The 124,878-nt window shown below is 39.5% G+C and overlaps 3 protein-coding genes and 1 pseudogene across 8 annotated transcripts; 1 reads left to right on the top strand and 3 right to left on the bottom strand.

Moving 5' to 3' along the window:
* Positions 1-27,408: 27,408 nt before the first annotated feature.
* Glyatl3 (glycine-N-acyltransferase like 3) lies at positions 27,409-35,921 on the bottom strand. The gene is made up of 5 exons (XM_038341148.1): positions 35,844-35,921; positions 34,960-35,067; positions 33,968-34,094; positions 31,882-32,014; positions 27,409-27,835 (listed from the first exon to the last, which is right to left on the bottom strand). Exons 1-5 carry the CDS (start codon positions 35,919-35,921, stop codon positions 27,409-27,411), a joined length of 873 nt encoding a protein of 290 aa, XP_038197076.1.
* Positions 35,922-38,789: 2,868 nt separating this feature from the next.
* LOC119824141 lies at positions 38,790-38,962 on the bottom strand (annotated as a pseudogene).
* Positions 38,963-45,579: 6,617 nt separating this feature from the next.
* On the bottom strand, positions 45,580-58,068 carry Cenpq (centromere protein Q). 4 transcript variants are annotated; one of them, XM_038341189.2, is made up of 9 exons: positions 57,880-58,068; positions 53,398-53,532; positions 53,106-53,160; positions 52,002-52,128; positions 50,890-50,958; positions 49,630-49,759; positions 47,014-47,133; positions 46,797-46,874; positions 45,580-46,159 (listed from the first exon to the last, which is right to left on the bottom strand). In XM_038341189.2, the coding sequence occupies exons 2-9, from the start codon at positions 53,494-53,496 to the stop codon at positions 46,028-46,030; spliced, it is 810 nt and encodes a 269-aa protein (XP_038197117.1). In that variant the 5' UTR covers positions 53,497-53,532; positions 57,880-58,068; the 3' UTR covers positions 45,580-46,027. The 4 variants fall into 4 exon arrangements, with proteins under 4 accessions (XP_038197117.1, XP_038197120.1, XP_038197121.1 ...); XM_038341192.1 differs by lacking the exon at positions 57,880-58,068 and adding an exon at positions 57,631-57,750; XM_038341193.1 differs by lacking the exon at positions 57,880-58,068 and adding an exon at positions 57,391-57,572.
* A 53-nt stretch (positions 58,069-58,121) lies between these two features.
* Mmut (methylmalonyl-CoA mutase) lies at positions 58,122-89,055 on the top strand. 3 transcript variants are annotated; one of them, XM_038341186.2, is made up of 13 exons: positions 58,122-58,274; positions 62,220-62,637; positions 63,878-64,245; positions 67,355-67,512; positions 69,562-69,733; positions 72,207-72,455; positions 75,091-75,202; positions 76,483-76,598; positions 79,691-79,806; positions 80,784-80,915; positions 83,363-83,510; positions 83,965-84,132; positions 87,660-89,055. In XM_038341186.2, exons 2-13 carry the CDS (start codon positions 62,259-62,261, stop codon positions 87,786-87,788), a joined length of 2,247 nt encoding a protein of 748 aa, XP_038197114.1. In that variant the 5' UTR covers positions 58,122-58,274; positions 62,220-62,258; the 3' UTR covers positions 87,789-89,055. The 3 variants fall into 3 exon arrangements, with proteins under 3 accessions (XP_038197114.1, XP_038197116.1, XP_038197115.1); XM_038341188.2 differs by lacking the exon at positions 58,122-58,274 and adding an exon at positions 58,299-58,481; XM_038341187.2 differs by lacking the exon at positions 58,122-58,274 and adding an exon at positions 58,299-58,566.
* Positions 89,056-124,878: the final 35,823 nt, after the last annotated feature.

Here is a 124,878-nt window from a genome sequence, read left to right as displayed (position 1 = left end):
GAGGCACTTGGGGCACCTTCTCAAATTCTCAAACCATTATTCCTTATTCCTTTCCATGATGTACAGCATCATGAAGGAACAAGTACGTTTGATTTTTAATCGTGTGGTTTAATCAAATTCTGAAAGGATTTGTGTCCACTTTCAATCCTCCCCTAGGCTAGTGTACCTCCAAGTCTGTGGACCCCAGGTCATGGGGTGATGTTGAAGCAGCTGAAGTCTTAGAGAACAGCGCTGTTAGTTTGTACATTTCCTTTGGAATGCCAGGATCTGTGGGGGCAGTGGTCAACTCCGTCTGTGTTTTGGTTGTTACTGTCACTTACCTCAGAGAGGCCTAATGCCTTTGACTTCAAACACTTCTAGAAGAGAAACAGAACAAATAAGAACAGATCACTTAAACGAGTTTCTGAATTTATGTTCTTGTACCTTTATAGACCTCCTCCCATTCACCTATCCTCTCCTTTTTTAACCCCACCCCCAGATAATACATACATGCATCTGTTCCCACGTCTACATATATGGGTGATCTTGTGGATACTCAGAGTAATGTATGCCACATTAGTCTATGCTGAGTTCATGGAGAACTCTAGCCAACAGGAGAAAAATCTCCTATGTGAAAGTTCTAGTCCATCGCTGGTAACAGGGGTTTGTTTGACTCGTTAACACTGTTTCCCTGTCTGGTTCATCAAAATGACCACAATTGTGGGAATTTCTGCTCTCACGAGAAAGGCTGAACAACGTGGTGAAACAGACGTCTTAGTATCAGGGTGGAGTCTGGCTGATTAGAACTTGTTGCGGTCTGGCTGGCCACTGCTTCTCCACATTTATCATTCTTGAGTGCTTCAGATGAAAATAGCTTGAAGCACTTTAAAGTCAGTTATCTTTTTTACAATGAAATAAGGAACTAATATTTCTTTGGTTTCTTTGGGGATTTTGAAACTTTCTGACCCTGATCAAACACTGATACAATGCAGCCTGGCTTCTATTATGTTTATATGGTTGTTCCTGACTGGTCTCTGAAGTATCTCCTTATAAGATTATAAGGCTCTGTCCAGTTCATAAACTTAACCAGGAAGTATCTAGTATTGCTGAATGCCAGGAGCAGGGTGATGGGACATTTAGAGGAAGAAGCCAAACTGCTTATCTCTAGAGGGTGCTTCCCTGGAGGGAGAGTGACGTAATCACCCAGGAGTCAGAGATGTGAACTCAGCTGTGTAGATGAGGACCATCTGCAGATCAACTCTCTGACCTACACTCACAGATTTACTTTCCATGGGTTTGATGTCAGGATTTGAACACTGACTGTTAGCAAGGCCCTCAGTAATTCTGATGCGGGTGGGTAGTCCATGGGCATAATGGGAAACATACCACAAATGCACAGCAGCTGCAGATGCTTACACCACCTCAGTGCAAGAATGGGCCCTTTAACAGTTAGGCATGGGTAGAGGAGGGGCTCTTGGGGCCCTAATCCTAACTGCTAAACCATTTGCTACTGAGCAATTCACAGAGGAAGAAAATCATTGTCTTCATTTGTACACATGCTGGTGACTCTGTAGGGCTCCAGTGAATAATCCCATCTAATGGTCACACAGATGGCCCTGATTGAACTAAATGGATCAAAAACTGTCAGATCTGAGAACATACACACAGTAACATTATACAGACAGAGCACAGGTTATATTTAGGAATATACATTTACATACATATATGCATGCAGCAATAGTAAATGGGGAAAGAGGCCTTAAATTGGAAAGTAAGCATGGAAGTGTATGGGGGGTGAGGGGAGGAGAGGAAAAAGAGAAAGGATGTGTTTATATTATCATTTCAAAAAGAAAATTTTTAAAAGAAAGTAATAAGCCATGAACCTGAAAAAGGTTGGTATGGACAGGAAAGAGATAAGAATGGGAGGGATTTCAGAGAGGGTATGGATAATAGAGTAATGAGAATACATTATACGCTCTTATGAAATTGTTAAAATCCTAGGCTTCTTTTGTTCTTTGAAGCAGCAAGGAGAATACTTTTTTCCTGTTCCTTCTTTCAGGAAAATTGGGGAGAAACCTAGTGTGATGCCCAGTCCGTGGGGACCCCAAAAGATCACCAGGGAGACAGACTCACTGAAATGCAAAAGCAAGGTTGATTGTGTGCACAATACAAGCTGGCAGGGACCTCGTCACAGCAACTGGTGCAGCAGCAGCAAGAGGAGGTTGCCCCGCCCTTCTAGAGGGCAATTATTTAGAGGCAAAAAAATCAGAAAAGTTACATTAGCAGAGTGGTGGGGTGATCGGTTCAGTTCTGATTGGCTTGTGTCTAGGGACCTCTCAGAAATTTTATTTTTGAACCTTGCCTGTTGCTTGTCAAGTTTTCTTATTGGCTGACCTTCGGATGGGGACATTCTGCAGTTCTCTGTACTTTCCAGAAGGCTACCCTGTTACTTTTGCCTCTAGTCATTTCTGAGGACTGGAATTATTTATGAGAAATAGCTTACACTAGACACATGATAGAGGTGGAGGACAAAATGGAGGAACTTTGGTTCTCCATTCCTCTCTGTTCTAGTAATTATAGTGAACCCCAATCATGGGTTCCTGACTTAACTTCTAAGTATCTTTGACCTGAAGAGAAACACTTTTAAGTTATATTTAGATGGCAGCCAGAATAATCTAAAGTCTTGGAACTTGTGACCAAACAGTAAGTAGTCATTGCTCTATCAGCTTATCAGAACTATACCTTAGAAGAGGAAAGAAATCAGAAATATTTTCCATATCTTAACCTGTGTGTTTACATATTAAATTAAATTTTAGAGCCTCAAAGCTTTTGAGCTTTTATATCCTCAGACCTTCATATATCTTAAAACATTTTTTTTAAATTAAGAGACCTAGTAGCTTTAGAAAAAGCAAGGTTTGATTCTTGTATCTATAAAATGAGCTAACAAGCTGGCTATACCTCTGTGGAAGGATCTGGATGCCTGCTGTTGCTAACTGACAACATTATAGCTGGCCTAGCCATCAATGCTATCAGAGATCCCAGAAGGATAAATAAATTATACCTGAGTACAGATCAAGCAGCTTCCAAATCTATTAAAAATGACAGGGACCAAAGTCCATATACAGTTAGCCATACCCAGGTCTCCATAGCATTGGAGGCAGAAATATCCAGAACAGCAGTCTTACAGTCTTAGCCATGACCATAAGGTGATTTTATTCCCCCGTGGAAGAGAGACATGGAAAAGACTGATCTTATTTTCTAGGCAAAAGTGGTGCAATCAATTCTCCAGTGTCCTACTGTTTGTCCACAGTCTGGACCAAGTCCTGGCAGCAGGTATTGCACTGGGGGCACCTCGCCCAGTGGTCAGCATCGTCATAAACCATGGTGGAGGCATCATGGTGCCCCATAATCTTCTTTGGAGACCTTGGGTTACTGCTAGATCTCCAAGTCTCTGTCTAATATAAGCTTTTTAATCGTTATTTTAAATGCCGTGATTTTGCAGATCTCTGAAGTATGAGGACTGCCTGGGTATATTTGATTGGGACAAACTTTGTTTCTAGTACTTGTTTTAAGTTTGATTTTGAAAACATATACAGGGAACTAAATAAGGCTTATCCCTGGAACTAATTATATCAGTTCTTTAAGGATGACTAAACTTCATTTTCCTAATGGTCTATAATAAGTTAGCAGCTTTTATAAGACTAAGACTTTACATTCTGTCAGGTTTAGCCTTAAAAAAAATAATGATTTTGAATTGAAGCTAATAAAGAGTCATTCTGAGGGTAAAAACAGAACAAGTTTATATCCCTTTGTTAATGCTGTCTCCTGCAAAGGCAAAGGAAAAGGTCCCAGGGCAAAATGGGAACAGGATGTGGAGTCTAGGGACTAGCATTGCCCTGGACAAGTTCTAATAATCTTGTACCAGCATAAAACATCTGAGACTAAAAGTAGTTTTTCCCATACCCTAACCAATAGTAATTGTAATCAGCCCCTCTAAATAATGACAAATAATTATAACCTATTGGATCTGAATGACCAAGGCAGCTATGGTGAAGAGAAGTCTGGTTACAGTGTTTACAACACAGCCACTGCAGCTTAACACCTATAGCTAGTGACTTCCCGTCATTGCCCTTGGCCCGCAGAGCCAAACCTTGGCTGTGTTTGGCCAGAAAATCGAGGCCCACAGTCCCCAGAGCAGGCCGAGGGAACCCATCTACCAGCATGGGAAGTGGGCAGGGGTGGCATACAGCATGGGAGTTTTTAAAGGGGGAAACCTGCAAAGGCGAAGGATTGCAGTCAGATTAGGTAGAAGGAAAAGCCTGTTCCAGTCAAGTCAGTTGTCAAGAGAGACACAAAGACAGAACACACAAGACCAACAAACACAGTAGTTAGACAAAGAACCCAAAACAGACACTGATGGGTACCAGATGGGTCTGATTTATTTGGGAGACTGAAGAACTCGGCCTCGACAAGATCAAAAACATACAGGAAGGGATGGGAGGCATTCAGTAAGCCTACCTGATCCCAGAGAGTTCAGATTCAGAGGTACAGATAGGGCCTGAGTGGGTCCCTGACGGGATGGTCTCAGATGAGAGACCCGGTTCAGACAAGGAAAGGGGACGCCTCCTGATTCTCCAGGTCAGCCGTCTAGTTGCCTGCCAGGACAAATTGACCTGTTCAGATTTAGATTCAGATTTGCAAGATGACGCTGAGCATGAGAAAAAAACGGAAGACAGACCAAGACTTTCAAAAACCACAGATTTACTGCGGTAGATCAGAATAACCTTCGGGATCAGGGGTCCTGATGGGGGGTCTCTGGGGATCCCAGACAAGCCCCCAAATGTTATGCCTAGTCATTGGGAACCCCAAAAGATCATCAGGGAGACAGACTCACTGAAATGCAAAAGTAAGGTTGATTGTGTGCACAATAACAGCTGGCAGGGACCCTCGTCACAGCAACTGGTGCAGCAGCAGCAGAGGAAGTGCCCCGCCCTCTAGAGGGCATTATTTAAAAACCAGAGAGTTACATTAGCAGAGTGCGGTGGTGATGGGTTTAATCCTGATTGGCTCGCTTATCTAGGGACTTCCTCAGGAATTTTATTTTGGAACCTTGCCTGTTGCTTGTCAAGTTTTCTTATTGGCTGACCTTGGATAAGTGTATTCCCAGAAAGGCTACCCTGTCACTTTGTTTCCTAGCCATTTCTGGAAGACAGGAATGTTTTATGGGAAATATCTTACATAAGACACAAGATGGAGGTAGAGGAGACAAAATGAAGGGAATTTGTTCTTCACTAGGAGGGGGGTGGTGTCACTTCCAGTACTTTTCTTGCCTTGGGATGAGATGAAGAATTAAAACAGGGAATGGAAAAAAGGAGAAAAATATTTGCTAAGAAATGAGGCAGAGACACCCCTTATACAGCACCTGCAATTTTTAAATGAAAGAAGATGTTATGTGTTTCTGCACATAAGACCATGAATGAAAAATGTGGAGGAAATACACTCGCAGGCGCGAAAAAACAAAAGTAGAGAGTTTCCCCCTAGGGTTGGCGTTTTTTGTGTGTTGTGTAGCAAGTATGGCCTCCCAGTGAAACTATTTTCTCACAGGGGGTAGGGTCCATGATATTCAGGAAGTAACAAAACTTATGAGGTTTCAGGAAGCGACTGAAAAGCCTGCAATTCTCAAGCCCCCTAAAGGAATAGTAGACAGTGTAATGTTTCTGTACAGACAGAGTTACTGTGGGATGAACTAGCTGTCTGGTCTGTTGTCCAATTTAGTGAGTCATCACTCTTGCCTGGGGGGGCTTTCCCCTGTGAAGCAGCTGCCTTTGAGTCATCCATGCTCCTGTAATTAACCCCAATAAACTCACAGGTTCACCAAGCTAGACTTAAGTGACAATCATGTCTTTGGCTTGTCGTCCGATGCCCTGGGCTGAGTGTACAATTCTTCAGAGTCCCTTCCATATGTCACACAACACTGTGTCTTACTATATCAGTGATTTTAAATCATGTATAGAGAGTACAGGAGATGAAACCCTCGAGCTGACTCTCTAAGTTACTTATGAGAGCTGCACGAATGCTGGCCAGGTGAGTGCGGGTAATGTCAGTCTGTGCGTGTGCTCTACTGAGCTGCAATGGTGAACTCCAGCTTGCACGAGATTCTCAAAAGTCAGAAGAAGATTTCATTAATTCACTGAGGAGGACTATGTGCCTCTTAATAGTGTCAGAAGCTCCACCCAAAAAGTCTCACTAGCATGACTGTCCAATAGTAAAGCTGAACAAAGAGGACACCGACGGACATGCCAAAGCGAATGAGGGAAAAAGCCCATGAGGTCTCAACCCTTCACAAGAACTACAGGCAACTGAGGAATTCTGGGAGTGGGGAAGTAGTCTTCCTCGGGATGAGCACAGCAGTTGCTTATCCAAACCAAATGGTCCGATCCTAAACATTCTACAAATGAAACATTATACTGACTGAGCAGGTTATATTTAGGAATGTGTATGTGTGTGCATGTACACACACACACACACAAAATAACAATGAATGAAGAAGAGACCATGAATTTGAAAGATAACGGAAAAGGATATATAGAAGGATTTGGTGGGATGGCAAGAAATGGGGGAAAATGTTGTAATTATGCTATAATCTCAAAAATTAAAAAAGTAAAAATTAATATAAGTGTATACTTTTGGTGGTGTTCTTATTTTTATGGATTAGACTCAGAAGGATGGTTATCTCTCTCCTGCCCTCTGTCTCTCTCATCATATGTGTGGTGGTGCTTATGTGGGTGACAGGGGACACCCCAAGCCTTGAACATTCTAATAAGCACTCTGCCACTCAGCTACCTCTCTGGCTTCAGGAGTTATTTCCCACACTTATAAATACAGTGTTCTTGTCAGTTATTCTAATTCTGCTTCCTCTATATATGCCGTCTGCTGCTGACAGCATCCTGGTCTTAACCTTACACCCACATAGTACTCAACAGCTTTCTTTTCTTATCTGCTCTAACATCCAAGAGTTGAAAAACTGGTCCAGCAACCAGTTCTCAGCTCCTGGGAAAGTGACTGCAGCCCTTCCAGCAGCCCAAGGGATGAGCCTAATGGAATGTAGTGAGTCAAGCATTAACCCCGCAAAAGCATTGCCCATCTCCAGCTGCCCTGGAACCAAACTGTTACACATTGAAATACTTCATGGCTTCTCAAACTTGACGCGGACACTGGGAAAATCTGGGAAAGTCTTTTAAGATGTTTTTCTGCTCAACTTTGAAACATTTTTTACCATACTGGTGCTGGAATGTGGCTGGGGCCCATGTTTAAGCTTTCTAGATGTCCCTAACAAGCTACTATATTTCAAACCCATTAAGTCAGATCATCTTTAAGGCACACCAAATAAATAAAAAGTAATAAAAACACATTGAAATGTTTACACTGAACCCTAAAAATACACACAACTACTGTGTGTCCAGTTAATATATAATATTTAAATTGTATTGGTCATTAGAAAATTTTACATTAGGCACTCCAAGTCCACTCAGTGTCTGAGGCCTTCCATGTCTACCCTCTACCCTTGTATCCGCCAAGAAAGAAAAAATCTCTTCACTACCCTTCATCTTTCCCTCCTCTCCATCATTTACCTGTTTTGCCCAATCCTGGTCATTAGAAACTGCGGTGTGTCACATAGTACATGTCCTTCCACCCAACAGCATGACTTGTAATGTTCATAGTAATGAACTATTGGTCTGGTACAAGGCCCTCTGGCTTCCTGCTATATCATCAATACCGGACCCTCACCGAGACTCCTTGTCGGAATCTTGTTGTTGCCCCAGTCATGGAGCTCCTTTGGCATGGTTCAGCAGGACACATATGGTCCCTCCAGCAGGGGTGATGGGGTAGATGTTGGGGGTCATAAATGGAGTAGATGTTGGGATCATAGAAGGAGTAAGTTGTTGAGGTGGGCCAACTCAAAACCCTGGATATGAACTTGGGTGATAATTGGCTTGGTAAACCAAGGCCTCCACCAAGACAACCCCTGGCCATGGGCAGGGCTAGCTCTCACTGTGGCTGAATGAGGGGCAAGGCCAGTTTCTCCCAGGACAAGTGAGAGACAGGACCAGCTTAGTAACTGGCCCTTGCACATCAACATGGCCCTCAGATGGCAGTCCCAGACCACAGGTATCTGCATGGTGCTGGGTGGGCAACAAGAGCCAAGGACTTTAACATAGGTCCTGGCTTCAGTAGGACCATGAATAGGCATGGACCCCTCGGTTGCAGCAGACTAGGATGTCACCATGTCCTCAGATAGCAGCACAGGCCATTCAAATCAATATGGCCCTGGTGGCAGCACAGCCCTTAGACATCAACATGGCCGCAGTGGCAACCCAGACCATAAATAAATTTTTAAGCAGAAACAGCACCTGAGGAAGCTTTAAGATTGTCTTCAAGGCCTCCATATGCATAAGAATGTACACACACACAGACACACGCATATACATGAAGGAATGAATGAATGAATGATGAATGCAGAGAGCAACAAATACTGATTAACCCACACAGTGAACTACTGCCCTGCCATCCTAACAAGAAATGAATTTGTGGTTCATGATGTAGTAGTCTGAAGTGTAGTTTTCTCTTATGTGAGATATTGGAAAGTAACTAAGTGATCTGAGGTGACAAGATGATCTGCTGCCTCCCCAGAGGTCCAGTGGAGCAGGGGAGGACAGAAAGTTCAACACGACTTTTCTTACATAAGCATAATCTTACCAAATTGTGCATATTAAGGGTACACATTAGCAAAGGTGGGGGCAGTTTGAATATAATAGTCCCCCTAAAACTCATAGGTGGTGACACTATTAGGAGGTGTGGCTTTGTTGGAGTAGGTTTGGCCTTGTTGGAGGAAGTGTGTCACTGAGGGGGTGGGCCTTGAGGTTTCCTATGTTCAGGATATTGCCCAGTGTCTCAGTCAACTTCCTGTTGCAAGATAGAGCGCTCTCAGCTCCAGGACCAACGTCTGCCTGCACACTTGCCATGCTCCTGATAATAATGGACTGAACCTCAGAAACTGTAAACGAGCCACCTCAATTAATGTTTTATTTTATAAGAGTTGGCATGGTCATGATGTCTCTTCATAGTAATAAAACCCGAACTAAGACAATAGGTGACTGTATCTTATTAGGATTATTCATAGTTTGACATTATCTTGATGGCTGTCATTGTTTGCATAAGTAATAAAAAGGCATATATCTTTATTTTAAATGCATAAAATATACATTAAGAACTGTAGTTTAGTAACAAAACATCTAAATAAATGTCATCAAGGGAAGAAATGAAAGCTAGAGTAGTTGAAAAGACTTTTGGACTAAGTGGACTTCCACCTGTTTTGGCTTGGATACATTGGTTAAAAGTTGTAGAAACTAACAGCTGTGGACTGAGTTTATACCTCCTAAACACAAGGATTGGAAATGGAATTACAAATGTTACTGAATCCGATCTTTAGTAGGTAATAAAGGCAGCACGAAGCCATAAGGGTCATGCCCTTAATCTGCTGGTACTCTGTCTGACAGAAAGAGGAGCATTGATTTAGTCCTTTGCCACTGGGGGACATTGCAAGGAGAGAGCTTTCTTAAGCCAAAAAGAAAGACTTCATCCAGCCCCAACTTCAACAGTGTTAGCACCCAGACCTCAGAGCCCCTAGCTCCCAAACTGAGAGAACACCATATTTTGTTTATTTAGCCCACTGGTACTTTGTGTTGTGACAGCCTGACCAACCCAAACCTGCTTATGGAAAACAGGCTTCAATGTAAGGTTGTTAAGACCAGCAGACTTCAAAATAGGTAGAAGGAAAATGTGTTACAGAAGGAATGGCAAGTTGGTTCTCAGATAGTCTAGCAGGCTCCACCTCTTAGTTGAATGAAGAGCTCTACCACCCATTCCTGAGGCATTTGCTAGGAAATTAGACCCCCCCCCCAACACACACACCCACTTGGAACCAAACTGGACCAGCGTACACAAAACTTATTCTTATTTATATTCTTTTATTCATCTTATTATTAGCTATAAACAAAAGATACATTTGAAGAATCATCTGGGGATCACTGTTGGCTCTTACAATATTTTAAATTTATTTTTTAGAATTAAGTGTATGTACATGTCTATGTGTGGATATTTCCCCATAATTGAAAATGTCTGCAGAAGCCAGAATAGGTCATCAGATGCCCTGTGACTAGAGTTATTGGGTGTTTGTGAACTGCACTCTCCCATGTGAGAAGCTGTGAATTAATTAAACTGTTTCCCTGCTAGGATGGCAAAATGCTCTGAATCGCTGAGCCTTTTCTCCAGTTGGCTGACTTTTAAAACAGAAAAACACTCAACTGAGTAATCTCAATTATAAAATATGTATTAATATGAATGTGTCCTGCACCTTCAAAGGCTTGGTCACCAGCTGTGTACGTCTATCTGGGAAGACCCGGGGAAACTTTTGGAGGCGGGGTCTAACTGGAAAAATATGTCACTCACGTCATATCATTGTGGTTTACACAGTGGTCCAGCTCTGAGTTGTCTCCCTCTGCTTGCTGACTGCTAGCGAGTAGGGAGTAAGGGTTCTCATTTCTCCACAGCATTCTGTCATGGCGCTATGGCCTCAACTACAGCCCACAATCATGGAGCCACACACCCTCATCTCTAACCTTAGAATGTGTTGACTGAAATATAAATTTCCTGCTTTAATTTCCATCGTGTTCTGTCCATGATGAAAACTTGTACCAGTACACAACATAGATATGCACATGACTGAGTTTTCTACAAAAAAAAAACCACGACATTATAAGCCACAATAAAATGGTAAGCAGACACACTTGAAGGGGTCAACGTTTTTGGTTTTTCCTGTTTGTCTCGACAGAATCGTACTACATACTCCTTGCTGACTGGGAACTCACCATGGAGATCAGGGCATTGAATTCACAGAGATCTAACTGTCTCTGCCTCCAGAGTGCTGAGATTAAAATCATGAACTACCACATCCACCTTGTTATTTTTACATTTCTCACAAGTTAAAAATAATGTCTACAATATTGTCCATATTACGGCTTCACCATATTCTGCATTCTGATAATTCTTGCTTATATTTATTCTTGCTGCTGCTGCTCATTTCTATTCTTACAGCAGACAGCAATGCCATTCAATCATTCCCTTTCCAATCTAAAATGGGATCAAACCTCTTGCTTGCAGTTTTGGGACTGTGTGGCGGCAAGGCTTCACGTATGAGAATTACTTACTTACTCCACTGATAGGGTTTTGTCACATGCCTTCTGGAGTTCTGACACCCAAAGAGGCATGACAGCTGACACTGGACGCCTGGAAGCAGGAGCATGAAGTCATTGCAAACTGGCCCTGAACTTGGCCTGGATAAAGATTCTTACCTTGGTCATGATCCCAGAATGAAGACAACACACTGTATATGACCAAAGCAGAGAATGCAGCAGAGCTGGGGGCAGTTGTGATACAATGCAAAGAAAGAAATCACTATTGTTATTATAACCCAGTGAAAAGTCCTGACTTACTTCTTATGGACAATCAAAACCTAATAAAAAAATATCTTTGGTCAATTTTCTACTGGATAGCTCTTCAGAATAGTTCCCTGTTCACATCAAAAAACCAAACATCCCACATCCCAGATTACCATCATTTCTCTCTTGTCTCTCCCCCCTTACCATGTTTACACAGGTGTCTTTCTCTCTATGTAGTACTGACTGTCCCAGAACTGGTTATGTATCAGCCTGGCTCCAAATCAAGAGAGCCTTTATGCCAGGGTATAAAGGCGTGTGCCACCACACCCAGCTCCTCTCTTCTCTTAACTCTATTTTCTCATTCCTGTGCTGCTTCTAATCATTGGTCAACAGGACTGCCAGTTTTATTGCCTTCCTCTCCTTCAATGGCTTCCCCCTCCCCCACATACTGTGTACTTCAATGAAATTATGGAAATCTTACTTCCTTATTGTTTTCTTTTCTCTTCCTTTTCTGTTCCCTTCCTTTTTACTCCATACAGGTGCAGACTCTGAGGTCAGACATATGAAAATCTTTCTAACCTTATCCAACCTAATTACTACATATTGGTGAACTGAATCCCCCAAGCAGAAAACTAATGAATAATATCTATGAGCACAAATGTAGGTTTTAGAAAATGTGAGGTGAGTCAATATAAGTAAAAGCTAATTCTCATTATGAATAATATTGAAGATTACAAGCATCTTAAGGAGAACTTAATCACACTTCCCGTTTATAGCTGACATTCTGTGACTAATCCATCTCGACTGTGAAAAGAAATATAACCTTTCTTCAAGTGTGTTCTTGCTATTGTGTATAAGTGTGTGTGTGGGGGGGGGGGGGGGGTTCCCTGACTTCTGTTATGGTAAAAATAAAATGCTGCAGGCCCCGAGTGGCGGCAGTGGGCAGTGGGTACAAGACCATGGCTAGACATGAAGGCAGCCAGGTCCTAGGCAGGGAGATGCAGTGTGGCAGGTGAGAGACCCAGATGGACAGGCATGCCATGTGGAGTGGAGTTGGATATTTATTTAGTGGGTTATGGAGGGGAAAGGGAAAAAGGGGGGAAGGGGGAGAATGGAGAGAAAGCAGAGAAAGAGAGGGGGCAGGAGGAAGGATGGGGGGAAGAAGGGAGGAAGGGGTAAGGCGAGAAGTGAGGAAAGGGAGAGAGGCAGAAAGGGAGAAGGCTCAGTCAGGCTGAAGCAAAGAAAGATCTGCCGGTCCTCAGTTGGTGGATGGGGCAGGGCTTGTCTCTCTCTCTCTCTCTCTCTCTCTCTCTCTCTCTCTCTCTCTCTCTCTTAAATTGATATTTATTGAGCTCTACATTTTTCTCTATTCCCCTCCCTGCCTCTCCCCTCCACTTCAACCCTCTCCCAAGTTCCCCATGCTCCCAATTTACTCAGGAGATTTTGTCTTCTTCTACTTTCCATGTAGATTAGACCATATCCATATATGTCTCTCTTAAGGTCCTCATTGTTGTCTAAGCTTGTCTCTTAAAGGGGCAGGACAGACCATTACAACTTCGACCTGTAAAAGGCATAAACAGCACTTTCTCCAAATGTTTCTTGAGATGTTACAAAATTAAATGAAATACTCCCCTAAGCTTTCATAAATCATCAAATATATAAAAATATAAAACACACTTTAATTTTTAAGGTTTCAGTTTTCTTTTAAACTGAGAAGTGATTACATGTTTTTTTTATAAGTTTCCTAAATCCAGAAAAATGGAAAGTCAAAGGTTTTATACGTGCCTGTATATGTGTGTGCATATGTTGTGTGTGTGTGTGTGCTTGCATGTACTTTCTACAGTACAAGAGGCAGAGACAACTTGTGGAGTCAGTTATTTCCTCTCCCATCACGTGTGTCTCAGAGACAGAACACTGGTTGTTCGTCTTGGTGGCAGGTACATTTACCAGCTGAGTCACCTGGGAGACCGCCCCTGAGATAATATTTACAACATGAAACCTTGTTTAACACATTGAACTCAAAGCATTCATGTTTTGTTCTATGTGTTTTCCTAGGAAACTTAGCTTTACCTTGCATGTGTTCTGTGTCCCTGCAACTTTGATTACAGAATATTTTATGAACCATTTAAAAACTTATACATCATAGAAGAGGTGGCAATTTCTGTGTATAATGGTGTTGCTAAGATACTTTGAAATTCTTAGTTAAAAAACTAATAAAACATTTATCCACAAGGAATAATATATATGTATATATAAATGTATCTCAGTAATATATTTATGTATGACATTCTCATTAATAAGCAGCTGCTTACATGAACATTTTAAACTATGATTCATTATTGGCTGTTTGCATTATTTTAGGTTTTAGAGTAAATTTATCATGGTTCTCTTCTGTCAGAGATCAATTTATGGCTCAGCTCTTTGATGATAAACAAGCATTTTACAGAACAGGAAACCATGCCACCAGAAATAAACAGTGTCAACACTCAAGGACGTTAATGAATACCCAGTAGTCTCCAGACTGTTTCCTATTTCAACACAAACAAATACACCTCTTCAACAGAAGCATGTAGTGTTGCCAGAGAAAGAATTTAACCTTCGACCCAACATATTAACACTAATTACATATTCCAAATGAAACTCACCAAGATTAGTGAGTATCTTACTGTCTGTTGTGGTCTGAATACGGAGTGTCTCCTGCAGGCGTATGTGTGTGAAAGTTCTGCCTCCAGAGGAGGATCCATGTTAGGAGTAGGTGAGGCACTGCTGGAGGGGGTGAATCACTGGGGATGTGTCTGCCAAGTGTGCACCTGGGGTACTGGTTCTCCCTTCCTGTTTACAGGAAGTGGAGAACAACCTCTGCCACACATTGGTCTCTCTGATGTTTTGTTGAAGCACATGAGACTGAGGAGTTCTGAAGAGAAATAAATCACTGGAACTTTAACCCACATTTAATTCTTCTTCTCTAAAATGTGTATATAGATATTTTGTTCACAATGATCAAGAGCAATTAACAGCAAGAGCTGGTCTTGATTAGGGTGCGAGACCATTTTTCTTCAGGTGACATCATTGTATAAATTCTACTTCCCTCTGTCTCTGTCTGCCCCTCCCTGTTTTCTTTTCCTCTTTTCTATTCTTTTCTTCTTTCTTTCTTTCTTTCTTTCTTTCTTTCTTTCTTTCTTTCTTTCTTTCTTTCTTTCTTTTTTTAAATCTGGCTTTGACAACCATAAGAATAATGTTATAGCCACAGAGATTTTGCTCTCTAAATATTTAGCTCTGTATGAAGATTCATGGATGTGTTATTCTCAGCAAGAGACAAACCAAAAAAAAAAAAAAAAAAAAAAAAAAAAAAAAAAAAAAAAAAAAAAAAAAAACCACTACCTTTCACCAAGTTCACAAACAAGTTGTTCTGGAATGTCTATCAGCTCAAAGAAAGGATTAGTAATAACCGCTTTTCCCTCTCCATTTGTACATATTGCATAATCCACTCTTCAGGGCAAGCTTGAGCAAAATACACAGTGAGTTGAGCTGGTCTGGACTTTCTTTTGCTGTTTCTCAACCCTTCAACATCAACTCACCGTTCTGTTTATTTCTTTCTCATCTTTTTCCCTTCCCTTGCCCTTTACCTCTTGCTTCCTACCTCCTCCTACCTAATTATTCTCTTCTCTCATCTTCCTTTCTCTTTTTCTTTCTTTCTCTTTCCTTTGTTTCTTTTCTTTTTTTAAGAGAGAGGATCTCGCTAGGTAGCTCAGACTAGTCTAGAGCTCACACTGTGTAGACCAGGTTAGCTTTGAAGTCACCATTCCAATGTCTCCACGTCTTCTAAAGGCATACCCAACAAAGGCTGGCTCTATGTATTTATTTTCAACACTATAACTACATTAAGAAGCAAATAGAGTTTTCTCTTTTATGCAACCCTTTCTTTGATTCTTAGATTAATTCAGTACCAAAATTTAGGAGTGCAGATGGCAGAGGCAATCTTTGTAAGTTTAGCTCCAAAGGCTAGCTGTAAGACTTCAGGCGGGACATTAATTTTCATCTAGCCTTAGTTTAAGGAAGGGAAAAGTTGGAGTGAGAAGACTACTGGTTGATACGGGAGATTACTATGTACAGAGCCCTTAGAATAATGCCTGTCATTAGATGTCATGGGGCGAAGGCAACAGGTTTTGTTTCTTTTACTTGCTTCAGTACAACCATACCTACCCTGTTCTAACAACCTTCTAATAACTTTCTGGCGCAGTTGTTAGCTAATTCATTTATCCCCTCTGGATTTCTATCACCCACAGTACTGTTTCCCCTGTGAATCTGGCCTCCTCTCTCGTCCCTCTCTGAGATGCTTCCCCTCCCCCTTCCATTTTCTTTCACATCAGAATTCTTCCTCTCTGTTTTCCACCATCTATGGCTGGTGCTCTTGTTTAAGTTTGGGTTTAAGGTTTTAAAGCAAACTAAGACATTTCAAATTCAATACATATTGGTAATTTTTAGTTGTGGGCTTCCTTAACCAGAGTGAAAATAAAATAACATTTTGATATAACATTGCATAGAGTTTGTGGTAGTTTCTCTTTTGGTCCCTTGTATAGCTTGAGGTATCTCTTAAAATCTTTACTTAAGTAATAAGTTTTATTTAGATTCAAAATAAAATATTAAAATGATGGTATAATAAACTGATATGTGCCTTTTATGTGCATCTATTAATATTTTATCACATGGATTAACTTATTATCTTATCTTTATTTTTTCCATGCCCAAAATACTTAAATAAATTATGTAATTACTTGACCCCTGTATCATCTAAGAAAATTAACTTTAATTCACAAGTACAACACTTAATATATAATTCCAGTTTAGTTGTCCTGAGACCTCAAACTATTTATACCTTATTCCCTGAAGCTCTGTCATTACAATTCATTAAGACTTTTAGCTGTCCTATAAAACAGAATGAAGTGGTCAAGTTTTTCCAGTGATACTAACTTTTTTTTTGGTTTATTTTTTTTTATATTTAAAAAATTTCTGTCTCCTCCCCTCTTCCTCCCCCCTCCCTCCCCTCCCCACCACCCATACCCTCCCTCCCTCCCTCTCCAGGCCTAGTAGCCATCAGGGTTCCCTACTCTATGTTAAGACCAAGGTCCTCCCAACTCCCCCCAGGACCAGGAAGGTGATCAACCAAGCTGAGAAGGCTCCCACAGAGCCTGTCCATGCAGAAGAGTCAAAGATCAGCGCCTTTGTCCTTGGCTTCTCCGTCAGCCTCCACCGTCGGCCACATTCAGAGAGTCCGGTTTGGTCTCATGTTTCATCAGTCCCTATCCAACTGGAGTTGGTGATCTCCCGTTAGTTCTGTCCCACCGTCTCCATGGGTGAACGCACCCCTCACTGTCCTGACTTTCTTTATCATGTTCTCTCTCCTTCTGCTCCTCATCAGGACCTTGGGAGCTCAGTCCGGTGCTCCAATGTGGGGCTCAGTCATTTTCTTCATCTATCGCCAGGTGGAGGTTCTATGGTGATATGCAAGAAATTCATCAGTATGGCTATAGGAAACTGGCCTTTTCAGGCTCCCTCTCCTTCAGGCTGCCCTAGGAAACTAACTGGGGGCATCTCCCTGGAAACTTGGGAACCCCTCTAGGGTCAAGTCTCTTGACAACCCTCAGATGGCTCCCTAAATTAAGATATCCCAAGCATCCCATTCCTCCGAGCTTCCCCCATTCTCCCCTTCACGCTTTTCTCTCCCCATCTTCCCTTGGCCGCGTCTCGCCCCACCCTCAAGTTCCCAATTTTGCCTGGCATCGTGTCTACTTCCAATATTCAGGAGGATTACTATAGTCTTTTTTGGGGGGTTCACCTTCTTATTATCTTCTCAAGGATCCCAAATTATAGGCTCGATGTCCTTTAATTACGGCTAGAAAACCGATTATGAGTGAGTACAGTCCCATGTTCATCTTTTGGGGTCTGGGTTACCTCACTCAGAATAGTGTTTTCTATTTTTCTATTTTTCCATCCATTTGCATGCAAAAATTTCAAGATGTCATTGTTTTTACCCGCTGAGTAGTATTCTAGCATGTATATATTCCACATTTCTTTTCTTCATCCATTCTTCCACTGAAAGGCATCTATGATGTTTCCAGGATCTGGCTATTGACAAAAATGCTGCTATGAACATAGTTGAGCAAATGCTTTGTTGTATGATTGGGCATCTCTTGGGTAATTCCCAATAGTGGGAATTTGCTAGGGGTCCTGGGGTAGGTTGATCCCGAATTCCTGAGAACCACCACACTGCTTTCCAAAAGTGGTTTGCACAAGTGTGCCTTCCCACCAGCAATGGATGAGTGTACCCCTTACCCCACAACCTCTACCAGCAAAGGTTATTATTGGTGTTTTGGATTTTAGCCAATCTGACAGGTGTAAGATGATATCTCAAAGTTGTTTGATTTGCATTTCCCTGATAGCTAAGGAGGTTGAGCATGACCTTTAAGTGTCTTTTGGCCATTTGAACTTCTTCTGTTGAGAATTCTCTGTTCAGGTTCAGCGCCCCACTTTTTAATTGGGTTAATTAGCATTTTAAAGTCTAGTCTCTTGAGTTCCTTATATATTTTAGAGATCAGACCTTTGTCAGTTGCAGGGTTGGTGAAGATCTTTCCCAGTCAGTAGGCTGCCTTTGTGTCTTAGTGACAATGTCCTTTGCTTTACAGAAGCTGCTCAGCTTCAGGAGGTCCCATTTTATTTAATGTTGCCCTTAATGTCTGTGCAGCTGGGGTTATGCGTAGGAAAATGGTCTCCTGTGCCATTTGTTGTAGGAGTACTTCCCACTTTCTCCTCTATCAAGCTCAGTGTGTTCAGATTAATATTGAGGTCTTTAATTCCATTGGACTTGAGTTTTTTGCATGGTGATAGATATGGATCTACTTTCATTCTTCTACAGGGTTGACATCCAGTTATGCCAGCACCATTTGTTGAAGATGCCCCTCTTTCTTCCATTGTGTACTTTTAGCTCCTTTATCAAAAATCATGTGTTCGTAGGTTTGTGGTTAAGATCCGGGTCTTCTATACGATTCCATTAGTCAATTCTCTGTTTTATGCCAATACCAAGCTGTTTTCAAACACTGTAGCTCGGTAATAGAGTTTGAAGTCAGGGATGTAATGCCTCCAGAAGTACCTTTATTGTATAAGATTGCTTTGGCTATCTGGGTTTCTTGTTTTCATAAAAAGTTGATTATTGTCCTCTGCAGATCTTGAGGAATTTTGATGGACCTTGATGGGGATTGGCATTGAATCTATAGATTGCTTTTGGTAGAATTGCCAGTTTTACTATGTTGATCCTCCCAGTCCACGAGCAGGGGAGATCCTTCCATTTCTTGGTATCCTCTTCAATTTCTTTCTTCAAAGACTTAAAGTTCTTGTCAAATAAATCCTATCACTTCCTTGGTTAGAGTTACTCCCAGATATCTCTTATGCTATTTGTGGCTATCGTGAAGGTGATACTTCTCGATTTCCCTCTCCGCGTCCTTATCCTTGTGTATAGAGGGCGACTGATTTTTGGGAGTTGAATCTTGTAGCCGCCACAGTACTGAAGGAGTTGAAGCCGTCAGGCAAATTGTCTGCTAAAACTTCCTATTATAGGTTTTAAATTGTTTTATTATAATGAGATTCCTATTCTAAAGTAAATCTGCAGATCTGACCTGTCACTTGGGTACCCTTTCCCTTTAAGAGTCCATTGCTTCCCTTCCCACCAAGGCAAGAGAATCTACCACCTCCTCTCTGCACTCTGTCCACTCTTCTTTTAGAGAGGCAACTTCTGTCTCTCTCCATTCTCCACCTTCTCTCTCTCTCTCCTCTCTCTCCTCCACCCCTAAATAAACTCTGTGCCCAAGCTCTCTCCACAAGGCCATAGGTTTTGATTTTGTGCTTTGTTTTGTGACAGAATCTCACTCAAGCCTAAGCTGGCTTTGAACGTGAGGACTGAAATTGACGTCATGAGGCTCCACATTGGCTATCCATGGTGAAACTTTGTTTGTATTCTAACAAATGAAGTTGCCTGAAGATCAGAGGGGTAGAGCTACACCACTAAGTAACTGTAGAGGCCAGGCAGTGGTGGCACACACCTTTAATCTTAGCACTTAGGAAAAGGAAGCAGGAAGATCAGGAGTTCAAGGCCACTCTGGGCAACAGGAAACCGAACCTACCTAAAAGAGAAAGAGAGCCACAAGATGGTGGTTCAAACCTTTTAATACCAGCACCTGCGATCTCATGTCTTGGATTCTAGTACATGGGAGGCACATACCTTTGATCCCAGAACTAGGGAGGTAGCGACAGGATTTGAACTCGTTCAGTCTGAGGATTTGTAGAGAGAGGATCTTGTCCCTTCAGTTTGAGAATTTGGTAGATAGGTAAGATAGTCTCTCTAGTAGCTGGCTCCTTTACTTCTCTGATCTTTCACCATTTACCTGGATATCTGACCCCTGGTTTTTATTATTAAGACCAATTAGAATTCACACTACAGATGTCTAAACACTTTTGGTAAGAATTTTACTTGGGAATGGGTGAAGCACAGCTCTCAGCATTGCTGGTGTTGCACATTGCACCCTTCAGAACTTCCTAGCAGGAGGCTGTTCCACTCACTGGAGCTGACAGTCCTGTCTGAACCAGTCCCCAGTGGACAGCTGCATTACAAAGGTGCTTTTCCCCCTTTACAGTTAGCAACTAGCCTGCAGCATAAGACCTGTATACTACATTGTTACTGTTTCCCATCATCTCTTTCATGATGGCAGTGGATCCTCCTTTCTTGCATCAGTTTTTAAAGTGAGTAGTACAGAATGACAGCTTTGTCATCATCATTTCTAGTTTTTATAAGTAAACATACTTCTGCAAACCATAGCCTTTGCTTGCAACCCCTCCTCTTTTTTTCATATCATTTTGAACTCAAGGATTTACTAAAAAAAATATGTTTGCCATATCTGTTAGTAATATAGTTCTTTGTGATGTTTGTTACACCAACTCAGATAGGGAAATTTTTTAGGTGGATACATATTTTTTCTTTATGTTTTTTGATACAGTGCTTGTCTATGTACCCCCTGATTGAGTCTGGAACTCCACCTGCTGCCGTTCAGGCTGGCCTCAGACTTAGAGATCTATCTGACTGCCTCTGCCTCTGCCTCCGAGGGTTGGTATTAAAGGTGTGCACCACCATCACCTGGCAGCTCATACGTTTTTTAATAGTTGTTACTATTAGCATCAAGCCTGTGAGATGAGCATTGTGCCTGTGTTGGATGTACACTGTTTGCACTGGGGTGTGTAATGTCTATTGCTATAAGAAAACATTTTGTACTTAAAGTAATTTTTAAAGGGTAATATGTAAAAGCAATATAAAAACAAATCAAAGGCTGGCAGGGCAGAAGTTTTAAAAAGAACTAAGATATTTCAATGTTTAAAGAGCCCTTCATTTGCCATATGGTAGAATGGGCAAGTGAAAGAGGACCTCCCTCCTTCCCTTCCCCTCACTGCCTGCGGCAGCTGGGAAAGCTGGCCCTGGGGGTCACGAGACTGAGACAATTGGCCACTGGCACCTCACCCAGGTGAGTACCTGCACAGTAGAGATGACCCTCGTGGTGGGGAGGTGGGGCACAGATGGGGCACAGGCTGGAGGGTGTGAAAGCAGGAGAACTGAGCCCACAGCCATGTGGTGGCAAGGGTGAGGAAAGATGCCCTTCCTCCTTTGTCCCTTGCCGTCTGCAGTGAGCTGGCATTGCCTCTCACCAGCTGTGGCATGCCGGAGATAGGCCTGGCACCTCGCATGAGCAGCACACTAGAGCTGAACCTGGCGGGACAGGGGACGGCGGGGCAGGTGAGCCAGTCCTTGTGGACGAGAGCAGCAGAGCAGAACCTGCCCCCTCCCTGTATGCCCACCATGGCTCTTTCCCCCCACTCTTGCCAACTGTGGCAGGCAGGAGAGCCAGTTGCCAGAGACGTAAGAATAGACAAGCTGGCCCTGTCCCCCACCAACTGCAGCAATTGGAAGAGTGTGCTGTACACCTTTCCTGGGCCGCGGTGGTATGAGTGGGGAAGAGCCTGACCCAAGATGGTACTGAGGAGCAGGAGAATTGGTCTCTGCTTCTTGCTGCCTGCTGTGTCTGGGTGAGTTAGCTGGGAAGTGCTGTGGAGAGAGCTACCCTGTTGGTGACTAAGAGGGAAAGCTTGGTGGGCTGACCCAACGCAACTACTGCCCAGGCTCAGAACAGGCCTATGAGTTGGCCTATCTTAACATCCACCTCATCTATGAATGGCTGGAGTATGTGAAGGGGCCAGTCCCCAGTCCTGCAGATCCAAAGCTGCAGGATATCCATGACACAGGACAACAGAATATCGGGAGGAGTCCCAGTGAGGGCCTAGTATGGAAAGGGTGGCAGAAACCAGAGGCCTCAAACCAGAACAAAACATTCCCATGGTAAAAAACAGAAGTAAAGATGTATGGACTATGGGGTGTACTGTGTGACTCACTGGGCCATACTAGCTTCCATTTGGAGATTTTGTTGTTATTTTGTTTATTCTTTTGGCTATACTTTTAAATTTTATTTTATTTTTTTTTTATGAGGGCACAGGTGAGGGGATGGGGAGATGAGTGGGATCAGGATGCATGGTGTGAAATCTACGAAGAATCAGAAAAAGTTTAAAAAAAAAAAAAGAAAAGAACCTAGAACTAAACTCTGACATCTAGTGTTCACTACAGAAACTGCATGGTCTTGGATCACCACCTGCCTGTCCTATAATAGGCTCTGTATTCATTCAAACAGTCTTTAATATTCTCATGTCCGTTTTGCTTTGGAAACACAGGTCTGTTGAGTGAAGAGAAAGCTGAGGAGGAAGACCTACCTACATGCTGCATTCCTTTCATTTATTTTAAAGCAGAGGATAGGAGATGTGAACAGAAGTTTCCCAAGGAAAAGAAGAAAATCACCCAGAGTGAGCGAGGTTGGAGCAGTGGTGGAGACATGTGACAATCCACCCGGCCGAGCTTTATGTGGGATCTGGAAAGGAGGAGCCACATGCAGTCAACATTTTCAGCTTTATTCCAGTCTTCAGGCACAGTACAAGGCCGATGCTAGGAAGAACAGGGAGATTCACACATTGAATTTCATGGTTGGGACTTACGTAAAAAAAAAAAAAAAAAAAAAAATCTTGGGCTTGGAGAAACTGTTGAAAAGTGAAATAGTTTGTTAAGTCTGCCTCCTCGAAAGTAGAAACATATGCCAATATGGTGTTATACCTCTGCTACTTTAGTATACCCCCACTCAAAATCTTTAAGCAACCATCACAAGCAAGAAGGAAGATACTGTTGCAATCTGGGCCATGTGATTCCGCTTGCTTTTACTTTTGTTCTGTGTTCTAAAGTTAACGAAGATTAGAAAAAAATGAAATAAACTTTAGATCTAAAATGGGCAACTTAAGGGAATTTAATGTATAGTTACCTTGTTTGCATCCTCAGAAGTCAAATCACCATGTAAAAACATAGAACGAGAAAGTCCCAGCTTGTGTTCCCACTGAGGTTCTTCCCCAGGGTGTGTGCTAATCTCTGCATGTCTGCCTTAGCTACAGAAGTTTGAGAATATTCCATAATATGTTCTTAGTTGTTTTTGTCACTTTTCCCTGGTGAATCTCAGAAGAGTCAGTTCATTTATGAGGAAATATTTAGATGCTTACAAGACCCAAGGAAGTGCACATCTTGGAGTCACGGGGCTGGTTACCTCTACTGACTCTTTATATCACCCTGCCCAGCATGGCTGCGCCATACAGGGCTTGTTACTACTTACCAAGGGCTCTTCTCTCTCAGTGCACATCATAAAGCTGCTTTCAGATCTATTTCCATCCTCTGCGTGTCTTCAGTTAAAGTGTAACTAGGTTATATATGCTTCTGTAACTGTTTTACATTTACACATTATGTACTTTCCCTCATTAGCACAATATTCTGATATACCGTATTAGTTCACCTGGCGGTTGCATTATATTTAATCACTGTGCTACTTTAAAAAGTACTTTTCCTTATAAGCAGTGCTTTTACATCTTTGCAATTTGTTTTATAATACATTTTATGGGTAGAGAGTTAGGTCAAAGGGCCGTTGTGTTGTTAGATTCCAGCTCATTTGCTTTTAATGATTTTTTATTGCAAAATAAAACAGATACACAGACGTATTTGGGCTGTTGTAACTTGATGACTTTTCACAAAGTGAAACCTATCCAGGAAGTGCCCTAACACTGAAAGAAACCCAGCCTTTCTGAACTACAGCCCAATTCTGATTTCAGACGCTGGAGCCTGTTTTTTTTTTTTTTTTTTTTTTTTTTTTTTTCCAGACTGTGTGTAAACAGAATCATCCATCTGGGATATTGTCCCTCCTTCATTTTCAACACGTGCATTTTCAAAGTTCACCGTGGTGCAACAGAGACTTCTTTCATATTCTCTTCCAGTTTCACTTCATTTGAGACAATCTCATGTCATTTGGACTGACCTCAAACTCATTGTGTAGCTAATGATGGACTTGAATCCAGCCTCCACCTCCCGCCAAGTAGGATTACAGGACTGCCCCCACAACTCCAGGCTCACGGTTTGTGTTCTTGAGCCTCACCAAAACTTCATGGCTTGATCATTTCTCACCTAGGAAATTTTCTCTGTGATGGCCATCTGATGGTGTTTCTCTGTCTTGCCTTTTCCATTCTAGAGCTTTCCTCCACTTACCTAAAGTGATTTATTCAAGGTCTAGTTCTAAGACAGTCTCAGTAAAACTCCTGTTTCTGTCTGCATCTTGATGATTCCTGACTATATATTTATGTCTTAGATGTCTCTGTGCTTAATTAAAACTTGGCATTCAATTTGACCCCACCGCTTCCTATTCCACAACTCTAGAGTTCAACAGTCTAAGACTGAACAAGCGTTTTCCCTCCTTCCAACCATCCCTGACCCAGACATTGTTTCTGGTCTCTGAAACATCCCAGCAGCTAGTTCTCACAGTGCTGAGAATTCAGTCAGAACTGGCAATCATTGCTCACTATACCCGATAGTTATTGAGCTTAGTCCTGACTTTTCCTCCCTAGTGGCTCAGGGAACTCTCCACTTTTCATGTTCAGCTTTGCCAGCACCCAAATCCAAATCATTATTGTCTCTTGCTTACTTCGTAGCCTTTCTAGTAATAACTAAAGAGACTGCTTAATTAGTTTAATCAAGATTAAGCTCTACTTTAAAAGTCTGCATTGGTTTGTAGTGCACAGAAGAAATTTTTTAAGCAAGTAAATAAAGGTCTATAATCTGCTACTCCTCTCTCACCCCATCCTTCCCCTAGGCATTCTGGATACATCCATACATTCCTTAAATATGACTCAAACAGAGTGGAAAGTTGAACAATTATTTCCGTCATGGCTCCATGTAAGATACAATGGTTAGTGCAATTGCAAATTAGAAGGGAAAAAAATAAACTATTGGGCTCAATATTTCTGACAAAATTACATATTTAATGAATGACATCATACTAAAATATGATCCAATTTAACACATAAATATATAGGATCATGATTTTTTTATACTTGTATGAGTTTTAATTAAATTATACAAAATTATTTCCTATATAAACAGACAATGAAACTGAAAAATGACCAAAAATGGTGTCAATTGTTAGAGGTAAACACTGTTGAAAATGAGGAGATAATGGAATCATTTCTAGAAGGTTCCAAATGACATGAAGCTAATTAAAACAACTAGAAGAAGAAGCTTTGTTCCTGAAGGAACTGTGAGGGATCATTTCAGTTTGTGTTCACAGCAAAGGCGAGAACCATCACTTGCTGAAGCTAGTTTTCCAAGATCTGAGGAAAAAGCAGGGTGCATGTAAATAGAGTCCAAACCTCAGAAGACAGCAACAGAAAGATGTTAATATCCTTTCTTCTACAACCTCACCATTCACATTGGCCTATGGTCGTCTTCATTTTGCAAACACTTGTGTTCTCATCCTTCTAAAACTGTAACAACTATAACACAACTCCTGCACTTAAAGCTCAGAGGAGGAGCCACCACAGCAGCCCAGAGTGCAGAAGTGGGCTTTTTGAGTCGTTTCTTTGTTGGAGATTCTCTGAGAATGTGAGATTTGGGAGGTGGGGGGGGGGGGTGTTTTCTCAGACCATGCAGGATGGAGTTGAAAGTTCCTACTGAGCAATAGCAATAACATGGTGTTAAGTGTACCAATTGTACAATTATGGATGCGACAGATTCAGATTATGGTCATGATTTTACCACTTACACACTGAATAATTTTGATGAGTCATTACATCACTAACGCAAGTAAGAGAACAGTTCATCTATCTGAGATTACATTATGAACACACAGTGTTGGTTGTACTTATCAATAAGTGGTAGATAAATTATCACTAGGAAGAAACAAGCAATAATGATAACACCAAGACTGAGGCAGGTGCTACTCATGTTGAGTCAGGGCTAAAGATAATGAGCATCCCAAGGGCAGAAATAAGCCCATATTTTCCCAAGGGTTTTATGGACTCCTTTTATTTCTCTCTGGTACCAAGGATGAGTTTCTAGGTAACCATTGGCAAGGATCGCCTAAGAATAAATCCACCCTCAAGAAGTCTTATTAAAATGGTGTGCACACCAACCATTTTGTCTCCTCACAGAATAAACAGCAAAACATTGGATTTTGCCTTATTTTTGTAATTAAGATTTTGTAAGTTCCAGGGGAGAGGAAGCAATGATTTCTGTATGGTGAAGTCAACCTTACAGAGGCTACATAAATTCAACCATTGCGTTGATGTCTGCTCTTATCTTGTTGTTTATTAGATTATTACATTAGTGAAAATTATATATGACTAGACCAGTGGAAATTAAATTTAAAATAATGATAACAGGGATGCTGAGATGAGTTATCAGACAAAGGTGCTGGCCCGAGTCTGATGGCCCGAGTTTGAGCTCTGAGACCCACGAAATGGGAATGAAAAATTAACCCTTATCCATTGTCCTTTGATTTACACACAGAGACCAAATAACACAAAAATGAATCACAACAGTAAAATAATAAGTTAGTTTAACTATTTGAAAACTAAAATAAAAATTACAGACTTCTGGCTTTCCAGTATTGATCATGTAATTTTGAAGGATTTATTGCCTCTAGATTTCAAATTTATTCAATGTAATAAGAAAAAATTATAAATATATGCCTATAGAAAATATGCATGTAATACATCTTATCTGCCATTTTTATAATCTCATACACACCTATATGTGAATTTCAGATTTTCGTAAAAAAGCAGATTATCATTCAGGAGTCTGGAAGAGGTCATGGGTAAGGTCTTGGCTTACGATGACAGTTGGTCATCCAAGGCAAATGAGAAGGAAAACGGGAAAACGCAAATTCTCAGGTTCCGCCAGGTGCTCAGCGCATCAGGAGCCATGGGGACAGGTGCTGCAGTCTCTCAGCCTGGAGGTTCTGATAAACCACTCCCAAGAAAGAGCTAGAGCTTAACGTCAGCACCAGCAGTCAGTCACTGAAGGGGGATACAAGACAGGTTGGGAGCATGAAGATTTTACAGAAGGAGGAAGTGGCATGGCTGGAAACTATGAAGCAGAGGGCCAATGGCCTTACATTAAATCATGCTTTCTCATGCAGCCGTTTCTAACACGAGGCCAGGAACGGCTGCATTTAAAGATATCGTCCCTGCAGTGGGTCCTCACGGAGGACACACACCCTCTCTTCTGAGACATAGTTACTGGGACCCTAGCCCTCAGAGTTCTTGATGGTGGAAATCTAAGACAGAAAGGGTTTCTCAGGGTGATCTTGCATGCATTTTTCAGACCCTTTTCAATAATGTGCTATTTTTGGTTTAATTCACATTTCACGGGTAGCTAAAACGGGGTGGATATTCAGAGAAAGTAGAACATTCTTGGAGTTCCTTTGAGCTAATGGTGAGTTTGTCTAGAGAAAGCCGCAGGGGTGAGAATAAGCCTATGGAAACGACAAGGCAAGAACTCAGCATGGACACTCTTCAGGAGGTTTATAGAAGCCACGTTGTCATCCAGGACATTTCCCTGGGAGGGGAATCCGCGGCTTTGCAACTTCCTGGCCAGTGTGAGGGCCACCAGTCGGCTGTAACCTTTCCTGCGATGGTCAGGTAGGGTGTAGCCATGACACATGGTAGCAAACTGGTCGGTGATACCCCAGGACACAGGATTTCCCTGCTCGTCGCGCACACACACGCTGGGAAAGCACTCGATGAGTTTGGCTATGTACCGCAGACACTGCTGGTTGCCGCCACGTGACCAAGTCCGGTTGAGGAGATCAGCATCGGAGACGCTCAGGTAGGTCAGTCTCGGGGTAGGCCCAGTTCTGGAAGAAAATCAATAAAGCAATAAATTGGTAGGCACATGACTACTGATACCTACACTTTTCCTACCGATTTGAAACGGAAATCATCTCCAAGACTATGTTTGGCTTTTTCAAGAATTGAGAACCTAAACCCTTCCCACTTGAAAGACGTTCAAGTTTGCTTCATCCCCACTTTTTTTTGTCAGCTCTGCAGACTGCGGTGTGGCCGAGGCTGCTTCTGCATCTTCACTCTCTGGGGAAAAAAAAGTATAACTTAATTTATATTTGGATTGCTTTTGTATTGATGCAGAAGGATAACAGACTCTCAGGGTTTCAGCCGGTCACAAGCAGACAGTTGACTGGGATCACTCCCAAAGGAGGCAGACACCCTCGCTGATTCCAATCAACGTGATTCCCTATTTTGTTCCCAAGTATCCGACTTGCTATTATCTCGAGGGGTAGAGTGTTTGAACCTCTTTTGACGTTAAGCGTTGCTAGATTCTTGAATCATAAAACAGGCCACAGCACACACATACATATTATTATTATTATTATTATTATTACTACTACTACTACTACTACTACTACTACTTACTATCATTTTCTCCCAGAGTTGCCCTTAAAAGACTTGTGAAGCCTTAGGCAATCCAGATTTTTTTGAGTACTAATATTTTGAACTTAATGGTATTTTAGCATTCAGTATCCTTCTGCCTTTGCATAGTCATGGCTATACAAGTCACTATGAATATGTACATTCTCTGCAAGAGTTAGGTTTGCCAGACTTTCCCTTCTGCTGCTCCTCTCTAGATTGAATGTTCTCATTTGTTTTCACTGGCCAAGGCCAAGTTTTACAGGTCACTAGCTTTTATTTATTTTATTTTATTAATAGAAGTGTCTAGTAATTTTATATGTAAAAGCCCTGGTGTCAAGATTAAGTTCCTGGTTCATTTTAAGAACTGAAACAAGGGTCTGGGCTGGAGAGATGGCCCAGTGGTTAAGAGCAGTGGCTGCTCTTCCATAGGTCCTGAGTTCAATTCCCAGCACCCACATGGTGGCTCACAAACATCATTAATGGGTTCTGCTACCCTCTTTTGGTGTGCTGGTACACACAGAATTCATACACATAAATGACTGAAATTATAAGAGCTGAAGCAAATTATTGCCTCTAAGGCTGAGTGTGCCTTGGAATTTGCTATCACTGTGAATTTGTCAATACTACTTAATCCATTGACTAGTAAAGACATATTGTAGCCCTGCAGTGGTTTTATAAACATATCTAATTATGCCTTTTACTTTTCTTAGTGGTTGCCAGCTGCAGCATTACACAATCTTCTATTGAGGAAAAAAGGAGGGAAACTGGCTTATGATTATTTAGTTCAACTTTGAAAGTGTACTTTAAGAAAGGGCAGAGACCCTCAATCACAAATATTAGTATAAGCAGAAACATTGCCAAGGCAAGCACCTCAGGCACAGCGTGTTACACATTTGTACATGAAGGACCGAGTATGTGGAGTACAGTCCACAGTTTGAGTATGGCTTTGGGGTTAAAGACAAAATGTCACTGCTAGGAAAGATCACCAGAATAAGCCCCACGACATTGGGATGGACAAGGATATTTTGAATAAGATACAGAAGAACAGGGGAAATTGCAAAAAATAGGACTACTTCAGCTAAGAGCTTCCAGAAGGCAGCTATATTCACTACAGCACACTATGGTGAAAGGCTGTGTACAATTAAAGAAACAAAAAACAAATGAGGAAAAACCCTGAAGAACGGGTAAAGCTCTTGCAAATTATACTTGGGGTAGGCATCTAATATTCAGAACACAAGGAATGAAGTAATCCTAATGGGGATAAAAACAAATAAGACAATTTAGAAATTTAGACCTACAGGGAAAGTTTTAAAAATATGATATGCGAATGGCCAAAAGGTACATGAAAAAAAAAAACTACAAATCAAACCCACAAAGAAATATCACCTCACTGAAGTTAGAAAGGTTCTTGTCCAAAAGTCAAGGACAACAAAAAGTAGTGGAGATTGGAACAGGAAACTTTATACACTAGGAGGAAGGTAAATTAGCATAGCTACTAAGGAACAGCGTGGTGATGCCTCCAAAAATTAAAATTAGACCTGTAATATGATCAAGAAATTCTAGTCTGGGGTATATAGCCCAAAGTAGTAAACTCTGTCCCTATTGACCACAGCATGCTTCTCAATATGCAAGACATGGACTCATGTTAGGCATTTACAAATAATGTGACATATATACAAGGAAATCGTATTCATCCTTAAAAAGAAGATTCAGTCTGTAAAAACATGGATGGGACTGTTGTTATATTAATCAAAATAAGCCAAGTGCAGAAAGTCAGAGAGCACACAATCTCCCTCACATGAAGAGTCTAAAATCTTAATCTCTATAAAGCAGAGAATGAAACAGAGGCTAGCCAAGGCTGGAGAAAACAAACGGGGTTTTAGTTTTTCTTTTTAAAAAATCTTCGTTTTACCCAGGAGTGGGGGCGGCACACACCTTTAATCACAGTACTTGGGAAGCAGAGGCAGGTAGATCTCTAAATTTGAGGGCAGCTTGGTCTCCAATGAGTTCCAGGACAGTCAGGATGTCACAGAGAAACGCTGTATCGAAAACCGTCCTCACCACACACACACAAATATTCCTTGCCTTTTACATCTTAAAGTAGCTAGGATTAAGGATAAAGTGTACCACATTCTGTTTTAATTAATTGAATAGGTGTGCAGCATTCATAGGGTATAGTTCTCAGGATAGATATATGGAAGATTGTCCCTGTGCTGGGGTAGGTACCAATGTACTGTGGGAGGGTTTTCTTCTTTCAAAGTTCATGTGTGCTCCAAGTTTCCATATAAAACATAAAAGAAAGCCCTGGTGATTTCTTTTGATTTTCTGCAATGTTAGAGTTAGTCTGTGCTTACCAGGTCCTCCAGCACCTACCACCGGAGCAGAGAACTAACATGCATGGAGGTGGACACTTTTTAATCAACCTTGCTTCATTCTTTTAAAAAAAATCACTTAAAAAAGATACTACACCCTAATTCTTTTAATTTAACTTAAAAAGTGTGTGTGTGTGGTGTGTGTGTGTGTGTGTGTGTGTGTGTGTACATGTCAACATGAGGTGTCTTCTTCAATTGTTCTCCACTCTGTTTTTGAGACAGGGTCTCTCACTAAGTCCCAGCTGGACTGGATGGCCAGCAAGTGCCAGAGAGACTCTTATTTGCCTCAGAGCAACATGTTTTTGCTGCCGCAACCAACTTTTAAATGTGTGCTTGTGTCAAAGACACTTTACCAGAGTGAGCTATCACTCTCTCCAGCTCCTAGGCCCCAGTTCTTAAGAAGGGATTGAGGTCCAGGAAGGATAAGAAGAAGGGAAGAGGCTAATGGCAAGAGAGAAGAGGCAATGTAGACACACACAGACACGTGTTTGCAAGGGACTGCCTTCTCATGCTGGAGCTGTGATCAGTTCCTGGCCTCAGGACTCACTTGTGTGTTTTATTTCAACTCTGTAAAAAATAGAGTCATGATAGTTCACTTTAGAAGGCAGACGAAAAAGGAAGATAGAAAAGGAGAGGGGTATATTTAAATCATTTAGTCCCTTGTCATTAAAAGCCCAACATAAACCAGTAATACACCTCTAGCTTTAAACAACAGAAACCTCAACAACTTTGGATTCAGACCACAGGGATTACTTAGGATTATATCATGAAGGGGGGAACCAAGAGATGAATTTTCTATGTATACTTCATATACCAGGACAATGCAGGTTTCATGAGCTCAATGGCTATTGACAAAGACACTGATTTAATTTTCAGAAAAATAATAAGTAGAGAAACACAGGAAAATAAAAAGTGTACATAAACACACACGCACATGCACGCGCGCACACACACACACACACACACACACACACACACACCCTTTAAGAATGGCCCAATTCTTAAAGCTAACTATTCTTTCACAATAATAAATATTCCAGCATTGTTATTAGGACTTGCATAACAGTAAATCCAGCTCCAAATGTAGAACCTGTTTTACATACAGGAAACTGTGGTCTGGCACAGATGAAACAGGAGAAAAATGGACAGCCTTGAAGGAAGACAGCTTTATATCCAAATCCAACAGCTTTGCATTGGCAACGGCTTTGGAAACAGCATATAATTCACCTTGCAGCCCTGGATGATGACAGACACAGAACCACAGTCATTTATTTTAGCAGTTTTATGCCAACTGTCATCAATACCACTGTCTGATGGCCTGTCATGTTTTAACCACGATATAATTAGTTATATATGTATTACTACAAACATTCTCTCCTTGACCTACAAATCAAATTATGTTGTCTTCACCAGTCATGTGCTTCCGCTACTGCTGGAAATATCTCAAGGGAATTTGGAATTTCTTACTGGAAGTTTTATTTGTTAATTTACTTAATACCTCAAATTAATTTTATTGAAGAGACTTGTCCTTTTTTATTTATAGCTTTAAAAGTTAAAGGTGGCTGTTTATAAGAGTTTAGATTTATTTAGTATGGTAAGGTGTGATGGTTACCTTCAACTTGACAACCTAGAATCACATGGGAAAGAAGTCTCACTAAGGATTGACTACCTTGGGGTTAGCCCGTGGGCAGGTCTGTGCAGTATTGTCTTAATCAGTTAACTGATCTGGAGAGAACCAGCCCTCTGTGGGTGGCAGCTTTGGCAGAAATCAGGCCTGAACTTGTTAAGAGTAGAGAAATAAAACTGAGTGCAAGCAAGCAGCTAAGTGAGTGAGCGTGTATGGGCACATCCTTATTTCTCTGCTTGTGACTTCTCCGTTCTTGGATGCAGTGTTGGAAGTTAGTAACTTGACTGACCCCCAGGGATTGATGATGAAATTATTTCAGCTGTAAACTAAAATAAACTCCTTTTGCTCCTAAGCTATTTTTGGTCACGGTATTTTATCATCCACAGGAATGAGACTAGAACACAAGGCAACTTTAAAGCTTCTTGTCTGTTTCCACAACGTCCCTTATGGTATTCAAGGTGCAGCCTGGGGTTGGAAAATTGAGCTCAGTTGATTCATCCAGATCCCCCTCATTTCTCCCAGAATGTTATATTATTTACACCCCTTTGTTTGATCTTTATTAGGTAGTGTTCTGGGAACTGTCCCCCCACCCCCAGCATACATAAATAGGCTTTGGTCTCTGTTCTTAAGAGCTACAGCATTGCACTCTCTCCAAGTGCCCTGTTTTCTAGCCTTTGCAGTCTGACTATGGGTGGATAGAATCCTCTGTATCATGGCTTTCTCTCTTCTAGGCTCATTACTGAAGCATGTTATATGGCTCTGTTTTCCTCCTCATTTGTGAGTCACTTCTCAGTATAGCCTCAAGACTACAACTGGGTGAGAAGGCATATCGAATGCAGTGTGATGGCTGATACTTGACACCTCCTTCTCTGAGCTGAGCTTCAGGTTAATTCTACTAAAATTACAGCTGCAATAACTAGTGTCCCTTATTACAAAACTGAGCTATAGCTAAGTAATCAAAAGGTTTGTATTTTTTTAAACCATGAGCTATATATATATAGTCTATGTGGCTTAGGCAGGCCTTAAATTGGGATCCTTCTGCCTCTCCCTCACAAACACTGGGATTACAAGTGGGTTCCCTCATACCCAACACTCCAAATATTTCCTACAAGAGAAAAATAAGTGATCCAAGCCAAAAGTAACATACATACTCTAGTATAGGAATAGTAACTGTATAAAACTCAAGTATATATGTTAAGTATTTATGGACTTATCTCTAAGTGTCTATCTCTAAATATTGCACAAGTATGTAATATCTTTTAAGAGATCTATAAAAAGTGTGTGTGTGTGTGTGTGTGTGTGTGTGTACGCACACATGGGCACACTGACTGCAAAGGCCAGAAGATGGTTTCAAATCTCTTGGAGCTGAAGTCACAGGTGGTTTGAGCTTCCTAACACTAACACGGTGCTGGAAACTGAGCTCTGGTCCTCCGGAAGAACAGCAAGTCCTCTTAACCACTGAGCTATCTCCCTAGTCTCCATGGTATCTTTTCATACCTCTGGTGTACATGATAAGAAAGGAAAATGCGAGCATATAATGTATGCATTGAACTTGACCTTACCTTGTATTTGAAAAACTTGGTCCCAGTTGATAACGTCACGATCTTCCAATAGCTGTTGGTAAGCGCTGACATCTTTGTAGAACACAGCATATGCATTAGTGTAATGGTCAAGGTTATCTGTCTCAGCCTTGGGCAGAAGACATAATTATGAATGCAATACCCACACGTATCTTCTGGGTAATCCATGCCCTGGAATGACTAGCTATTATTACCATCTAGCTAAGTTTCCATTGTTCAAATCAGTTACGCGGAAACAGAGAAACAAGAATGAGGCTAATATACTATAGTAAGAAAATTAGAAATTTTGTGACTTTTCCCCCTTGATTCTTTCTTCCAGAACTAAGAAAGTTTTAAGGACTTTCCAACTTTCTAGGATTTAATTTATAAAAATTAAAACTGTAGTAGCCTGAGCAGTGCCTCTGTTGAGTTGCCTCAGATGACTCTAGAACTCAACACATTAACAGCTGAAGCTAATCAGGATACCTGGCTTTAATCACCAGACACACACACACACACACACACACACACACACACACACACACACACGAAAGGTAAAAGTCAGTGAGCACCATGTAAGAACCACCTCTGATCACTTGAGGTTCTCTTTAGCCTCAGAGGGAGAATGAGAACATTGATCTCATTGTGCTGACTTCCTTAAGTTTTCTCAATGTTTTTTCATATTCCCAAATTCATCAGTCATAAGAAATCTTCATCAGTCATAAGAAATCCCCTACTAGTGAAGGAGCTAGTTTGTACATAGCATCGGGTGCTTCATCTTCTAGAGACTGTGAGACGCTAAGGGAACACTTCCCGGCTAGCAGTCTTCCATCTGAGACTCCAAAGTAGCCACCTACAAACGGCTGATGACATGCATCGCATGTTAAGATAGCGTGTGCTATTGTAATGGTCATACCATTCCCTTTATCTAACCCTCTTTCCAGTTGAGCCAATTTTTACTTTTAATGTGTCTTGGTTGCTTTTCAGCACTGTACCTCTCTCTGTCGCCGGGTGATGACAGCTTTGAAGTCGGGCCATGAGTCCAGTACTACTTCCTTTTGAAAGGGATTACCACGATTTATGTTCATCACTGCTCCATAAACCTGAGCCAGAGAACCAGAGACCATTAGCTATTCCAGTTGAGAGAGGAATTAGAGATATATTCACACACATATACACAATGTGGAGTTACCATTTCAAATATGGGCATGAAAACTAGTAAAAAGTCTGTTAAATCCTGGTATCCTATAATTCTGAGAGAGAATGCTTGGTGACTAAGCGCCAATTAATATGAAGGTAATAAAAGAGGCTGTTCTGAAGAAGATGTCTTTCTCATCTTTTTCCTTCATTAAGAAAAATGTTCATCCTAAAAGCATCATGCACACACAGAATTAGTGAAAGTTACAGCATAGCAAGGATTGCTGAGCTAATATCACAGTATTTTCTTCATCATCATCATCATCATCATCATCAAACAGGAAACAACCTAGCTCCACGTCAACTTTATTGCTCACAGCAGCCTCATTTTTACATTTACTATAATATTGATTTAGGATATCTTCAACACTGTCACAGAGTGATCAGCAGGCCCTCTGGTACTTTAGATTGGAGGCTTGAGTGAGTCAGAGGTAACAAACCTCTAACTAAACTTCAGTCCTCAAGCCTAGTCTTACCTTCAGCACCACCAAATTCTATCATTTAACCCATGTTCAGAAATAACACAGTCTACCATTGTCCAAATTTCCCTACGGAGTTCTCTGGAATGACAGAACAGTGACAGGAGCAGCCTGGGAAAGTAACGTGTTCATCAGAGATGCATCTGACATTACCTCCTAGATTAACACAATAAAGAAACGCAGTACGACTAGGCTCACAATACCTTGAGTGATGCAGGAAAGTGACTCTTCAGCATTTTCTCCAGTGTCAGTAATTTGGTGGAGCAGTTTAGCACCAACATGGTCTCCAAAGGGTCGCGCTTCCGCACCTAACTAGAAACTTGAAGATAGACATTAATTTCTGCTTATTAACACTCGATCTTACTGGGAATATGCCAGTGATCCTGATTTCTTCTAGAGTAATGCCGATGTTGCCTTTGAAGAGGATGGAAATGGAAAGAGGGTGGAGGGGGGCGCTGCAGGGTAGGTACACCAGTGAATATGTGCAAATGGTGATCACTAGACCTAATCATTTACAGAGGGGACTACACATCCACTATATTCTGATTGCCCCCAGCAGGGAACTAAAGTGAGAGCTGGACTTCTATATTCAAGTGTGTTTTGTTTTTGTTAATCTCAAATAGCTTGTTGGCAGCAAGAAGGGAGGGCATTCCTGGCTTGTCAGTTTCTTTACCATCACCCACCATATAAGTTCCATGTTCTAGAAGAGAAATATAGATACTTATGGGCCAATGATAACAGGGAGGGAAGAGAAATAACTGGATTTGACACAGTAAAACCAAATAAAAATCCCTACTCCTTTAGAGACAATGGTCTCCTTAGCTTGGAGGCCCCTCTTCTTCTAGAGAAATTGTAATGCTTGTCAGCAAATATTACTTTTGGTTTGTCCTGAACTCTTTCTTGTCTCTTAATTGGAAGATAAAATGATACCACCTGCTAGCTCTATCATTCCCTAAACGCTGTGAAACAATTTTTTGAACACAAATATGTGTGTATGTATATACATGTACATACATATAAAAGAATTAAGTTGAAATTCAGTGAAATGGAAAATAAGACACAAAAGGAATAGAGCCTAGAGAATGTCTGGTCTATAGACTATGGTCCTACACATAGAATCTTATTCCTGGATTCCATATACGATGTCCAACTGCCTTTTAATTCAGATTCATTTATAACTGCCAAATCAATCCTGGCAATGCTGTGGCAGTTATCTATAAATGTGTAAAGAACAATAAAGAACTGTCTCCTGACACACATTCCAAGTTAATTTCCACAGAGAACTTTATTGTCCTATTTCAGGTCTGATGATGGAAACAAGAGTCACTATTTAGTGTTACTTTTATTTACCTAATTAAAACATACCTTTTGTTAGCAATTTTCTGTTTAAAATGCGAGGATAAGCAATGGTACAGTGCTTGGCTCTAAAAGGGGCAGCTGTATCACTCTCTCTAAGGTTCAGGGAGTACAGGAGTGGGGTAGGAAAAAGACAGAGAGAGAGATGTACAACAAAAGATGTTCCCTTGACATGACAGGGCTGTTGCCCTCACGGAATCATTGTGATTGTGGTTATCTGTATAAGAGTAGACCTGCCAACATTTCATCATGGATGGGTCATGAGAGGTTCCACATCTCTGTGATTAATAATTGACAATAGGTGTTAAGGGAGATGTGTGTCATTTTCTTCACAGGTGTTGCCATTGATGAGTGGCCCTTGCTCCAATGAGAAACCTTCCACTGGTGGTCAAGGGAAAGGAACTCTAATTAAATATGTGGCCTTACACAAAAGGAATGGATGATGGGGTGGGTGACTCGTGAAGAAGGAAGGGTTCCAGTGGGAGAGAAAGGGGGGGAGGAGAGAGAGAGAGAGAGAGAGAGAGAGAGAGAGAGAGAGAGAGAGAGGAGAGAGAGAGAGAGAGAGAGAGAATGGCAGGCAGCAGCAGTGAAAGGAAATCAAGTTCACGCTGTAAATATACGAAACTGTCAAACAATTAAAAAATTCTGAAACAGCTTCTAGGCATAGTGCATAAAGGCTGCCTAGATATTTCTAAGTGCAAGGAGACTGTGGTATCTCACAGGAAAAGCACGTTAAGCATTGTTCAAGCATGAGTTTTAGTGTTACTAACCACTTTGATGAGAGCCAATCAACAATACATATTGACTATACACCATGTATAACAAAAAGAACATATAAAGTGAGGTTATACATAACTCGTGATTGAAAGCAGTCTTGTCGAACCTAACTCCATTCCCCTAGGAGCAACGCTTCAGTATCAACTACATTAAAGTTTCACACGACAGTGCAGACTGAACTACCCGCAATGAGAAATGCCCTGCTGGGAGCTCACATTTGCCACTAGACTTTCCAGTAGTTAACACGGAGAGAAATAAATAGGATTAGGCACTGCTTCAGCAGTCCATAAGATTCCTCCGCGTTCTTCTCCTGTCGGTTGCTTGCTTTTGCCTGTCGGCCATCTCTACACCGCAGTCCGGTTTCCTATATTCAAAGCCTCCCTGGATCAGACTCCTTTTGAGGCTTAGCTCTTGCAACCAACAGATTACTCAGGTGAAAATTAAAATCAGATATTCCCCTGGACCTTCCACACATGATACTACTTTTAACACACAGATGGGAAAACGCCTGTTCAATAAAGAGTGATGAATTTCATGAGTGATCTTCATCAAATGTGAAGATCTGGTTAGTGCCACAGAACAGAGTATAGAAATTCCCATAGATAAAGAAAACATGTTTTTTACACATAAAAAATATATGTATATATTTGTATATATACAAAGTGTTAAAGTTTGCAGAATGCCATGTCTTTCCCACTCTACTACAGGTCCCTAATGTCTTCTAGAATTGGAAAGTAAAGGTGTATAACCTATTTAAGTAAATTTCTGCCAATAGGCACACATGAAAAGTCTTGTCAAGAAAAATAAGTTTTTCAAGGTTTAAGAACTTGCGTTTCTTTAGGAACATTGTTTATAAACACAGAGATAGTACTTGGAAAATTTTATTGATTAATCATACAATGGAAGAATAACTGTCTTGGAAAATCATGTTTAGGAACAAGAAAAACATAATTTGTTTTCATGATAGTACATCATTTACAACACAATGCCCAGTATCTTTTTTTTTTATTTTTAGGGGAGCACTCATATGAACATAAACTCCTACTATCACAAGTTATACAATCCACTTCCCCAAATTGGCAGAAATTGTAGGGGTCAGTACGTGCCTCGGGTGATGAATGAGTCCTGGAGCCTTACCCTGGGAAAACTACCTTCTTTATTATGGTATATCTCTGCTGCCAGTGGGCTTTTAAATTTTATTTAAATTACAATTAATAATTTCAAAATGTTTTTAATTTTCAAGGGCTACTCTAATAAACTCCTACAACCTGGGTCTTTGAGACGTTTACTCTCCTACAGCCCTGGAGCCTAGACAGTAAGGAAAGGGATTTGGTAGGCAAAAGTCCTTTGTGTTTCCAGCTCCTGGAAGTTGCTGAAAGCGACCCCAGGTCACAGAAGTGGATCCAGGGGAGCTCGCTGCAGAAGAGAGCAGCAATGAATACATGGCCTCCAGCGAAACGCTAATTTTAAGGCTACTACTTTAGGAACTTCTAGAGTTGTTTACTGAGGCAACGGATTTGCATGTTCTAAAATCATTGTCCTTCAGCTGTGAATATTTGGAATCCGCTTGATTTCTGATTCTAACATAAATACTGTGTAACAGGAAAAAACCAAAACCAAAAACATAACAAAAAAACCCTTTCATCAGTTAGGTTCACAATTCCTGTGTTTTCTCTCTGTATGTGGCACTTTAGACTTTGGGGGAAATGAATCAAAATTAGGGTGAAATATAGGACCTTTTTCATTCCTCTTTAAACAATAAAAGTTTCTTTCAAGGACCTGTCATCCATTGCTCGTAATTACCGCTCACAGCTACTACATATAAAGGACTTTTGGTTCAGACGATAGACATATCTTCTGTTACTAAGTTAAAATCACAGCACAGTGCAGCTTGAAACTATGTAATGCTCATTTTCCCATGGAAAATTTGAAATGAAAAATGAAACCACACAAAAGCGGTCTTTCCTCTAAACACAAGAATTTATCCTATCTATAGAAGGGGAATATTTATGTTTACCGTGTCTCTCCTTCCTTCCCAATGGTAGACTAATGACTTGGAGGGGGTTATTTACAAAACATACCTTGCTGTTGAGAGAGTTCTGTTGGAAACAGGTATTTTAGCTGTGTCTCTGCAGAGCGCGTTCTGTGTAAATGGTAAACTTATACGCCTGGGCTACTTTTCTAATTAAGCCTTAGTGGAAAGAGGAGGGAGAGTGGCCACACCTAGAGAAGGGGTGGGATTTCTGCAGGCCTGATAATAATCCTCTCAAATACAGCACAGGTATTTTCAATCCGTTTTTCTTTTCAACGCCATCTAGTCTTGTAGTGCAAAACCCAACAAATATGAACCTTGAATAGATGGCTAGTTAGATCTGTTTTAGACATGAGGCCTACCTATTTATCAGAATTCTATTGTGGGGCAGGAGTAGGAAATAAGAACAGAAGCTAGGCAAAGGAGGTACAATAGGAAAATGATATCTGTGCGGACATCTTGGATGATTTTAAATGTTTTTCAAGAAAACGATTTTGTTGCCCTAAACTTCCAAGGTTAAAGCATTCAGAAAAGGGTATTTCTGTAACTGAGAGTCGTTTTGGGAATTAAAATTCCTGCACCATATTGTTTTAAATGAAAAGTCAGCAAGAAATTCATCAGTATGGCTATAGGAACTGGCCTTTTCAGGCTCCCTCTCCTCAGCTGCCCAAGGAACTAACTGGGGGCGTCTCCCTGGAAACCTGGGAACCCCTCTAGGGTCAAGTCTCTTGACAACCCTCAGGTGGCTTCTTAAATTAAGATATATGCTTCCCTGCTCCATATCCACCCTTTCTGTATCCCAAGCATCCCATTCCTCCGAGCTCCCCCCGTTCTCCCCTTCACATTTTTCTCTCCCCATCTTCCCTTGGCCCAGTCTCGCCCAACCCTCAAGTTCCCAATTTTGCCTGGCGATCGTGTCTACTTCCAATATCCAGGAGGATTACTATATCTTTTTTTGGGAGTTCACCTTCTTATTATCTTCTCCATAGAACCTCCACCTGACGATAGATGAAGAAAATGACAGAGCCCCACATTGGAGCACCGGACTGAGCTCCCAAGGTCCTGATGAGGAGCAGAAGGAGAGAGAACATGAGAAAGAAAGTCAGGACCGTGAGGGAACCTCCATCTGGCGATAGATGGGGAAAATGACTGAGCCCCACATTGGAGCACTGGACTGAGCTCCCAAGGTCCTGATGAGGAGCAGAAGGAGAGAGAACATGAGAAAGAAAGTCAGGAACGTGAGGGGTGCGTTCACTCATGGAGACGGTGGGACAGAACTAATGGGAGATCACCAACTCCAGTTGGAATGGGACTGATGGATCATGCGACCAAACCAACAGCGGGGGCTGACTGAGAAGCAAAGGACAATGGCGCTGGGCTCTGATTCTTCTGCATGGACGGGCTCTGTGGGAGCCTTCTCAGCTTGGTCGATCACCTTCCTGGACCTGGGGGGAGTTGGGAGGACCTTGGTCTTAGCATAGAGTAGGGAACCCTGATGGCTCCTTGGCCTTGAGAGGGAGGGAGGGGAGGTATAGGTGGAGGGGAGGGGAGGGAAGGGGGAGAAGGAGGGGAGGGAAGGGGGAGGAGGAGGGGAGGAGATGGAAATTTTTAAATATAAAAAAATAAACCATGAGAAAAAAAAAAAAAAAGAAAAGTCAGGCTGCGGATTTCTACCACCGAGTGGGCACTTGAGCATCTCAGCACATGCTCAATAGGGCTTTGGGAAACAAGCTGCAGAGATGTCCCTGGCATTCGGAGAGTGCTTGCTTGAAGCGACCACAGAGGAGGCCACTGTTTGCCATCTTAACTGCTGAGACTAGGTAAGTTAGGGCGTTCTTCCTGAAAAACTCTGTTCTAAGGAGTAAAATGAGTAACTGGCAACTGAAACCCAGCTATTTGAGAAATCATTATGTCAATTATCCTGTGATAAAATTAAGATGTGCTAGATACTGGTATAATGATAAACAAAAACATAAGACATGTAAGGGATATCTTTTTGTGGTCCTTAGTTTTCTAATGAACTGATACTATTAATGTAGAATAGAACCATGTGTAGAGTGTCCAGTGCAATTATTTACACTTAAGAGGTCAGGTTATTTACGGCCTTAGAGAGCTCAGCATCTCCTGCAATGAGAGCGAGCTCCTATACAGGTGTTCCAAATGACATCAGAATGGCTGCTTCTGGCTTATAGGAAAATAACAAAATAACACTTCCCAGGACAACTGAATCGAAGATGACAATCCTGCAATGAGTACTTTACAGTACAGTGAGCATTTGGCTCCAAACTAAGGAAAAAGTGTGTGTGTGTGTGTGTGAGTGTAAAATAAATGGAAAGGGGCTTCCCTCAGTAAACACAAGTGATACATATGGAGTGGACTTCACTTATTATTTACAAAGAAAAACAAAGAACCCAGATGCTGTAAGGGATCTACTGATATTTAGTAGTTCCTTCTAGCTGTAGTCTAGAAATTTCTAAGAAGTCGAGGAACAACTAGATTGTCCACTGCCACATTCTGACCCTAACTATTTGTGACCTTAAGACAGGTACTTAACTTCCTGGTGCCTCCGTTTATCTGCTGAATGGATATAATAGTGAGTGTTATGAAATTTAATCATCACTGGGCTAAGAGATTAAATATTGGTATAGGACAGCAATGGCATGGGCAAACACACACACACACACAATGGCAGATCACGCCTCTAACAATGTGATTGTCACCAAGTCCCCTTTGTCATCCCCTTTGTCATATTTGTCTCATTTGGAACGTGCATTAAATTCTCCTTCCTTCCTTCCTTTCTTCCTTCCTTCCTTCCTTCCTCCCTCCCTCCCTCCTTCCTTCCTTCCTTCCATTTTCTTTCCTTTCTGTCTCTTTTTTAAAAAAGACCCTAAGAGAGACACACATGAATCCACTTAAGTAGAAAAAGCCAATCTCCTGAGTATATTGGGAATGTGGAGGAGAGAGGGAGGGTGGAAGGGGAGTGGGGGAAAAGAAAAAGAGTATAGCTCAATTAAAAAAAAAAAAGACAAACCTTTTCTATTGGCCACAAACCATTTCATTTAAAAATAAATTCTAAAATCGTTTCATTGAATTTGGAAGACATATTTTTCGTCTTTTTGTTCAGTTTGAATTGAATCATGACATTTGCACTATTGCTATAGGAATTCATAATTCTGTCACAGAGGCTACTCAAAAAGGGAAGCAGACTGAACCTAGTGGCGCATGTCTATAATTTCAGTGTCCCTAACCAGAGCCAGGACTGACACAAGTTCCAGGCCAGCCTGGGATTACACAGTGAGGCCCTCTCTCAAAAACTCCAAGGCAAACCCCTAAGCCAAAAAAAGTGGCTGTTGTGTGGTGATTTAGAAGTAAAGAAATGCACTGAAGGGAAGCTTTTTAAGAAAAGGGCATTTGGACACAAACAGGGCTCACACCTGTAGATATGCTATCACCCAACTGGGAAATCTCAATTTCTCTATTTGCTCTCCTTTCCTTTCTTTTTACCAAAGCCGAACATTTCTTGACAATGAACGAAATGTGAGATTTACACAGGTTTAGAAAAGAAGCCAACATTAACAACTCAAATGCTAATTTTGACAGGTGCAAACTGCATATTTTTGGTAAACAAAGAATGAAAAGAAATGATAGCCAACCACATAACGCAAATCCTTTAATCGTCGGTTCTACCGCAGGTGCTTCACAATAAACAGAGCCCAACAGAGTTGGGAGGGAATGGAGAGGCTTACATAAAGGACTTTAGGTGACTGACATGATGTGCCGGCTGTTAATTTACCTGCATAGCAGCTCAGCCAAACAGTGATACCACGTTATAGTCCTATGGCAGTTTACTGAACACTTATTTCCCTGTTAGTTTGTCTCAACCGTTTTCATTCTGAGTTCAAAATAATTAACAAACATTCGCCGACCCAACTGGTGAAATCACTTAGTGTTAAGTGATCATTTTAAGGTTGAATATTTTTCAAATATTTCTTCACTTTAAAACTTTTCCTTTGGAAATTCATTTTTCTCTTGGTACTTCACTTATAGCTATTTATATATAAAGACATACTTTAAATATGTTGAGCTCTCTAGTCTGTAATGCATTCAGTATCTGGCTTGGCTCTTAAACCTTTTTCAAAACCCATCAGAGCTTCATATAGCTCTCTCTTGCTAGGACACAGGCTATTGCTACACTGACACCTGCTGTTCACCTTATTACTTATCATCTACGTGGCCATAAAAATTATTAGCTACGTATTTATCTCAAATCATTCACAAAAGCATGCCAAAATAAAGCATTTCAAGAAAAATATGTGTTTCTGGTTGCCTGTTAGGTCCCTAACAGTAGCACAGATCTAAGTTAACGCTATATCCTTCCAAAGACAGGAGCGCTGCTGATTAGTTCATCCATGGCAATGAGCTGCCGCTCTCTCACAGTACTGATAAACTAAAATTCTAATTGACCTGAAATCATTTATCAAGCCGATGATATCCTGAGGAAAACAGCATGCTGCTGTAAACGTTCTAACTAATGATAAACATCAATGACTTGGGGTTTTATTAGTCTAAAAGCTTGACGTTTTCAGTTGCTGAGTGCAGGGTTTTAAGTTCTTCTGTGGCATTTATTCCTTTCCTGAAGTCTTCCTGACATTATTTCCTAAGACGATCCTGCTTCTGATTCTTTGGAATCGAGCAGCTCCAGGATTCCTAAAACAAGACTTCCCCCTATAATAGGCATCAATCCCCAAGATATTTAACCGTAAGTGAATTCTGGGGAGCTCTGCCTGGGGGCAATTGTGGTATTTATTAAGAACATATCCTTAATAAAGTAACAAAATATTCTTTACTAGAATTTTTTCAACTGAGTTCTAAGTAGCTAAAAAATACAAGCCGATGTGCATCTTTTGCTTGGAGATGATTTTGACCTGCTTATGGAATTATTTCTTCACATACATAAACTTACCATGAGGCAAAGTTTATGCAAGAACGCTTTGGTGGGATACAGCTTTATATAACTAAAGCTGTGTCAAAACCGCCACCTTGCCTGTCAGCTGGGCTGGCACCTATCTTCTAGAGACAGTTGTTGAGATATGAGATGAACACCCGTGGAGGGTACTAACAGCACTTAAGCTGTCTTCTAACTGCGTATTAACAGCTTCTCAGAAAGCTCATGTATATGGTTGAGCTGTGGGCCACTTCTGTGTAGCTTCCCATAGAAACATTTCTTTCTAGTCCAGGTGCTGGACCTTCCTTCCAGCCAGCAGCTACACTCTCAGCTGCAGGTCTTCATACATCACAGTAAGCAGAGACTGTCACCTCCTCCTGTCGTCACAGTGCTGTCTACCTTCAGCAGTCAGTTCTCCTATGCTGGCTTTCCCCAGAACTGCTTTCTGGCTGTTTTTTTTTTTTTTTTTTTTTTTTTTTTTTTTATTTTTAAAGGAATAGATATACTTAGGTTCCTTTTAAACAATCTTCTTAGAGTATACTTTGATGACAGCAGAAAATATCCAACATCTAAGCATTCACCAACCAAACGACCAAAATGTTATTACCTTCAAAATTAAAAAAATTGGAAAAAGCAGCAATAATTCCACAAAGACCAGGGATTTAAGGAAGCATGTGGGATTCTTCTAGTTCCACATAACCAAACAGAAAATGTAGGTTATTAGCTAACGGGGAAGACACACTCACGTCTTTACTGATTAAGTGCTACACATAAACCCTTCTTATCCACAAAGCTACTTCCAATAAATAAGTTCTATTTAGAAATCATGAACTGTTACAACACTGTCTTTTTATTGAATTTCAAAAATCATTCTTAGTACATGGTCTTAGCAAATAACTATAGATATAGTATATATGGATTTCTTATATTTAGCAACTACTATAAACTGTTTTAAGAACATTAGATACTAATGATAGGCCCACAAAGGCTATTTTTATAGTGGATATCAGAGGGGAATTGTTCTGCAGAAACATCAGTTTTGTAGTAGTATTTCAGTTAAGTTGTACAACTTCAGGCCAGATGTGCAGCTCACACAAGTAATCCCAGCACTCAGATACTGAGGCAGGATTCTGTGAGTTCAAGGCCAGTGTGGGTGATTCTGGACTAGCCCAGGCTACAGACAGAGTGAGGCTCTGTCTTAAAAAGGAAAGTTTTACAATTCATAAACAACAAGTTAATATGGAACAATGCTTAAAAACAAAAACAAAACCAACTCTTTAAGAGTGATCAAGTTTCTCGTAGGCTTCTTGAATGAACGCTGACATGTTCTTCACTGAGGCTGAATTATGAAGGACAACCAAATCCTTTAGAAGAGCATTCTGGTTTGGAATTAGTGCCAAAATTTCTTTCTGTGGGTAAGACAGTACAGTTAATTATAGCACTTTATGATGAAAATAGGTCATATTTCTGTTAGTTGAAGACATATATAATAACCTTAAGTACCCACCACCCAACTTCACTAATTATCAACCGATGACTGTTCATTTTCAAGTAAGTCTTTCTCCCATTCCTGCTAAGCTGGGCCATACATGACAATTATCAATAAGCTCTCTGGAAGAAAGACAAACTACCAGCATATAGATTAATGATAAATACTCCAATGCTATCTCATAAAGTGCTGTATGTCATCGTTAAGTCAAAAGTCAGAGTTACATACCTCTAATTAGAACTCTACAAATACATAAGAGTATATAAAGGAGTATAATATAAAGCTACTCATTTCTATTAGTACTTTACAATGGTGTATTGGCATAATGGAACATTAAATAAATACTGATAAGAATAGTCTACATGAGCTGACAGAAAACATGTTCAAATTATATGCCAAGTAAGAAAAGTAATTTGTCAAAAAATTTATAAAAGGATTAATTTGCTTAAAGAAATGGGATATGGTTTTATATGGTGTGTGTGTGTGTGTGTGTGTGTGTGTGTGTGTGTGTGTGTGTCTAACACAGCCTGGCAGGAGTATGGTAAATGGGTACTTACTTGAAGTATGGGTGCTTTAAGACTTTTTTGAGAAAGTTCTGGAAGAGACAGTACCTTATTAGTATCTACGTGAAATTCCTAAATAGAAACAGAAAGATAGGAATTATTTCAAAAGGCTGCTTTGGCTCACCTTACAAAACTCAAGTTATCTTGGTAACACTTTAGCATTAAAAATTAATAGTTAAAAAATACTACCAATACGGTTTTTAACCATTACCTGTTTCATCTTCTGTTCCTCTTCCTCTATGTCATTTGTCAGAATTTGAATTTTGTTCTTTAGGCTCTGAATATTCTCAGTCATGGACTCTGTGGTCGCTACTATTTTGTCTATTTCGTTCTGAGGCAAAAAGATAAGTTAGTATTTTACAGTAAATGTCTTTCAAATGAAACCCTAGGAGAGAGTATGTCCATATAATACCTTACATTTTAACACGCTCTAGATGACAATTTTAACTTTACTTTTGCATACCTTTCAAAAAACAGAGCCTCTGGAATGCTGCTTGGCCACCATAACATCAATTACAAGAAAAATGTACTTTCATGGGATAAGGAGATAACTGCCCATCACTGCTTCTTCTAAACTTCACCCAGCAGCTAGCTAGTACCAGAGGTCCTGATCCTTGTACGGGTCTTCCAGAGCCCGAAGACTAATGATACAAGCAACAGCATTTGTTAAGTAGCATATGCTTTAAAGTGCCAGAAAAAAATAAAAATATTTTTTAGTTCGGAACATTTATTTAGTTAGGAATGCCTGTTTAAATATGCCAGAAGAATAAAACGCTAGGCATTGAGATTAGACATTAATAAAAACCTTGTATGAGCATTTTCTAAATAAAACATGTTAATTTGTAGAAAAAGACAAGGAAATATGCAAAATGAATGAAATATAGAAATAACAAGAATACGCTGATTGCAGACCAAGTACAGTCTAAACCAGTTACTGGGTTATTAGAGCTGCACTGTTTTAAAGTATATCCTAGACATCATCCCACTTCATCTTAAATATTTCAATGCACAACTCTAAACGATGTAACAAATATGTAAGATCTGTATTACCACATTAGTTAAAATTCTATTAAATTCCACAATGTTGACTATATTATTCTTATTTTTATTTCCTTACACACAGGAACTACTTTACACTTTGTTTGACTAAGGCTCCATACTGGTAATGATTGGTCTGTTTTTTTCTCTAAGTAGGTTTTTTTTTTTTCTGTCTAATTCTTATGTAAATGCAATTCCTAAGTAGAAGGAAGAGGTCATTTGTTTTTACAAATGCTTCAGGGATTGAATGTATGAACTGCATTCCATGGTGAAGTTAACCTATTCCACATCACCAAGCTCCTATGAACTGGCTTCTGATTTTACAATGTGTGGATTAAGACAATTGTAAGGCAAACCATATATATCAGTTTACTATGGCTGCTCTAACAGATCAGTTCTAAAGGGCAATAGCCCAAACAAAGGTGATAGTTTGGCTATGATTCCTTTAAATTATCTGGTGGGAGGGTGGGTGGGTATTTTTGGCTTTTCAAGTTTCCTCTCTGCTTTGCAGAAGGTCTTTTTTTATCTATGTATGCTTCCTTTCCCTGCTCTGTGTATATTTCTTTGCCCCCAATAAAACCTTTCTCCAGCTGCTAATTTGCTGTGCTAGAGATTTCTCCTTTGTTAGTTATTGAGCTAAAGATTTTTCCAGCCTTTTATTATTTACTTAGTTGTTTGTTTATTATTTTTTCAGTACAGGGTTTATCTGTATAGCCCTGGCTATCCTGGAATTCACTCTGTAGACCAGGTGCCCTCAAACTCAGAGATCTTCCTGTTCCCACCTCCTGATGTGCATCACCACACCCCACTATTTCCTGCCTTTTAATTTTTTTACTGACAGAGAAAACAAACCCTACCAAGACTCCTACATGGTAAAAAGTTTGAACTTTCACCTCAGAATTTGTTCGGAGGATCGCAACTCCCCCCCCCCCCCCCCCCCCCCCCCCCCCCGCAATTAGTCACCAGATGGACATCTCAAGTTCTGAATCTTTGCAATTTGTTAAGTTTTATTGTGGTCCTTAGATCAACATCCCTCTGCAGCACTCTGACTGTTCCTCCACTCCTAGAATTCAGCTAAAACAGAGCAACTGAAGAATGGGGCTGCCCAAACTAGAATTTTTTGTCCAATATAAAATAAACTAAATAGCATTTTTGTGGACTTTTTGGTCTTCTTGTGGTTTTTTACATATTTATTTTGATTTTCATTATCAAAATAATGAAAAGTATTTTTTTTCCTTTGTATATGTGTGGTTTTGATTGATTGTTTAAAAGAGAAAGAAAGAACATAAAGTTGGATAGGTAGGGAGGTGGGGGAATCTGGGGAAACTGTAGGGGGACAAAGAACGATCAATATATATGAAAGGCTTTTTCAAAAATATTTACAAGAATAGGGCTATTGCCGGGCGGTGGTGGCGCACGCCTTTAATCCCAGCACTCGGGAGGCAGAGGCAGGCGGATCTCTGAGTTCGAGGCCAGCCTGGTCTACAAGAGCTAGTTCCGGGACAGGCTCTAGAAACTACAGGGAAACCCTGTCTCGGAAAAAAAAAAAAAAAAAGAATAGGGCTATTACTCGATCACATAAGTAAATCACAAATACGTCAATTTTAGAGGCCTAAAGTTCAAGTGAAAGTTTTTCTTTCATTACAGCAAACAAGCAAAAACCAACAACAACAAAAAAATCCTCAATTCAAAATTTGGATTTTACTAGACCAATACTACGATGACTTACATTTACCCTAGTCCCCTTTTGCCACCTCTATACTTACTGAAGCCTTTTTGAATGTCATACCTGCAGTAAAGCCATGTCCTCTTCATTAGCTCTTTCTTGTGCCTTTTCAATTTTTAGCAGATTTGACACATCAGTTAAATAGTTCAGCGTTCTGGCAGGGACTTTCAGGGTTCCACACTGTTGTAGTAATCTTAAAAACAGAATAAACACGTTGATTTTTGGGAACATGATCTTTTTGTTTTTTGTTTTAAAACAGTTTCATTTTTTTCCTACTCCCACACTTAAAAGGATTACAATATCCTGTTTTTTTTTTTTCTTTTTCACAAAGGCTAGCTGCATTTTTCCCCAAAACAAATCACACCTAACTTCAACACATTAATGATTGTTGTAAGTCATGGAATGCTAAGGCTACTTTACTAGAACATATTTTAGTTCACACCATTTAAAATATTTTAAAATCAGGATTTCCTACTACTGTTTAAATATGCTTTCTAGACTACTATAGCCTGTGAGTCTGCCAGTTTAGTATGGATTGTTGAATAAGAGAAATTACAAGTTTTAAGTCTGACCCCAAACCCCACTTCTCATTTTTAAAGAATGCAACCAATACAGGTTAGTCTAAATGCTTTCGAAGGTAACTGAGTTTTATAGTTTAAAGCAGATAAGATGGTTTCTACAGGCTTTGCTATAGAACACAATGAGATGAATTCTACTCTATATTCTAATAAAGTCTTTAAGGAACTGTGACCCCCCCCCCCCCAATTCCAGCAGATGACAAAATAATGTTCTCAGACCTGATTCTTGAGTTTTATGAGAAAGAAATTAAGGACAATATACTCATTGTAGTTGCTTCTGCCACTGTAACAATATGGGTTTTGTAAAAATTCTCTGTAAGTTGAACACTCTCCCAAAGCTAAAACCCAAAATATTCCAAAATCTGAACCATTTTTGGTTCCAAACTGATGTCCCTAGCGGAAAATTCACCATCATTCACACTGACTCACGCAAAAAAGTATTAAAAATATTGTACAAAGGCTGTTAAAATGGCTTAGCAGGTAAAGGGCTTTAGCAAGTACCTGAGGATCCAAGGTAGGATACAGGTAGGAACACAACGTGGAAGGAGAGAACCAAGTCTTCAAAGCTGTATTTGACCTGCAATAGCATGCCACAGCACATGTTCTCTCATGCACACACACACACAAACAAAAGTAAAGCTTTAAAGGGTAATGAAAGCACATTCCACTGAAATCATTTTAGAACACAAGAGCAAATCATATTTTAAAAATAATTATAATTTAATCATTTCCAATTGTATATTACCTTTTCTTCAAGCAGTTGAGATGATACTGAATTTGTTTTTTTCCTTTAATGTTCTTGCTTAAAATTTCTCTGGGGGAAAAAAGAGACTGACTAAATATTACTTTGAAACATAATTCAATCTGTATTTCAAAAATGTTTGAAGTGTTCAACCTTACTATCTAGGTAGAACCACTCACCTTCTCTTTTATAGTAGATACATTTTTAAATAATTTACGTTTAGCTGAAATTCACGATATTTAGTATTACATATCTGTTTTTATTATTACTGGTGTAACACAAATATAATATAATAAAAAGTAGTGGGTTTTGACATCTTCACACACACACACACACACACACACACACACAAACAATGATTTGATAGCATTTCTCTTCCGTTACCCACAAAACACTTTAAGCAGAACAATGACATTTTCTTTGAATCATATTGTGTTATAATAATTTATACACCCAACTTATCTAATGTAGTTAAATTCTACTGTGGAATTTAACTCTTTGTATTTCATATAACATAGTAGTTTTCAGAGAAAGTGTTATTGTGAATGCAACTTCTGAAGAATCAATATTGATAGAACAAGTTAAAAATCTTATAGCCTGCAAATCAATCCACACAGACTTGATTTTTCCTTCACTAATAGGTTCCAGGTTTCTACAATTAAGCAAACCCTTCTTGTTAAAGGCTAATATTGTCATGGTTTAAATTTGATTTGCCTGCCACTGGCACGTGCACTGAGTGCATGTTCTTCATCTGTGGAAATTTTAGGGAGGATGGATATGCAGGAAGCTGGGGTGTGTTTTAAGTGACACCTGGTTCCTGGTGCCTGTCTTGTTTCCTGCTTCCTCCAAGTCATGCTTCCACTACCATGATGTTCAGCCTCCCAAGGGCTCAGAGCAATGGAGCTAAGGACTATGGATCAAATCTTCTGAAACTGTAAGCCTAAATACTCTTTCTGCTGTTTAAGAGTATCTTTTTCACTCTTAATGTTGACGTAAAGCATCCTGTCACCTCCATGAACAAGGTAACTAAAGAGGATGTAGGAATATTTAGAAAAATGTAAACAGTAAATACCTAAGTAGGAGCAAGAGTTGCAAAGGAAAAATCTGAAACTCACAGAATGACTGTCTCCATAAGACTTTGCAAATAATCTCCAGTGTTCTTTGGAACAGGCTGCCAGGTGCTTCTCTTTTTGGAGGCTATTTTTATCCGTTTTAGGTAAGTACACTTTGCTTGTCCTGTTACTGGTAATACAAGAGAGTCTAATCAAAATAGAGGTTTGCAGTTTTACTTAACAATGATTTTAGTGTAATGAGCATTAATGGCATTATGAAACTAAACACTCTACTCTTTAATTCACATCTTCTTGCAGCTACAACACCTCAGTTATTGAAGATGAATTTGCCCACTGTGATGATACCTGATATAGTATCAAGTAACACTGAAATACAAACACTTTTAAATAAACACAGTTATTATTATTAAAATTTGTTTCTGAAAATTTTAAAACTTTCAGAAAAACACTGGAAAACTATTTCTAACACACACTAGGAAAGACAGAACAAGCTATAAATAGACATTGACTATTACACCTTTATATCAGACACGAGTAATTCAGAATGTGGAGCAATGATTCACCTTCTAGTTCTCATCAGCGTGGCAGATAAACCTCAGAAGTGTTTGCCATAACAATTAAATAGTGCACTGTTCTACTTCCATGGCATAAACAACGAGATACAATACTGGCTTCACAAAGATTAGGTAAGGAAAAAGAGGATATAATTATGAAAATTATAGGAGGGCAGAAATTACAAAAGAAAAAGGCAAGACATCTCAGGAAATATAAAATCAGAACACTATCTACATGGAGAGGCAAGGAATCTTCTTATAAGGAAATGATGTTTAAGAAAACATGAGTACTTCAAACTAATTTACTTTGAAAAGCTTAAGCTAGTTTAAATATAAACTAGATAGATTATAAATTATCGGTATAGTCCTGGCACATATATTGAGAGAAAGAAGTAGAATTGTCTCATCTCAGAGATGAATAATTTGGAGTGGGGACAATGACTGTTTTCTAGTGCCTATCAATGTGACATCAGCACTGTGAATGTGGCTGCTCTGACCACCTTTCACTACCGATGAACTCATAATCATGGTGTTGAAAGTTTTTTCATGAAACTCAGTAGAAGGCACTTTAAACAAGACATACGAGCAATACCTTTAGAGGACAGACACCCTGCATGACTTCTGTTTCTTTTTGCTGTGATTCCAACCTAGAGACATAAAAACAATTAAACATAAGATATAAAGATGGTTTTGAAGATTTTCATTTGAAGAGTATACTAAAGAGTTGCATTGGATTTTCCAGTAGACAGAGAAAAACTATACAGCTGCTTCTACAGATAAGGTAAACATTATAAACAAAAAATACACTAAAGACTCTAGGCCTTTTTAAAGGGACAGATATTTCTAATCAAAGGATCTAAATAATAGATTTGATATTTTGTTACCTCATTCTCTGGCAAATCCCCATCATCATCAGCTCTTTGTTTTGAAGTTCTCTTTAACTGTTGAGAGTTTCTCTTAGAAGCATTTGCTTTACCAGGCATTTTGATCTAAACAACACAATTACAATGATACATAGTCTGCAAAGGTGAAAAAAAAAGAGAAAGATGAGGCTTATACCATGTTCTGTTGAAAAGATTAAATGTAATTTTTCTAATTATGTCTTCAAAATTTTAGAAAAATATCTTTTCTTAAAACATTTAAATATGTTTTAAAAAAAATCACTTTGGTGCTGTAGATGTAGCTCAGCTGGCTGAAGGCTTGCCTAAAATGCATAAAATCCTCAGCACTGGAGAAATCTAGCTTGGTGTGCCTCTGTAATTTCAGCCCTCAGGAGGGAGGGCAGGAAGGCTGTAAGCTTATGGCTATCTTCACTTACAGAGTGGGTTTGAGGCTGGTCTTTAACAAGAGAAATGAATCCCTGTCTCAAAATCAAATGAACAAAAACTTTTGGCTCCCATTAGTAAAATAATATAAATTTAATTTCACTCCTTGAAATGGCTACTATTTCCATGGTTTCAGAGAAAACATTTTAAAGATGCTTTTTAATTTATATAGCCCCCATATGCAATACTATCTCCATTTTTAAATTCAAGAAAAAAAATGTAAAGTGGATACAGGCAAAGTCAGTTCAGAGAACATTACTGGATTTTAAATAATAGGTTCGCCCTAACCCATGTTATGGGAAGGGGAAAAGAGAGAGATTTTAGGCTTGTACTCTCACTGCACACTGTGAATGGTAATGTGGAAGTCAGCCACTCATAAGGAGGGAAGCCGTACCTCCTGCAGCACTGTATGAATTGTAATAAGGGTACAGAAATACGCTGCCTACTCGGTGTGTTCATGAATTACAAACCAGACAGGGGCATGGCAATAGAGGTATCAATGGCAACATTTAGAGAAACTTTTTCTCTAGCAGACTTTTAAAATCAAACTCATTTCTGATAAAAAAGAAAAGAAGAATGGGTTATGTATTTTATAATGAGTGGATAGGTTATAAGTTAGGCACAGTTTTAAAAAGTATATATACATATATGTGTTAGTGTTATTTTTGTATTTTCCCCTCCCCTACCTACAGGGTTTCTCTGTATAGCCCTTGGATGTCCTGAAACTCACTCTGTAGACCAGGCTGGCCTCGAACTCAGAGATCTACCTGTCTCTGCCTCCCAAGTGCTGGAATTTAAGGTGTGTGCCAACACTGCCCAATCATATATGTGCTTAAATTCTTGGCATGTATCTACTGAGTTTGCCATCATTCTCTTTCTGAATTCTAAAAATTGACTGCCTTTAAGTTTTTATGTCTAAGTGCTCTGCCTGCATGCACATCCGTGAACCACAAACACAAGCGTGCTTGGTGCTCACAAAGACCAGAGGAGAGCACAGAGCCTCTGGGACTAGAGCTGGAGACGGTTGTAAGCTAGCATGTATGTGCTGAGAGTTGAGTCTGGTTCTTTTGAAGAGCAGCCAGTACAGTCTCTGAATATCTATACTTTTTTTTTTTTTAAAAAACTAAAGTCTTCTCTCATCTAGTTAAAATTAAGACAGAAAGAATAAATGAACAAAAAAATAGTTGAAAGATCACACACCACTTTTAGGAATCATATATCAAATCAGGTAAAAAATTAGTAGATCACACTCCCTTACACCTCCCCCCCACAAAAAAAAAAAAAAACACTTTATCTGTTACTGGGCAATGTGGTACATTAAGTCTATGCTCAGACTTACTCCCTTGTTTCAGTTCTAAAATACCCAATTCCCTCAGCTAGACTTCTACTAAAACACCAATCCACATTGAGTAAGCTTCACTTGTGGACCTCTTCTAGAATAACTGACACTAAAGCAGTTCATGTTCACTAAGAGCATCTGCATGAGAGGGAAGGTAGGCACTGAGATCTTTAGACTGAGATGCTAGTAAGTCCTTCTGACTACTGCTAAAGGGAGGCGGGGCCAATGCTACTCTATGTTACATCTGTTGAGGTTAAACAGGAAAAGACTGGCAGCTTCAACTTCCTTGTGCTCAGAAACATCTGCTCTTGAAATCCAGTCTGTAAGAGAGGGGAAGGCTAACATGAAGAGGAATTGAAACCCTTGGTAAAAGCCTTATCTGAGCCCCCAGAACCACCTTGGCATAGAGTGCACGTGCCTATGCCAATATATCTTCAATTATATAACAACTATACAAGTCAGGCCTACTAAGTCATTCACAATCCTAAACTTTGGAACAAAACATGCGATTAAATATTCACTTAATATGTTTAACATCTACAGTCTTTACCTTGACATTCACAGTCCCTAAGAATCTAAACCTACCCTGCTTCTAACACTCCTTTCCTGATACTCTGACATTACATTTCCCTCTGTAGCTAGATTTGATCGCTTAACACACTATTTCTGCCTCTCATGCATATATTGTACATTCTAAGTAAACTCTTTTCTGGCCTATCTCTGCTCACTCAGTGAGCCATCATCTTCCCAATCCTTTCTAATCACTCTTCTTCATTTCTCTACAGAAGTCTGTGGGGCCTTTTCAATTCTCATCGTCTGACTCAGTAGGGTTTTGTCAATCATTTTCTCTGGATAGTATATACTCACTAGCATTCAACTCAATACTACACCAGATGTGATTTACAAACTGTTTTGAAAAATTATATTGAATACAGAAATTGAGAATAAAATTTCTATAGAAATTTAACAGAATTTCATGTATGTCAAATTAAATCACAAAATATCTGGCCATGTCTTTTGAATTTCTTTTTTTCCTAATACTTATAATTAGATTGGCTTTGCAGAACAGTTTTAGATTCCCGCACATTGTGAAGAAAGTATAAGGTATTTTCACGTCCCTACACTGACACATAGATTACCATAGCTTTCATTGCTGGTGTTGGATGGTTTATGAGGTTGACCAATAATTTATTTTAAAGTGTAGTCAACAAAATTATCAGTATTGACTGACTAGAAATCTGAAAGCAAGACAAAAAAAATTGGTGCGTTCCCAGTGGTGTCTTCATGGTCTCTACTTGAGGTAATAGATGATAGTGGCAAAGCCTCTTTAACACTGGGACACTTTTGTTGTGGTGAAAGGCTGGCTTGTGCACTCTAAGATGGTTAGCAGCGTTCTCATTTCTATTCACAGACACTAGAATGGTCCCACTCCCAAACAGTGACAACCGAAATTGCTTCTGGATCACTGTCAAACATCCCTCTAGTCAAAAAACCTCAGACTGACAGCCAATGAAATGACGGGTAAGAACAAGCTACAAACAGTAGTCCAGGTTCTAAATTACAATGAACTCACTAGCTCCAAATCCAGTAATTAAAATTTCCCATTGATAAAAAAGTACCAATATCAAGTACCTGAAATGCTGAAATGGCAGTACAGAATACACGAAAGTCCTAGATCAGTCTAGATCAGTCTACGGGACAGACATGGTAAGAATATAAACAAGGGTCATTACTGTCCCCATTGGGACAACTTCAGTTCCCAGATCCATAGGAAATCATAGCTTAATATTGGCTTGGCAGACACAGATATGAAAACAATTACCATGTATGAAACTGTTATGTTCAAATCCTTGGGGTCCCCACAAAAGCCAACAGAGGAGACCGAGTCCCATATGTAAAAGCAAAAAGCTTTTATTTTAATTAAGTTTGCAAACTCGGTCTCTCCGCTTGTCCAACGTATTGGATAACCGGACAGCCCCAAGCTCAATTAGAATTGGGTTTTTATAGTAGTAAAGGGGGTGAGAGGGTCTCTGAGGTTCAGGACCCCTGACTGGCTGACTTTTCTGTAGGGGTGTCCTGGTGAGGTGCGTTGGCAGGTGATCCTGAATGGTCTGCCCTTGGGCAGGGGTCGGGTTACCTCACCTTGTGGTTATTTCCTGCTACTAGGTATTGCTTCAGGGTAAACTACTGAGACTAAACGCAACCAAACTGACCCGTGAGCAGGTGTGGGAACATTCAAGGAGGAGGAGAAACGGAGTACTTAAGTGAAAGCAGCCGCGGCAACGGCGTGACAGCTCAAGAGAGTGCTGCTCCGCCTCCCGAGCCAGTCGGTTCAGATTTGAATGTTCAGGCGAGGAGAGGAAAACGGCAGCGAGACACCCTACTTTTCTGTTTGCTGGTTTCCTTGCCGGTTTGCTGAAACTAGTTTAAACCCTGTTTATCCCAATGTAGACCTTTGTCTGTGAGCCACAAACCAGAAGGGGCTCTGGCGAGACAGCCGGACGCTCCCGGTCGGGGTACGGGGCTTCAGGAAGGAGGAGCGGGACGTCCGGGGGAAGAGGGAGGGAGGAAGAGTGTTTTCACGCCTCCTGGGAGAATCCAGGATCTCAAGCCGCTGCCCCCGGGGGCAGAGACCTATGTGGACCTTAGACATTACCCTTCAAAGAAAACAAAAAGCAAACAAACGACACAGTTTTTTTTACCACAAAAGCGTGAGCCTCAAAATTCACGCCGTTCTGGATCCATCGGTCCCTTAAACGCTTTCTCCACTCAACGCAGTTCATTCCAGGTCTTGGAAAGCGCGGCTCAGTCTTTTCGCGCCCAAAGAACCGGAAAAGAAAAAAACAAACCAAAACAAACACAACGACCCGGGAACCGGAAGTGTTTGTCAAGAAGGCCTGGCGCCCGTGCGGTCCTTTACGTCATCAGGAGCGCGCCCGCGACGGCGGGACCGGATTGGCTGGTCGGAGGGTGGGGTCAGCTACGCCCCCTGATTGGACGGGTTCTGAGCTCCAGCTGCTGGCACCGGGGACCGGTGGGGATCGGGGCTCGGCTGTGGGATCGGGGCTCGGCCCGGTCGCCTTCCGCTTTGTGGCCTGTGAGTAAGCCTGTACGCCGGGGAGCCCGGCAGGCTTGCAAGTCTGCCCCCTCACTGCGGTCATCTTTCTGCCTCGTCTCTCTGACCTCCTTTCCTTTCTTCTTTACTGGGACAGAAGCCACCGGCTTTCTCCCTGAAGTTTAGGTGTCTTCGGCTGACTTCTCATTTTCGGCCAGGACATTGAGATTCGGAGGTCACCGCTGCAGAGTGCGTTTCTACAGCGCGGTAGCCTTGTCGCTCTGTTCCCTGGCTTCCCACGCACGCGCCAGGCAGAGGTCACTTGTGGGTAGAGGTAGACTCGGGTTGTTTGTAGGTTGTTTCTGCTAGACGTGGTGGCCCAATAAACAAACAAACAAACGATAGGAGAAAGAAATGAAAAGGACAAGGCATGTGTAATTCGTTACAAAACTAAACATTTCTAATTTCTCAGTTTTGCCATTCAGAGCACAACACATGCGTGCAGTTTTAAACCACATGTTGATTTTCTTCCAACATAGTTTTGTGTTTAATGGTTTTCATTAGGGCAGTGATTCTCAACCTTCCTAATGCTGCAACCCATAGTGTAGTTTCTCATGTTGTGGTGACCCTCCAACCATAAATTGTTGCTGCTTCATAACTGTAATTTGCTACTTTTATAAATCGTAATGTGAATATTTTTGGATATAGAGGTTTGCCGGAGGGGTCACGACGTAACAGGTTGAAAACCGCTGCTTTAGGCTGAGAGTTCCTTTCTTCTAATAACTTTCAGGCTCTGGGTATCCACCACCTTTGCAAATCGAACAGCGGGAGTGGCTAGCTTTTATGAAGTGTTAATGTGGAGCCACATGTAAACAGTTACGAGCTCTTAAGAGTTATAATTTTGTTTCTTTTTTTGTTCTTGTTTAATTTATGTTTTGGAGTCGGGGTTTTTCCATATAGTCTGGGTTGCTCTGGAACTCCATGCTGTAGACCAGGCTGGCCTTGAACTTACAGGTCTGCCTGTTCCAGAGCACTGGAATTAAAGGCTCCCTGTTTTTTTTTTTTTCTAAATAACTTTTATCTGAGGAATATATGCATACACACATACATACATACATACATATATTTGTGAGGAAGGCCTTCATTATTTCACTTTAACACATTCTAGTCGTCATTAACACAAATATTTACACATTGCTTCTTTGAATGCTTGAAATCCTTTTATGGCTCTTTAAGGAAAATTTAGAATTCCTGTTGTCACCAACAATACTGGTGTGTGTGTGTGTGTGTGTGTGTGTGTGTGTGTGTATGCATGCATGTAGCATGCATGCATGTATGTATGTATTAGAGACACACTATGTAGCTCTGATTGGCCTGGACTCCTTTTGTAAATCAGGCTGGCCTTGAACTCACAGAGATCACCTGCCTCTGCCTCCCCACTGTGAGGATTAAAGGCACTATGTGTGTCTAGCACTGTTATTTTGAAGTGCTGTTTTCAGTGTTTACTAATTTGGCCTTTGGCTTTTCAGAAAATCCCTGTTAGATTGGGATCCTGTTTTATCATTTCTTCAGTTTGAAGAAAGATCCATTAAAATTTTGTTTTACAGGAGTCTGCTTCCTGTCTTGAGTGTTCTTTCAGGAAGTTTTTGAATCTTGTTAGTGTTCCGATCCCTGCAGAAGCAGTGCAGATGTAAGCTCAATATTCTCTTCACTCACTTTTTAGGCTTTCTGAAGTCCGAGTGGCTTGAAATAAAAATGGATAACAAAGCTCTCTTGTATTTAATAGGTTAAAAGTTACAAAACTTTAAAAAATTGCTATCTTTTTTTTTTTATAATTTCAAAATTAAGATACATTTATTTTTTTTCTTTTCTTTTTTTTTTTTCCCCTCATGGTTTATTTTTTCCACATTTAAAAATTTCCATCTCCTTCCCTCCTCCTCCCCCTTCCCTCCCCCCCTTCTCCCCCTTCCCTCCCCTCCCCTCCACCCATACCTCCCCTCCCTCCCTCTCAAGGCCAAGGAGCCATCAGAGTTCCCCACTCTATGCTAAGACCAAGGTCCTCCCAACTCTCCCCCCCCCCCCCCCCCCCCCCCCCCCCCCCCCCCGTCCAGGAAGGTGATCGACCAAGCTGAGAAGGCTCCCACAGAGCCCGTCCATGTAGAAGAACCAGAGCCCAGCACCATTGTCTTTTGCTTCTCAGTCAGCCCCCATTGTTGGCCACATTCAGAGAGACGGGTTTGGTCGCATGATCCATCAGTCCCATTCCAACTGGGGTTGGTGATCTCCCATTAGTTCTGTCCCACCGTCTCCATGAGTGAACGCACCCCTCTAGTTCCTGACTTTCTCCTTCATGTTCTCGCTCCTTCTGCTGCTCTTTTTTGTATTTATGTTTTTATTCTGTTCTGCTTTCAAAAAAGCTAGTTGAGTATATTGCATTTACGGGGATGTATCTTGATTCCTTCACCTAATACTTACTTGAGCCTCTTTCCTTTCATATACTATACTCAACTATCAAGTTCAACTTTTAAATTGTCAAAATACTTAGAGAGCGTACACACAATGGTAACTGGATAGAGTGCTAATTTCCACAAACGTAACACACTGATATAATTGATATCCAGATCATAACACTCATCATAAAGGCTTCCTTTTTTACTGTAATAAATGAAAACTTCTCTAAATCTTATGGGAAATACTACTTTTTCTATTTTCTAAAGTTAATTTAATAGTTCCGTTAAATTCTTTCCTTTGTCTGTGTTTTAACACACATTCTAATTAAGTTTGTAATGTTTCTGTTTCTCTAGTGCAAATGAAACTGCAGAGAATGTGTTCTATCTTTCATTGTAGAAGTTGTCCCAGGATGGATATTACCCACCTTAAGGGGGTAACATTTTTGAGACCTTTTATGTGTTGGAAATTTACATCGTAAAGTAGTTAAAATATCTAATATTTCCATCAGTGGTTTTATGTTTCTTGTTTTGTGAACCAAATAACTATTTGGCAGTCTTCATTGTTTTACTAACTCAATAGGTCAGAAGTAAATGTGAAAATGGAAATTCTAAAAGATTACTTTTATATTTTTATTATTTTATGTATATGAGTGTTTTGCCTCCACACACTTCTGTGCACCCATTCGTGCTTGGTGCCTGAGGAGGTGGTGAACCTCTATGTGTGGGCTGGGAATCAAACACAGGAATTCTTTGCAACAGCAAGAAATGCTCTTAACCATTGAGCCAACTCCCTAACCTGAAACCTAGAATTTTAAACTCATTTTTGCCTAGTGTAAAGCACCTGGTGAGACAACTGTATTAATGAAATTTGCATCTGATTTTCTTTTGAAAACAAGGCTCTATATGATGAGACTATGTAACACTTAAGTGTCAAGTAAGTGAGGCAGTTTGCTGTTTTTCTCTGTGGGTAAATACTTGGCATATGCAGTGATCTATGACTATTCTCGTATTTCTAGTACATAAAATGTATAAATGACAAAGACAGAAATACGTTTGATACTACATGGAGACCAGGTCATGGATGCCTTGGAGGCCTGCTTGTTCTAATTACTGCATTTTTCTCTATACACCAATGTAATGTCTACCATAAACTAAAAGAATTGTAAATGGGTTTTGAATGAAAATTAATTGAAATACTACCTTATATTTACCATATGATGTAACCTTTGAAAATTTTTGTAGGGAGTAAGATGTAGTCAGATTTGCCTTCTATCAGTGTTGAATGGGCTGGAGGGGGCTAAGACTGGTCAGGAAGACCAGCTAAGAGGCTGTGGGGTAAGAAGACTGTATCTAGAACAATAGTGATTATGAAGAACAAGAGTAAATGTTACATAATATCAGATGCAAAGCAGAAAAGGAAAGAAAGATGAAACAGGACCAATATTACAGGAGTCCACCTTTTCCCCTAGCCACTGAAAACTCCTGACTTTCTTCCCAGTTCTAAATGTGTGTATATTGTTTTTCTAACTTTTTCTAGGGCAGTTCTCGTCTGTTTGGGGAGTATCCGTGCTTCACCATGTTGAGAGCTAAGAATCAGCTTTTGTTGTTATCACCCCATTGCCTGAAGCAGCTAAAAGTTACATCGGCCTCCAGATGGAACCGGCTTCTACATCAGCAGCAGCCCCTTCACCCAGAGTGGGCTGTACTGGCCAAAAAGCAGCTGAAAGGCAAGAACCCGGAGGACCTAATATGGCGCACCCCAGAAGGGATCTCTATAAAGCCCTTATATTCCAGGGCAGATACTATGGACTTACCTGAAGAGCTTCCAGGAGTGAAACCCTTCACACGTGGACCCTACCCCACCATGTATACCTATAGGCCCTGGACCATCCGTCAGTATGCAGGCTTTAGTACTGTGGAAGAAAGTAATAAATTCTATAAGGACAATATTAAGGGTAAGATTTCAGTGTGAGAGGTGATGGGTATGATGACATAAGAGACATTAATATCTGAAAATACAATATTCATTTTATGCGTAAATTTACTGTGAAGCAAATGGATGCCTTTCAACTTCTTTGTCAAAAAGATATGAGGCAAAAGTAAAAGGTGTAAAATTCTTGGAGATAAAGCACACTTTTACCTACACTGTAGGAAAGAAATGAGATGAATATGCACAAAGGAAAGAGAGATGAGCTTATCCTTGGGAAGCTTTTAGTTGATTTCGTTGAGGTAAGAATTGGAGGGACAGCTTAGATGAAATAAGGAAATAAGTAGGAAATAAGGTGATAACCATATCTATAGTGAAATCTGTCCTTTATTAGACAATTATATCTACGATTTCCTTTCTACTGTATGACAAAATCTTACTGATTGAATGCTCAGCTTTAGATTTTCTAGGCTTATGTTGCTTAGAGAGGGATTAGATTTATAGTTAATGTGTTTAGTTATTTGGCAGTTTTTCCTAGGGACTGGATATTTAGCTTGGTAGTGCGTTGAAGGCCTTGGATTTCATTCCTAGTTCCATTAACATTTTTAGGACATTATGAGAATAAAATCTAAAATTCTCCTTTTTGGTTTTTTTGTTTTTTCAAGACAGGGTTTCTCTGTAGCTTTGGAGCCATCCTGGAACTAGCTCTTGTAGACCAGGCTGACCTTGAACTCACAGAGATCTGCCCGCCTCTTGCTCCCCCCCCCCCCCCCCATCTTGGGCTGGGATTAAAGGCATGCGCCACCACCACCCGGCAAAATCTAAGGTTCTATTTCAATAATATTTGAATGGCTATGGCTTAAAGATATGACCATGGTAAAAAATAAAAAAGGTAGAAAAGCTTATATATGCTAAATTGCATTAAGTATATGTGATCAGCTAGATGTTTTCATGAATTTTGAGAACATCTCAATGAAAAGAATAAAGACAACCGCAAAATTTGTTTGATGTATGAGATTAAGCCACAAATCCTTGTGCAGGTGTGAGATGAGTGATATTCTGTTGCTTCTGTTATTTCTTATAGGTCTAGCAGCTCAGTTTGTGTGTCTTAGCATCCTGGAATGAGCTTACTCTTAGGAAGCCAAGCATTTGTTTTACATGAGCACAGACTGAGGTATATCTGCTTCCAGTGTCTTCACTGAGACTCTAACATACCCATGGCTTCTTTTTTTTTTTTTTTTTTTTTTTTTTTTTTCATTTGTACTTAGCTGGTCAGCAGGGATTGTCTGTTGCCTTTGACCTGGCAACACATCGTGGTTACGATTCCGACAACCCTCGAGTTCGCGGAGATGTTGGAATGGCCGGAGTTGCTATTGACACTGTAGAAGACACCAAAATCCTCTTTGATGGTATTCCTTTAGAAAAAATGTCCGTTTCCATGACCATGAATGGAGCAGTTATCCCAGTCCTGGCGACATTTATAGTAACCGGGGAAGAGCAAGGCGTGCCAAAAGAGAAGCTCACAGGCACAATTCAGAACGACATCCTAAAGGAGTTTATGGTCAGAAACACTTACATTTTCCCCCCAGAACCATCCATGAAAATTATCGCTGACATTTTCCAGTACACAGCACAGGTATGCTTTCTTCTGAAGGGTTTGCTGTAGTCATTCGTAGGGGATTTCACAAAGTGCTGCAAGTTACCGTGAAGTTCAATACTGAGTCTAAGTTATCTTGTCGGCCTGCCTTCTTATCTCTTAGAGCTTTGGTAATTGTATGGCCATAACCTAGGTGGTATTCCACTTTTCCATTTACTGTTTATTTCATTCTTTGAAAGTTAGTTGTCTGATAATTGTTAGAGTAAGGAGCTCTCACTTTCTTGGTTCTTTTCAGAATTTGTTCAAATGGAGTCAAGATGCATACTGGTATCAAGACAGATAGAATTTTATTTCTGCTACTGACTGGTTTGGAACAGACTGCTTATATGTCTGCCACCTCTGTGCCATCCCTAATTCACCCCTGAATAATGTATCCCTTTCCAGGCAGATTAATGGGAGAAGGCAGCTACCTGGGCCTCCACATTTTCTTTTGAGCAGTGCATGTTTTCCTGGTCTTCTCTGCACCTCTGTCTTGTTAGCAGTGCCTGTCTCCTCACAACCCTTAGAGCTGCTTAATGCCAAATAGGAAGTCTCTTCTGCATCACAACTTCTTAACCTATTCACCCTCTTCATCTACTTATCTCAGAAATCCTGCAAACATTTTCTGCACCCTTCATTTGCTATTCAGCCTTTGTCCTTTGAAAAGTATTTTGTTGTTTTGCATCTGCAAATTGTACTACATAAAATTGTATATGTATATTGGTATTATATATAACTGTATTTATGCTACATTTGGAGATTTCCAAGACATATGTAAATATTCTGCCTAAGAGCATATAGCAAGCACATACATAGCTGTAGATTAAACTAAATGGGAGTCTGCTCTGTTTGGTTTAAGGAAGTTAGAAGGTGGTCTGTGAGGGGTTTGCATCTGTGGAGCGCCGCAGTAATCAGAACTCCAGGTTCCTTTTATCTTGCTTTTTTTTTTTTTGTTGTTAGGTATATTAACTGCTATGTTTAAGGAAAGAAGGAAGGAAGAAAGGCCAGATGTGTGCCAGCGAGAGGGATCTTCCAGAGGACTAGCTAAGTCCTCCTGTCTCTGTGGCCGCAGTAGTAAGACAAGAGCGGAGACTAGGACTTGTACTGTGGAGCTCTAAACTTAGGACGTGCTGTCAGAGAAGACTGGCTGCTGGGGTGGATAGTATCATTCCTTGCGTCTGTACCCTGTGATGTCACCTTGTACAAGATCCTAATGATATCTAGAAGTTCTGAATTGTGCTTACATGCTTACATAATCCTTGTGACAGCAAGCCAGTTTCAGATTCTGATCAAATGATACTTTTTTAAAAAAAAATATTGTGTAAATTGTGAACTTTGTATTTTTTAAAAAGAATTCTTAATTATGGGAAAATATGTATGTTGTGATATTACTGTGTTAACTATTTTTAAGTGTGCAGTGGTATTAAGAATATTCCACTGTTGTGCAACCATTACCTGCATATCCCTTTACTCTTAATTTTGCAGAACTGAAACTGTCTGTTCCACAGACAGCCCTATTGTCCCTGCCTTTCCTGCTCTAGGATCCCACCATTGTATCGCTATAAGCGTTTGCAAATTTCAATACTGCAGATTGCTCACATGAGTAGGATCATTCAGTATTTCTCTGTTTGGATAGGCTCATTTCCTTTAATATACTATTGCCAGTGTTGTCCTTTTTATGCCATACGACAACTTCCTTCCTTTCTAAGGGTAAATATTCTATCATATTATACTTCTGTTATTTAAAAGTCTATCAGTACATGCCTCTGCACAGCAAAGCACCTGTTTCCTGGCTTTTGTATGTAAACTCCAAAAATACAGTTATTTTTCTCAATTTCATTTGATTCTATCTATTTTTTGATTTTGTTATAGAGAATTTTCAAAGAACTTTGGGTTAGAGTACTTGAAATTGTTGTGTAAAATACACAACTATATTTGTGTATTATATGAGTGTACATAAGTATGATATATGTAAATGTGGTATATATAATTTATAACATATATAAAGTCAAATAACTTTTTTGAGAGCTTAGTGTCTGCCAGGATAATACTAAGTGATTTAGATGAATCATATTATCTTAAAACAGTTCTACAAGAATGACGTAGTTATTACCTCTACTTTGTAGGAAACCAAAGAATAGCGCTGTTGAGAAAGTTAGCAGTGGTTAAGTGTCATGGTGGAAATATGAGCCCTCTGACGTCAGAGTCCGTGTTTTCAGTGTTTTTATTTTATGTTCAGTTGAAAAAAGTCGTACGATAACTCTTAGATTCTGCAGGGTCTATTCAGTCAGGTACTAGACCTGACATGGAATGTTGAGGAACATTGGTATGTGGCATTCTTAGTGGTCATGGTAGAAAGGAGCTAGAATATGCTTGATATTAACAATAACAGTAAATCAAACTGAAATCTTTGTTTTTTTTAAAAACAGGACAAAGCCAACCTTTTAAAAATCATTTATTTATTTTTATTTCATATGAATTGCTGTTTTACCTGCATTTATGTATATATATATATACATATATATATATATATGTGTGTCAGATCTCCTGGAACTGGAGCTACTGACAGTTATGAGCTGCCATGTGGGTTCTGAGACTGGGGCCCAGGTCCTCTGGAAGAACACCATTGCTCTTAGCCACTGAACCATCTCTCCAGTCCCAGTCTCTGATATTTTAAAGCTATGTGTTTTATCCTGTTTTGCTTCAAAATGTAACACTAAGGATCAAATCAGGTTTGCTCACTGTGTACTTGTTCATATTGGATACATTTATGCAAATACAAAAATAATGTGAGTAATATAAAATTTGTCAACATATCAGGCAAATCATAAGGTCTTTATGAAGTCTTGGCTAGCCTGAGGGATAACTAGGGCAACTGTTTTCTGGCAGAAAAACAAATATGACACCTTGAAGATGCTTCCAAGATCAATCACTTAAATTTGAGAGGGAATTTGAGTTAACAAATACTAGTTTTTGTCAGTTATGATTATAAACTACCAAGTAATCTGAAATTGAACAAAATTTATAGATAATGCTTGCTTTCATAACCTAAGTTGAAGAGAACCTTTTCATATTTCATTTATTGTTATATATTTCTTATTTTATATAGCACATGCCAAAATTTAATTCCATTTCCATCAGTGGTTACCATATGCAGGAAGCAGGGGCTGATGCCATTCTAGAACTGGCCTATACCATCGCAGATGGCTTGGAGTACTGCAGAACTGGACTCCAGGCTGGACTCACAATTGACGAATTTGCACCAAGGTCAGTAGATTAAAGTTAGGTATCTTGTCTACATCAACAACATTCATAGAACCATTTTCTACCTCTACAGCAAAAATATACTGATAAAATAAATTTGTAGAAATAAATGCCATGATATATTTAGATTGTGTTATATTTTTCCAAGTGAGAGAAAATAAGCCAATATTATCAATAGCAAAAATAAAAAGTAACAAATTTAATCTGACCACACTTCTGTATAAATTGGAAGAATGCCATCTTTCTAGTGAGCACAACTAGCATATACATGGAGTTATATTAAAATATAAACATGAGATCAAATTACATTATATTTTTTTATTTGAAAATATGGAAATTACCTACTTTTTTTCTCTTTAATACCTATATAAATGTTTGGCGACACACAATATTAGAAACTATATTGTCTCAAAATGAATTGTTAACAAAGTTGCATGAAAAATAAGGAAACATTTCAATGAAGTTTATGGACTATTTAAATTGGTCAGAAATAATCATTCAGATCAGCAATGCCTTAGTGAGCTTGTCCCTGAAGTGAGACTCACTTGTGTGCTAGCAATTCAGATGTGCAAAACATGGCAAATGACAATTTCTTTGTTCTAAGACATTGTTTTTACAACAGCTTCCAAAATATGGTCCAGGGACTCCTGGGGATTACATAGATCTTGAAGGTTTACACTGTTCCTGAGTACTTTAAAACTTGGCTTTCCTTTTACATTTTTATTTCCCCCAGGTTGGTATAAACCTACATGGTATGTTATATTGAGGTAGATGGGACATATAGCTGTCTTCGTTTAAGCTGCACATTAAAGAGGTTTGCAAAAGTGCAAAACAGGATCGGGAAAATGACTGGTTGGTCTGAGGATCTGAGTTTAACCCCCACAGCCCACGTTTCAATGCTGTAGACATGTTTAGAATCCCAGTGCTGAGGAGGCAGAGGCAGGTGGGTTCCTGGGGTTCACTTGCCAGCTATCTCAGCTCTTAGACCCTGTCTCAAAAATAAACATCAAGAAACAGACCTTTGGTTTGCACATGCGCACCTTCACACACATGAGCACACAGAAAATGGACACCCTTCTAATAAAAACATTTTAAAATAAAATGATTCTTCTAAGTTTTGATATTATGATACGGAAATACTACTGTTTAAAAGGTATATATTTTACATGTTAGATGTTTATTATTTTACATGAAATAATAATGGATAAAATTTAGATAATTATATTGAAATGAAGAAAAGTTCTTCACAGTCTTCCGCAGATTTTAAGGATGAGCCCAGATCCTAAGACCGCTCAGTACTGGAGTTCATTGAGTTTTAGTAAATGTTAGTGTCTTAGTGCCCTTTTGGTTTACATGAGATTTTGCAGCCTTCTGGCCACTAGAGGCAAATAGGTAATCATGTCAATCAGTTAAATCCGTTGCAGAATGTGAGGTAAAAGGGAATAAATAAGGAGGCTAGGGACAAATTAAACAAATGTGACTAAGCCCAGTGCTCAATCATTTTCTTAAAACAAGCAAATTAAGCCACCCCATGCTATACAAACAAAGTAAGCATGTGATTCTGTTCTTTCAGTCACAACCCCTGTGTTACAAAGGGTTTTTTTTTTTTTTTGTAACAAAATGGATCTTGAGCTGGACATGTGGATGAATGGTGAAAGTGTTTGCCCAGCAAGTGTAAGGCCCAAGGTTCAATCCCAGTGCTGTGTAAATAAAAATTTGATTCTGTGTTACTCAGGGTGAAACCCAGGGTCTAGTGTGTGTTGGGTAAATACTCAACCACTTAGCCACGTCCCCTGCCCAAGAACATTTCTTACTCAGCACACAAGAGGAAACCATTGTGAAGGGAATAATTATTCCCAGAAGCAAACATTCACAGCCATTTTTTATGTTAGGGTCACAGTTACTTAGATATGTGTGTGCTTTGCTTTTCCTTCAAATTAATTGTTTGATATTCAGATCTGGACACGTGTTTTTCTAGTGTGTGATACAGTTTGTTTTCATTTCTTATTTGTATTTTTAAGTTTCATCTACTTCTGGACTTTACCTTTTTAGGTTATCTTTCTTTTGGGGAATTGGGATGAACTTCTACATGGAAATAGCGAAGATGCGAGCTGGGAGAAGACTTTGGGCTCACTTAATAGAAAAGATGTTCCAACCTAAGAACTCCAAATCTCTTCTTTTACGAGCACACTGCCAGACATCAGGGTGGTCACTTACTGAGCAGGTGTGTATCTATCTGAAAATAATATCTTGAATAAAGAAAACAAACTTTTTTTTCTTTGGACTGTAGAGGCAGGAATCGTATTTAGCAACCTGTTTGCTAATATTTGGAAGTTATGAGTATCTTGAAGTATAATGCACTCTTAGGGTTTGAGTTTACACATATTGAAAAGAGTTAGCGCCCTCTAGTGGTTAACTCAGATCATTTCTGTCTTGGCTTGTTTAGATTAGCATACAAAGTTACATGTTTGTTTCTCACATCACCTTCATAGGCATATGGCATTATATTTAGCTCTCTTCATTCCTCTCCCCCACACACTCCCTTTTCCCAGTGCTTCCCTTTCTCTTTTTAGATAGTCCCCTGTTCAAATTTTTTAAAATCACATTCTTCTGTTTTATCACATCTATCTTCTCTGTTACTCACCAGCCATAAGATATCGCCTCCCCCTTTTTAGTTTTGTGGCCTACAAACATACTTGTAAATACACACACACAACACACACACACACACACACACACACACACACATACACACACACATTTAATTTTAAATCTAGGTTCTGTGGATGAGAAAAAATACAAGGTAATTGTCCTGACTCTGGCTTATTTTGCTGAACATCTGATTTCCAGTTACACCCATTTTCCTACAGGTCATGATTCATTTTTATTTATAGCTGTGTAAGATTCCATTGCATTTATCTATCACATTCTCCATTCATGTGTTGATAGAGATCCAGACTGGTTTCCTTTCCTAGCGATTGTGACTAGAGAATTAATAAACCTGGATGTGCAAGTATCTCTGTGTTGATTTAGGGTCTTTTGGGTGTGTGCTCAGCAGCAGTCTAGCTGGACCATATGGTGCGCTGCTTCTAGGCCTCTTTGACTGTGCACACCCATTTCTATAGTAGCTCTGCAGCAGTTCACACTCACCGGCAGTGAATAGGGCTCCTCTTTGCATCTTTGCTGATGTTTGTTGCTGTTTGTTTCCTTTCCCTTTCCTGTTGCCCCTCCTTCCTTTTTTTCTTTTCTTCTTTTACCTTTTTTCGCCTTCTAATCTGGACTAGAACTCAATATGAAGATCAGGCTGGCCTCCGCCTGCCTCTGCGTCCTGAGTGCTGGGATTACAGGCTTGCACTCACACCTTGTGTCACTGGTGCTCATGATGATAACCATTCAGACTTGGATGAAGTGGAATCTTAAAGCAGTTTTACTGTCATTTCCTTGATGGCTAAGGCTGTGGACACTTCACGTTTGTATTTATCTTTGGGGTTCTTTTCTTGGTCTTTAGCCTTTTCAATCTTTTCAGTGCGTTAGCTTGTGCAGGGATTTAGGGATTTGGTGTTTGGGACTCATTGTTTGCAGCTCTTTACATGTCTTGGGTATTATTCTCCTAGTTGGTGTGTAATGGCAGGTCTTTTATTTCCCATCTGAGCCGGTCTCTTCACTCTGTGGCTGTTTCCTTTGTTACACAGGCGCTTCTGCATTTCATGGAATTTCATTGTCAATTCTTGGGATTATTTACTGTGCAAATTGAGTGAAAAATTATTTGCTGATAAAGAAATAAAAACCACATTATAATTAATACTTGTAAACAATTTTGAAGAGATACATCTTATTATAAAACTACCTACTTATAATTTGTTTTTATCCTAGTTCACACACACACACACACACACACACACACACTCAAAAGTTGTGTTTTAGGCAGGAAAGCACACAGGCATTTAAAGATTATTATCATTTGAATAGTATAACGTGATTCCATTGAAATTGGAAGACTTGGCTTCTTTATCTGTTCATTTTTATATGTCCACATATTGTGATTTTAAGTTACATGTCTTTTTTTACAGTTAATGATGAATAACAACCAGCATGTTCTTTATGACTAGAAGTAGAGATTGTGAGGTTGGAAGGAACTTTTATAATCTTGTGTCACTATCCTGACTTTTCCAATTAAAACTGAAATATATAGACTAGCCAACATCACCGTTAGAAATATAATGAATCAGAAAACTATTTTCTACCTTAGAATTTACACTGAATCACTTTAATTAGTCATATTAAGTGCCTACCTCATACACATCCATTGCAGGAGATACTCTGAGGTATGAAAAATACTTAGGAGATTATAAATTAGGAAAAAAGATTCCTGTAATCTAAGAAAAATTACATTTCATGATATGCTTATGGAATAGTATTTAAACAATGTAAAATTGTTTGGTATTTTAGAGGAATATATGAGACAATGTTTTCATGCCTAGGCCTGGAATAGACACCTTGACTCTTAATTCTTTTCCAGCTTGCTCACTAATTTGTGAGTTTTATTTACTACTCTGACGTCTGATGTTCAATCCATCCCCAAACTGCATTGGACATTGGTGTAGTTTATATAGTTGTTGCTTGATTATAATGTCTCTTATTGCTCTGTCTGTGAACTTTTTTCTTGTTTTGTTTTTATTTTTGGTTTAATGTTTTAGGATCCCTACAATAACATTGTCCGCACTGCAATTGAAGCAATGGCAGCTGTGTTTGGAGGGACACAGTCTTTGCATACAAATTCTTTTGATGAGGCTCTGGGCTTGCCCACTGTGAAAAGCGCTCGAATTGCCCGAAACACACAAATCATCATTCAAGAAGAATCTGGGATCCCCAAAGTGGCTGATCCTTGGGGAGGATCGTACATGATGGAATCCCTCACAAATGATGTTTATGAAGCTGCTCTGAAGGTCAGTTTCTCTCTCCTCTTTTTTGATCTATAAATAAACATTTTAAAATTTATGCTAAAACTATAAAATGTATGTGAAGAAAGTGAAATTTATCTTTGACTTTATAGTTTTCACTACTAAAGCATAATTAAAAGTATATGTCTGTTTCTATGGTTATATTTTATGCAGGATTAAAAGCTAGCTATTACTAAAAGTGCTTGTGCTTACACAGATGCAAAGACACAGACAGACACACATGTAGACAACATGCATAGAAACAGACAGACTCACACAGATATGTAGATAAATAAGCAAACAGACACATGGACACAGGCTCACACTGACAAGGACAGACATAAACAGATACACAGGCACATACAGAGACACACATACACATATACACAGACACACACACACACACACACACACACACACACACAGGAAGTGGGGAGGCAGTACTCTATTGTATTTCAGCTCTTATTTTTCTGTTTACAGGAGTAAGCTACACTTTTCTTTTCTTTCTATCTGTGTCTTTTAAGTGACACATATACTGTTTCTTCTGATTTTGTTGGCCTTAGGCATTAGACACAATGCTTTAGACACTGCCTTTTGATTTCTGCTCTAGAAATATTTAGTATTTCAGCTGATAAAAATCTTCTTTCTTTCCCCTTCCTACCAATAGAATGATATCTTGGTTTCTCCCTTGCTTTGAACTGGCTTTTCCCTAGGTCTTCTGACGTTTATGGAATATAAAACCTGAATCTCATGCCTGTTATTTTGAAGTAGTTCTTTTTAAAAAAATTATGTAATATTAATACATGTGTGAAATATGTTTGAATAAAATCCACCCCTATTCTTTTCGTATTCTCCTCTCATCTACGTTTTCTTCCTAACTTCACATGCTCGCTCTTAAGAAAAGAAATAACACACTAAGTCCATTTTTGCTGCCTTCTGCATGGATGCAAGACCATGTACTGTCAGAACACTGCTCCCTACAGCTAATGGGCTCCCTCTCTCCTCATAGATATCAGTTGCCAGGAGCTTCTAAGATGGGGACGGAATGCTAACTCCTTCGCTCTCCATACTGAGGTTTTGACTGGCTTAATCTTGCAGGCCTTTTGCTTGCAGTTCCAGACAGCCACTGTGAGTCCATGTATGCAGCTAGACAGTCATGCCTGGCAAAACTGATTTTCCCCAGACATCTACTCTCTGTACCTCTTAAAAACTGTCCACCTCCTCTTCCACAATGATGACTTGAGCCTTTGGGAAAAGAATATGATGTGGAATGCCAACCATCCAGATCTTAGTCTCTGAGTGCTGAGCACTTGCGCATCTCTCTGTTAATCTTGATGTACTTCTCGTACTTCTCATAGAAGCTTCGTAGAATATGAGTCATTTATAACTTTATGTGTTTGAAAGTTTCTCCTTTGTGTTCTTATCCTTGACTCATGTGGGAAGCAGAGGAAGCCCTGCGTCAATGTGTAAGGAGGGGATAAAATCCTGAGCACATCATGTCAAGGACCTCGATGCCTCAGGCCAGGGAACTGGCAAAGCCTTCCTCTGCTCTGTGGGCAGATGATGACAGTGTGTGCAACAACAGCTTGTTCCTCCTGGCCAACTGCAGCCTGAGGCTGCTGCCTTAGAGACTTCATGTGGAGACTAGCTAAACGCCCCCTGCTGTGCTCTGCGTAAGAAGCACACAGCTTCTTGGCCATTGCTCATCACTGGTGCATTTCTCTCTATCTGAGCTTAGGGTCCACCCCATCCCAGCTTTGCTTATATTACTTGTATCTGTCTGTCCTTCTTAATGTCCTGTCACCCCCAGTCAAGTTCACATGTATGAGCTGCAGCGGACTTGATTTAAAATTATTTCTATGCATGACTCTGTGATCAAATTTATTAATACTAGTTTGCTTTTCATTTTAAGTTCTTTTTCTTGCTTCTTATATTTGTGATCAGAAATTCCATATCTTTCTTTCTGAAAGCATCAGTATTCTTCTGATTTTGTGTTGATACCCATCTCATATGCATATTTTATTCTATATTATACTAAGTTTTTGGTGATTCTCTTCCATCTCATATATACACATATATGATACCACTTTTTGTTATTCAGATTGAGAGTAGAAATGCATTTTGACATATATTTTTCTTAAAGAGTCATAAACATTAAAAACCTTCATATAAAAATAAAGGCTAGAGAATGAACCTTAAAAACTTCGTTCATGTAAAAACAAAGGCTAGAGAATTGGAGCGCTATTGTTGGTCTTTCCCCACAAGATGTGACTGAGGAATTTCAGGCCTTCCAGAATATACTTTAAAGTTTTTCTTTTGTCTCTTTAGGTAGCTTTACACACATAAATTCTGATTATTTCTCTTGTATATAATCAGTTACTTTCTTATAAAATATTAATTTAGCTTGTAATTTGAATGCTTTTTGGGATATATTACATATAGGGCTAGGTTGAATGTCCTTATCTCTCAGTTTTACTAACCTTTTTGTCTTTTCTCCTTTTGTTTCCTTCCTTTCTTTTCGTCCTTTCCCTCCCTCTTTCTTTCTCTCTCTCTCTCTCTCTCTCTCTCTCTCTCTCTCTCTCTCTCTCTCTCTCTCTCTCTCTCTCTCTCTCCTTCTCACTCTCTCTCTTTCTTTCATTAGCTCATACATGAGGTTGAAGAAATGGGTGGGATGGCCAAAGCTGTAGCTGAAGGAATACCTAAACTTCGCATTGAAGAATGTGCTGCCCGAAGACAAGCCAGAATAGATTCTGGTAAGAGAATAGAGAAGTTTGTGTATGAACTGCAGTGATTAAGGAGGACTATTAGTTTCTGCCTGTGGATACCGTGCACAATCAATACAAATACATTTTAAAATGAAATAGCAATGGAAAAATAGGGCTTTGGAAAGATATTTCTCATATTTAAGTATATTTAAATATATTTCTATGTCTGTATTTTGTATCTTTGCATTCTTGCAAGCACACAGGCAAGCATGTATGTACTTACAACATAGATGTGCATGTGTGATCAGCTATTGCCAATAACAATATCAACCTGGCATGCTTGGCAGTCTTTGTGCTGTCCTTGGAAGAATTCGTTCACTCTGGGGATACCTTTTGGTATGCCCTGTTAGAGCTGTGTCCTGTGGCTGGGGATGCAGCTGTGACTAGGACAGACGTAAACTCCCCTGAGTCTAGAGATTTCATTGCAGTGGAAAGGAACTGAACTGAGTGACTACTGATGATGCTAAGTGCTGGGAAGGAAGGAAGGAGTACAAACTGGGGTGCAGCAGTCAGTTACCTTTAGATGAGAGACGTATGCTTATAATAATGATTTATAATTGACAGATTTTTAAAGTATTTGTCTTTCCATTTAACAACAACTGGCTGTAGGAAAATTCTATAAAATCATAGAAAGCTATTGGACATCACTACTTTCTTTGCTTTCTGCATCTGTCCTGGTAACCAACTGTCCTTGTTTTTTGTTGAGAATAGCAAAGTCCTTTCCTGAAGAAAACCCATCATGTAACTATGTAACTGTTCTTCCCACCTTACCTGTATCCCAGGATGGAGTTTCTGCATTATGCTGAAATTTATTAGATAGCTGTATTTATATTAGATAGCTATTGTTATAGCTTACTGGAAACAGAAAGCAAGTTATGATAGAAAGTAAATTAGGTATAAGATTTTGGACTTAGCAAGATTGGATAGATATGAAATATTTTCTCTGAATTTGTCAAATGCAAATGTACTAGACATTGTTGCTGTATTTTCTCTGTAATAAATATACACATTGTTCTCTGTATGTTGTATATAGTCATTGTACTTAATGTATATAGTTTTCTTATTTTCATTATAGCCTTTTTTTAGAAAAAAGGGTAAATGTAGTGAAATTTCAAATGTATTTTAATAAATAAAGACTTTAATAAATAAACAGTTAAGAATGATACTTAAAAATATTAAACTTATAAAAATGTGATAATCAGCGCATTTTCAATAGGGAACCATTTATGAGTAAATTCACATGTTATTCTCCTTTGGGAAATCACTAGGGTCTGAGGTCATTGTTGGAGTAAATAAGTATCAGTTGGAGAAAGAGGACGCTGTGGAAGTTCTGGCCATTGACAATACTTCAGTGAGGAAGAAGCAGATTGAAAAACTTAAGAAGGTATTGTCCACTATCGTTTGATAAGTATGTTCCAGGTTCTGGGTTCTAGGTTTTTATATTGTTCTGCATAGCTTCTATAGTCTCCAGAAGAGGTCAGTACTTCTCATGTATTTCTTTAAAGGTAAGACATTGGGAAAGTTGCTTGGATTAAATAATTAGGCAGTCATGACTCAGTGCTGAAATCACAAAGTCAGAACACAGTGTGGCTTAGGACCAGTGTTTGCGTCAGAGTCTCTCATTGTAATGGTTCCTCCACTAGACCATGGTTCATTTGCTTTCTGATTTTTCCAATTATCTGTCTTTGTTAGTAATTTTGTAAGCTTCAGTGTCTAGGGAGCTTTTTGCATTTTGCTGGAGTATGCTCTGTCTATCGTGGTGAGCACCATATTTCTGTTTTATTTTAATTTCTTTCTGATATGTTATATAAAAGTGTACAAAACATTTACTTTTACTGTTGTCACATATTCTCTACCTTCTGAAGCTGTCCCGTCTCCTATTTTCTAGCTTTTGTAATCACTGTTCTGAGGCAAGAAACAAATAAACAAAACCTTTTAATTTTTTCTTTACTTATTTTCCTTAACAATCAACTTTTTCTCTCTTAGTTCAAACATTCTATAAAACTAAATAGATTTTTTGTAGTTAGTTAGTATAGAATTCTTTGCAGATATTTAATGATCTCTTTTCCACTTTCATCCCTAATCTGAACCAAGTATCACATTTTATCATTGAAACCTCTATTTAGCAAGTAGCCTTATGTCCCTGCAGTCACAGGAGTCTCAGTATTTATTACAGCTGGAAACTCTTGACTCTTGCACTTTAGTTTCTTATTAACTATATATTGTCAAGGCTTGGGACAATCTGTTTACCATAAACTACCCTAATCTTTGTTTGGGGAAAGAACCTCAGCTTCTGGAGAAATGGAAGGTTCTGTTTTAGACTTTAAAACATTTAAACCTAGAATGACTCTTAGGACCATGGGTAAATCAGACTTCTCTCATTATAAAAGTTAACTTTTACCATAGTTAATCAATGTACTATGTTTCTGCTGTGGTACCCTGAGCTCTTTCTGGTACTGGGTTAAAGTTTATATTTTCTCATAGTTTCCTTACGAGAAGATATGTGTTTGGCTGTTACAATACCCACCCGCTGCACCCCAAGGCTGAACCACGTCAAGACTAATTTTCTGTTAATTTTTTCTTCAGTCTCTAATCCCACTCAATTTTAGCGTGTAATATTTTGCTCTTTGAATTTCAGTAATCCGCTGTCCAGGTAATTCATGCTAACTAAGACTCTAAGGAGTGCTAGTGTTGTGGGGAGCATGGCAATGTGTCCACCTTACCTCAGAAACTCTTAGAAATTCCTACCTGAAGCCTGCCAGCTCCACTGCTTAATCATTCTTTCAATCTTGTCTGCCTTATTTCCTCTGTTAAATTAGATATTTATTTGTTTATTGTTTTTACCTAAAAATTCCAGGAATAATGTAAAATAGCAGGATGGTATGGGCATTGTTCATTTGTTAAAATAATCAATCACTATGGCTACAGTAAAACTGCCAGTAATTGCTACTTAGTTAATACTTACCAATTTTTATTGAAAAATTTTGCTCATCAAACTTTTGCTTGAGCTGAATAGCTTAGAATTCCATGAACTTAAGACTAATCTTGCTTTTGGATCATAGTTGCTGAAAATACATGTTAAAGATTGAATTATTGGCCATTCTAGCTGTAAGTACAGATGATACTTTCAGACATTCTTATTTCCTACAAGAATGACTATGTTCTTTTTACTGCTGCTCTACTATAATACCAAGATTTATGGAGTATCTGTGCTATGCCAACAGTTGCATTAGACACAAATTTTCCTCATTTAATTCTGTTAAGAATCACATGATTCTTTTTATTAATCCAATCTGACAGAAGCTAGTTTGGAGAGATGTCTGTATCTTCCTAAGTGAATGTCAGATGGAAATTGAACCCAGTATGAGTAGATCTCTGTGCCTTGCTCTTCTAATTCTAGTGTATTTCCAACGTTTTGACCTAACTACACAAAAGGTGCATGTTTCTTCCATGCCTCCTATATGCACTGTGTGAGTGCACCTGTTATGAAGATAGGTTTCAGCAAACAATACGTTTGTAAACGATGCTCCATGCTCGTAGATGTTTTCTATTCTATTTAAGTTCTAAAAGCAGGTTTATCACAATTGTTAATTCTACATCCCACACTGCAGTTCATTGGGCGTCATAACTCAGAAGCACCACGCTCTAGCACACTTTACTTAGATGGAAAATTCAGATTCAAACCATGCAGCCATGCAATAACGAAAACTAAGCCTTTTCTTTTTGAAGAGGATTTTGAATTGAGTTTTTTTTTTTTTTTTGCTGTAATATACATTTTCCATCTATCTCTGATAACAGATTATAATCTCAGTGGCATCCTGGAAAATATCATAGTTTGGATTCTTTTTACAGGAGATGCAGCTTGTGAGGCTTGGGCTTGAGTAACATTGATTGCTCAAGTTGTTGACAGAGCACAGGAGAGCTAGGACCTGAGGGGACATGGTTTTAGCCTTGTTCTCTATTTTCTCTCCTTCTTGGTCTTTTTCTGTCTGTGATAAGGTCTCCTATTAGAATGATTTTTAAATAAAAAGAATAGCAATATGTATATGGCCAGCATGTTGTCAGTCATCTAAAGGGCACTTCTGGTCTAGTTAAGCTCCCCTGTAAGCTGCGATCTGGTGGTCTTTCCACTGTTAATTGTGAGTGTTCCTTGGCATTCCCCTGTAAAGGGCCCACTTGTTTTTATTGTGTTGTAGTTTCAGGAAAGCCTGGATAACTATTTGCGAAGTTACTACTCTGCTTGCTTCTGATTTGTTGGCTTTGTGCTAAATCAGAATTATTTTTACAGAATCCTGAATGAATGAGTTAAACAGTGAACATACTTCTTAGGTTGAATATTATGCTCTTCCATTGTTTCCCCTTCTTTTGAGGTAAAGATTATGGAATTTGGTCAGTAGAGTATGTATCAGGGTTTAATCTTGTAGTACCTATTTTATTGCCCTTTTGCATAAAACTGTCTCTTCTTTTCTTCCTAAGATCAAATCCAGCAGGGATCAAGCTTTGGCTGAGCGGTCTCTCGAGGCACTTACCCAGTGTGCTTCCAGTGGAGATGGCAATATTTTGGCTCTTGCTGTGGATGCAGCTCGTGCAAGGTGAACATGTGGGAGTTTGGAGATTTCCAAATAATGAAAGTTTGACCAGTTTAGCTTTTCACAGTGTACTCAAACAAAGCATTGCTTCTGTAAATTCTATGAGCCTAAAAGAAAGTAATGGAAACTGCTAGAAACTTCATACTGGTTTCAGTGCTTACTAATGTTTAAAATATTAATATACTTTGATGGATATTGGTATTTTTATAATTCACTGTATCTTAGAACACATGGCACTGTTATAATGCATCAGGGTCTTTGATTTGTAGGCTGAGATTCGGATATACTCAGCTTTATGATCAAGGTTGTGTGTACAACCCTGACATATTCTTTGAAGGAAAGAGGGGAAACTCTTACCTGATAATTGTTAGATAAAGGTTATTGTCCTGTCATTGCTTTTGCTTTTGAATCATTACTCTTGAAGCTACCAGAAGAATAACAACCCCCAATACTAATCCTTGCTCCTTTGTTGCTAGGCAAGACTGGTGTTGTAAGATGAAAGTAGAGGGAAGAATGAAAAGGCAGGGGAGGGAATGGCAAGAGAGTACTTGTCAACGTGTTTTACTCTCTTATTTTGTGTTGATGTCTTGGCCTATTTCACACCGTTTTCTGCCTGGTCTTCTTGAGCTCATCAGAAAATGTCACTGGTGCTTTAGCTCTCCTGCTGGTATTGATAAATGGGATTTTGTTGAGTTGCCTTCAGACACTGACTGACTTGTAACTTTAAGGTCATGTAGTCTTTATTTTGGTTGACAGGTATTGTAAAGGGACTGCAGTGTAGACTGGCACCAAGAGTAAATTTTATATTAAGTATTCTCAGGAAAGATGTTTTTCTTAGTATCTTATAAATTTTTCTTGAGATTTTATAGCCTATTTTTATTTATTAACAAAGCATTCTAATTGTATTGATTATTGCAGTAAATATTTATCTATTTATTGTTAATTAATGCTCTTCCTGGCACCTCTTTTTAATATTGTAGATGTACAGTTGGAGAAATCACAGATGCTTTGAAAAAGGTTTTTGGTGAGCATAAAGCTAATGATCGCATGGTGAGTGGAGCCTATCGGCAAGAGTTCGGAGAAAGTAAAGAGATAACATCTGCCATCAAGAGGTACTGTGTGAGATAGTGAGCCTGCCGATGGCTTAGTGTCCTTGCTACTTGGGAAATACATTGACTGTTGTACTAGTCTGCTGTTCTTATAAAATGAATAAATGTTGAATAAAATATACATATTATACAGTTAATATATAACGTATAGTTAACATGTAATTTATAACATTTATTACATAATTTATTATTTGTAATCATTATAAATATGCAGTCCTGTGCCAGTATGTGAAACTATGATATTTTGACCAATCATAGATTGTATACATAGTGGTTATCCCATAAGATTATAATGGTTCTAATTTCTGTCTCCCATTGGTATTGCACCTAGTAATGTAGCCATGGTCACAGCCGTGTGTTTCTGGTGATGCTGCTATACACCTGTGCTCTACTAGTTACATAGAAATACAGCATTTACCATCATGCACAGCGTGTAGTACCCAATGATAACAAACAGTGCTGGTACATTTCCTGTTGCTTTAATTTTTATGTTAGAGGATATTCTTCCTACTGCCAAAGAGTATACAGGCAGGCTGGAAGCAGCCTCACATACTTCTGCTAACTACATCTCAATTGCACCATTTTTTCCTGAATTTGATTTAATTTTGTGTTGGGGACCAGTCTCAACAAAAGCATTTCTTGCCAGGGTAGAGGTGTGGGAAAATAAAGACAGGAACCACAAGACAGTAATGGGAGGGAGTTTCAGGGATTATTCAGATCCTGAAAAATCACCCACGCTTATTGTTTCATAGCTTTTTATACCAAACATAAACTGGGGGAGAAGGTAACAAAGGCTTCATTAACATGATAGCATGAGACTTCCCATCATCAGCATTCTGTTGCCTAGGTAGCAGAATGTCTCAAGTCAGGTTTACTCACATACACTTGGTCACACAGGCAGAAAACACCCCTTCCCCAGATGATCTCAGTTACAAAGGAAGAAGCAGAAGTTCATTGGCATATCTTGACACCTATCAGGATGGTGTTGAGTTTTCTTAACTTCAATAAGGGGTCAAGCAGCCACCTCCAGAGCTAGAAGGTGTGATTGAGCCTTGTTATTCCCCAAACTCTCTGACCATCAGATAAGGTAGGAAATGGATCTGCATTTCTTGGCCCCCACAGTTTTGTGCTTCTCTCTCTCTCTCTCTCTCTCTCTCTCCCTCTCTCTCTCTCTTTCACACACACACACACACACACACACACACACACACACACACACACCCCACACACATCATAGAGCCGGGGTATGTAGTATGCTGTACCACTAAGCTTATATAATTGTATCAGGTTTTCACTTTGACAAAGCCACCTCATGATGTGTTTCTCTGAGATGTCTTGGTCATTTAATAATTTATGACTATAATGAATCACATTATATACTGACTGATGAGAATGAAATTAAATATTAAAACTAATAATCATTGGCAAAATGAATACTATTTTTACCTTGCACCATAGTTGCCAGTAGGAGTTTTTCATTTCAAACATTGTTTATTTAATTGATGCTGGTACTGCTTCAGATCCTCCAGTGGAGAGCTTACAGTCATGTTGCTATAGACTTCCTAACTTTTGTCACAAGGTTCAGTTACTTGAATAGTTAAAACTTAATTTTCCCATTTGAAAACTAAACACATGGCTGCTACCTGTGCAGAATGTAAAACCAGTCTTCACTGAGGTGACAGTGAGGACTGGTGCCACTGCCTGACGTGAAGCTGTAATGTGATTTGTTTCTTGAGTGTAAAACTGGCTTCTGGGTTATTGGTGTTATTAACTTGTGTAACACACCTCCCTCAAAAAAACCTGCATTAACAGTTAAATAGTCTATAAGTGATAAATATAAGCCAATGTAAAAGTCATCAGAAGGAATCTTTTTTACAAACAAAAAATTGATGTTGTATTTTGTCATGTTTATACAGTTTGTCATTTTATACACACAAGCATTCTGATTATGTATTATCTGAATGGGCCACATTTTATGGCAATACTGGCTTCACAGAAAGAGTGTGGTAGTGCTTCTTCCCATTCTGTTCTATGGAGCAGTTTGAGCAGTACTGGTGTTAGCTTTTCTCTGAAGGATTGGTAGAACTTGGCAGTGAATTCTCCAGTCCAAAGCTTTTCTTTCTTGTGGCACTGTTTCTGCCTTGATTCCATTGTCTGGTGTAGATCAGTCAGGTGTTTGTCCTTTGATTTAATTTTAGCAGACCATAGTTGTCTGGGAATTTATCCATTCTTGGGTGGTGGGCACACAGGCTGCACTGTCTTTCAAACTTTGCTCTAAGCAGACAATAACCATATTCAAGGCTTGCATGGCAGTCTCACTATTAAATACAGATATTAATGAGATGCACATAAGTGGGCATTCTTAAAAGATTTCTATGGGTAAATTGCAGTTTTACATCTTATATTGAACAGTTAATATTTAACTATTATTACCTTTTAAATGTTCCTAGAGTTAATAAATTCATGGAACGTGAAGGTCGCAGACCCCGTCTTCTTGTGGCAAAAATGGGGCAAGACGGCCATGACAGAGGAGCCAAGGTCATCGCTACAGGATTTGCTGATCTTGGTTTTGATGTGGATATAGGCCCTCTGTTTCAGGTATGTATTGAAATTATTTTCAAAAAGTCTAACACATTCTGCATTTTTCAATGTATATAATTTACTTATGATTAAAAATAAACACTCATGTTAACTCTGATGTTTGTGAATGTAAATGTCAGTTGAGAATGAAATGCTGTGAGGCTTTGGATAGTGAAGCTTACCTTAAAGGTTTTATTTTTGTAGTCTTTGAGTGTCAGTAGTTATGGTCGGTAAAGATGACCTTGAAAATTCCTTGGGGAAATTTTTTTGTTCTAACTTAGACTTAATTGGTGAATTCCAGTCCCAGAAGCACATACATGATTGGTGTTCATTGTGTCAGTAGCTTCCATATCACTCAGAATGTGCCGATGAGGGACTGGGAAGTGACAGTCAGGTATAATTGTGGAACGCTGAGGAAAGAACCCCAGTACTTTGCTTCAGCCTTACCTCTCTCTGCCTTCTGTGTGCTCAGACCCCCCGTGAAGTCGCCCAGCAGGCTGTGGACGCAGATGTGCATGCTGTGGGCGTCAGCACACTTGCTGCTGGTCACAAAACCCTCGTTCCTGAGCTTATCAAAGAGCTTACTGCCCTGGGACGGCCAGACATCCTTGTCATGTGTGGCGGTGTGATTCCACCACAGGTATTGTTCTTCTTTATACTTTTCTGCATATACATACATGTACACATGTACACACATAGACACACACAAGCCTTTACTGGAGTTACTAACAGGAGTGCGGGTAAGGGTTTACTTACAGGAGCCGCGGTGACTGGAAAGCAGATGCGTCACTAAAAAGCCCTCCCTGACACTGGTGAAGACTTAAGAAAGCTGCCTCCCTGGAGCTCTCTGCAGGACTTAGGCAGCTTTGAGGCTCAGTCTCCTCCAGCAGTAGTACACTGCTTCTGTAGCCTTGGGGTGGGGTCCTTGTCAATCTTGCAGCTTTCAGCTATCCCAGGCGTGTGAATTATGTTTTCATCTGAGTCTTAGGAATCGCCTTGCTTTTCCCTTGAAGGAAAGTTTCAATGATTCAGAGGAAATTGCTATGTAAAACAACACATATATTCTGCCTACCCCCACGAATATGTATCAGGCTATGAAACTGGAGACAATGCAGGACTAACACATGCACAGACAGACAGACAGACAGATGATAGATAGATAGATAGATAGATAGATAGATAGATAGATAGATAAGTGGGCAGGCAGGCAGACAAGCAGACAGACAGACAGGCATAGATAGAAAGATATAGATAGATAGATAGATAGATAGATAGATAGATAGATAGATAGATAGATAGATAGATAGGCAGGCATGTATGTTTCTAAGGATGAACTGGTTTTAGATACAGAGGCAAGTTATGCCTCAGTGATTTCACTGGGTAAATTCTGCACACAGTGAGCACTGTTCTTTTTTTTTATTAAGGTTATATTTTAATTCATTATATAAAATTTAATTTAGCTTTTTTCAAAAAACTATATGAGAAAAGCACCAAGAACTTATGATAGCTATCTGTCATCTCTATATTCAGTTAACAGTGGCAGAGCGATTCAGATAGAAGCAATGGACATCCCAATATAGAGAGAAAGATGGTGTAAATGCAGTATGTTTGTACCTGGGCAGCAGTATAGAGGCTTTGGATGGGTCTTTTAGGTAGCTTGCATCTGTTGGAGAGTTCCTCATCCATTTTTTTGATAGCCCCATCCTTGAATGCTTCTCTACCCCATAGTTACGTCCTTTGTAAACTCCTTTACTAGTAAAACTATTTTGATTGAAATAACTTTTCTGGACTGAAAACTAACCATACTGCTAGCGCATGAAATCAGCTTGTCCTGAATGTTATAGGCAATAAGGAGAGGAAGTGGATACTCAAAAAGGAATAGAGAAATGAATGATATCAATTAATTATCAATGAGGTAAAAAGAAGACTACAATGTGTTATTACTGTTGTTTTAGAAGAATTACTTAAGATGCAAAAAGGGCCTATTCCCCATCTGACTTCCAATGATAACCACTTTTCCTTTTTAATTAAGATTAGGAAAAAATTGGTTTTGAGTGTATAGGACAGTAGATGCTTGTAGGTGCTGCATAGACCCCACTAGAACATCCATCAGTAAAATACAATTTCGCATCTAGGTGTGCAATCTTTATTCTTCTATTACACCTCACAAAATAGAATGGTGAATTTATACTTTATTAAAAGTGAGAAAACAGATGTGCATGAGGCTGAGATGATAAGGCGAGTGGCATCTTTTTTCTTGTTTTCTTCCTACATCAATATGAGTTTTTTTAAAAATTTTATTCTGTTACTGTAACAGATTTTCAAAGTGAAAAAGCTATTTTAACTCACAATTTTGGAGATTTCAGTCCATTATCTATTGTTCCTGTTGTTTTGGGGAGTCAATGTTGTAGCAAGGAGAGCATGAAGAAGGACACAGGAAAGATGAAGAAGGAATTCTCAGGCTAATGACCCAAAACTTCTATTAGATTCCACCTGTACTGCTTTCGCACCTTGTAGTCATGCAAGGGCCTGGGTCCAATCCTTTAACAGGTAGGCCTTTGGGGGCCACTAATTGAACTATAGGACTGGGTGTGTATGAAATGCTGCTGTTATTCAACTTAAAGCCACTTTGTTATTGAATTAGAAAGTGTAACACAGAATGTTGAATCAAGCAGATGTACCCTTTCCAGATGTAGCATTTATAGTTTCTGCAGTTTGATTAAACATTTCCCATCTTCAGTACTGTGCAACTCAGCCAGGATCTTGGCCTCTTTGCATCATTGTCCTCAAGGGCTTTAGGCTAGCTGAGAGAACACATGGATCCTAGGTACATTTTAAAGCATGATCTGGCCTGTTGTGTGGGAGACATTGTGAAGTGTCTTTTTATTTGGAGATAATTCCAAATTAATACCTAACGTGCAAAAATAAAAACAGTATAAACAACATCTGTGTGCCCTCTGTCCACATTCAGATATTGCTATCTTCTAAGCCACCCACTCAGGTACATTTTGCAAAGCTTGTGTGAGAATTAGGCAACTACGACCTTCCTTTGAGTTGGAGAATTTCAGAGTTCCCCACAACTCACCAGCTGAATACACCATTCCATGTCTGTAGCTCAGCTTTCAGGATAATGCCATGGAACACTGCATTATTAGGAAAGGAAAAGGAGCTGGCAGCCTCTCAACCGGCCTGTTCTCAACCTGGAGCTGGCTGTTACCAGATGCTACAATCATTCGTATGAGCTCCTAAAACATGTAGCACCCGCTCTTTCAAACAGTGCTGTAGGGCCAGTGCTGGGGATATGAAGATGATTGGACATGCACTCTGTTCTCAGAAATTCAGGCAAGAAGGACACAGATTCAGGAGTATGTGTTAAATGCTATTGCAAAACATCTACTATTGTAAGAAGGGTATAAAGGTAGGAAGGGGTACTTGGCAGGTAATTGGTGTGGTTTGAAATTTATTCTCTAGTTTTGACCATTTAAAAATGAGAGAAAAGGCCACTGCTGCAACAGCTAAACACAGGCTGTATCATCTGTCCTGTATGGTAAGGGTCAAGCCTCACAGCACACCCTAAATTTGCTATTGTAGCTAAATGTGTTCTGCTGTTAACCGAGCCTAAAGCCTGCTGCGGTGCTTGTGCCCTGGGAATCCTTGCACTAAAGCAGTAGCTATCACTAAATACATGACCTGCTGCAGCAGGAGAGGAAGAACCAGTCCTCCTAAACAGAGAGCCGATTTACCATGAGGCCAGATTCACGATGTCACTGTTCACTGGTGACAGAGATGTGTCCAAGAGAAAATAGACTGATACCAAGTTTAACGCAGAGAACGATAAGCCGTAAGGATTGAAGGAATGGAAAATTAGGTTTTAAATACAGTTCCTTCTCGTTAGGGCCACATAGCTTCACATTGCTGACAACAACAGGCAGGTTCTGGTTTAGACATGGGGATCTGAGCGCAACGTTGCTGGTTATTGTTAGCTGCCCCATCATGAAAGGCATTTGTTTCAGCTCCGCATGCAAACTGTGTACCAGCTGAGAAAGTTTTGGGCATTGGTGAAGAAGAAAGGGAAAGGTGTACACACTCATGCAACACATATGTATAAAGTATGTTTCTTCGAAGTTGAAATAATGTCTCTATTAACCAAGTAAATATGTCCAACAGGATTATGAATTTCTATATGAAGTTGGTGTTTCCAATGTGTTTGGTCCTGGAACGCGGATTCCCAAAGCCGCCGTTCAAGTACTTGATGATATTGAGAAGTGTTTGACAGAGAAGCAGCAGTCTTTATAACATCTGGATCTGTAGTTATGACCAAAGAAAATAGTAAAGCTATGTCTTCAGGTAATTCCAACATCTGTTGTTGTGCCTGTTTTGGCAGCCTCGCAGCAAAAGACCCTGATTATAATCATGCAGTCCTGCTAATACACATATTTAAAGAACATGAATTTAAAAGTAAAAATCTCTAAAAATTATCTATACCAAGTATTTCTTAAATACATTATTTTTAAAAGTAAAATGGCATACTGCTAAGAAATAACTAGTAAAAAATTTTCTTAAAAATAATTAAACTTATTTTGTTTTGATTTTTGAGGCAGGCTCTCACTATGTGTCCTTGGGTATTATGTAACTCACTAAGTAGACCAGGTTGGTCTTAAACTCATAGAGACCTACCTGCCTATGCCTCCCAGGTACTGCGATTAAAGACTGTGCCAACATTCCTGGCAAAATTGAACTCTACATATAACAATTTGACTGATTCCTTCTGTCAATTTAGTGTTGATTTGGGTACTAGAAACTCAAGTTCCTGTGTTAATGAATTAGCAAAATAATAACATTTATCTTGGAAAAGATAGTGTAGGGTGTTTATGTATGGAAATAGATTGGGGTTATGATCCTCAGCCAGATCTAAATAAAATAAAAATATTGTGTCACACCCTGCACAATGGAATAGGGGACAGACAGATATGCCTTCTAGAATTGTTCAATTCCTCCTTAGCATGACAATGCGGTATTGTTAATGTCAGGCCTGCCTCCAAACTCAGGAAAAAATGTTTGTGAACGCCTTCTTAAATGAAGTGCTGATGGTCATGTGGATTCTTCTAGAGTGCTGATTTAAGTCTGTTACATGAAATCAGTAAGCCTTCAGATCTAGAAACAGGCTAATTTGCATAGATTGTCTATTAAAGATGAGTTACAAATATAAAAATGTCCAAAGAGTGACCTTAAATAATTCATTCTTTAAAGGAAGAGAGTTGTTCTTTGTTAGGATAAGGCATTAATGAAGGTGAAGTAAGAAATGAGGGTACTTCTGTAAATTTCCATATTATAAATCAGATAGTAGGGTTTTGAAGAGCATAATCATCTATTGCTGTGGAATTAGACTACACTATAATGCAGTTTAATTTTCAGAACATGACTCATGGAGGGCATCATGACTACTATTGTTCCCATTTCAGAGATAAACAGTTTGACTTCATGGTCAACAATATATTCATTGTGTTATCTTATGTACCATTTATAAGGAAATATATATTCAATAAATATGTTGTTCTTTTGATGTGTTCCATTATGTGATTGGTAACTTGATATGTGCCATGTTTTATATATTTATAATTACTGACATTTCTCTTTGAAGATCACTTTGGGAAGAACAGTCATCAAATCTACCAGATTTTGTTTTTCTTGTGTTTTTGCCCAAATATCAAAGTAATAAAGTCAATAATCTCACCATTTTAAAATATTTCCTGAAGTATACAGAAACACAATGCATAGGGTGGTAAATTTGGCCTTGCACTCGATTAAGTGTTTATCACGATTATTTGTAGAAAATGCCAGCATTTAAACATTTTACTATTAATTATTTCAGAACATTCCAAAGGAAATATTCTGTCTAACTTTTCTTTTTTTTTTCCCTCATGGTTTATTTTTTTAATATTTAAAAATTTCCATCTCCTTCCCTCCTCCTCCCCCCTCCCTCCCCTCCTCCTCCCCCTTCCCTCCCCTCCTTCTCCCCCTTCCCTCCCCTCCCCTCCACCCATACCTCCCCTCCCTCCCTCTCAAGGCCAAGGAGCCATCAGGGTTCCCCACTCTATGCTAAGACCAAGGTCCTCCCAACTCCCCCCAGGTCCAGGAAGGTGATCGACCAAGCTGAGAAGGCTCCCACAGAGCCCGTCCATGCAGAAGAATCAGAGCCCAGAGCCATTGTCCTTTGCTTCTCAGTCAGCCCCCGCTGTTGGCCACATTCAGAGAGACGGGTTTGGTCGCATGATCCATCAGTCCCATTCCAACTGGAGTTGGTGATCTCCCATTAGTTCTGTCCCACCGTCTCCATGAGTGAACGCACCCCTCTTGTTCCTGACTTTCTCCCTCATGTTCTCGCTCCTTCTGCTCCTCATCAGGACCTTGGGAGCTCAGTCCAGTGCTCCAATGTGGGGCTCAGTCACCTTCCCCATCTGTCGCCAGCTGGAGGTTCCCTCACATAAAAACCTCTGTGTTTACCAATAGGCCCCTTTGAATTAGACGATGACCAAGTATACAGAAAGTGAATGTTCCAAAACAGGAAAAGATTAGGAAGGCATCTGCTATCTAATGCCTTCCTGATGGGACTGAAATCAAAACAGAAGGTTTTAGTGGTATTATAAAACACATTGAAAATACACTGCAACGAGGATTTACTTTACTGAGATACCTGGGTCAAAGGTTAGTGCCTCCACCAGCTGCTAAAATGTTCAGAACCACATCTTAGCCTGAGCATTCATCTTTTATCAAGCATTGGTTTTGTGAACCATAGGATGGGCCAAGGTGACAAAGTCATATACCATGTATATATAAAACACAAATCTTTAAGTGTGTGCAGATAAAGAATAAACAGATCAGTGAGAAGCAGTAGACCCTTGCACACACAGTGTGGAAGTGCAGAGAGAAGAAAACCTCCATTTCAGCTAGGGTATAACGAGAACAGTTACCAGGGAGAGGTATGTGTCTTTATGATTTAATATGAGGAATTTGCTTCCACAACTAAACAGAGCCTACAGAAGATTCCAAGGAGGCAGCTTTCTGTCAGGCACAAACTGAGACATGCTTTCTGAAATAGGTGGTCAGGAGGGAAGATAACGGGGTCCTGGGACAGCAGTTGCAGGTCCAACACTGTTCTAATCTATTCAGGAAAAGGTTTGGGGCCCCTTCAAAGAGCTTTTGAGTGGATCAGATGGGCCATTTAGGATCCCCTCTTGTTTGATTAAAGCCAACTGAATAAGAACTTGAATTATAACATAAAATTCCTTCTCAGTATCATTAAAGAGGAATGATTGATGGAGAGAGAGAAAGAGAGAGAGAGAGAGAGAGAGAGAGAGAGAGAGAGAGAGAGAGAGAGAGACTCATTCTGTGCATTCCACAGAGCTGACTGTTTTTATCTTTCTGCTGTAATCTCAGGTGACTAACTCTGGAAGCCACCTAAGTAGAGAGACTGTATTAGCAGTTAGAGGATGGTTTTGAATTCCTGCATGGAGAAGGGACACGAATTACAGAATCATAATCTGTCTATATTTGCTACCCAACATGGCAGCCCCACACATAGAAACTGTAGTGGCTTTTCATTTATATTTTAATAAATAAAGCTTCCTGAAGATCAGAGAGTAAAACAGCCCCACTGGTCAGTCTTTCCAACCAGGCAGTAGTAGTAACATACACATTTAATCTCAGTAGCTATATTAGTTTGCCATAGAAACCAGGCAGTAATGGTGCACGCCTTTAATCCCAGCCCTATAGAGGATTATAAAACAGGAGAAGACGGCTCTCAGTCTCATTCTGAGATTCCTGGAGGCAGGATGGGCATTTTGGACTCAGGTAGAGGTAAGAGCCAGTGGCTGACTGCTGTGTTTTTCAGATCTTCAGGATGAATCCCAATTTCTCTCTCTGAGTTTTTATTCTTGCTTCAAGAAACAGTGAAGTATGTATTTGGTGATAGAAAAACCGAGGAAGAATGGCAGCGATGCTGATTCAAACAGCTCATCTGCAAGCTAACGTGGAAACATTCTTTCTCAAAACCAGTCATTTAGAAATGCTCGTGTTCTCAGAGTTCCTTAATGGTACTAGTGAACCTCTCACTGTAGACAGATATTTCTGTCCTGCCTGGTCCCTCAGCCATTCACTCCCAAAGAAACACACAGAGGCTATATTACTTATAAACTGTTTGGCCTGTTTTTAACTAACTTATTTTTAACTAACTCTTACAACGTAAGTTAACTTCTAATTCTTGTCTGTGTTTAGCCACGTGGCTTGCTCCCTTTTCTCAGTTAGGCTTTCTCATCTCGCTTCCTCTGCGTCTGGCTGGTGACTGCATCTCTGCCTTTCCTCTTCCCAGCATTCTCCTAGTCTGATTGCCCAGTCTGGATGTCCTGTCTGGCTACTGGCCAATCAGTGCTTTACTAAACTAATACGAGTGACAGATCTTTACCATGTACAAGAGAGCGTTGTCCCACAGCGTTTCACAGCTGAGATTTGTAAGAATGTGGTGTTAGACTCCACCTTCAGCTCAGCCCTCCTCCCACAGATATATTACTCTATATATTAAGTAATGGACTACTCATGCCAGGAGTTGTTATCGGGGAAGCTTGTTCACATAAAAAGGGTGGCCACATTTCCTGTTCCTATCATCTTTCTGCCTCGGAACCAGAGAGCCTGGGTGCCAGCTCTTGCTGGGAATCCTCCAGTCTTCTTGACTGACCCCCACTTCTCCAGCCATGCTGTTTGTCTCTGGTGATGGGGCCTGAACTCTCTTCAAAGCCTTCAGTGTTGCTGCTTCTCTGTCTGTCCATACTGTTAGTAATTTTTCTGATTTATTTATTCCTCAATAGTCCACATAGATATTCTCTGGGAAAAACCTGCTCCATCTAAAGCCTAACAAGTTTATAAGGTGATGATAGCCTTCATCAGAATATGCACAACCTCAACTTTTCTCACCAGGACAGAGTCAATGAACATGCAAGCAATTGAGTTCAATTTTTCTTTTTTAAACTTTTAAATTTTGTTAGAAAGAAGCAAGAATAGCTGTTGTACCCAGTCAGGACCCCCAAAGACCACCAAGAAGCCAAAACCAATGCAAAAGCAAAGAGTCTTTTTCTCTCTCTCTTTTGATAATACCATTATGCTGGGGCTGACCATCCTGCACAAAGGCAAGATAACTGGGATCTTGAGAGGGAGGTTGGGCCTTCTTTTAAGCCTTACTGAGGGGAGCGTCTAAGGAAGTTAGGTCCTTTTAGATATGATTGGCTTAAGGAAGTGGAAATCATATTAGTACGTCTTAATTGGCTAGGGTTAGTCAGGGATGAGTCAGAGCTGTAGCTTTTCATTTTGGGGCGGGCCTGGACGAGTCCCAGGTCCTGTCCTTGATCTGCTGCAGAGGCTGGTTCAGGTCTGGCCTGGCCTAGTACTGCATGTACCAGGCCTCTCCCTTGCTGTTGGGGTGTTAGAGATAGATTGTCCTTTACTTGTGGCTTTTTCTCAGAAACTGCGTGCTCAGTCTCAGGAAACTAAAATCAAGGCCTGATCTCTGAGAGAAGATTGAGCAGCCTGTTGTGGAATCTGCTCGGTTCTTTCAAGCTTTGTATATGTGAGTGGGGTACAGTGTGATGTTTTGTTAAATGCATCATTGCGTCATGATTCTAACAGTGCCGTTGGTGTAGTCATCACCTTGAATTTCCATCATTCCTTTATGACAATGAGTGTAGTTTTAAAAAGTAAACTTTAGGGGCTGGAGAGATGGCTCAGTGGTTAAGAGCATTGCCTGCTCTTCCAAAGGTCCTGAGTTCAATTCCCAGCAACCACATGGTGGCTCACAACCATCTGTAATGAGGTCTGATGCCCTCTTCTGGCCTGCAGACATACAGACAGAATGCTGTATACATAATAATAAAAATATTTTTAAAAAAGTAAACTTTATCAAAGTTGAGAGAAGAGGGACTGTGCCAAGACTGAAGGGAGCTGAGGTACAGGATGGGAAGTTGGTTAACCAGCATAACATGGAACTGGGGTAGGGTGGATAACTTGTGGGTTCTTACAGCATCATTTTCGAGTGGAATTCTGAGGGTTTGAGTGTAATGTGTTTATTGACTCCGGCTGGGGGAGACGGAATTTTCCTTGTCCTGTTCAAACATCCTGCTTGTTGGTTTTGCTTTGCTTGTGCTTCCTTGCCTGGAATTTCAACCTTCATAGACTGTGAAATCTTCCTTGACATTGTCTCTGAGAAGTAACTTCTTTTCTGATACTATACCCTGCAGGCTCTAGTCCTTGTTGCCTTGTGCACCTGAGCTCTGATCTCATCTCCCTGTTTCAGTGAGACTGACACACTCTACTTATGTTTAATTTCCTATACAGCGTGAGTAGAAAACTCTCCAAGCAGTAGAGTAGGCCCAAACAAAAAGATAACAGTGATGGCAAAATTAAACAATATATAAAAATGGCGTTGATTGCTTACCTTGTACCATTTAAATAAAATGGAACCCAAATTGGACCAAATATAAAAACAAGAGCTAACAAGAGACTGAACTCGACATTAATCTGTTGAATGCGATATCAAAAGCACAGGCAATATCAGGGGGAAAATAGAATATTTCGACATCATAACAATTAAAAATGTCTTTATTTCTGTTCTGACCCAGTAGTTGTTCATTAGGGAGTTATTCAGTTTCCATGAGTTTGTAGACTTTCTGATGTTTCTGTTTTTGAAATCTACGTATAATCCGTGGTGGTCTAATAGGAAAAAGGGTATTTAAATTTTCTTGCATCTATTGAGACTTCCTGGGAGGCTTTTGTCTGAGGGGAGGTGGGAGTTGGACGTGGAAGACAGGGGAGGTAGGAGGGTGGAAGGGAGGGAAAACTGCAGTCAGAATGTAATATATGAGAGAAGAATAAAAATAAAAAAATAAAAATTATTTCTCAAAGTACATTATCTACACAAGAAACATGGAGCTTGCTTAATGGAAGAATTAAGGTAGTAGTGTGTTTTTATAAGTATCTGATCTGCAGAATAGATGAATAGTTTCCAGCCCAAGGTTAAAGGAAAAGAGTAACTATCCCAGTTGTAGGCAAAGGGGGTGGAGTGGATAGAAGGCACTGAGGTTATAAAGGCACTTGTTGCTCTCGCAGAGGATCTGGATTCTGTTCCCAGCACCACATGGCAACTCACAACTGTAACTCCAGCTCCAGGGATTGTGACTCCTCCTCTTCCGGCCTCTGCAGCAGCAGCGTGCATATGGCACACATTTGTATATGCAGGCAATACATACACATACGAAAGAAAAATAAATCTAAAAAATAAAAAGTGGACAGAATTTGACAGGGATTAGAGATGGGGTGTGGGTGTGGCATGGGTTGGAAAGAGTAGGGGTGAATGTCCCCAAAATACAGTGTCTACATATATTCCATTCTCAACGAATTAATGAAAATGTTTTTTTTTTTTTTTTTTAAACTGGGCAAAGGACTTACATTGCTCCAAATCAATCCTGTAACTGTCCAAAGTACAGGACAAGATATTCACCATCACTACTTCCTAGTCTTTAAAGGCAAATCAGTACCAAGTGGCATTTCATCCCTCCCCCCCCCCCCCCGTGAGAATGTCTGTTGCATGGTCTAAAAGTTATAGGGGAAATGGGCACTTTGTTCCTTTCCTGTCGAAACTTACTGTGGTTCATCTATTGTGGAGAACAGTTTAAGCCCTTCAGCCAACTGAACATGATTACACTTGTAGGTGTGTAGGTTTGTTCTTGGTTTTATAATCTTTTAAAAAGGTGAACACAGGGAATCAAACATACTTGCGCAACGGTTGTCCTGTACTGACTGTCACCTCAGTCTGTATTTTGAATGCTGAAATATGATAGTGTTTGTCTTTTCGGTAAGGGAATCACTGCTCAGTTTTCATGACACAGACCCTGGTCCCTGACCCCACCCACTACAGTAAGGTGGGAACTATCTTCCACATGCCACTTGACAGAGCTTCCCCTTCTCCTGTCCTCCTACCTCCCCTCATCCCATTCTCCATCCACTCCATCCAGTCCTCAGAGGCAGTAAAGCCTCCCTTGGGGAATCAATGAAGTCTGGCATAGCAACTTGAGGCATGAACACCACCTCCCTCCACCCCGCATCAAGGTAAGCAAGGTATTCCACCATAGGTATTCCACCATAGGGAATCAGCTCCAAAAAGCCAATTCATGCACCCAGGATAAGTCCTGATTCCATTGCCAGGGGCCCCACAAACAGATCAAGTAGCACAACTATCACCCATGTTCAGAGGACCTAGTTTGGTCCTATGCAAGTTCCCCAGCTGTCAGTCCAGAGTCAGTGAGCTCCCACTTGCTCAGGTAAGCCGTCTCTGGTTTTCCCCATCATGATCTTGAGACTCCCCTTGCTCCTATGATCCCTCTTCTTTCTCTTCAGCTGAACTCCAGGAGCTCAGACCAGTTGTTTGGCTGTGGATCACCGCATCTGCTTCCATCACTTACTGGATGTAGGTTCTGTGATAACAGTTAAGGTCTAATCTGATTACTAATCTGATTACAGGGGAAGGCTGGTTCAGGCACTCTCTCCACTATTGCTTGGAGTCTTAGCTGGGGTCCTTCTTGTGGATTCCTGCCAGTTTCTTTTTTAGCTCCAGGGTTCTCCCTAACCCCATAATGGCTCCCTCTATAAATCTTTTATTGCTCTCCTACTCCGTCTCTCCCCCAACTCGACCATCTGTATCCCTTATGTTTCTATCTGCATCCCCTCCCTTTTATACCCCCTCCACTCAATTTACCCAGGAGATCTTAACTGTTTCCCCTTCCTGGGGCCCTCTATACATGTCCTCTTAGGGTTCTTCTTTTTACCTAGCTTCTCTGGGGCTGTGGAAGGTAGCATGATTGTCTTTTGCTTTGCATCTCATACCCACTTATGAATGCATACCTACCATGCTTGTCTTTCTGGATCTGGGTTACCTTACTCAGAATGTTCTTTTCTAGTCCTGCCCATTTCAAGATGTCATTGTTTTTTACTGCTGAGTAGTGCTCCATCATGTAAAGGTATCACAATTTCTTTATCCATTCTTTAGTTGAGGAACATCTGGGTCTCCAGTTCCTTCCTTCCTTTCTTCCTTTCTTTCTTTCTTTCTTTCTTTCATTCTTTCTTTCTTTCTTTCTTTCTTTCTTTCTTTCTTTCTTTCTTTCTTTCTTTGTTTCTCTATGTAACAGCTGCTTTTGCCTCATGAGTGCTAGGATTAAAGTCTTATACCACCACCACCCAGTGACTTAACCATTTCCAAAATTTAAAACTAAGCATCTTTTCTAGGATATTAAGTCTACAAGACATTTTATCAATATGACCGATAAACATCAATGTTCATAGTGGCATTATTTGTAAAAGTGAAAAAGCAGAGGCAATCCAAGTGTCTGTCTACTGAGAAAATGTAGGATGTATTTGCAATGGAATATTCCACTGGAATAGGAAACAATATTAATACATGCTACAATATGGCCAGAACTAGAAGGTATTGTCCTAAGGAAACAGCAAGTTTCTACTTGCCTGAGATTCTTAGAGTACTTACATGCATATAGGAGATTATTATAGAGCTGTATACAGAGTTTCAACTGAAGAGGATAAAAAAGTTTTTGGAGGTGGGTAATGCTGTTGATTGCAAAACAATATGAATGCATAAAAATCTATAGAATTGATATAATCAATTTTGCATTTTTCATATCTTATTATGATTATGTACTTGGATGATAATGCCCGGCTCGATCTAGTCTCTAGTTCAAGTATAGATGTTAGTATTTTCATTAATCTTTTAGAAATTCCATTAAAACTTTTTCATGTATATGTTTTAATTGCATCAATGTCTTGCACTACTTGTGTACCTGGTGCCTGCAGAGGTCAGAAGAGGACTGGGTCCCATGGAGCCGGAGTTACAGATGAGTGTGACCTGCCATGTAGGTGCTAAGAACCAAACCCAGGTCCTCTGGAAGAGGAGCTGGTCTTAACTGCTGACCCACTTCTCCAGCCCCTATGGTATTGATCTCATTGTGTATCTCCTCTACTGCTGCTATATTTAAGAAAAATGAAAAAAAATGAGGTGTGAATCACAGAAGAAAGGCAGATCACTTAGAAAGCTGTACAGTTAAAGGATTTGAGTTTTTACTCTTAAGGCTGCAAAGAGCCACACAAGAATTTTAACTATATGGAGAAGATGCGTGTGGAATAGCATGGCTGCGGTGTGTGCGCTGCTTTCCATGTAGAAGAGTGGAGATAAGAGTTAAGAGCTGCCTATAGAGATGCATCAGAGAGAGTCTAAGCATGTAAGTTTATCTCCTTAGGTACTTACTGCTCAGAGATGCCAGTGATGTAGAGGATATGATCATACCTTAAAAGACTGACCTGTAGAAACTGACTCTTATTCTTAGAAAGATCTCTGCAAATCTATTGTTTGCTGTGTAAATCTGCTGTCTTCCCCCACCTAATTTGTTGTTCTGACGATTTAAAAAAAAATAAAATACCTTTTGTCCTTCTTCAACAGTTTCATACATGCATCGTATAACTTCTAACTTCCCCCGTTAACCCCTAGGCACCCCAACACTCCCATTCCTGTCTCACTCTTTTGATTCTCTATGATTTCATGATTGAAGACACGGTATAATATCAAAATGATAGAAATTTAAGTTCTTGAATTTTCATGGGTCAAGACTAGAACTTTGGAGATCAGACTAATGTCTGATCTCCAATATATACAAAGAACTCAAGAAATTGGTCATCGAAAGAACAAATAATCCAGTAAAAAATGGAGTAGAGACCTAAGCAGAGAACTCTCAACAGAGGAATCTAAAAAGGCTGAAAGAAATGTTCAGCATCCTTAGTCATCAGAGAAATGCAAATCAAGACAACTCTGAGATTCCATCTTACACCTGTAAGAATGGCCAATATCAAAAACACTGATGACAACTTATGCTGGAGAGGTTGTGGGATAAAGGGAACATTCCTGCATTGCTGGTGGGAATGCAAGCTGGTACAACCCCTTTGGATGTCAATGTGGTGATTTCTCAGAAAATTAGGAAACAACCTTCCTCAAGACCCAGTAATACCAACCTTTGGGTATATATTCAAAGGATGCTCAATCATTCCACAAGGACATGTACTCAACTATGTTCATAGCAGCTTTGTTTGTCATAGCCAGAACCTGGAACAACCTAAATGCCCCTCGATTAAAGAATGGATAAGAGCCGGGTGATGGTGGCGCACGCCTTTAATCCCAGCACTCAGGAGGCAGAGGCAGGCAGATCTCTGAGTTCGAGGCCAGCCTGGTCTACAAGAGCTAGTTCCAGGACAGGCTCTAGAAATTACAGGGAAACCCTGTCTCGAAAAAGCAAAAAAATAAAAAAAAAAGAATGGATAAGAAAAATGTGGTACATTTACACAATGGAGTACTGAACAGCAGAAAATAAATGACATCTTGAATTTTGCAGGCAAATGGGTGGAGCTAGAAAACATCATTTGGAGTGAGGTAACCCAGATACAGAAAGACAATTATCACATGTACTCACTCATAAGAATTTTTTAAACATCAAGCAAAGAAAACAAGCCCACAAATCACAATTCCAGAGAACCCAGACAATAATGAGGAACCTAAGAGAGATGCATAGATCTAATCTACATGGGAAGTAGAAAAAGCCAAGATCTCCTGAGTAAATTGGGAGCATGGGGACCTTGGGAGAGGGTTGAAGCGGAGGAAAGAGGTAGGGAAGGGAGCAGAGAAAAATGTAGAGCTCAATAAAAATAAAAAAAAGACTAGAACTTTGTATGTACTTTGGCTTTTCCAGCACATGAAAAAAAAAATGTCCTTTACAACAAAGCGCTTGGTTCACCTTGGTTATCAACTAGGCATGGCTGGGATGAGGGAACCTCAACTGGGGAGGCTGGGTGCCTTGATTGGAAGGGCCTCTGGCCACTTCTGAGAAGCATTTTCTTAATTGCTATAGATTAGCAATGAGCAGTGTCTTCCTTCAGGAGATGAGCTCTAGATACGAATGGTAGGTCACTGAGCATGCCAGAGGAAACAAGCCGGCAGACAATCTTACTCCATAAGTTTGTGCTTCAGGCTCCTGCCTTTACTCAGCCTGATGATAATAAATCTGATGAATTCTCCCCTTCGAAGCATGGTGCTTAACACAGCAAGAAACAAATGCACATGACGCGCGCACACATACATAGGTTGGCATGCAGGTGACATAGCTCACATGTAGAAGTCAGAGAACAACTTTTAGGATCAGTCTTAAACACTATGGGTCCTGGAAGCATATTCAGGTCAGGCTTACAAGCACCTTTATCCTCAAAGCCATATCATTGGCCCTTAGTTATATTTATCACTATGGAATCTGCTCTTAGATTTTAGAAATATTTTAAAAGAAAAATAAGCCTCTCCATCCCTAACAACCCGTTTTTTAATTAAGAATAGTTCTTTGTTGTTTTTCTTTGGTTCTCGGATCCGCCATTTCTTTTTCCTTTATGACCTCTAGGTGGCGCTCTAAGCTCAGGATTACTCTATTTCCCTGTTTGAACTGATTCTCACTTTTAAAAAACTCTCCGCCCATAGTCACTTTCGGAAAAAGCATGTCTGTTTAATAGTCCATTTAGGCATCATTTGGAGCGTGTTCTGTTGGTAATTGCATATGAACACAGTGTTCTGCACATGGTTGCTGAGGTGGGCAGTTTATTAGCAGTGCAGATTCGACAAGATTAATGTTGAGTTCTGTTGGGTAAATCCATCCTTGATTCACACTGACTCATTTTAAGTTACTAATTTTTCTTGTCCTGTGTCATCGCATTTCAAATTTCCTATTGTGCTGACATCTTACTATTCACCATGAAACCAAGCTATGAAGTAGAGTCTGTTTTACCTGTTAAACATAATAAATAATTACTCCAAAATACATTAAAAGGGTAGTGCAGAAATCAATAATTCATTTCCGAATAATTCTCTGCTTTATGCTGAAATCAGAGGCAAACTGTTTTCTTTGTAACATGCTTTTATTTTGACAAGTATTTATTAAATTTTAATGTGTTACTACTTTGGAAAATAAAGCAGTGTAAGGTTTGCCTTCTTTTGTGCTGTTGTGATTTTGACTTATTTGAGACAAGTTCTCGCTGTTGCCTTGAACTCACAGTCCTCTTGCTTCAGTCACACAAGTGTGGGACATCAAGACTGCATGGTAAACACTTCTGCACTCTTAAATTTTGCACAGCTGCAAATCCAATAACCTCTCTGTGCCTGTGCAGCAGGCAGACAGCTTTGCTGTTCGATCTTCCTGCGAATGTTCAGTTTCTCTCATAGTCACTTGGAGAGGCACAAGACCAGAGCAATGTGATGTCAAAGTTCCATGACTTCATGTGTTTCTGTCCTATTGTCCCCTCTAATGTGTGTCAGTCCTGCCAGACCACAGGGACATCAGAGCAATATTAGTGACATTTTTTTTTTTTTTTTTGCCAGAGAGAATAAATCAATACCTAGACATTAAGTGTGAAAGGACACGGAGCATCTGGCTCTGTCTCTGACATGTTCTTTTTGATCTAAGGTAATTATACTTTTAAAAATATTCTTCATGATTGCAGATATACCTGGTAAAAGATGAACATGAAGCTGATCATTTTAATTCATTTCTAAAGTCACTAAGAGAGTGGCGGCTAATTTTGAGATCAACTTCAGAGAGACATTTACATCGTCCTCACACACTGCAAGAGCTGGGTACCATTTTCTGTTCAATGAAAGGATGACAGAGACCCACTAAACTGTTGAGTAGAAGGAGTGAGATAATGTTTATGATGTCTTTGAACTGTGCAGTAAAAGCAAAATAAAACCTTCACTGAATAGAAAATATTATACTTCATGAGAGCCAGAGTCCTGTTGCTATAGAAATCATTATTATGTAAGCCAGTATTAATTATGGATTGCACATCATGTCTAACTGATGGAAATGAAAAGAAGTGCACATGCAGGCCCCGTGGCAACTGTGACTGCCTGCTAGGAAGAAGGTCTCCTTAGTGCTGCAGAAGGAGAGAAGGAATGGCTGACTGTCTCCTGTGAAATCAAGGGGAGCTCTAAGGAAGACACAACATCTGGAACTTAAACCGGTAGAGGGATACAGTGGGCAGACGTGTGAGTATGTGTAGCATGGATGGATAGAACCACAGCATGTCCACGGAAGAGGGAGCAGTTCGAGCCAAGAGCTTGCGGTCCACAAAAGGCAGTGATGGTGAAAATACTTTCTAAGAGTCTGTCTCCTTCATTAACACCTTTCCCTGCAACAGCAGGAAAAATGGATTTCTTCCTGGGAGCTTGATGATGTCAAATTAACATGATCCTGACGTATCAAAAAATATTACCTATATCTAAAACATTTCCAGCCTTTCACACTTTCTGTATCTTGTCTTTGTACATAAAGAATTTGAGGGTACCATTCTAAAATGCCAGTGAACCAGCAATGGAAAAGTATCTTCCTGTGCTCTGCCAATCCCTTGGGGCTTAGGGAGCTATTTTTCAGGTTATGGGATACGACCAACCTTCTTTGTGATCCATTGTGATTACTAAAATATTGGTCATGTCAGAGCAAATCTCCATTTTCAAGGTTCATACTAGAACCCCTGATTATTACACTAGATATATTATTGGTCACAAAGAAAATTTATACATAAGCTATTGACAAACAATTCTTTTGTTTGGTCGACAAAAATACACACAGCTTATGCACATTTGAATAGGCAAAATGATTTATATGGACCTTTCTCATCTAAAAAATTTATGTTGTATTTAATTGATTGACAAGCAAGGTGTTAAGAATCAGAAGAAGTCTTTTGTTTGCTTTTGTTTATTTTTTTTGTCCCAAGACTTTGTTACTTCTAAAATGTCAGTTCTTACTATAGAAAACACAATTCTATGTCTTTGAGATAACTGCAAACTTGCATTTGCTATGCATCAAAAGATTCAGATTCTCTAACATCCAGTTTTTAAGCAATCAGTAGCTAAAAGACTTGTCTTTGGAGGGGAAATATTAATTAATCTGATATCAGAGTTGCTGCCCAAAGTCCAGTCTCATGAATGCTAAGTTTTACTGGGAACTCACCTCAGGCTGACCACATCTTTACTGTCCCTAAGACTGCAAACGTGCTGTCTCGTCAACAGAGGTGCGTAAGTGGGGCTGTATAATCCGTGTTTTATTATTTTGCAAATGTGGGCTTTGATTTTAGAGATGCTCTAAAGAGGCTGGGAAAGCAAAAAGTTAATTTATGTAGAATATGGAAAGGAACAGTATCGGGGACCTCTGAGTGCCAGCCTCAGTGTCCCCTCAGTGTCCAGAAGAAGGCTTCAGCAAGCCCAGGAGTTAGATCCGAGGGTGAAATGAGCTCCCCGCCCCGTAGCTTTCTGTATCAGTTTCATTATTCTCCTTCTGTTCTCCTCCTATTCTGTAAAGTTTCCAGTTTATATACACAGCCAAAGCAAAGGCAATTCTCTGAGCTTGGACATTCCTTTATCTTTGGAGGTCCCAATGTGATCTCCCTGAAAGACTCCTTTTCTGACTGCATGTCAGGGGATGATCAGACATTAGTACATGGGGGAAAAATTGGGCTCTCTTATCCATACTCTGCTGAATCTTGCACCAAGGGAGAGTGCTTCTTACTTCACTAGAGATCCTCTGTGAGAATCAGTTGATATGCAAAAGGTTCACCTTGTGAGCTGGTTTGCCTCCATCAGAACACATTCGTTCTGGTGGGTCAGCCTTCTGCCTTCTCAGCCGAAATCTCACAGCCTGATTCCTGCAGACTGCAGCAGAGCAGAGAGGACTGGAGCTTATTTCTTGCAATAAGTTGGCATCATTCCCTTTCTCTCTCTCTCTCTCTCTCTCTCTCTCTCTCTCTCTCTCTCTCTCTCTCTCTCTCTCTCTCTCTCTCTCTCACACACACACACACACACACATACACACACACACGTGCACTGTGTTCCACTCAAGCTCTTCTTTCTTCTTTCCTAATATTTAGCCTCAAAGAAAATATGGATTTAATGAGGCCCTTTTGCTTCACATACCCAGAATTCCTAGTGTATCAAGAAAGACTTCCTGAAGAGATGATTGAGAACAGGGCTTTTGCACTCTACAGGGACCTCAGCTGAAAGAAACCAATACTGTAAGCAATGCTTCCTACACTGTCCTATAGACATTTCTCTTTTCTCAAGCTCCTTTATATCATTAAAAAATTTGAGAAGTTTTAGCACTCATGCTTGGATATATGTGCCTGTTATGCATGTTGGCATGTGTCGAGGTCACTTTGCGTGTGTGCAGATGAACGTGTGTGTATGTGTGTATGTGTGTGTATCTGAAGGAGAAGTACCATAGTTCTGGATTCTGATGGGTATATTATCTGTCATGTATATGATTCTGATCCAACATGAAAATGAATTTTCCTTTCCTTTCTGTTCCTTCAGAGTTTAAGCCCCTTTAAAATATAGTATCTCACTATGTTGTTGAAGCTTACTTTAATCTAGCTATCCTCCTGCCTCAACTTCCCAAGTCCTCAACTTAGAGCTCAAAGGCAAGAAGCAGCATAAGATCCACCTGGAACATGGCCTCCTATGAATTTTGTAAACTAAATCAATTTATTTGTGACTTGAACACTGGACGGGTGACGGAGGTAATTGTCATTCAGCTTCTCACCAGCAATTGGATTTGGGTGAATCACCTACTTGTTCTTCAGAGTCTCTTTTTTTTCCTGACTAGTTTTGGTATTTTCCTTAAATCTCTATACGAATGTGCACCCCAGACAGAACCAACCTAGTGCATGTTAGGTTTGCGAGAAACAGATCTGTGCATTATGCAGTCGCAAGTAGACAACACGCTCCTCTTAGCTAATGTGGAAGGGGAAACACGGTGAGAATTTTTCACTTTGCATTGACTACGAGAGTACTCAGAGGACACTGGCACCTCAGACACGGTATTTATTCCCTTTCAAAGGTGCGGACTTGGAATTTACAGAATCCATAGTGGCATGTCCCAAGTTCTGCAAATGGATGTGAGTTGAGTCACCTTGTCAGTTTTGAAACAATGTCATATATAAATGACAAGCTCTCCAGGAAAGGCAACAGATATGCCACTTGGCTAACTTCCACAAAACCTAATTTTCTCTGCAACCCCCAGTGCATTTAAAAAAAAACAAAATTTAGCACAGGAGTTGAAGGGTGTTTCCAGATGGCCTTTTATTAGGCCCAAGGAGAGCGCTGCTTCTCTTCTCCTTCAGCGGTGCCTGTCACAGCAGCAATCTCCACTCTCCTATGCGCCCAGCTCTCCTGTGGCATGGCCAGCTAAATGACACTTAGAGGGCAGGTCCTTGAAGTGTTTGTTCAGGTGATGCAGATTTGCCCGCTTCCTAGAAGGTCAGACAATGCTAAAGCATCCGACTTTTTCATTATTTCTGCCTCCCGCCTCTCTGGTGAACTTTTTGCTGAGCATGGTGGACTAACACAGGGCAATTTTGAGTGGACAAAATAGACTTACGGTCTTGGGGTTTATTCAGCTGAGCACACCCCATTTGTTCGAGACAGGAATTTGTGTTGCAAAGTCAAATCAACACAGTTTTTTCCCAAGAATTCACGGAAGATGGGATTCACTCTTGCTTTCGCCTTCCACCTAGCAGAGAAAAGTCCTTGTCTGCATTTCTTGACCGTCCTTTTCTGGAAGCTTTCCACTCTTCCTGGTTATCTCTCTTTTGTAAGAATATTCCAGAAGCAAATTTGCTTAGAACTATAGATTAAGGGGGGAGGGAATGTTAGAAGGGAGAGAAGCTAGAAAAGAATCAGATCAAAGTGCAATAGATGGATTTTGGGCTAAATTCTGGGTATCCCCTAGATCCTGACATGTATGGATTGATATAGTTACTGGGAATGCGATGACCAGGACATAACAGTCTTGATATGAGTAGGATTAACTCAGGCCTAATTTAAGGAAGTCAAAAACTCCACTGATTGTCAATTCATGGTCCTCCTAAGGGCTCTGCATTATCCAAGGAAAAGCTATTCCAGTTCACACTTTTAAAGGCAGGACTTGGAGAATAATATGGTACACTGGCCAGTATTCATCCTGACTAATCAATGTTCTTGTCAAATATGTAACTATAAATATAGTTTCGTTAGAACAGAATTAATTTCCATTATCAGAGACTGCCTTAAGTAGAGGGAGAAGAAAACTGGATAAAATACTTTGGTACAATATAGTGATGTTCTCAGTTGAAATGAAAAGGTGTGGGGGACAGAGAAAGAGCTGAAACAGATGAAGGGCAAGTGACATTTGCCTAGACAGCTCTGGCCATTTAACCTTTAACTATCACAGCCATTCGAAGGAGAATGAGTTACGATTCCCACATACAATGAGAAACGAGGCTCAGCATGCTTAAATGGCTTTTCTGTCAAGTTGTGCAGTCATGAGTTGAAACCCCGGGCATCGCCAGGGCTTGCTTCATTTCCACAGATGGCTGCTTCATTCTTTATGCTACCCCTGTCTTCTCTCTGAAGAGCTACTAAGGGCCTGAGCCAGGCTGTTATAGCAGGAGCCTCTCAGCCATTTGTGCTGTTGCTGTTCAATTTAGGTTTGCTGCTCACTTGTGTACAGTATGTAAGGACTGTTTTTTTCCCTGTTGTCCATTCTCATCTGTTCCAAATGACCCACAGACCAAAACTGCCTCTTATCTTTACTAGGAAGCAAAAGAATCAAGTGTTTATTTCCTGATTCCTTTGCCTGAGGGGACTTGAGAGTGAGCCATCAGGATATCAGGGAAGAAGAGGTGATCAGAGGTTGCCAGGAGCTGATTGAGGCCCATTGATGACGTGCAGATCTCTCGAATATTCTCGGAAGACATACATTTTTTGTATTTCTTCGAGGAAGTGTGGTTCAAAACCCAAACATCAAAACGCTCAACTGGAGCCAGCACAGCAGACTCTGTAGATCACAGTTCACCAGGGTATGTGATCCTCTCCCATTGTTGATACCACCCTACCCCCCAACATCTGGGAAAACGGACAGATAATGAGAAGGTGAAGTAACTCGCCCCAGAGCTTCACAGCCAAACTGATTTAATGCAATGACTGTGTCCTCGGGTAACTGTATTAAGCAGCAGTCCCCAAGGATATATTACCAGTATCTCCTGCATGCCCAGAACACTGACCCCATGGTTCTTATCCACCTGCAAATTATAGACTTGGGGCTGAGTTCATGCCCTCAAGAAGCCCCCATCAGGGTCTTGAGTGTGAGAATTTTCCCCTCTCACTCTTGTTTGTGTCTTTGTGTGTGTGTCATTTTATGGGAGTCTTACCACCCTCGGTGAGAGTCTGTGTCACTGAATTTCAGGACCACAATCACCATTTTATGATGACACACAGAGACAAAAAGATAAAACATACAGAGATATTTCAGAAAATGTTCCCTTGCAGACACCTTGGAAACATAGCAGCTTGAAGGTTGGAAGGAGGGCAGAGCACCATGATTATCCTCAGAGGAGAAAACAGGCATCAAAACGATTTGAAGATGAGACAAAAAGAAAAGAGGCCGTGATTCTGAGATGGGATCGAAAAGCACTATGCTATGAGCTCATGGGGAAAGATTTTGAAAGACATGAACAAACTGTAGACAGTGGTCAGCATCACATTTTACAGTGAAAAAAAAAAACCTGAGATCCATGAGTGCACTCACTAGAGGTAGCCATAAAGCTCTTGGCTACGAGAACAAGACTGTAGTGTCAGAGGAATGGTCAAGGGAGGTTAGCGTAGCAATCAAAGTGTTTGTATAGGGAGGAGCTGATGAAAAAGAAGGCTGGAGGGTGGTTTTAAGGGCACATTCAGGCAAATCAAGGAGACAGAACGGAGGTGGGATGCGCAGGAAGCCCAGATGGCATCACAGGTGTGTGCCACTGAGTACGAGGCAGTGTATGGGGTAGCCATGGGAACAAGGATGGAAATGTGGGAAGAGGGTAACTTATAAGAAAGAGGAAAATTCTCCTTTAGATAGATGAGAGCTTTTCTTTCCTCACTTAGAATAATTACTGATTACTGCTTGATTCTGATTTCAAAGGACAAGACTAAGTCCAATTCACATGGTGTTCTCCACAGGCTGTCTTGTATACAGTAGGTGCCTAATTAGTCCTGTGGCATCAAGCTGCTCAGCTGTTCTTGTCCCATGTTCCTGTCTTAGAAATGACCATTTCTTGCTTTTTTTCTTTTCTTGAAAGCAGGTTCTCTTCTTATACACTACATCCTGATCATAGTCTCCCCTCCCCACACTCATCTCAGTTTTTACCCCTTTCCTTACCCCTTGGCACGCACTTCCCCGCCCTCTCTCATTAGAAAAGAATAGCCTTCAAAGAGATAACCAAAAATGAAGAAAGAAAATACAATAAGACGAAGTCAAAACTATCACATTGAAGTTGGACTCAGCAACTCAACTAGAGGAAAAAAGTTCCAAGAGCCCACTCAAGAGTCAAAGGACCACTCAAGAGCCCACTCAAGAGTCAAAGGACCACTCGTTCCCATAGTCACAAGTCTCACGAAAGTACTAAGCTAATAGCTACAATATATATACAGAGGACCTGGTGCAGACTCATGTAGGCCCTGTGCTTGCTGCTTCAGTCTCTGGGAGCTCAGATATGAGAAATCGCCATTTCTGTAGTGCTGCTAGTTTCTTGTTTACTTCCTTCCTCTTTGCATTGATCATTAGGGAAGCTTTTGGTTGTTATCATATGTAGCAACTGGTTCCCCTCGCTGCGTTTCTGCACAAATGTCACAATCCCAGTTCTAATCAATATCGATGAGTTCCAAATTTGTCTTTCATGGTATTTGTAAAACTGGAAAAAAATTTCATTTGCTCTGTATTATTAGTTTTTTTTTCCTGTGGAGTTAACTTTTCTGGTTAGATATTCGAACAGAGAATCTATTTTTCAAAGTAATGTGAAGATGAAATGGGGTAATTTATTTGAAAGTGCTTTAGGAACTGTCAAAAACCATACAGAACGATATGAGTGCTAAATTGGAAACCCTTTGGAAATACAATACGCTTTACATCGTGTGGCAGATTATACTCATTGCCCACCCACCCACACCTTATATGCTTTGCTCTCAGAAATCTGGGCTACCTGTTGAGGCTGAAGATGCTTCCAATTCTAATCCTTGCAACCCTCATGTTTAGGATCTGGGTATGAATCTTAAATAGTCAATAGTCCTACAGTTTCCTGAAAAATACTTTACTCCCAGGTATAAAAACTCATGAAGATAAAATCCCCACCCTGCTGTAGTTTAATAAAGTTCTGATGACATTCTTAGGACCCCGGAAGAAAAACCAAAACGAAATCCAGTAACCTAAGTGTGGCAGAGGGAACCCTGTCAATAAAGACACATCCTGGTTTCACTGCTGAGGTTTCATATAGACACTGAAACTTCCCTGGCTCCAGAATCTTTTCATAGGAGAAAATAACTTTTATTTTTTTCCCTTGATTAAGTAGACCACTTCTTTCCTGCATGTTCTCTTCCTCATAATCAAAATCATTCTACTACATATTTATATTTTCCCTTTCAATGTCAAGGTTGAGTGTAGGTTCTTAAATCCTCCCTCCCTATTTGACTACTGCAGTTGTCCATTTCTCTGGCGTGTTTTTGGAAGCGAAAACTCAGGTTTTAGAGTGGTTACAAAAAAAAGGGACAAAGAAATTCCAAGGCAGGGAAGTGGGAACAGATTGCTCAGCGCACATAACTGTGTCATTAGTCAGATACCACAGGCCTCAGGCCTGACAAAAACAAGACTTAAATTGAAAAAGACATGCTGTAGGCAAGATAAAGAGATTCCAAGAACGTTAGCTGTTCCAACAGTGGCTCCAAACTGGCAGAGGAAAACATTTCCTTTTCATGTAAATTGCCCAGTTTTTTCTTTTAATTACTGTTTTCCCTTTTCTCTCATTTCAGATGTCATTGCATTAAGTTTGTATAATTAGTGACCTATGTTATAACATAGATCCAGGAAGGCTGCCCAAAAAATATTTTTTGGAAATCCTCAAAATCAAATGTATCATTTCTGAAGGAACCACCTATGAATATTCAAAGACTGTTAGTGGAAACTCGTGTCATTAAGATAGCTCACCTGAAATTATTTATCAGGTAAGTATGTGTGTGTGTGTGTGTGTGTGTCTGTGTGTGTGTGTGTGTGTGTGTGTGCGCGTGCGCACACGCGCACGTGTGGTTTTTGTGTGGTGTGTGTGTTATAGAGCAGACAGAAGTGAGAGGACACTCCTGCTTTCTTTCTACCATGTGGATTTCAGAGATCAAATTAGGTCATCACACTTGGAGACAAGTGTCTCTACCTGCTGAGCCATGCCCCTAGCCATAAAGCTATGCTTTCTAATTCTATCCTAGGCAATTAACTCTTAGCATGAAAATAAAATATATTTTTTGAATGACTGACAAATACTTTAAGTAAATGATTCTACTGGGCTTCAAAAAGTTTATGACCCCTGAAATGGCTTTGTAATGTAGTGATTGGTAATAGAAATTGACAAAAAATGAAGGCTGTTTGCAACAATACCAGAAACCTCTGGAGCTTTCTTTTAGATGTTTGGATATGGTTCTTTATTGCAAATTATCCCAAGTGACAGAAGGAATTTCAGACAGGGAAGTGAGCAGCCCTGCTCACATAATTTACATTGAAACCATATTTATTATGTGTTTCTCCTAATGCTGGGATTTTTAAGTTGAGGCACATTGTTCAATTAAGCAGATTAGGATAAATGTGGAGAAAGGCTGTTGTCTAGAATCACAAATGAAATGGGAAAACTTAAGTTAGTAATGGGAACCCAATTGCAGAAGCACCCTTAATCTAAAGGTGTCTACAACAGACATTTTCAACTCTGTTGTCTAGAACTGTGTGAGGATCCAGCCATCATGGACTTGACTTTGCATAATGGCTCCCACAGTATTAACCCCTCAATGATTCCTGCTCATTTCAGCTCATCTTTTCCAATGAAAAGAACAGGATGACATCTTCCTCAATATTAAGTGCACAATAGATATACCAGAGGAGGGGATTATTCCAGAAAGCAGTTGCAGGATTTAGCTATTTGGGAAACTTGGTGGTGCTACCCGCAAGCAATTTGGAGGGGAAAGGCTTAATTACCAAAATGCATAGAGAAACCCTAACCTTCACTGCCAAAATTTTAAGTAGTCTGAAAATGTCGGTCAACATATTTTAACTGATATTTCTTCCAAAGAAACCTGAAATGGCTAGCAATTCACTTGTCATAGAGCCTCTGTTTTGTCAACCGAAGAAGCGCTATAAACAGTGATTTGCATGATAATGTTTATGCTAGCAATGCCTGTGTTGAAATCTCACCACCTTCCCCACCCCTCAGCCCCTTGGAACCAGAACCAATCCTGTGTTCTCTGCATCTGAGAGGGTAGATGCAATATTAAGCATTATTTAAGGTAAATTTTGTTATATATTTTTCTGTTCTTGTTTAAAGTATTACGTTTAGATAACTCATTTAAAAGTGTAATGTATAATTAAAATTGCAGATTAATAGGTAGTCATTTATAATAGTCAAACTTGTCATGTTAGGTTTTATATATATATATAAATATATATATATTTACATATATATATAATTATATTTCAGTTAGATAATCTTCAACACTTCACATTTAAAATGTTTTAAGAACTTACACTTTCTCAACAGTGAGACATGTTTGCTTCTGGCAGACCAATTACTTCAGAGAGGTTAATAGGCATAGAAAAACCTCGTTATGGAATTTTCTTCAATGTGACAAGGTTAGCCATTTGGACAAGAAATTGCTCTTGCTTGGACTGCTTGATGGTATGCTGTATGAACTGGACATGCAGGGCTCACAGAAAAATGACTGCTGAACTTGCCTAAAGAAGGTGAGATTGTTCTTCAAGGTTCCTGCTTCACAAAAGAATCTGACAGACATTCTTCAAGACATAGAAGACAGCAACTGATGAACTTTACCATTGCAGGGCAGAACAGATCTTCAAATTTCTGGCTTCATGGAAAACTCTGCCAGATACTATGGGCTTGTAGGCTGAAAATGGATGCCCCAATGTTACAGAAAAACTTTGGGTGACTGCTTTCTCAAGTGCTGGGATTAAAGGCATGTACCACCACACCAGCTCTAAGCTTTTCTTAAATTCCTTTTCACAGTTTGGAAACTCAGTTGGATGAGATCTGCCAACCTCTGCCTCCTAAGTACTGAGATTAAAGGCATATATCATACTTGGATCATACTTGGATCAAAGCTTTTCTCTAGATTTTTTTCATTATAAATATTTATTATAGTTACAATCAAAAACCACACAACAGAGTCTGTATGCAACTTACTCAACTGTTTAGGGATTTTTTTCTGCCAATAGAATTAATCCAAAATTCTTCACTTTAGCCTTGGCGAACTTTTCAGACAAAGGTAAAAAGCAGTCACATTCTTCACCAAAATATTACAAGAATGATCTCTAGGCAACATACTAAATTTCTTCTCTGAAATCTCTTGAGGTGGCTCCCAAAAGTTAATCAAATCACACCCATCACCACACTGTCTTCTTTGCTTTTTCCCTGATGGCCTATTAAACACTACTTAAAGCATTCCACTGCCTTCCAAACCCAAAGTACCCAATTCTAAATTCCTCCAAACAAATACATGGTCATGCCTACCACAGCAATGCCCTGCTCCTGGTACCAGTGTCTTTCTTAGTTTGGGTTTTTATTTTTGTGAAGAGACACCATGACCATGGCAACTCATATAAAACATTTAATTGGGGTGATTCACTTACAGTTTCAGAGATTCGCTCCATTATTGTCATGACAGGGACAAAACAGTGCTGGAGAAATAGTTGAGAGTCCTACATCTTGCAGGCAACAGAAAGTCAACTGATTGTCACACACTAAGGAAATCTTGAAAAAAAGAGACCTCAGAGTTCATCCCCAAAGTAACACACTGCTTCCAATAAAGCCACACTTCCTAATAGTGCCACTCCCTTTGGAGGCCATTTTCTTTCAAACTACCACACTTGGGCAAGAGGGTATGTCAAAGTAGTCTGTGGCAGTGGCAGACAGATCTCTGAGCTTGAGCTCAGCCTTGTCTACATAGCGAGTTCCAGGACATCCATGGCTATACCAAGAAACCTTCTCTCAAAAAATAAAACAACAAAAAAGTATTTCTTAGCCATTTATATTTAATAGCTTGAGAACTCTTGCTTACTTTTATTCTCTGCTAGTCATAGCTTAAAAGAGGGGTACGTTTATGTTTAGACTAATAGGGGGAGCTTATTCCTAGAATGTGATTTTGTAATAGTGAAAAATGATCTCTGATCTTTAGAGCTCAATTGGCTATCATTAATGATGCTAATACCTTCACTAAAAATCATCTTGGTGAGTTTCAGCCACACTCTTCAGGAATACTCTTTCAGGTTTATCTTTTGAAACTTTATCATTTAAAAATCAATTTTATTAATTACATTTGAGGTTCATAATATCATGAAATACAAATAGGAAATTATTACTGCAGTAAAGTCAACTAAGTTTTGTACTGTTTTATAAAATTCCATCATTCAGAGATAAGCATAGCTAAAATATATATTTTAAAACTAATTATTTTTAAAGCATGTGTATTTTAATTCTTTGTGTGTGAGTGCTTGTCTGCATGAATGTATGTGTACCATATGCATTCTTATTTACTAAAAGATTTGAAAAGGCATTAGATCTCCTGGAACTGGAATTACTGGGATTGGAGACAGTTATGAGCAGCTATGTTCATTCTGGGAACTGAACCCAGGTCCTCTGCAAAAATAGCAAATGTTCTTAACCACTGAGCCATATCTCTGGTCCAAGTATACACATTTTATTTTTTACATAATTCCCTAAACAATGCAACATGATACCAATTTACAATCTGATTAAATATAAGACAGAACAGAATTATTATCTATGGGTTTTCACTTTATGTGGTATTAAATTTCTTGATTTATTTACTCTGTGCCTCTGTTACAGTGGTGTGTCTTTGATGTAAAAATAGTCCCAGGAAGGGAAGATGTAAAACTATAGCCAAGATTTCTTTCTTTGAGTATAAGCACCTTTTCTTTCACCTAGAGTGTCGCTACTGGCATCTGTGACCTAAGGTACTATTAATGTATGAAGAAAAGATAGAGGGTCATAGAATGAAAATTATACAGTTCCCCTTTCATAAATCTTAGAGTGTAGTTAATAAAAGGATGAACAAAAATTACTTGAAAGCTCATGGGTATGGCTTAGTAGATAAAATGCTCGCTGTTCAAGCATGAGGACCTGAGCTTAGACCCCTGGTACCACATGAAGTCTGCATGCTGCAGCAAACATCTGTAACCCTAGTAGTGATAGGGCAGAGGCAAACTTGCTGTCTAGCCTGTCCAGCTGAAATGGCAAATTCTATATTCTGTAAGAGACGTCTTAAAAACTAAGGTGGGGAACAATAGAAGACACCCATTATTGATTTCTGACCTACACATGTACACGGATATGTGAGAAACCTCTGACAGACACATATGTATACACTATCCACACACACTGACTGGACATCATAGTTAAATGTAAGAGGCCTATGGACTTGCTTCACTGGCCAAGTATTGGCAGATTTTAGGGAGGAAATTGATAAATTCATTTATTAGTTAGTAAACTTCCTTAAATATTTATTGAAGTACAACACATCGTTCACTATGCTAGGCAGATAAGGGCAAAATATGCATTATCTTTTGAATTCACAGCATTTATAGTTCGATGGGATCTGAGAGATAAGTGAATAGGCCATCGTTAGACAGATAATTACAGTGTGTATGAACATAGTGGATGAAAGCACACCAGCACAAGGAGTATGGCGCAGGGGAGAAGAGGGGCAGGTAGTATACTAGATCACAGAATAGGTAGAGAGTGACAACAAGAGAAGAACGTCCCCTTTATGACAGCAGACATGAAGACACAGCTGATGCAATTAAAAATGAAAATTAAGAAGGTAAGATGCATCTATTGAGTGCTCTGGGATATAGTAACTATTTAACTAATTGTAATTCTTTCTCCCAAGTTTGCTGTTTCTTTCACGTCCTTTTACCTTCATTTACCCATAAAAAATTTTTAATAGTGGAATGGTTTTGTAAGTGCCACATATTAGACAGATAGTCACAAATAGAAGTGTCAGGAAGCAGATGGCACATGATAATTTTGCTGTCTTCTTGGGAGACAGTTTGCACAGAGGAAAAGAATATGAGATTTTAAATGTGGAATTGTTCCAGTGCCTTCTAGCTCTGGGCTCATGATAAGCTAAGACTCATTGGCAAATAATGATGTGAGTAATATCAAAGGTGATAGAGATAACACAGTAGGTAAAATACTAGTGATGCAAGTAAGAGAACCTAGGAAGGAAATATCTAAAAAAAAAATCATATTTAGTGGTGTGCGTCACCGGCTGTGGAGGCAGAGACAGTCAGTGGCCAGTTAGTCTAATGGAATTGGCAAACTCAAGGTCCCAGGAGAGATCTTACTTCTAAAACCAAGGTGGATAGCACCTAAACAATAAATTCCATTAAACACATGCACATACAAGTGAACATGTGCTGGGATAATTTTTTTGTACACTGTGTATAGATGTGTCTGTGTTTTTACCTCACCTGCCTAAGACACCTTCTGATTGAAAGAGCTGAATGGCCAATAGATACATACGAGAGGATAATCAAGACTTGAGGGCAGATAGAAACCCTGGAAAAAAAATCTGAGGTGGGAGATTCAACAGCCAGATGTGGAGGAAGTTGGAGATATGGTCCTAAAAAGTGGTAATGAACCATGTGGCAAAATGTAGGTTAATATAAATGGGTTAATTTAAGCTTTAAGAGCTAGTTGGGAACAAGCCTAAGCTAAGGCCAAGGTTTTATAACTAACAAAACGTCTCCATGTTGTTATTAGAGGACAAGTGATACAATGAAAGACTGTTTACAGACAGTTATCTGAACATATACATCCACCTACATGAAGCATGATTAATAAAAACTCAGAAACAGAAACTGGGGCTCAGCCTAAAAGTCAGAAAAGCAAAACAGCCAGTCACTGGTTCCTAACTCTACCTCAGTCTGAAAATGGTGATCCTACCTCCCAGAATCTCAGAATGAGAGAGAGACTGTGACCTGTCTCCAACTGTTTTATGCACCACTAAGATTAAAGGCATGCACTGCCTGGTTTCTATGGCAAACTAGTGTGGTTACTGGGATTAAAGTTGTGTGTCACCACTACCTGGTTTGTAAAGCTGACCAGTGGGGATGTTTTACTCTCTGATCTTCAGGCAATCTTTATTATAATTATTATCATAATATATTATAATACAAACGAAATATCACTAGACCTACACATACATGCACACACAGAGAGACACATAACTCCCATCGAAATGTTTATGAATGTAGCAGGCTTATATAGGTCAATATCACAGTATACAGCACATGGAATGGAGCTCTTTTGTATCCTTGTATAAACTTTAGCCTTCCTCATAAATGTGCTGCTTCCACGTATATATGAACTTAGCATGCTCTTTATTCCATGGATCGCTGGCAATTTCCTTGCCTCACACCATGTCTTCTAAAGCTCAATAGTAAAAGTAATTGATTTTGTAGAAAGAAAGAAACACAAAAGTAGGGAAGTAAACTGATTCCAGAGAAGTTGCTTTTATATTCTTTAAAACATTCAGGTATTTTACTTAAATATTCTTTAGGAAAAACAAGTTGTTTTAACTGAAAATTGATTATCCACTCATACAATACATCCCAAGCATAATTTCTTCTTCTTTCACTCCTACCAGCTCCCCTACACTTCTTCTCTCCCCCAAATCTACTCACCCCTTTCCTTTCAGATAAGAGCAGGCCTCCAATAGACAACTATTGAGTCATTGCTATCTATTTTATTAAACCAAATCGAGGGTGTCTGCCATCAACATGATGTATCCTTGTTAACAATGAGAATACCAAATCCCATCTGAAGGGACTGTGGAGTCCAGAATAGGGTGCTGGTTCCCCTGGAACTGGAGCTACAGGCAGTCATGAGCCATGTGATGTGTTTGCTGGAAACTAAACTTGGGCCCTCTACAAAAGCAACAAACACTCTTAACTGTTAAGTCACCTGTCCAGACCCCAGAGGAATACATTTAATCATTACCATTTCTGGGAAAAAAAACTAAAACAGAGCAAATATGGCCCATTTCTATGGTAGCTAATGTACAAACTGTGTGTTCTGAGGCTGCCAGTTCTTTTTCATAACGCCATTTTGCTTTGCATTTATTCCAGCACCAGAATACTACATAAATGAACTGAAAGCAAAGCTTGATAAATTGGAAACATATACATGCCCCTTGCTGTTCACTTCCCATGGGCAGTGTCTGGAAATAACTGTTAGTAAATTAAAGACAGATGCATACTTGCTTATTAGTATCCACCCTCCTTTACCAAGGAAGTCTTGTGAATATAGATGAATGACAAGCAAACTCAAGTGGGCAAATACGTTCAGCTATCAATGTAAAACTACCGTGCATGGATGAATTCTTAGATTCAGCCTAGACTTTTGATAGGTAAGTGACAGAATTTCCAGAGAAAAATAGTACTATAATTTACTTAGGCTAATTGTTTCTTAGAACCATTTTTGGTACAAGGAGCAGGAGTGGAAGAATGAACTGCCATTACTTTATGCTTTGGTATGCTACCCTGTCTTTTTAGCAGTGGTAATTTGATCTGTGCAACACTGACAGTCATAGAACACATGTGCAAATGGATTTCTGAACTCAACTTAGTCCTGAACTCGGCCTGAAGTAAACAATAGTTATCCAGAAGAGAGTGGTCTCAGCGATATCAGAGCCTACCTGTTCATGGACTAAACCACATAGCTGTAGATGTAGAGATGGCTATATGAATATAAATTCCATGCCTAAAGTTTTCCTCTTAGGAATGGGATTTTACTTTTCTCGCCCCTCGTGGTGGGCGTAGCCTTATAGGAACTACAATCTTTTGTATTTCTTTTAATTCTCACCTTATTTTTAATAAAAAGTCTTTGTTTCTTTGGTTTTATCTCATATTACTTTTGAATACTTTGCTTCTCTGTCAAGGTCTTCAAATTTTTGGTTTCAGGGGTTGATTCTAATTAGTTTAAATAAAATAAGAGTAGTTCATCCCATTGTGAATACTGCTTAGTTGTGAAAAATGATTTGAAAATCCGGTTAGTGTAAGTGTGATGGATTTCCTTTCTAGATGGAAGTTCCTGTCCTGCCTGGTCCCACAGCTATTCAGTCCCAAATAAACACACAGAGGCTTATATTAGCTATAAACTATTTGACCTATTGCTCAGGCAATATAATACTACCTAGCTCCTACAACAGTTATCAACAGAGGTCAACAAGCAAGAGTAAGTGCCCTGGCACATCATAGGAAGACAGTTATTTGGGCCAGAAAAGCTGCAGTTCTGATGATGCAAGGATGATAAATAGCGAGTGTTCCTGGACAGGAGTACCCTAAGCTGCAGCCACAGTGGTCCAACCAAGTGCCCAGCTTGAAATGATCCAAAATACTTTAGTTGTGAAACCGCAAAAAGGAAAAGAATTGTTCTTTGTCAGCAAAGTGGGTACAAGATTTACCAGTTGGAGAATTTGAGACTGTAGAGTTCTGTGCAAAATATTCAGGTTCTGCAGACATATCTCTGGTGCCAGAGTCCAAAGCAGTTTTGACTCAGAGTTGAGCAAAGGGCATCCTCACCATTGCAGAGTCTTTGGAAATTTAAGTTTATAATGTGTTAAGGAATTGAGGCACCCCACCATTGGCTGTTGTGCATTGTACTGTTAGGAGATGACCTGTCAACAACTTGAGATTTTTATGTTTGACTGTTACTGTGATTACCTTCATTTAAGAGCCCCAGAAAGATTAAAACATAAGACATGGACCTACTGGTTTGCCAATATTCAGATTTGAGTGATAATGTATCCTTGTCCTTGTTAGAGGTTTGATAGTACTCGTCAATATTTTTAGACAATGAGAAAAAATATGCTGTGACCCAAGCACAAAATGAATGAAATAAAAACAGTCAGCAAAGTCTCCAATTAAGCAAAGGCATTAGAAGGAGTGTTCCTTTTATAAGACCAAATGAAACATTTTCCCCAATTCAAAGAATTACAAAAAAAAAAAAAAAAAAAAAAAGGAAGTTAAGACCCAAGGGTAATGGCCAGTTTGAAGAAAATCAATGTTAATTAAACAAGAATAGGATGTTCTTTCTAACAGCACCCTTGAGGAGGGAAAACCTGGTGTTCTTCATTATGAGACTTACTGACAGCATGTCATGCTTTAATACAGGCAATGGCTGTGGGTGACCCAGGCCTTGAGAAAGAGCTAGTTATGAAGGGCACATTCATTACATGATTTGATGAATGCTTTTCCTAAGCAAAAGAAGCTGCATATTCAGACCCTCAGGGTGAAGCGTATCTGTGTGAGTAGACAGGCTAATTTTCCAGATGTTTCTTGAAACTGTTGACACAAATTTATTGTGTCAGCCTATTACCTTGTTCTATAAGGAACAAATAACTCAAAGAAGCCAAAATCATCTTATGCCATCAGCTTAATCCTTTTGCTTCTGCCATCTCTTCATTAACAAATTAAAGCTTTAAGGTGCATTCTACTTAAAGACGTGTGCCTTTATGAGGTAACTTCATGGCTCTTAATACCGTGCTTGAATGTGTGGTTGCCCTTCAGTTCTTCTGTTTTGCAGACTTCATTGTCTCATACCTTCCCCTGGACAATGCCCTTTTAAACATTTCACAGGACTCTTTCCTCTATGTTTAGCTGTTTTTTCTCCCTCTCCTTGCTTGCTTCACTTGGCCTCTATTCAGGCCCCCCAATAGCTCTCTTCTCTGGCACCAGCATCTCTGAATGTTTCCCACACTGGCTCCCTCTCACCCCTTGTTTGTTCCATAATCCACAGCATTTCAACCTCTTCAGTTCCTGTTGAAATGAAACCACTTTTATTTAAGGCTGTACTGGTTTCCTAATTAGAGTTTTAACTGAACACCTTTCAGTAATTGGTTTCTTGGATGAATCTACTTCATTTTCTTCTGTGGAATAAAACAAAACAAAGAATATTTTTTTTTACAGTTATAGCACCACTGTCTACTGTTTCCGTATGTTTCTCTATCTAATCCTTCTCTATTTTCTTTGTGAGATTTTTCTCCTCTTTGTAATCATCACCATCATAATCATAATCATTTTTAGTTAGCATATACTGTGGCGGTTTGGATAAGAATTGCCCCCCCCAAAGGCTTTTAGATTTGAACTATGAATTTAATAATGGCATTTTAATGCACACATCATGTTGTATTCATATTTGACTCCATTATCTTCCCCTGATTCCCCTACTCTGACTTGCTATTCTTCTTGTTAAATAGTTCTCTTGATCTGATAGTTTCCTCCTATTTTTCTTTGTGTATATTTTAGGCAACTTCTGCAGTAGTAGGATTTCACATGCCTTTCTTTTTCAATGCCATTAGTATTAATTAGCTCTTCCTGCATTTTCTCCTTTAACCAGCCCTTCCATTCCCCACCCCCATATACTGTTACTGTTACTTTATTCTCCTGTGACTATTTGTCCCTCAATTGGCACATCTTTTCTGGGAGCCACAGCTATTCTGGCCTAGCTTTGTAGCCCTGTAACTCTTCACTCTTCTCCTTCTCATTTAAAACCTTTGATTTAGAGTCATCTCATAATCCACACTATATATTCTTAGTCCACTCATTTTGTGCACATTACCTCTTCTTTCTGGCATGTCTTCCATACATGACTCTACTCTCGACATTTTTTTTTTCACTTAACACATATGCATATTCCCGATCTCAATGCAAGGGTAATTTCTGGATCTTCTTTCATCACAGCAGGTGTCTTACGCATGTGTTTGTCACCATCAATGTACCTGCCCCACAACACTGCAATGTTTATTTATGTATTCATGTTTCCCAAAGACAATGGGTTTTTTGTGATCAAGAGGTCTCCATGCATCTTTATTTATACTCCGAGCTCACGAGAGTATATTGAATATCAGTTTAATTAACCCCAATTGCTGTCTCCCAAATGGATTTATGAGAAAATTACCTTTGTTCATCTCATTTTCCCAGAGCTTTTAGAATTTGATAATGGTCAAATTCCTTCAGACATTTTATTTTGTGTTACATAGAGGGACTGATGAGTTTCAAGTTCTAAATAAAGGTTGAAAGACTCACTAAAATAGGAAATGGAGAAAAACATATTTTATGCAAATGTGTATTCTGAGAATCAGTGATACTTGTTTTACTGTGGAAGGCTTTACTTGCTAAATATGAGTCAAGACTGTAGTTCAGAGAAGAAAACTTAGCCCTGTGTGAAAGGGCCTGCATTTGATCCCCAACTATAGCACATCACCATCCCCACAACTAACTTTCTAACTAACAGTCATTACACAATGGCAACCTAGCAATTAATTACTGTCTATTTATAGTCCTAATATAATTTGTGACTTGGGGGAGATTAGTTCTATTCTCTTAATGGAGCAGATTTCATAAGTCATACGGCAGAAAAACTCTCAATGAATGAGCAACTTGGATTTTCCAACTCAAACTTCATATGTCACATTAATTTGCAAGACTAGAGCTGTGAACTTAAACAACAGTTGGTGCTAGATAATAACACGTTTTGGGGTGCTTTTATTCAGAGCTACACCACTGAGTGACTTGATAAATCCTTTTTAGCCCTAGAGAAGAAACCAAGGACTTTGTTAACACTCAGTTAATGTGAGCTTGCCCTACTTTCTGAGAATACCCCCCAGGATTTACCTACGGGTATATATACTCTTTAATTAAAGATATCAAAATAATCAAGCAACACAAAGCTCGAGAGATATAACTAATAGCATAACTTTTAATTATTAAAAAATGCTGCACTGAATTTCTAAGACTGCACTCACATTCAAGGGTTTTGCTGATGTATTGCAGCGAAGGGCCTCTCCCTTGTGATTTATCCATTCTTTCACAGCTGCTAAGCCTGCTCTGATTGTTATTTTATTCATGTTCTCCTGGGATGTTGCTGCCAAATGAAAGAGCGTCTCAAAAGGAAAAGATACGTTCTGTCTCTTGAAAAAAAAAGCCACCCGGGGATGTCATTAAAAAAGACAGAGGATTAAGTTTAATAAAATATTATAGGAGACACAAATTGGATATGGCCTGATTTTAACTTAAAAGCATCTTCTAATACCTTTTAAATTTTTCATAATTGCTATTAATTCAGCTATTATGTGGATGTAGTACTGAGGTCACACATTTCAAGATTTATGTATGTTCTATATGTATTTTAGGGGTAATTGATTATGTTTATTTTATTTTATTTTATACTCTACTTATTTGATTTATATTTTATATTTCAATGTTTTCTGCTTGCATGGCTTTTCCTGTCTTCTTTCTTCAGACATCATTTAACACCAGTTTCAATTTAAAGTCAACACAATATGGTCCATCACTTATTAAATGAGGGACATTAGCTAGGCTGTTTAATAACCTTTAAGAAGATTTATCTGTTTCATTATTATGTGTGTGTGTGCATGCCTCACATGTGTTTATGTGTGTGGAATTCAGGCAATGACATTGTGGAGCTGATTCTCTCCTTCCAATTTCATGTAGATTTTAGAAATCAAACTCTGGTTGTCAGACTTACATGGCAAACACTTTACCCACTGTTAGCTTAGTATATGTGTATTTTAACCTGCTCCTGTTAGCTTAGTATATGTGTATTTTTTCATCTGTACATTGCTTGAAGTGATTACAGAGTTACTATGTTGATTGTTTGATAAAATACATCTGTATAAAATGTATAAAATATGTTGTCCTTTCTCTACTCTCAATGAGTTCAGAGTTTATTGAAGGAGACACAGGGCAAATGCTGAACAGTGCATTTAGTATGCTGTCAAAGCTAATTCAGTGTAATCTATCACACTTCCACAAACTATGCATAATTATCTAACCATAATCATAACAACCTCAAAAGTTATATCCACATGTATATTACCACAAATTTCAGAAACCTTAACATAATCAAAACTAAAAGGAAATCATTCTATTGTAAGCATTGTTCATGTCTTGTGATGTTTGATTTCAGATTATCTATACTGTATATTTGCTATAAAGATCAGGTTAGGGCTTTCATTTTGTGACCTTGATTTTGCCCCTCAATAATGGACTGAATTCTTCTCTTCAGCAATGTTTTTAGACTTTTTTTTGGTGTGGGAGGTCCTTATGTCCATGTGTTGATTTTATTGGATAATGAATAAAGAAACTGGCTTAGCCTATATCATGGGAGGAGAAAGGAAGAGTTAGAGAGAAGCTATGTAGCCACCAGAGACAGATGCCAGAACTTTACCCAGTAAGCCACAGTCATGTAGCGATACACAGATGAATAGAAATGGATTAAATTAATATGTAAGAGTTAGCCAATAAGAAACTAGACCTAATGGGCCAAGCAGTGATTTAATTAATACAGTTTCTGTGTGATTATTTCAGGGCTGAGCAGTCAGGAATGAACAAGAGGCCTCCTCTAACTTTTTTTTTCTATTTCCAAATGCAGCATTTGGACAGTTCCTATCCTCTATATCAATGTTGTTGGTTTCTTTTTCAGAAAAACCCAATGGGAATTCAGAATGCACACTCTATTTTCTCTCTCTATCCCTAGAGATAATTCACCCCACAATTGGGCTGTGACTCACTACTGTATTAATGGACAAGTGAATTTTATTTCCAGAACTCTGTTACTTTTACCATCTCCCATGTTGCTGGACTTCTGCATTCCAGCTAAAAATGAACTATAATACAATGTCATACTTCATTTCTCAACCCCCTCTACTTTCTTGAGTCCTACAGTGCTCAAGTCAGGACACAGTGTCAAGGACACACCACCTCTTTATAGTACTGTTTGAAAAGAATCTCATAGGATGATTCCATTGGCGTGTTCTATGCCAGTTTAGGAAGAGACCAGGGGTAAGATTTTCTTTCTTGTAGTCTATCAGAAAAAAATTATACAGAAAATTAATAACATATACATACATAGAAAAAGATACTTTGCACTCTTGGAAATATCTTTGGAGTGCTTTGTTTATCTATAAATATTATTTATACATGTTTTGGACACATATTTTGAGTATTTTCATACTCTTCAGTAGATAGATCATTTTTAAAAACTTGTATTTGATAAAATATTTATTAATATAATTTAAAATAGCTTAGAAATATCCAGTAAATGAGTACTGTGGCTAAATAGTTGTGTTTTTGAGTCATCATCTATGAATAGAGAATGCACTATTCCTTCCAAAGAAGAACCTATGAACATCGAAGCAACATAGAAATGAAAATTTTTCTTCTTTCTACTCTTTAGTCCACCTACCGATAAATTTGGAGATCTGACAGTACAGGTTCTCTTCCAAGTATTTGTCTCAATAAGTCAAATTTTTATTCTATTCCTTATCATGCATTTGATTTCAATAATAAACTAGTAATAGGGCTGGTTTAGAGAAAAAGCTGAGCATGCACTACCATGGTGATTCAGAGCTCTGATGGTCTGTTTCCTCTGTCCACTTTCAGGGAATCACTCTGATCCTGTTCAGAGTGGACTGGATGAAGGCTTATGCTGTCCTCCATACAAAGGCCACTGATAGAGCTGTCTGCTTTCAACAAGGTTTTTATGGATGGTTGCAGGACAGTACAAAGCAAAATGCATCTTTGAGGACAGAGGAGGATGTTCTGCTTTTCATTCTGTCAAGTTCTTTTACACACGAATAGGTATGGAACAGCCTGGCAAGATCTAAGGCCCAGGCTGTTCTGTCCTTCAGTTAGCCTAGAACATTTGCTTCTACAAAGTTTCATTCTATTTTCATAAATGTGCTTCTGGTTAAGAATAAGCATGCAGATTTGAAGAATGGTACACAGAGTAACAAGAGACCATATGACACTCCTGTTTGGCTTTTATTACCAGGGATATCTTCAAATATTAGATTTGGAGAGTTCACTTTCTAGACTTTGTTTTACAATGCTCTCCAGGTAGCTGGTAATTTAATACCTTTAGGTTTTTTTCTTTTTTCTTTTTTTTTTTTTCTTTCTTTTCTTTTCTTTTTTTTTTTCTTTTTTTTTTTTTTTTTTTTTTTTTTTTTTGATATTTCGAGACAGGGTTTCTCTGTAGCTTTGGAGCCTGTCCTGGAACTAGCTCTTGTAGACCAGGCTGGTCTCGAACTCACAGA

The sequence above is a fragment of the Arvicola amphibius genome, chromosome 9, assembly GCF_903992535.2.
Source record: "Arvicola amphibius chromosome 9, mArvAmp1.2, whole genome shotgun sequence".
Lineage (NCBI taxonomy): Eukaryota > Metazoa > Chordata > Mammalia > Rodentia > Cricetidae > Arvicola > Arvicola amphibius.
The sequence above is the reverse complement of the archived record's forward strand: the minus strand, read 5'-3'. Positions and strand labels throughout refer to the sequence as shown.

Excerpts from the sequence above, each read along its gene's own strand:
- Glyatl3 (XM_038341148.1), bottom strand. The coding sequence starts at position 35,921 with ATGTTGGTGCTAAACTGCTCCACCAAATTACTGACACTGGAGAAAATG. Across the intron at positions 35,068-35,843 it reads ACTTTCCTGCATCACTCAAG|GTTTATGGAGCAGTGATGAA; the intron begins GTATTGTGAGCC and ends TCTCTGGCTCAG. Across the intron at positions 34,095-34,959 it reads TCACCCGGCGACAGAGAGAG|GCTGAGACAGATAACCTTGA; the intron begins GTACAGTGCTGA and ends CTTCTGCCCAAG.
- Mmut (XM_038341186.2), top strand. The coding sequence starts at position 62,259 with ATGTTGAGAGCTAAGAATCAGCTTTTGTTGTTATCACCCCATTGCCTG. Across the intron at positions 79,807-80,783 it reads GTGGATGCAGCTCGTGCAAG|ATGTACAGTTGGAGAAATCA; the intron begins GTGAACATGTGG and ends TTAATATTGTAG. Across the intron at positions 84,133-87,659 it reads GCGGTGTGATTCCACCACAG|GATTATGAATTTCTATATGA; the intron begins GTATTGTTCTTC and ends TATGTCCAACAG.
- Cenpq (XM_038341189.2), bottom strand. The coding sequence starts at position 53,496 with ATGCCTGGTAAAGCAAATGCTTCTAAGAGAAACTCTCAACAGTTAAAG. Across the intron at positions 50,959-52,001 it reads CTTATGGAGACAGTCATTCT|AGAAATTTTAAGCAAGAACA; the intron begins GTGAGTTTCAGA and ends TTTTTCCCCCAG. Across the intron at positions 49,760-50,889 it reads CTCAACTGCTTGAAGAAAAG|ATTACTACAACAGTGTGGAA; the intron begins GTAATATACAAT and ends TCTGTTTTTAAG.